This window comes from Heloderma suspectum, chromosome 2, assembly GCF_057233095.1.
Source record: "Heloderma suspectum isolate Gila_16-S chromosome 2, 16-S_ref, whole genome shotgun sequence".
In the NCBI taxonomy this organism is placed as follows: domain Eukaryota; kingdom Metazoa; phylum Chordata; class Lepidosauria; order Squamata; family Helodermatidae; genus Heloderma; species Heloderma suspectum.
The window spans coordinates 139,052,706-139,180,318 of record NC_139459.1 but is presented as its reverse complement, the minus strand read 5'-3'; the positions used below and the strand labels follow the sequence as shown (position 1 = coordinate 139,180,318).

The following is a 127,613-nucleotide window of genomic DNA, read 5'->3' as shown; positions in this document are numbered from 1 at the left end:
TGGCACCTCCTTCTGATTCCCCAACATCTCTATGATCATAAAGTGCTGTCCTTGTTATCAGAACATCTGCAGATACCCCTCTTTTTGGCCCATGTCCATCTTCTGTAACTGATACTTTGGCAGTCTTCAGCACATACCAGAGCACCCTCATCTGGCCCTCCTGCAATAAAACCATTCATTCTCCATTCACACCTCCCCTTCCTGATCTAGGCTAGTCACATGACATGGACTGGAATGTTGACTTTTTTACATTTCATAGTGTTCTAAATTAACACTCAGATGCCTTGGGTCACAGATTACATCTCAGGATGTTTACAGTTCAGGCTTGTATTCAGGGTCAAACTTTGCATTCTATTTCTTTTCACACCACATTTGTTACAGTGCAAACTAAACAAGACTACATTGTGGCGCCTGAAGTCTACAAGATTATCTACTACGAGTAAGAGGGGGGCAAGTAAAAGTAGATTTAAGAAATAAGATAAATTAATAAAAGTGATAATATAAGTGGATATGAGGAGACATTAGAAAGACAACTTGAAGAAAAAGGGGGAAAATAAAATCACTCTGTGTCACTACCCCTAGTCTGGAATACTGTTTTCAGCAGCAGACAGATGCCTCTGGAAGGTCACACTTTAAGCTGCCATCTACTAAGTCAGACCATTGCGCCATCTAGCCCAGCATTGCCTGTTCTGACTGTCAGCAGGAAGAGGTCTTTCTCATCATTTTCTACTTAATCCTTTTAATTGGAGATGCCAGGGAATGAACCTGGGACCTTCTCCATGCAGAGCAGGTTCTCTTCTACCGAGCTATGGCTCTTTTCCCAAAGAAGTGACTAGAACTCTTAGCTGTGGGATTAGAACTCACAACCTCCGTTTTAAAAGGAAAGGAAAGGTTCCTCCTGTGCAAGCACCGAGTCAATACTGACCCCTAGAGGGACACCGCTTGTGCTGGTGTTTTCATGGCAGACTATAGAGGGGTCGTTTGCCATTGCCTTCCCCAGTCGTGACTACCTTTCCCCCAGCAAGCTGGGTACTCATTTTACTGACCTCGGAAGGATGGAAGGCTGAGTCGACCTGAGCCGGCTACCTGGGACCCAGCTTCCGCTGGGATCGAACTCAGGTTGTGGGGAGAGTTTCAGTTGCAATACTGCCGCCTACCACTCTGCGCCACACGAGACTCCTGGTTTAAAAGGTAACGTCTTATTTACACTACAGCTCTGAACATGCAAGCAAGGCATAAGCATGACTATTCTCAGCATCTAGTTTTCAGATGAATTTTGCTTTTGTGCCTGATGGCTGTATGTATCATGGGTAACAGCCACTGTTAACTCTTCTACACAAGGCATTTATTGTACCCTCATCATTCCCTATTCATGGTTGTTTATGGGTTCTTTTTCGCTTCTGTTTTTGAACAGCAGGGAAAATGCAGTATTTGTGAAAGTGAAAAGAAAACACTGTTTTCATGTGTGTAATTGTACTATTCTGCTATACCACAGTGCCACCTAGAGGTAATGTAGTGGAAAAGCAGGAAAAGAAACACTCTTCATGTAGTGCTTGCATCTCAATTCTGTGATAAAAACAAAAGTCTATATGGTAGATTAACAGCCTCGTGTAGAAAAACTTTGAAAAACCTATTTCCCATGAATATGGCTAATCCTTTCAAAAAGACACTTACGCTCCTGACCATCACCACGCCTTTTGAAAGCGAGTTCCCTGAATTTACATGTTATGTAAAGAAGTACTAACTATAGTAATTTTTTTAACTCGCTGCACTCAGCTTGACTGGGTGTCAACTTCAGCATTGAAAGAAGAGAAAATGTTCCCTTTAAAACTACTGTATGCAAATGGATGCTCCTTTCACAATGTTCTTGATCTTGGCCCCTGGGTCAACCTTTGATGGTTGGCCTCTCTGCCTATGACTATTACCTCCGCCTCTATTTCTCTGGTAACTCTTCATAGTTCCTTCTATTTAGTTACTTACACTCCTTTGAAGATCTTCACAGTCCCTAAAAAAAAGGACATTGTCACTTTGATTCATGCCAGCAGTACTCCTCTCTGGTCCATCTGACTACAGGATATATTAAAATGTGAAGACCAGTCTGCTGGCCTGTAATATAAAAGAAAAAAGTTGCATTTCCTCCATTCTTGGCCTGAATGTTCAGGGCCAAACTACATGTAACATTAAATGTGTAGTTTGGCATTGCACATATCTTTTCCAAAAACAACAGCTGTAAATTTGATGAGCTTCTGCTGGGCTTTAAAAACTGGCTGTTCAGGCGGGCATTTGGGGTGGGTTAAGGTTTTTTAGAGCAGTGTTGTTTTGTTATTTTGTTGTTGTAGTTCAGTTGATTATGTAAATTTGTTATTAGTATTTTACGCCCTACAGGTAGCTGGCCTGATGGGCAGCTAAATAAATAAATAAATAAATAGCGGGGATCGAGGTATGTCATCAGGACTGGTGTGTGCAGTGGGGTGGGGAGTCTCAACCCTTTCCACCCACATTATGGTCCTGATGAAAATTGCCCCTCTGAAGCAATAATTAGCCCTAGGAGGGAAGCTGCCATTGGCACCCTTCTGGAACAAATAGCAGCTTTGTAGGGGCGACTGTTCATCAGGATCACAGCGCAGAAGAGTTAAACCTCCTTCCTGTGCACTACAGTCCAAACCCTAATTGCCCTTTATTCTCCCAAGGGTACTATTCAGCTTTTTAAAGAAGATACATGCAGCACCAAACTACTTGTTCAGTTGTCACGTGTACTTTGGTCCTCATTCTTCTACAGTGTTTCCACTATAATCCACACCTGTGCTTTTTAATTCTAAAACTTAATTTCTGCGATAGACTTTAGTGCCTAGATCTTTCCTGGTTGCACTGCGACTATGGCTTTGTGCAGACATAAAAGTTTCCTGATCTTGATTTGGAATACCTTATAGGCTTGCAGACTCCTTATCCCTCCCAAATTCCCCCATCCTTCCCTTTTGTAGTTAGTTCATTTATTTAAAAATGTATGAGTCGCCTTTTGGCCCAAATAGGACCCCTAAAATGACTTAGAGCAATGTCAAAGCTTTAAAAACAAATTTAAAATTCTGCCTCAGGCATAACACTACACTATATACAATACTAAGCAGCTTAGGAGTCCTATCATAACAATCTCCCTCTCAAAGTGTTTGAATAATCACGCAGGTGTTACCCAGGTTTTTTTCTGCATCCATCTCTGGCTTCTCCCCCTCAAGGTAAAATAGACTGAAGAGCTTGCTGGCTGCCTGCTTGGGAAGCACTGACCTCTAGCGGGTGCCATTGCAACTCCAGCCCCATTTCCCAAACCAGTTAAAACAGTCACCTAAGAACATAAGCAGAGCCCGGCTGGATCACAGTCCACGTAGCATTCCGCTTGCAAGAGGAGCCAGTCAGAAGGCCACAAGCAGGGCATGAGGCCATTCCATATGGTTTATCCCCTAGCAACTGGTAGCCAGAGCTACACGGTGTCTGAAGATGTCGGCTCCATTTAACTGTCATGACGAATAGCCATTGATAGATCTTGTTGTTCAGTCGTTAAGTCATGTCCGCCTCTTTGTGACCCCATGGACCATAGCACGCCAGGCCTTCCTGTCCTCCACTCTGTCCCGGAGTGTGCTCAAGTCCATATTAATTGCATCGGTGATGCTAATTGATAGACCTACACTCCATTAATTTCTGTAATCCTTTTCTCCAACCGGCAGTTTCTGGATAGATATAAAGCAAAATTTAACAGAGATGCCTCCAAATTTCACCTGGAGGAGAGCTGCCAGTCCACTTCTGCATAGTTTTATGTAGCCTCTAAAACTTGCGCTTAAGAAAAAAATTAGGCTTAGGGGAAAAAAGCTTCAATTGGTACCAGTGGCAGACCCCATCCCCCCCAAGTCTAACTGCTATGCAGGGGACAATTTTAAATCTCCCCTTCCCATGTGCTGCAATCCTGACAAAAATCCTGGGGGGAAATCCCATTGAGGGGTGGGATTTCATTTTACTTGAATGGCAGCTGGGAAGGGAAGTTGGGTGGGGGGAGAAAATGGGAGTGCGAGACTATGAATGACTGTGTGTGAGGGGCAGGGGAGAAAAAGAGATGGGGGTCCCTGAGCCAGGAGGGAGAAGGAGAATGGGTGGGGATCATGTGCGGAATGGATGGGGGTGAGGAATGAGAGAGACAGAGACAGAGAGAGAAACTGGGGGTGGGATGGCATTTGCCCTCCCCCCCAGCATGCAGTCCTCAGCAAAAAAAAGATTCCCCACTCCTGCTCTAAAAGCAAGGCTCATGGATGTTTCTTCAAACCACAACCACTATTACCAACTTCTGCTTCACTCTAGTTGATAGCTCAGAAAGAGGTGAGCAGTTATGAGTACCATATGACTCATACCTAGTGAAACATTTATTATGATTTTCTTTGAAGTACTGCAGCAGTTGGTTGATCAATTGTCCAGCCTAGGACAGATCACACAGGTAAGAACACAAGTCCCTATTCCTCCAGCCTTTCCCAAACATCTACCACCACTAGCATAATCATATCTAGCCAAGAAAAAGTAAAAAAAAAGCGAATTCACAGCAAATCTGGTCCTTGGGTGTTCTGTCTTAGGGTATGTAAAGTATGTCACAATTTAAAAACAAACACACAATGTTTTAAAGCTTCAACTCATCTTTGGTCCTCAAACCCAGATATTCCAGATGGATTATCATAAAACAGGTGCAAATATTTAGTCAGATGGGATTTGGTGGCTCTTGGCTCTGATCGCATAAATTAATTCTTTAAAGTTTGTTTTGTTCCATGATTGGTAAAGCAAGGCAAAAAAAAGAGTCATACTTAGGATACTGCAGGGGCATTGACCTTCTTTCAGCCTGGGGGCTGAACTCAATTTTGGAAAAGCTGGGGGTGGGGGCATTCCAGTGGTGGGCAGGGCTAAAGGGGCCAAAATACAAGCATTTTTTTAAACGTAACGCTCACTGCCAGTAACTAAGACAACCTTTTAGAATGGGTGGGGGCGCGGGGAGGGAAAGTGCATAAGCTGGGAAATCACTAAACGACTGGCAGTCAGGGGTAAGGGGATGGGGCCCAGGGAACGAGGACATTGCTATCAGGGGAACCCTGGAAGGTCAGGTGTTTTTTTTGCCCACAGGCCTGCTATACTGTCTCACCTCAGCCTTTGGCTCCAGTACTTACAGAGATTCCCCCTCAATTGAAATGGAACACATTAAAGCCCAATTCCTTAAGTGGGATTACAAGGCTCCAATGAATTGCCTGAGGAAGAAAGTCCTTCACAGCTTCATTATAGATATCCTGTGGGTTACAATGGGGGCTGGTTTCTGTCTTTGTGTTTACTGCTCTCTTTCCCACAACAAACCCATTACCGTCTCATCAGAAGTAACTCCCATTGTGGTCAATGAGGTCCTCCGGGTTAAAATGGGGGCTGGTTTCCCTCTTTGTGTTCTCCCCCACCCTTTCCCAGCACAAGCATATGTGTGTCTACTTGAAAGTAACTCCAATTGTGCTCAATGAGGCTTGCTCCTGAAATGCAGATTCATCTGGACTTTCAGGGGAAAGGAGAAAGGGGAGGAGGGGGGGAAGCCTCTCTTCACAGAAAAGCTGATTCCTTTTTAAAAATCCAATACTCCTCCATTAGCTTCTCCTTCTGTTGTCCTGGAAACACGGCCGAGGTGGTGGGAACACTGATGCGGTAATCAGACCCAGCTCAGACTCCACCCAGCCTCCAACCAGCCATCAAGAAAATAATTCAATTAGAGCTCAGTGGAAACAGCACAGCGTCCCAGGCTACAGTGATGATAAGCTGGGTCTTTAAGGGCTGTTGAAGCAGGAAAAGGAGAAGATGCGATTGGGGAAACATCGCAACAAAGTTGCAAACAAAGTGAAGCTGATAGCGTGGAACACACCCTTGGTATAATGCATCTCATAAATTCTCCTGTTTCCAAATTCAGAACTGGGATTACACATCACTCAAGACCTATGGGAAGGACCCCTGTGTGCAATTAAATCTACCTCACTGAATTTGAAGCTGACTCATATACAGAATCCAGTTTTTCTTAGTGAGAATTTGGATTGTTTGGTGCAGAGTATTAACAACCTGGGATATCTCTCAGAATCCTTTGTAGCACACCAGGGTTGCGTGGCAAATGTTCAGAGGATCCTCAGATATTTATGATACTATTCCCGGCAGGTAGAAAATTTTAGAAGCAGTGGTCTGGATTATTAAGGTTCTTACTTTTACCCATGGGGTGTAGTGTTAGGTATCTTACACTGGACCTTAACTTTATGAAAGTTTGTTGGTGCTAAAGCAAGAATGCTACACATACACATACACCAGTGAACTGCTGGAAATCATGCCAAGTATTTTGTAACCTGCTTTGTCAAAGATGATCTTTTCTCCATGCTTTGTTTTTATTCTCTGGTTGTCAGGGCCTATCCAAGCCCCTCAACTGTGCTTTAAAGGACCCTGCCACATAATGAGATTGAAGGATTTAGGCAGGTTTAATTCTGCCCTTGTATTTAGAAGGAACTGGGCCAGAGTTGTCCAGCTGTGTATCTACTTGGCTTCAAAGATGGTCTAAAACATGTTGCATGAGCTCTGAGAGCGGCAACCCAGGATCCTTTGCAGTGCCTCAGAGTGTGCCCAGACACCCCAGGCCCTGTCCTCAGGCTTACAATCTAAACTCAGCTAATATAGCTGTGTGTGATCTGGGAGCTGAGACTTTGCAAGGACAGGATCCTTTGACATGCACACTACGGCACTCACCAGTGCCTCCAAAAACATTGTTTCTCCAAGAGACATCTTGGGCTGTTTCTGTATGGCCAGACTCGACATTATCTCCAAATGAGGTTATACATACAGACACAGAGATAAACTGACAGCATTGAAAGAAGAAGACATTCATCATATAATTTTAAAAGGCACATACTTTCATTTATGGTGGGAATGCCCACAAACACAAGAATTCTGGACGCTGGTACCTAAAGAAATAATTACTATTACCAGAGAAACGATTGTATAGAAACCAGAATATTTTTTTTTATTATCGTTGTATAAAGGATCTAATGGAAGTATTAAATGTAAAGATTTGCTATCCTTGTTAACTGCCACTCGCTAGACAATCACACAGCAGTGGAAAAAACTGGATAACCTGAACTTACCTGCAAGGTATTGAAATATATGGTTGATGGCAATATCAGAAAAAAATAACATATGACTTACTTTTGATTCAAGGAAAGACAGAACCGTTTGCATTATATGCTATATGGTGGAGTTTCATTCAGCATACTTCACAACTGGATTTACAACAATATATGCCTGCTTCTGCTCTGGGCATTTGGACATTATAAAAACTAAACAAAGATTATACAGTATACTTTTTTTTAATGGTCTTTTTTTCTCTCTTTTTTATTGTATTAATTACGTTTCTTATAATAGCCTATTGTGCCCCAGTTGTTAGGGGACTTTTCCCAGGAGTCTTTATTGTTATGTTTTTTATTTTTCATGTTCTTAATATATTATTTAATTTTTAAAAATACAATTTTAACTTGTGTCCCATTAGCGGGCCACACTGCTGGTAAGTCACTAGAGGATTTACTTTTGGCTGAACTCACTACAGAGGTCAATTTGTTGAAGAAAATTCTTGAGCGCATCCTGAGTGTGCTTTTCTTTTTCTTTCTGAGTGTGGACTGGCTTTCTTTGGTTCTAGTCAACGCACAGGTGATCACAGCAATGGAAACTTTCTAAGCATAACTGAACTTCTAAGCAAATATGACCACTTCTATTTGAACATATTAAAAAGGTTCAAGAGTCACAAGAGAATCAAAAGCACATGCAAGTATATTATCTCTCCACACGCATACAGAATTAATTCATTGAACTTTGTGGCTCATTCGTACAAAAATCTATTCTTGGTGAGATCCGAATTGTCAAATATTTTTCAATCTGGCCACGCCAGATTGTTCTAGCAAGGAACAAACTACTTTTGTAATTCGATATGTAACGATTATCAACAACAGCTCAACATTTTCAGTCGAAGAACGGTTTCTGTGTTTCAATAATTTCACACAAAAAAACCTGGAAGGGAAATTGCTGCTCAAGTTTTAATAATTCTAGAGGAGTTTGGGTTAGATTTTGAGCTCTGTGTTGGTCAAGCCTATGATAATGGATCTAACATGGCTGGCAAATATAACGGCATACAATCTATTCTCCTTGAGGATAACTCAAAGTGCATTTCCTCCAGCTGTGGGAACCACACATTAAACCTTGTAGGTGATGACTTTGCTGAATCGTACAAAGAGGCAATCACTTACTTTGGAATTATACAGCAAATGTACAACTTATTCAATAGCAGTCCACAAATGTGGGACATACTGAAGCAACATCTTCTCGTTTCACTGTATGGGATGTCCAAAACTAGGTGGTCCGCACAGATTGATGGTGTGCAACCAGTTGCACATAATTTGGATCAAGTAAGAAAAGCCTTAAGTAAACTCGAATCTCTCAATCTCACTGCACAGGCTTGAACTGAATTTAATTCTATCCAGAAATACATGTCAAAACTTGAATTTGTTCTAATGTCATCTTTGTGGGTTAAGTTACTTACAATGATCCATCAGACTAATCTGTTGATTGAAGCATATAATGCTACACTTGATGTTGAGAAGGGTAACATTGAAAGCCTCATTGCTGGCATTCAGCAGGTTTGTGAGCAATGGGATGAGATCTTGAGTGAGGTGAAATTAGTAGCTCAGAGTCAGAATATTGGCATGCATTAATTAATTAATTAATTAATTACATTTATACCCTGCCTTTTTTCCTAAGAAACCCAAGGCGGTGTACACAATCCTCCTCCTCTCCATTTTATCCCCACAACAACAACCCTGTGAGGTAGGTTGGGCTGACAGTCTGTGACTGGCCCAAAGTCACCCAGTGAGCTTCCATGGCCGAGTGGGGACTAGAACCCGGATCTCCCAACTCCCAGTCCAACACTCTATCCACTACACCACACTGGTTCATTTCATGGCATTTCATTGGCATTTCATTTACAGTAGCAAGATTTGTGATATTGAACAACATTATAGAATCAATGTCTTCTTTGTTATCATTGACTCCATTATATCAGGTCTTAGAAGGCAGTTTGAATCACTGAGGGCACAATCCTATGCATGTTTAGACAGAAAAAAAGTTCTACAGTTCTCAGGCTGGCTGGGGAATGCTGGGAGTTGTAGGACTTTTCTCTGTCTAAACATGCATAAGATGGCACCCTTAATGTAATTTGTAACCTGTTTGGGTTTCTCCGGCAATTTAATAGCCTGAGTACTGAAGATCTATATACATCAGCAAAACAATTCCAAAGCAAATACACCAAAGAAATATCAACAGATCTGTGTGATGCAGGCATTTTCCTCAAGTCAATACATTTTGTGAACTTTAAACTGGTTTTTAAGCCAAAGGAATTGCTTCAAGAAATATTCCAACTTGGACTTGCTGGTGTGTTTCCTAATGTCACTGTTGCATTGAGGATTTTTCTCAGTCTACCTGCGTAAGTAGCTTCAGGCGAACGATCTTTCAGTGTGCTGAAGCAGGTCAAGAATTACTACCGTTCAGCTATGGGACAAGATTGTTTGAATGGCCTTGCTATGCTTAACATAAACTGTGACATTGCAAGAAAACTAAACTTTTCCAGAATAATTGGAGAATTTGCACAGAAAAAAAAGTTAGAAAAGCATTTATTAAATAAAAAAGGAACATTTATTACAGATTGTTGCGTTGTATTTTTTGTGTTAAAAGCGTTAATTTGTTAGATGTAAACATTTAAAATATACCACAATTTTTGTAGCCCTGTGTTGGCATTCCTTCATTTTTTAATATACTAGGAGCATAAAAAAATGGAAGTGGCCTGGGCCTTTCTCGACCTCTGAGAGGGCCTGGCAACAGCTACAGCAGGGAATAGGAACAGGCTGCCCTTGTAACAGCTTAGAGTTTCTTGGCTTTTCTCTTCATACTTTGTTGACTTTTGCAGGGTGGAATAAATCATCACTCCCAGTCAGTGATAGCAAGCCTACAAAATTATAAAACTCTAGAGTTGAATGTTTCTCGCTGTTAGAATACACAGAGTTAATAATTCACCCTTCTTCTTGCTGAACTTTGTCACTTGGTAATAATTGCACACAAAGAGGACATGCTCCTAGTCCAAACTTCACACCAAGGGCAGTGCTAATAAGGTGTTTACTTTATCCAGATTATGAGCTGATTTTACAACCCCAAAAGGTACAGATGTTTTGAGTCAGGTATCCCCAGAAGAATTAGATGAATTAAAGATCCCAATATTTTAAAAAGTTTAAAGCCCTGGGAATTATTTGTTTTAATTATGTAATAGGTGATTTCAACCATTTAGTAATAATACTTAGTATTTTTGTAGTGCTTTTACTGAGTGGTCAGACATCAGGGGTCCCTAGCCTTTTGGGACTGGTGGGCACATTTGGGATTTTGATAGAGTGTTGGGGGCATTCTTGCAAAATGGATGCCATGGTAGCCATGGCCAGGCACAAAACACCCATTTCCCAGAAGGCAAATTGATCAGGCTTAAAGTAACTTACCCAAGAACTTGCAGAAATTCGTCCTGACTTCAAAAACATAAAAACACTCTTTTGAGCCCCCAGTTTTCTCCTCAAACACCCACAAAAATGATATATTTGTCCCCACAAAGCACAACAAAATGCCTGTTTCATAGACCGCAAATTGGTGAAGCTCAGAGAACCACACACAGGCAAAACACCCACACAACCCCAGACAAAACACCCACCCACACACACACAAAAACAAATAGCCTAAAGAAACACACATGTGTATACAAACACAACACAAAAAATAAAAAAAAACCGAGAGGAGCAAGGAGCCTGGCAAGCACTGAGAGAGGTGTTCATGGGCAAAATGGGGACCTCAGGGCCAGAACACTTCACATTGATTATCTCAATAATCCTTACAACAACCGTAAAAGGTAGGCCTGCATTATTATTTCCATATTACAGGGCCGGGGTACTGAAGCTGAGAGACAGTGGCTTGTCAAAGGCCATCTAGTGAGTTTGCTGATGATATGAGACTTGACCAGTGGACTTCCCTGATCATCCTACTACACTAAAGTATCGCTACTAGACACCAACAAGTATTTAAGCTTTAAAGAAAAAAGAGGAAGCCACTGAAAAATCCAGCAAGACAATTTACTCTGATTCTATCATTTCAGAACCCAGAACTTTAACACATGAAGTTGTGATGGGGCTGCATCACATGGGCTACTCTAACCTGGACAGTTTATCCTATATAAGCCCTGCCTTTGATAGGTTTGTGATATTGCTTGGACTTTGCTACTGATAAGTTTAGAGTGACAAATACATCGGCAAGTGGAATCGTATGCATGTCTACTTTGAAGTAAATCCTATTAAATTAAATGGAACTTTCTGACGATTGCCATATTAGGAACTTCAGTATGAGTTCTTGTACTGGAGATCTCTCATCTAATATAAACCATCCTGTGAGTCTTACAGGGTGCTCCTTTAAAAAAAAGTAATTTGCAAACCTCAAGACAGAATCTGGAGATCCTCTTTCCTATGATGTGCATAACAAATTATGGATTTTTTTGTGGTTGATGCCTCCATGATGCCTTCTGCTGTCAGGGCTTTTCCCCGATGACAGAGGCAAATGCACGCCTTGGTGGACCTGTTGGTTGTTTTTGTGGGTGTGTTTTTTCTGCAAACCTCAGGGATCTCTCTACTTATAAAGGCCTATATCCCTCTCCTTCCTGCCATTTGAGTACCCAGTATACTGGAGGACACCTCACCCCCACCCCAAGAGGAGCTGTTGGGTTTGTGGCGGTGAAGCCTCTGACACTGATTGGTTACTTACCTAGAACTTTCACTAGCATTCCAGGTGCTCAGGGCACAAAGCTCTCAGAACAATTGCAGTCCCGATTCTGTGAGGAAAGGGGAAGATGTAAGTGAATAAAACCTCACATGGGTCCAAGGGACAGGAGTAACTTTCTATGACACACTGAGGCCTGAGGAAGTACAGAAGGGGTGGGGAACACTGAGGTGAGGAAGTGTGCAGAGTGGCAACAAGAGCTAGAAGCAGTTGAACATGAGGGTAGATTAGTTTAATTTTATCTGAATCAAAAAGCCAATTCTTACAATAAAAATAGTAAATCTATGGTATTGTCCCCATTGTCTCCCCAAATATGCATGACTTTAAGATGGAAATTGGTAAACTGCATTTGTAATATACCAGAAGCAGATTTTCTTAATTTGCCCTAAAGCAAGGTATTTTGGAGCATGGTAATTGGAACAACCGATGAAATCAAATTATGCATACAAGGATATGTTACAACTCAAGTATTTGTCACCTAAACTATGAAAAGGACTCTGTACATACAGGGTCGTATGACACTGTATTGAGTCTGATAATTGCTGCAAGGATAGTCTATACAAGACACTAAAAGAACCCTCTAAAGTAGGTAAGGTGTGGGAGGTTATCAATATGATACTAACTGCAAACAAAGTACATATAGCAATATCCAGCTATTTACAGAGTTTTCAAAAAATGTGGACATTAGTACTTGGCTATATTCATGCAGAATATTTTCTTCAAGAAAGTAACACAGAGAATTTGATTCTGGTGGGAGAATTTAATATTTCATATTAATATTTGATGTATATCTTGTTTTTTAAAGTGTTTATTTTCTGTGTTATGCACATTACATTTAATAATAAAACAAAACAAAACACTTAGTTGGCCTGGAAACCTAGGTGACAATCCTCAAAGTGCTTAATCTGGGCTAGTCCCTTGGAAAGCAGTTTAACTATTAATAAACTCATCATGTATGTGGCTTGTGGAATATTTTAATTAATGCTGAAAACTACATAGGAATATAAGATGTGATTGTGAAGAAAGCTATCCACGTACCCTGCGGTATGAGTCAAGCAGGAATGTGTTTTCCCCCTTATTTTCTTGATGCTGCCACCACCACCACCACTTTCTATTTTCATAGAAGTGAGAGAATCCCAAGACAGGAGTATAACTCTGAACAAACTCTCCCCATTCGCTGCAAGGAAGAGCCCAACCCATTCTCCCTTCTTTTCTCCCATCCACTCAAGGCAGTAACATGGATAAATGATCTGGTATGTTTTGGGGGTGGCTGGGAGGAGATTATCCTCGAGATGTCCAAACATACAGTCAAGCCTCAGATTCCAAACTGTAAGGTTTATTAAGCATAATGAACAACTGGACAAATCAAGATAAAAAAAAACCCAGATAGCATATAAAAATTAAAATGTTTTACTCTCTGAATAACTTTCACTAAATAGTTCCTAAGGAGAAGTTTCAAATTTACATTTGAATACATGGGTCACGGATGATTCAGTTTAGGAATAGTGTGGATCAGTGCTGGCTCCAGGTGTTTGAGGGCCCTGGGGCAAGACACTCTCAGTGGGCCCCCCTCCCTCACTGAGTCTGCCTCCTCACCCCAGTGGCACCAGCTGCTGTTGCTTCTCAACCTCTTTCTACCACTTGCTTGCTGGACAGGCAGACAGCCAGTGAGCGAGTAGCCGTGGCATCCACCGCTCCTCCTTCTCACCACCACTGTTGTCTGGGGCAGAGCAAGAGGCAGGAAAATAAGCAGGTTGCACTGGTGGAGAGGAGGAGCAACTCCAGGGGGCTCTTGTCAGTGGGCCCCTGCTGGGGTGTGGGCCCTTGGCAGATGCCCAACCTTGTCTACCTTGATGCTGACTCTGGTGTAGATTACAAAATTAAAGGCAAAAAGGGCTTAATTTTATCCCTGGGATTGGGTGTGTGTGTGTGTGTGTGTGTGTGATATGGGGGAGAATCCTCTAGTCAGGCCAAACTAGCTCTCCCATGTTCCCCTTGATTCCCCTCAGTTACACAGAGGGAGACTGCCACTTGCCAACAACTCAGCTAAGTAGGGCAAGGGACGTGAATGGGAGACCTTTCCAGCTTTGGAGAGGATTCACTAGTGGGGAAGGCACTCCATCCTGTGTATAGGAGTGATGTTTTATGTGTGACAGGAGGGAAACCATGGAATGGAGATTCTAAGTCCTGGGGACCAGAGAAACTGGACTATTTAGACAGGTGCTGTACCCTCAGCCTGTCTTTACAGTGACCAACCAGTAATCGGTCTATTCCAGTTTCTTGACTCTGGGGATTTGTTAATGCAAAATTACCTTGAAATGATACTGGAGAACTTAAAAGACTGGGTTACATATGGTTGCACATCGCTTTATTTTGATTCACACTGAAAACCACTGGCTGTGTGCAGATGATCATATCCGGACTTATTAAACTGAGTTGTGCACAAGCCTTTTGTCTGTGTATACAGCCTTTCACTTTTCCTTTGCCTCAAGCCACAATTAAATCAGGAAGCCTCAAATTAACCATAGTTTCCCACTTTGTTTGAACTGGGAAACTATAGTTTACCAAGTTCACACTATAGTTTAATATCCTGGTTTGTCCTGAAGCTGTTAGCCATAGCTTCCCTTTTATGATGAAAGGGAAAACCATGGCTTATAAGCTGCTTCCTGGTTTAATTGTGACTAATTTGAAGGGACTCTGTGCATGAGAAAAGGCTTGTGTATATTTTGGCTTAAAATATACCTTCACATTGCTATGTGATATTCTGTGAGTTGCTATGTGAGATTCTGATAACATGGGTATTTTTTATTATAGTGGTAAAGTGATAATGAACACCTCGGAAGTTTGGTGGAGGACCTCTCAGGTGAGTTTAATACAGATACCCAGAGGGCGCAATCCTATCGGGATAGGCGGCCGCCTCCAAACTTGGAGGCGACTGCCTATCCAATGCAGGGCAGGAGAAGCATGGAGGGGATTGTCCCCTCTGCGCTTCAGCCACCCTGCATTCATGGCTAGACAGCTGATTTCGGCTGTCTAGCCGTGGGAAGGCAAAGCGGGGGGGGCGGGGGCGGACGCCGGCCGACACATTGGAAGCATTGGACAAGCACTTCTACCTTCCCCCGGTTTCACCACTCCACGCTCCTCTTCCGAGTGTGGAGTGGAGGGCCGTTCCGCACTGCCTATGAGGCAGCGCGGGAGGGGGTGGAGGTCAGTTCTCAGGGAACCAACCTATCCTGTGGCTGTCTAGCCGCTGACTAGTGGCCATAGGATTGCGCCCTAAATAGTTATTGCTCAAATATAGTAGTCAAGGTCATATATTTAGTCAAATAAACACCTGCAGTTTTGTTTTGGTTTTGCATGTGTTTAAATTGTGGGTTACTTTCCAAGCATTTAGGGCCCTCGTAGAGAGCACATACATTACATAACCAAACTACGTCAGGGTAAGGTCTCTCAAGTAGTGTTTCTCAGCTTACTGCCAAGCAGTAATGAGGTTCTGGATGTGAGGTAAAATGTGAGATAAAATGGTCATCCATATACACTGTAAAGTGTAAGTGGTGATGAGGTATACTAGTCACAGCTAAATACCTGATTTTGTGGGCCTAGAAATTCAAAATTTTACCTGAAAATGTGAATATTGGAGCTGCATGCACTGGCAGCAAATTAAAGAATCATAAATAGGGATGTACATCAAATTCTGCCTCCCTTCCTTTGTGTGCCACCCTTGGGAGTCCTGAACCAAATCAGTCCCCTTTGGACTGTTTCTGGTACTTCCTGAGGTGAAGTGGGAAGTAACATGGCTTTGGCTACCATATTCAAGGTGTGAAGAATCTTAATTTCATTTTAAAGCACGTTTCTAGCTCTTATGGTTGTGCAATGCCCTGAAAAAACAGAATCCAGAAGGCTCATGACTGGGTAAGATTTAGGGGTTGAGGCTTCAGTGGTTGCTCGCTAGCCCTACCCATAAGTAGCAAAACTTGATGAATTTACGCTGAATATGTTTTTTTAAAGGCGAAATAAGTCATGTGAAGCATTTAAAATAAAACAAAAAACAACCCCAGAAAACACGATACAAAATACCGCACTTGTGTTTCCCTTGCACAATTCATACAGGTTGCAGAATTCAGAGTTTCTGCAGAATTTTATCTAATTTCATGTAGCGCAGAATCCCCACAGCCCTGGTCTTCTTGATACATTACACAACACCCTGATTTTCCATGGGAGCCTGCAGGGTCTGTATTTCTCTCCACAGGCCTCCGCCCATCCCTCATCAACAATGCAATCGTCTTCCCAGGCAGGAGTGCCTGATCGGGCTTGCAGGACTCCAAGGGCGGCACACAAAGGAAAGGAGAGAGGAATCTTTGGCCTTTCGTCCTTTTCTTCTTATGGCTCCACCCACCCACCTCCCTCCCTCCAGCTCCAAGCTCGCGTGTGTACTCTGCAGTGACTTTGCAAGCGAGCGTGCGCCTTGCTTTGGGAGCGTGCTTGCTGCAAGCAGGCGGATTTTTAACGTTATGGTGCACTTTTGATTTTTATTTTACACGGAGCGAGTGACAAGCATAGAAGCTGTTCTTCCCTGGATCTGGGATTTATTTATTTATTTATTTATTTAAGCTTCTTACAATTTTTGCTTGCAAAGCTAGTCATGATTAATGAATGAACGTGATTCCATGATCGCGCAGCAGCACCTGTAAGGGGATAGGCTACCTAGGCAGTCTCCAATACGGGAAGAAAAGCGGAGGAGGAGGAAGTAGTGTGTTGCAGTCGGGATCTGAAATCTTTGCTGCGGAGAGAAACGACCGAGACCTGGGCGGCTTCCCCTGCCCTTGACGCTGCACCAAAAATCCAGGCTGCATGACCATCACAAAGGTAGGCTACAAGGAGGGACTAAAATGATGCACCTGCTCTTGTGAGCAGCATCGCAGAAAGAATCAGGTGCTAGGCTTCCTGCAAGCGGCAGTCAAGATCGGACAGTATCGCTTTTGCATCTCGATTATAAGCCTGAATGTCGTCGCTTTGTTGTTTTAAATCTGCAAAAGTCTTGCAAATATCCCTGTATGTTCCGGAGAATATGCGAGAGGCGGATCCCGACCCCATATCATTCTCGATCTGAGGAGCGGGGCGGGGCGAGGCGAAACATCATCTTCATCATGAAAAATTCCCGTTGCTTATATTTGCATAAATTTGACAGCTATATACATTATATCCATCAAATAACTGTCGTTTCTCCACCCTTGTTTTTATACGTCTGGTGGGTTCGGTCAGTGGCAGGCACGCATGTCTGCTCAGTGCAGAAGAGACCCATAGCTGAACCCCACCCACCCCAGCCTTTGTAGAAATAGGGGGCGCAATCCACCAGGAAGTGCCCTGTGCAAGAAAATGTTTTTCGTCCTGGAAAAGAATTGCACAGTTTCCATTATGATCATATTGGAGGACTTGATCTGGACCCTGCATTATTCTAGATATGAGGAGAGTGGAAACAAACAGTTGCTTGGATAGAACAATATTCTTCAGATGGGCTTAGGGCTGCCAACTTTTGATTCTAGGCCCAGGAAACAGAGCTTGGGTGGGGTAGGGCCAGATCAGAGGATCAGGGCAGAGCCTGGAAAGATCTGGGGCACTGGGATAGAGCCAACAGGGAATCCGCTGGGTCAGGGTGGGCCTGGCAGATCTTGGAGTTCACTGTTTTTTCGGATATCAGTGATCAGACCTGTGAATAGCCACTTGCCTGGGCACCTGTGGCAAGTAAGAATCTCCTCCAAGTGACCAACCATCAAAAACCTTTGCCATTTGTTGGAAGAGAGTTGGTTCACCTTTTCATTCTGGCTGTTAGTGTGCCAAATATTTCTAACATAGGTGGCTGTGGGCAAGTAGCTTTTATGGTCTTTAGCTTCCTAGGATGTAATAATTCTTACCTTGCATAGCATGTTTTTAATGTTTGGGTTGGTAATATACTGGCTGATCGGCAGCCCTAGGTGGATTAGTTCAGTGGCAATGACTGCTTAGTATATGTGAGGCCCATAGCCAATACTCACTCCCACCTTAAATTCCTTCCTTAAAAGCACAATCCTGTGCAAATAACCCAAAGTGGCTTACATGGTCCTCCTCTCCATTTTATCCTCACAACAATCTTGTGAGGTAGGTTAGGCAGTCAGTGACTGGCCCAAAGTCCTAGTCCAACACTCTAACCACTGCACCCCGCTGGCTTGAATTTTGTAAGAACACATTAGGAAGTGGAGTACAAAGACCAACTGGTCATAGGATGTGCTGTGTGGACTGCGCCTCCTCTTGCAAATATCAGCAATGGCTTCTATTTTTTAGCTTTTAGCCTCTGGGGTGTAGTGTGGAACTTTTCTGTTCACTGATTAGGCAGAAGGTTTCCTCTAAATGGGATTTCAAGTTCTTCCCTTAGCTCAAATCATCAGGTGGTTAATTAAGAAGTAACACTGAGTTGTCCTTTGGAGAGTTAAAGTATGCTCACTAGGGAGAAACACTGGAACGTGAAGCGTGTGTGGGCAGGTATCTGTGGCACTCCATAGAAATAAAGATGACAGTGTTAAGGGCAGGCCTAGGCCATCCCAAGATCTAGACAGAGGGAATGGATCAGTGGCAGTTGGCGCCCATTGGGGCTGGTGGGGTGGAGCCAAGGGGTTGAACCAACCCATTTCACATACAGGCACACTGAGGCCAGTAGGCAAGTCACTTGACAGAGATCATGATTGCCAGAGAGAGAGTTTGGGTCTGATCTGCACAACAGCCATGCAGAGCTTTGAGGTCACATTACTCAGCTTCACAACAGGAACCCATTTCAAAGGGGAAATCAAGGTCAGTTAACCCTAAAGTCATGACTGAAAAGCAGAGTAGGTGGGAGGATAAATCCGCACAGTGACACACAGAACCAGTCTTTTTAATCCACAACAGCCAGCAAGCCATACCATAGAAGGGGAAGTGGGGGCACGGGACCTTCTATATTGTGCTGCGAAGCATGGGGTGTGGTGGGGAGTAATGATGATATAACAGTAATGATAACACAACAACAATAGCAATTTTCTCAGTTCAACACGGAAACCATTCTTAATCCCTAGCAGCCAGCAAGCCCCAGAAAGGGGAAACTGGGGCACATGAACTTCTAGGTCATGCCTGCAAAGGAGAGCAAACACACACACACACACACACACAGAGATGTGAGGGGAACCAAAAACAGAATTGGCAGCAAGCAACCACAAGCTGATTTTTCAAAAGGAAAGACAATAACCGTTGCCAGCCAAAGCAACCAACCACCAATGGATTTTTACAAGAAAAAAAGCCTTTCCCAAACAATCACAACACATTTTTGAAAATAGCAACCAAAGAAGAAAAATGGAGGAAAATAAGTTTGAAAAACAGTCAAAATTGGAACCAAGTGTACCTACCTTTTAGGTTTGGATTGAACTGATGAGGTGGGGTGCCTGGGTCTGCTGCACTGCTACAGGCAGCAGTAATTAAATACACATATACATTTTTTTAAACACACACACACACACACACACACTTACACACACACACACACTTTCTCTCTCCTGGATTGGGTGTAGTCAGACAGAAACATTCAGCATTTTGCTCAGTCAGTGTGCAGCTGCTTTACTCATCACTGTCAGAAAAACGTGCTCAGTACTCTCTAGGGAGTGGACAGGAAATGGCCACTGATTACCTCCTCCACTGAGCATGCCTGGAGCAAATAGGTTCACAGACCTGGTTTGCATGATCACTGCTGCCCACTGAGGCTAATGCCGCTGCTCACTGTGGCTTGTTTAAGCCACAGTGAGCTGTGGTATTTGAATATTTAAGCTGTGGTTTGTCATGTCGTCCAAACGTGGGACCATGGGTTATGCGAGAGTTAAAGAACTCTTGCATAACCTATGGTCTGTTGTTGGGTTATGCGAGGATTGTTTAGCCCTCACATAACCCACCATCCCTGGGTTCAGATGACATGAGAAGCTGAGGCTGCAGCTTGCGTATTCAAAATGGCCGCCGGAACATGGTGCCGGAACACGCCACGGTGGGCTGTTTGATTGTGTGAGCCAGCCCACAGTGATTGTCTGGTGGTGTCCTACTAATTTCTTATCCCCTCATATGCAACCTTACCTGGGGAGGGGAAGGGGATTTATAACCATCAAGGCAGGTTACCATCAGCCAAAGCTCTTGCTGTCTACTGCCTGTTCTTGCTGCACATTTCTCTGCTGTGCCATTTCCAACTTGGTTAGGACTCAAATAGAGGATGTGCAAAGCTCCTCTTGCAAAGAAGCTCTCCTTTGTGTATCCGCTAATCAGGAGAGAGAGGGAGAGATTGGAACTGGAGATGAGTAAGTGGGGGGGGGGAGTGTGTGCATGTTTTGTTCTGGCTGGGCTAGGCATTTGATTCGATCAGCAGGGATGAACATCAGTGGGGCTCCACCCTCCCTGCCCTCAATAACTCCAGCCCTAGTGGCCTCCTAGTGGCAGGAGCTGTTGGGATCTATGATCAGCTGCTCTTGTAAGCCACTGAACTGCAGATGGCAGTACTCTCAGGCTGACTTTGCCCGCTCAGGGTGGCCATTGGAGCCTCATGGACAGGGAGGAGTATACAAGGGCTTTCCTGTTCCAGTTGAGCCTTGCTTGAGCAATGAGGTCTTTCTGAGCTCTGGTGTGTTCTTGTATCCTTGGCTGTTCTTTGGTCTTGTCTTCTGGCTTGCCTGGTTGCTGTGGCTCTTGATTGTCCTTAGGTCTCAACTTGCTCTTTGGTCATGGCTCCTGGTTCACCCCAGACTGCCCATGGCCCAGCCCCAACTCTGAAATCAGCTGCCACAGACAGAAGTGCAGCAGGCAGAGATGTCTGCCCTTTTGCCCAGGGAGAGGCAGAAGGCCAGGGTCTAGTTCGTATAGCGGGCCTGGCCGATCCAGAGGCTTCATACTGCTTGCCAGTTGGAGGAGTCGATGTTGCACACCTCTGTTTCTGACTGTGCTTGAAGAAAGGTGTGCTCACGCACTTGTGTTGGCGCTGTAGGAATACACAGTCCTAGGTAGTTCCAAAGCTTAGGACCCAGCCCATGATGTTCCTGGTTCAAGATTTGCAGTCCAGCCTTGAAGTTAAGTGAAGATCCATGCAAATCTCTGCTTTGAGAAGTGCATGGTTATCTTCTAGCATGAAGCATGTCAGGAGGGTCAAGCAAGCCAAACTTGTGGTTAGGTTTATTCTATTTTAGTCCACAAAGGACTCCCACTGAATTTAGGATCTAGCCCCTGATGAATAGCTGTAATGTGAAGTTAATGAAAGGTAAAATTATACTGTGATAAGTTCGTGCTTTGGGGTGTAAAAAGATCACTCTGCCAGTGGACAAGGGCTGGTTGGGAGCTTTTCATCTTGCAGCTGTAATTAAGACAGGAGAACGAAAGAGATACCATGATCCTATATTGATTTACTGAATCCTGGCTGGTGTGACATCTTAATTGGTTTAGTATCCTTGGCTATGCAGAGAGCTGGTTCTTCCAACTGCTATCAGATATATGCTTTACAAGGCTGATTTTATTTTGGGATGCTTTAAAAAAATATTAAATGTGTCTTTGGGTTGTTCTAGGTGATGCTCTGTTGGCTTGGGATAAATGCCCACTCCAGTAGTTGTCAACCTTGATCCTACAGCTACACATAGTCATGACAGCATGTCGCTTGGTGTGTGCCAACTTATCTAAAGCAGCAGTACAGGCAAGTGAAGTCTGTCTACCCTGGATATAATATGAGCTGCTTTATACAGAGTCAGCTCAACACTGTCCACTATGACTAGTGGCAGATCTCAAGTAGGAATCTTTCCTAGCTAGGATACCTGGAGAAGCCAAGGACTGGAGTGGGGACATAAAGCATTTTCTTTTCATTGATCACTGGTCAATGGTCCTTCCCCTGCTTTGCTGTCCATCAGTCATAATGCCTCTCTTAAGGCATAGTTACGAGCAGCAAGAGCTTTAAGCTATATAATGCTGGTAGTTTTTGTTTGTTTTGTATTTTTGGCCCCGTCCCCTTTGCCTTTGGTTCTGTCTGCCACTGGAATGTGGCCCCCAAGAGCGTCTTCAAAATTAAATTTGGCACCCTGGCTAAAATGGGTCGTCCCCCCTGCACTAACTGAAAGCACTTCCACTTGTGCAAGTTGGGGAACCCAATTTTTTGTCAATTCCTTTGTCTCCCCAAAGCTGATCCTGAGGGTTGGGGTACCCTCTGGATCACAGTGGGATATGGCATGGAAGGGGATTGGAAACATCAGGTGCTTCACCTTTCACAAGTGGAATTTCTTTCCACTAGCAGAGCAGTGGGAAACCCGTGACTATCAATATGTTAGATTCCAACTCACATCAGCTTCACCTTGCCAGGGTGGTCTGTTCATATGATACTGATACTGCACCAGCTGCATTGCTTGCCAGTGTGTTTCCAACCCCACTTTAAAGTGCTGGTATTCACCTCTAAAGCCTTAAATGCTTTGGGCCCAAGTTACTTGAAGGACTGCTTTCTCCCGTACCAGTCTGCCCAAACTTTGAGATCATCAAAAGAGGCCCTTCTCCTTGCCAACCACCAAGGGTGGTTAGGCTGATGAGTACAAGGGAGAGGGCCTTCAGTGGTGGCCGTGCACCTCTGGAATCAGCTTTCCATCAGGGGTTTGTCAGGCCCCTTCTTTGCAGGTCTTCAGAAAGGCTCTGAAGACCCACCTGTTTTCATTGGCCTTCCCCTAATTTGTGGACTGCAGGCTTTATTGGTGCAATCTGGTTTTATTGTGTTTAATTGTATATTTATTTATTGCCTACTTGTATACTTTTGTGGGTTTTTTTATCTTGTACACTGCCTTAAGAGGGTTCTACCCTTAAAGATGGTCTAATGATAATTTTGAAAGAATTAATGAAGGGACTTGGAGCCAAAGGACATGTGGAGAGCTATGGGTTTCCTACCCTTGGACTGTTACAAAGTCACTATTGAATACAACTCCTAGTGCAGTTCAAGTGTTCAAGGGCAGAATCCATGATTGTGTCTTGAAGCCCTTAACACACATTCTCTCAATAATTCTTACCATAACCTTGTAGGCCTGTATCCTTACCTTTGGACTGCAAAGGGCTGGGGTGGGAGAACCGAGGCTGAGAAAATACTGTGGTTGTAGCTCAGGTCCTTGATATATAAACAAAGGATTTCCCATTTCATAAATGGGAAATCCCTCATTGCTGGACTACACTAGCTCATTGCTGGACTGCTAGCTCTAAGCTCTGCTGGCTCTGTGGCAGAGAAAGGGGGAAAATGCCAGGTTGCTAATCTGATTGAAAATTCATTGCTGACAAGGTTGCAACTTTTGCTAGTTCTTCAGATCAGGAACATCTCCTCCTTGGGCCTGGTTTGGTGGCAAAGGTGAGAACCGCTGCACTGCCTCATTTTTCTTGGTGGCTGTGCCACAGAGCTGTGGAAGAGCAGGAGTTCAGGCTCTTCTTGGTCAGCACTGACGTGCTCTCCCTCCATTGGGAGAGTCGAGGCAGATCAAGGTGTGAGGCCAGAAGGAGCAATAACCAGGAAATAATCTGCTTTAAAAGGGCTTTTCTACACGAGGCTGTTAATTGCTGTATGTTCTTTTAATTTCATTGCAAAACTGAGATCTGAGCTCTATACAAAGAGCTTTTCCTTTCCTGCTTTTCCACTACATAACCTCTAGATGGTGCTGAGCTATAGCGGAATAGCGCAAATACACAAGTAGGAAAAAACCCTTCCTTTTGCTTTCAGAAATAATACTCAATCCCCCCCCCCCCCCCAGGAAAGAGCTCTTAAAAACCAGAAGCAAAACTGGAGGATCACGTCATCATCTAAAGAACCCATAAACAACCATAAGTAAGGAATCACTAGTGCACAATAAATGTCTCATGCTCAAAATCTCTGCTTACTTTCCCTGAAGAACTTCTATTGATCTTGTTAATGGATTGAATTCCATGTCTGCGTTAATAAATCAATCCATTTATTTAAAAGAATGTCCTGTCCTGTCCTGCTGATGATAAGTGATCTAGCTTCAAGTGAAACGGGACCTTTCCAATTACTCACCCCATCCTCAGCAAAAGATTGCACCCCTAACAGCAGCCAAGTCTGGCTTCCACTGATCTAATTGTGGTCCTTCCAGACAGATAACTCCCATCTGCAGGGGAAGAAAGTGAGGCAGGAATTAGATTTGGACATTGCCTGTATGATAAGTGTATGCTGATGTTCCTTTTTTCTTGTTGTTAGAGGATGCTGTAGAAGGATAGAATTGAAAGAAAACATTGTAGTTGGACTTTTTGTGGCTTCTCTACAGAAATAAAGCTGTTGTTGTGGGTTGTTCTAGGTCAGAGGAGACTGACTGGTGGCCTGTCATGTGTACACCCCACCCCCATTCAGAGTGTAGGAGAGGGTGACAGGAGGATGGAAGGGAAGATGACAAGGAGTTGCTTCTTCTCCTCTGAAGCTCATCGGAAGAAAGGGATGAAGCACTTCCACCATTGCACTTTTCTTCCTTGCATTCTGAGAGTCAGAATGACATCAACACTTAGGATGCTCTGGCACCTTAGCGTCTTATACCCCCACCATTCATTTTAATGCATCTTTTTTTGGCAATGCAAATGGCAGACCTGGGCCTCCACAATCTGGATTGGGAATGCAGCAGGGGGTAGAGGGTTTTAAAAAAAACATTTACCCTCAGGATACCAATCCGGGTTGGGTCCCCCATGCTTACTTTTGAGTAAGAAAAAAAGATGTCTCTGTTGGATATGTTTTTAATATAATGTTTAATTTGACCCGGAGTTTGCTTGTTTTCCTCTTCTCTTCTCATTCCTTTTTCCTTTTGTGTTATGGCTTTTTCATTGTAAGCCTGAGGGCAAGGACTGTCCTGTTTTTATTGATTGCATGTAAGCTACTCCAGCAGCATGTTTGGCTGAAGAGCTGGGTAAAAATGCTTTAAATAAACAGGTTCAGAGAGTTGTAAGGAGTCTGTGGATCACATAGTGTCCTTCACAGAAATGGGCTGCTTCATGCTGACACCCCTAATGGATTAGGATCAAGCCAGCCAGCCAGTTTATACAGGATAAATGGCAGCGAGCAGATTAAAAGTCTTGTCTTGATGATAGCTTCCTTTATTAGTGGGAAGAGAAAGCCGCTGTTGTGGTTTAAATATATAAAAGATTAAAATCCACAATAAAAACAATGTCAAGAGATAAAACAGCTAAAATCAACAAAGGGCAAGAGTTCCTGAACACAGCATAGATATCTATCCCACCCTGTTGTCCAGGGGTGGGAAATGGGGGGCTGTCCAGATGTTGGTGGTCTGCAACTCCCATCAGCCCTAGTCAGCATAGTTAGTGGTCAGGGTTGCACATCATCTGCAATCTGACAACATCTGGAAAGCCACACGTTCCCCATCCTTGCTCTAGTCTGTTGATCGTGGTCTGATACCAAAGTCACTATTTTATTTAAACTATTTTGGCTTCAAATTGGACGGGGTATAAAGAAAGTTGATAACTTTAGAGTGGTGCTGCTTGTTTGGTAAAGATAATTCCCATAGCTGCCTTCAGCAGAACTGATAGTTATCCATCTCTAGTCATTACTTCTCCACTGAGAATGGCCAGAACTGTGGATGACGTGTACCTTGCACATTTTGCAAGAAAATACCCTCTGGTGATTCAGCTATTGATCATTCACTGCTTTGTTTCTGGCTTGTTTTCTGTTACTAGGATTCTTTCCTGCTGCATCATCTCTCTTTCTCCTTTTAGTATTTCACATGAATTTGAGCATAGATTGAGAAAGGAGCTGATTGCACACATTAAATATGTCTTGCAAATCTTATGGTAGGAAATCTTATGTATGATTCCACAAATGACCAAGGTGTTACATGGGATCAGAGATACACATGCATGGTCCATATCCTGTTGGAGACCTAGAAATGTCTGTGTAGCTGCTGCTGAGAGGAACAAGGACATACTGTACCTGTGAATACATGGCTGAACAGAGATTTAATTGCAGCCCCCCTATATTTCAGCGGAGCTTGTGCAGGTGGTTTTCCTGCTGGATTCTAACCCCCACACCTTGTTGAAGAAACTTCTATTAATAAATGTGAAGGACTGAGATTTACAATTAGAAGGATATTTGTAGCAAAACCAGTGCAACCCAGTAGCTCTGTGCCCACCATGGGAAGTTACCAAGTGGTAATCCCTGTTCACCCACTGGCAACCATTAGACCAGCGATTTCCAAATGTGTGCCGGAGCTCACAAAAGAACTGCTGATGTGCCACAGAAGAGAAATAAAACAATTCATGGTACAATCCTATATAAACCTACTCAGAAGTAAGTTCCATTGAATTCAGTGGGGCTTATTCCTAGGTAAAGTACAGGATTACAGTCTAAAGGAGCATTCCCCAAACTGATGCCCTCAATTGTTTTGGACTTCAACTCCAATCAGCCCTTGCCAACATGGCCAGTCGTCAAGAATGCTGGGACTTATTGTCCAGAACATCTAGAGGACACCAGCTTGGGGAAGTCTGCTTTAAAGGGTCCAAATTCCCCACTCACAGAGGAGGTTGCCTGCTTGTCTCTTTCCAATCAGCTGATAATCCTTCCTCTCCTCTGCATCAGGTGTGCTTGGAGCATCCAGTCACTCCCAAGTCAGAGATGCAGCAGGGGACGTTTCCTATTGCTTCTCTGCATGCTCAGAACAGTGTTTCATGCAGAAACATAGGTAATGGGCCCTGAGGGTAGATAATTCTTACTTTTACACCTTATAAAAATAAGTATTTTTGGGTGTAAGAGTGAAGTGTGCCTCCAATTTAATTCAGGGGGGAAATATTGCCCCCTATTTAAATTTAGGCGAATGCTGCAATAGAACTTTGAAGTTTCTGCAAGATGAGGGACTCACACAACTTAAATTTGTATGCTGTGCAGAAGGAAATGCTCATCCTCATCTGGATTGTGCTGTTACACTGGATGCCTCCCACCACAATCATCAGTCCTTCTAATAGTAAAATCAGATCATTGACTATATATCAGTTTAGAAGGGAAACAATACTTGAAAAAGTATTGTTTCTTCTTACTTGAGGACTTGCTAAGTACACAGATGTGTATGTGTTTGTAAATTAAAAATAAAAAGAACCCAAACACCTGGACAAGGACCTGTGAGCTTCCTGGAATGTTGAAGGTCTCCATTGATGGGGAAAAATATAAATTGAATCGGGTTGGGAGGATAGGGGAATGATCTGCTCAAACCCCTGATCGGTTATACTAAGTATCCTGAAAGTAGGGATTAGAGCTGGGGAGAAAAGAGGTAAAGAACAAACTCTTTCTGCAGTGCTGATATCACTATGAAGATGGCCAGGGAAACAGCATCCAATTGTCTGGGCAACCATTGTGTAAAACAAAACCACAGAATGTATTAGGCTGGGCAAAACGTTTTTCATAATTGATACCGTATCTCCTGTGTCTGACACACACACACACACACACACACAATTAAGAACATCAGGCACAGAAAAGTAGAAAAAGACAATATGTGGTTGCCTTGTTCACATGCAGCCCTCAGACACATGGGATCAGGTCACAGAAAAACAGTTCTCACTTCACTGTAATTGTATATGAAGGACACCTGTGTGAAAATCATGAAGGAAAGCAGTAGGAGATGGTCAGTTAGGAACTATACTTTTCTAAGCTGCTTCAGGCAAATTGAAGAAAAACTGTGACAAGCTTGCTTTGTTTTCCATAAAGTATGTGTTACTGAAGCTGAATTAAGGAAACACATGCAAGCCAACCTGAGTTATTTGGCACTTCGTAGCCCAACCACAAAAGCATCCTTTTTTCTTTATTCCCCTCCTAAAACTACTGTCCCTCTGTGAACTCTGAAGAGTACTACAAGTTTCCTGGTCCAGGTTTTCTAAGATCCCTGAGCAGGGATAGCATTACTCTTAGGGGCTGGCATATTTTGTTGTAACATTTTGTTGCAGGTCTCCACTTGTGCACATCATAACGCAGATGCAGTTTCACAACCATTTTGTGCCTGCAGTAAAGTAAAGATAGGGGTGTCTTTAGACACTTCGCCCTGCTCCTTCACAGAATTTCACTGGGGGTCCAGACAACATTGCCTTCCATTTGTAACCCTCCTGTGCTTTCCCATCACTTCTTCTGTCTTTTTTCTAACTACCATCACCCCCCCAAAAATAGAAGTTAAAGTGTGAAAGATGGAATAGCTGCACAATGTCTTTTGACTGGTAGTGCTAGGAGACATCTGTCTGACAGCACCCTCCATCTAGCAATAGAATCCATACATCGAAACTAGTTTGACACTCCCAGTTATCTGTTTGGATTGGGCCAATCATCTTTAAGACAATATGTCTGCTCACAGATAGAATTGCAAAGAATGTATTCCACTGAGATATTTAACATATAATCTGTTTACTAGCACTCTCAGACATATTTCCTAAAATTGTTGCTTTCAAGTTTTATGGCTGTTGGATTCCAAACTTTACTGTTGAACCCAGTTCATCTCTGCCTTTAGAGTATCACTTTGCTGTTCCCCTGCTATATTTTGACTATGATGGCTATATCAACTTCCTCCAATAATCCAGAAAGTGACTGCCAAGAAGTAAAAGCTTCATAAGCTGGAGTTTGCCCTATCACTGAAACTAAAAGTACATGATTACGTGTGGAGAAAACTGATAAGGAGTAATATTTTCTTGTGTCCAAGTAACAGAGAATGAAGTGAAATGAAGCATTGTCTCAAAAGAAAGTAGACAGAAGGATTTGGATTTTTTAAATTTATCTTTTGTCCTAGTGATCCTTTATATATTGCTTTGGAAGTCAGGAGTCTGGTAAGCAAGAAAGATGGGCTTACTCAGAAAAGAATTTGTAGGAGACATTCAGATGCTCTTGTTCTGAGATTTGGCTTTATTTGTATGTCGTATTCACAAAGTTAAAACATTAAGCTCAAATTTTTAGGTAGCTCAAGGACATACTTGTTTACAAAGGTAGTGGTCGGGATTGTTTTCATCCTCTTGGCTACCACACTAGGTCATACTTTGGTTCTACCTTGGCCTAGTTTTCCCCAGGGCAGTAAACCTGTGTGTGGGCTACACTACTTCAGTCTACAGGTGGGGCTCACGTGGCTGAATTCTCGTCTATGATAAAAATTCTTTCCATTTAGCACACTGGTTGTGAGAGTGGGGTTCTAAGTTTAGCTTTCTATGTGTGGGGAATGTTTTTATATAGAGGAGGATTCAATCGTGTGAGAACTAGGCCTTTACTGAATCCTTTCCTCTTGCCTTCCCTTGTTCACTCCATTGTCCCGTCACCTCTTTCCAAAACACTGCTGCCAAAATAATTCACTAGTCTTTTTGTTCTGGCACCTGATGCAGATCCCTTCACTGACTTCCCTTTCCCTTCTGCATCCAACATAAACTCCACATCCTTAGCTTCAAAATACTAGAATTTACTAAAAGGCAACAAAATGCCTGGAATTCCTTTCCACACTACTTATGTGGTGCCATCTCTCTCCCCCCATCTTCAAATCACCCTTCAAAACTCATTTTCCATATAGCCTCTAGGGCCGATCATAGGAAGCGTCTTAAACTGAATCAGACTGTTGGTCCATCTTGCTCAGTATGATCTACACACTGACTGACAGCAGGCAGTAGTCTCCGGCAAGAGTCTTTCTGAGACCTACCTGAAGATACCAGGGTTGAACCTGGGCCCGTCTCCATTCACAAGAAGTGCTCTGCCTCTGAACCTTCCCCTCTGGTTCAGCCCTCCCCACCAGCTGACCTGAAGCCTCAGTACACGTAACTGCACCTGCTGTATGTATCCACTCCCATCCCTTCTTGGCCCCATTGCTGCCTCCCCCACTGTCAAAAGATTTGATGTAAGCTCCTTGGGGGAAGGACGTGTCTTTTTTCTTTTCTTTTTGGCTGATCTTACTCTGCACAGCAGCACCTTCATCGATGAAGCTATAACGATGATAACCAACCATCAATACCACTGTTTCTGCCTATTTGATGTATCAGTTTCTTAACCTGCTTTCCTCCCTTCCTTTTGGAGAGCAGAGTCTGGCAAAAAAGGCAGTGGGTTCTGGGATGTGCTGACTTCTGTTGGCTGTGTGTATAATGCAGTTAGGTATAGGTAAGTGGAGACTCAGGGACCAGATTTGGCCTTGAAAGGCTCCCTCTGATCCCAGGGACCACTCCCTCATATTCAGTCATTTCCCCCTAAGCTAAGACAGGCCAAAGGGCTCTTTAAACCTTCCTCCCCCAGTGTGAGCAGCCTCTGAGAAGTCTCCCTTTATGCTCCTCAGTTGCTCACTCCTGTGTATCATTTTATAAACCGAGACACAGGCTAATGGTAGTGAGTAGATTTCAGGCTGGGAGAGAGGGGGTTAAAGAGGAATGAGTGACAGAGAGATACCTTGTTGTCCTTCAGTTCTCACTCAGTTCAAAATATAGCTACTAGAAGAATATATTTGCCAACTTAGTAGTTGCCCTGCATCAAGTCACAGTTTCACCAATGAGTGTTAAGGGAAGCAGAGGGTGCAGCCAGTTGCTGTTCAGCCATGAAACTCCTTGGATGGTTTTGGGCAAGACGCTTTTCCTCAGCATAACCCGCCCCATAGGGTTGTTATGAAGGTTATCCCATTTTATCCTCACTTGTACCACCTTGAGCTCCTTAGATAAAATAAATTCAATGACTGACTATTTGCTGCTCTTTAATCGTGCCCCAAATCTGCTGCCTAAGGGGATTGATTCACTCGGCCCTTGAAGAAGCAGTACTGCTGGAGAGAGCTGGGAGGAGAGTGATGCGTTAAAGAGCTTTTCTGACTGATAAGTGCTGTCTGGCCTGGGCAAAGGTGTAGTGATAGCGGAGCTGTTTTGCTTCTATTGCTCTCCCTGCTGCAAACTCCCCCCACCCCACCCCACCCCATTATTCAGGTTGCTTTGGAAAGACTTCAAGTTGTTTATTTCTCTGGGTTCTTTGATAACCTTCTTCCCCCCACCCACCAAGCCTAAGAAGCAAATTAGATTAAAAAAAGAAGAAGCAGTATATGCTCTTAATTGACAAAGATTCTCTGTTAGCTCTGTGAAGCAAAACTTACTTGGTTCATAGATTAAGGGTCAGTATAGCCAGAGGCGAGTCTATTGCAGGCAATGTATAAAAGAGGCACAAGTCCTCACCACTTAATTGTTTGAAACGTCCCACTAGCAGACTTTTATTTTTGTATATGGCATGTTGTTTCTTTAGGATTATGGCAGATCGCATGGAATTCACAAGGACAGCAAAATGAAACTATTCATACCAACCCAATATTCACAGTGCAGGTAGGCTTTTGAGTTACAACAAGGATGGCCAGCTGGCAACTGACAGTTGCATCCCAGGCTCTCAGCACCTCTCAGCTGGGTGGCATCTTCCACACTGTTGATAGCCTGGGCCCTGCTGCTTGCGTCGACAGAACTACATGTTGCATCATTGTACTTCCTCCAGTAACAGAGGCAGCCTATGTACACCATTTGCTGGGGAACTCGGGCAGGAGGGTGCTCTTGCACTCGTGTCCTTCTTGTGGTTTCCTGGTCAACAGCTGGTTGGTCACTGTGTGAACAGAATGCTGGATTAGATGGAGCCTTGGTCTGATCCAGCATGGCTCTTCTTACGTTCTTATTCTTGAGCATGGCTGACCCTTGGTCCTCCCAAGGCTGGGGGCGGGGGCACTCGTTTTACTAACCTCTAGAACCCATCTCTGTTTCTTCATTGGGGGTAGTAGTGCTTGTAAACTGGGAGGAAAGTGTAGAAGGGGTACTGGCCTGGTCAGAAGCAGTTCTACTCGAAGGCTTCCCTTTCAGTGCTAAAGTGTGGAATTCCCCAGAAATTTATTATGCCCTCTCCTTCAGTGCAAGAGGCTGGAACCTGCCAGATGTATTGCCCAGGTGTGTGTGTACACGTGCATGTATAGCTGTCTTCATACAAATGAACGTGTGCAGAGGTAATGGGTCTCTCTTTGCAGATCCAGTTGATTCAAGGTTGGTTCAGATGTAATGCCAAACTATGGTTTGATGCGATGTGAATGAGCCTTTGGGCATTTCTACACCAGCCTAAAATCCTGCATTTAAAATGGGACTTTCTGCTTCCGTTTTAAATGCAGGATCACCACCGACTCCCTTTACATGTGCTTCCTTTTTCCCTTCCCCCTCCCCACCCCCCTCATCTGAATCTTCCATTATCTGTCATCTCATGCCTCTTCTTGCTGCTTTAACTCTTTTGATGGAGGAAACTGATCTATTTAAAAATGGAACAAAGGGCATTTAGTGCAGGAGGGTCACCACTGCGCCATGTAAATTTCCGTGAAGGAGCAATCTCAATCGCAGGATAAAAGCCCTGTGTGAAGGAGCCCTTAAAGTATCCTTGGGACTGCATACTGCACTTCTATTTATTTCCTGGTGTTACAGATCTGGTGGGGGGATGGGGATTCCCTAGTGGTGGATCCCTTTGGTATAAAGGTTCCCCCCAAAAGAATTACTGATCGGTTGGCACCAGTCAGGTTGAACCTCCTGACACACCCTAGTCTGTCCAGCTGCTTGAGGAGTTCAAGGCCCTTCAGTTCAGCTCCAGAAAAAAATAAAAAGAAAGGCACTTTGGATTTTTTTGCTCAAAGCCCAGAAACACAACTTAACAAAAACCTTGTGAAAATGCTTGGAATGCAAGACCTGCAGTCGTGCAGGGCTGCATGTAGAGAAGGTTTTAGTGAGAAATTCCCTTTTAAAACACAGCCAAATATAAAAAGGACTTTGGGAGGAAAGGAAAGAGGGAAGAACAAGGGAAGGCAACAATCTCACACATAGAATTCAAAATAAAAAACCCAGTCTAACATAGCTAGTTACATGTTACCTACTTTAGTAGAATCTTAGGTTTCAGAGCATAAGCAGGAGTTGGACTCGAAGGTCTCCAACCCTACTATTCTATGATTCCTTAGAGAGAAGAGGTTCTAAACATCTTGTTAGATGTTGTTAGGAAGACCCAGAGAGCAAAGCCCCATATTTATGGGAATCTGAGATCAGTGAAAGCCAGCCTGTTGTGAATATTGTTTTGTTCAATAGTGCTGTGCCCTCAATTTCTGATGTTATGCGTCTAGCCAGCAAATCAGAAAACCCTAAACTTGGATCTCAAAAGAGCAGGTAAGTTTGAACCAGGAGGACTACTTAAAAAAAAGAGTTTAGCCTGCAGATATATATTGGAGAACAAAAGATAAAATCTGGCCTATTCAGGCTTCCCACCATGGTGCCAATTTAGCAGATAACTAGGGAGGTTTGTTGTGCTTTATTAGAACATAAGGTTTTGTCACACCTAGTATGAAGCAAACTTGGTTACCCTGGCTTAGTCTGAACCAACAATGTGTAGCTTGTATTTGCCCTCCAAACCAGCATCAGAAACCAGGATTCAGTCCTGGTTTGCAATAGCAGCCACAGTTTGTCAGTTTAGAGCAATGGTTCTCAACCTTCCTAATGCCGCGACCCTTTAATACAGTTCCTCATGTTGTGCTGACCCCCAACCATAAAATTATTTTCGTTGCTACTTCATAGTGGCAAAATTATTTTTGTTGCTACTTCATACTTCTGAAGTGGCTCCGGACTCCACCCGCTCTCCAGAGGCGCCCAGGGAGAAAGCGGATCCGGCAGCCGGGCGCTGGAAAGGCACCTCCCCGCCTGCAAGAAGCCCTGCTCGGGCTGCATGCATGCAGCCAGCAGCCGGCTCCGCACGTGGGGCGAGAAGAGAAAGCCCGGCTTGTGCGGAGAGCAGCTCCTGTTCTCAGCCAGCGCGGGATGGCGCTGTCGCTCGCGGGCACTACGTGCCGCGACCCCACACCCCTGAGGCTCGCGGGAAAAGCCGCGCTCTTCAAGCGCCTCGTCCTTCACTCGAGGGCCTCGTGGCATTTCCCATAGGCACGCGCGCTTGGCAGAAGATCTGATGCCGCCGCCCCCGGCCCTTCTCTTCCTTCCGCTCGGCCTGGACTCGGTCCAGAAAGAGGCTAACGCGGTAGATGCCGCCACCGGTTGCTCTTCTTGCTGCCAGCGCCTCCTTTGCCGGCTGGGCGGGCCAGAGGCTCGGTTCCTCAATTGCAGGCCCTCCCCTCTTCTCTTGCTATTACCTCATCGCCCAAGTCCCGCTGCTGGGGAGGGAATGCCTGAGCAGGGCCTGGTGTTTCTAAGCAACTGGTGCCCATACACCAACAACAGCCGACCCCACTTGCGCTGCATCATTAGAACTTTGCCAGACTTAAAAATAAAATCGGAAATACGTGTTTTCCGATGGTCTTAGGCGACCCCTGTGAAAGGGTCGTTCCACCCCCAAAGGGGTCGCGACCCACAGGTTGAGAACCGCTGGTTTAGAGATAATGGCATACTATAGTTTGCCTCAAATCAAGGTGTGTAAGGGATGGAGGGACTACATCAGCCCAAGCATCCTTCAAGGTTCATTCACAGAGTACCAAACCATGGTTTGACAAATGTGTGAACCAGCACTTGCTAATATTTAATGATTTGGTAGCCTGAAAACATGGAAGTTAAACAGTGTCATAACTTTCATTGGGCTGTTGGAAACCTTGCATGGCTATGCTAACTTCACTTAACTCGCTCCACCTTTATACCAGAATATTAAAGAATGCCTAGCCCTTTAGAATTTATGTGGGAGGTTTCTAATGAAAAGTACACTCTGGCCCTGGTTCAGCAAAATTGTTACAGATCAGAAAGGTAATTGCACTGTAATGCATATTGTTTGGTTTATGGCGTGATAGCTCTGAGAACATATGGTGTTCTTTTTAAAAGTTTGCTTTGAGAGCTGAACTGTAAAGATAAACAATGCATTCACTCATGAGAGCTCATGGGATTTGTCCACTTCAGATACAGTGAGAGCATTACTCTCCTCGGGGATGAATGCTTAGTCCAGCCTGTGGCTGACTCCTTAGCAACTCTGATAAACAAAGATGATTTCAGACAACTTGTGGTCAGTTCTCAAGATGTTCTGCTTGCCTTTCCACCCCTAGTTTTGCTATTTGAGATAAAACAGCCTATCAGCAAATTAAAGCCCTCTTTAAAATGAAGTAGAAACCCATTAATATTGCTCTTTTTGTACTTCCTGACGAAGGCCAGGCCAGCCAAGGTTCTATCAAGACTCCTGTAAAGTTAATGGAAGTCATTCTGATGTCTCCCTGTGCAATACCTGATTGTCACACCCTGAGGCGAATACCTTATATTGTTTGGCTCCCTTGTTCCTGTGCAGACTAGACTGGATAGGTTTTGTTTCTTTTGGAGATGAGTGAGCACTTGAGGCTAGTTCACACAGGCCAGTATATCACAATTATTCTACAGTCGATGACTGGCAGATGAGCATGTGTACCAACACTATTGAAAAGCATTCGACGTTCTGTTGTAAACCATCCTGAGAAGTGTTGTCATTGGCGGCATATAAATGTCATAAAATAAATGAATAAAGTTTTGTCTGTGATATTGAGTCTTTGATGCCCTTTTGTTCTAGGTACTTGCATTAAAATTTTATAATACTCAATTTACTTTCATTAACTTTCAGTACAATTATGTTTCTAACAGAGTAGGTCACCTGCATTCAGTGCTGTATATTTTGCATTTCTTTGTCGCCCCTATCATGCCTGTTGTACCTTTAGGCCTCCTAACCAAAAATATTCTGGATATGGACCTGTTGCAGACGGATGAACACAGGGTGCAAAGTTGTATGTGGCATCTGGCTCACTGTGGGTGGGGACACCTGAAGAACAGAAATGGAAACTAGCATGTGGTTTCCAGAATAATCCGTTTCGAGCAGCAAAACCTCTGAGATAATTACACATCTTCTGTGTCTTGAACACCAATTGCAATGAGCCTCCGGATTTGAACATTTGCGAGAATGGATCATCAGCTCTTTCTTTTCATTTGTCTTTGAGCTCAAAACACTTCTTAAACTGGTTTCTAACTGGGCTGTCAACTGATTTAGAGACTCTTTATTCAACCATCTGCCTTTTAACCAATGGATTGAAATAAATTTGTATATTACCAAAGTCTCAATATAGATCTCCTTTAAAAAAAAGGGGGGGGGGAATGTGAGATAATATACAACTTCATTGACAAAAGCTTCTCACTGATTGCCATCTTTAATATTTTCCCTTTTTGTGTCCTGTTGAAATAACACACCAGGATCAAAGTAGCTTCAAAATAAATAAGTAGTGCTTAATTTGCAGCCCTCATGATAAAAAATTGCCCTAATTGATTAAATTTGATATTGATCAAGCAAAGCTTGATTATTTTCATTGAATTATTTATTTATTTTTAAACAAAGAGGGGCTGCAAGCTTTACAGCACAATCTTATGCATGACTACTCCAAAGTGAGTCCCATTCAGTTCAGTGGGTCTTGCTCTTAGATAAGTGGGTGACCAACTTACCTGGGAGTAAGCCCCATTGAATACAGTTTGACATACTTCTGAGTAGACATATATAGGAGGAAAGGTTCCTCCTGTGCAAGCACTGGGTCGTTACTGACCCCTAGAAGGATGCCTATGCTGGCATTTTCATGGCAGACTATAGTGGGGTGGTTTGCTATTGCCTTTCCCAGTCGTGACTCCTTTTCCCCCAGCAAGCTGGGTACTCATTTTACTGACCTCAGAAGGATGGAGGGCCGAGTCGAGCTGAGCCAGTTACCCGAGACCCAGCTTCCACTGGGATCGAACTCAGGGCATGGGGAGAGTTTCGGTTGCAATACCACTACCACTCTGTGCCACACGAGGCCCTAGACATATATAGGACTGCAATGTTAATCAGTTTAGGATGCAATCCTATGCATGTTTAGACAGAAAAAAGTCCCACAACTCCCAGCATTCTCTAGCCAGCTTATCTTGCTGGGGAATGCTGGGAGTTGTAGGATTTTTTTCTGCCTAAACAGGCCTGGGATTGTGCCCTTAGGTGCCAAACTAGGCATTTCATGCCAGATACATGTTGCTTTTCTCATATGTATGTGTATATGTATATGTTAATCTAAAGCAGTCTTGTTAGTCTGTGGGACTGATTGGCTGAACGACAGGGGGGAGGGGCTGCTTAAATCTTTCTCCTGGAGCCAGTTTTCCACTAAAAATTGCACCCCTGTGGCTTTTTCTCCTGTGAGGGGAAAAAACCAGGCCCCATGGATGCAAAAGCAACTGCGGGAGATTTTGAGTGGGAAAACACGGAGAAAAAAGGAGAAAGGGCTCCTCATCTTCATCATGCTTCTGCTCAGACTTGTGCACACCATGGCTGGAAAAGAAACAAAAGCAATAACAGGGAATATCACATGCAAATGGCAAGTAATGTCTAGTTTGGCCCTAACCTCTCCAGTGTCAGCTACAGTGAATGATTGCTCATCTTCAAATGGCTTTGCAATGGGCAACAAGCCCAGGCTAGAGCAAGTCGGATGATGGTTCTTTTTAATTTAATGATGTGATCATGCCCATAACGAGCTCTGCCATGATCAGACACAATTAAGCAGGAGGAAGAGAGGCAGAGTGTTTGTAGTGATGATGCACACTACTTTCTTCTTTGGGATGCAGATTGGTTTGCAGTAATAGCCTATATTCAGTAGTTGCTCAAAAACTGTGCCCTGAGGGGACAAATGAGACATTTCATGCCAGATGCATGTTGCTTTTCTCATATGCTTATTTCCTTATGCTTATTGTTCTTTATGCTTTATGACTTTGATGCTCCTGCTGTACCATGCCAGTTCAGGAGGAGTCTTCTGAATGCAGATTATTAAGATTCCCATTCTACTTCTTAAGACTTGCTCATACATGCGTATATATCACCTGATCACTTGTTGCATGCGCGTAGTTATCACCTGATCACTTGTTGTACCTGTGAGTGAATATCACAAAGTTTAATTGCCAGATATAAAGGTTTCATTCACCTTGCCCCATCTCAAGTGCAGTGCATTTCAAAGGATTCAGTTGTGTGTTGAGTAAACTGAGTGAGGTACACTCATCTGTGCACAAGACTTTGGTCCCTGCATCCTTTCTCCCAACTTTCTTTTAGCGAAAGGATCTTGGGAGATCACTTTAATCTGTCACCGCCAAAGATGATATTTATTTGATACTTATTGAGCTTTTAATTATTTGCATTGAGGAATACATCTCTCCCACTCTGGCCAGCTTGACATCCATCTTTCTCTTGTGTTTTGCATTAATATGGTGCTATTCTCACTCCACCCTCAGTCTCTTTTTTTTACAATTGGTATTCAGTCTGTATGTTTCTAAGGGGAGATCAGATAGCTGGCACATATAGGGATGACACTCTTCATCTAGCTGCTGACTTACCAAATACGCATTCTGAAGCTGGATGAACCAATTTGACCAAAGGGACATTTGCTTCACTTCTGTGTGCTTGCAATATAGGAAAAGTGGCTATTGTTGATCTGCAAGATGGCCAATGTCAGACAGTTATTCTCAGATATTTATCCAAATCTGAAATGTTAAAGAAATGACTAATGAATTGGAACCATTGCAGTTTTTCTCTCCAAGGAAGTGACTTTTAAAGAAGATATTTTCAGCTAAAGATGAGCAAGGCTTTAGAACACAGAGGAATGCATGTTGCAATTGGGAAGAATTTAGCTAGCATTTAAATAACAATGTTACATGCGCCCCACTTCTGGGCAGTGAAACGTTCCAGGGCCAGCATTACAGGACCCAGTTTCCTTTGTGTGAGAGAACACTGGAGACTGGGAGTCATATTGTAATATTTGTCTAATTTTAACTGTATAAGCAAAGCATAGTGGGGACAAGTACACTCCTATAAGCAGATGGCACTGCAGCTAAACCTGTGCAAGGTCTCCCAAAGAGAGCAACTGCACCGCAAGGATGTTTCATCCAGTATGAGTCTCCTCCTGTGTCTGATTCTCTTTCCATCCAAATTGCTTTTCTTTCCTACCCACCCATACACCTGCAGAGTGCTGGTCTTGGACCCAGACCCCTGTGGGTAGATTGCCTATTCAGGGAAAACATCTTCTAACAAGGAGTTTCCATTAAGGGGAAGTAAAGCCTATCAGACCGGACTGTTAGCAAGCCATCAGCCTATCAAGGGATAGCCTTCCAGCATCTGTTAGCATATAGTAGCTAAAGCCCCACTGAGTTTCTCCTTATGTTACAACTGCAACAGTCTCAGCAATGGATGGGAGGACAAAGAGGCAAGTTCATCCCTCCCCTCTTACCCATTGCCAAACCACCAAGGCCCCCGAGGAAGCAAGTTATACTCCTGACCCTAAAACTGAATTCGGGATAGCTTCAGGGTAGCTTCGGAAAGACATCGCCTTCTTCCCTACAACTCTGGCCCTGCCTTCAGGAAGGGAAGGAGGGACAGGGACATTATTCTACCAACCAATGTGGTGTAGTGGTTAGAGTGTCAGACTAGGAGTCAGGAGGCCCAGGTTCAAATCCCACTCAGCCATTAAGCTGAATGGGTGACTTTAGGCCAGTCACCGTCTCTCAGCCTGCCTTGCAGGATTGCTGTGAGGATAAATGGAAGGGGAGAATTTGTACACTGTCTTGAGCTCCTTGGAGGAAAGGCAGGATATAAACAAATAAAATGGTAGTGATTGTTGGATTACAAAGTGGTAGGGGTCATTTTCAATCGGTTTTTCTGCCATACCATCGTTGACCCCAAGTGCAGGGGTTTCCTTTACCCTTTGGAAGGAATAGCATGCAGCTGGGTGGATGAAATTAAAGTGTACACTGGGACACCATTGGGGCGGGGGCTACACTGGTTCCCTGCCCCTGGAGTCCCAAACCATTGAACATCGAACTAGTTCTTATGTGCATAGCCTTTTCATCTAAATAGCTTCATTCCTGGGTTCTGTTTCGTGGTCACACTAAAGTGTGACAGAATGATGGGAAAGAGGATGGCATGTTCGGAGCTGGATTTTTCTTATGTATAGAAAGGAGCATGTTCTGACCTCTAATCACAGATAGTTGCTATACAGGCCAGAACTGGGACAATAGTTGCTTGTGTTGTACTCATGGCTGGCAGTGTGAATAAATCCCTTTGTAATAAATGGGTGTGAGAGAGATGAGCTGTACGCGCTGCTTATCAAGAAGACCTGTTTTGTGTCATTGTACTTTGGGGCTCCTTCGGTCTGCCTGCCTCTTCCTTACCTGGAGTTTCTTCACTTTAATGTAATGACAGAGTCCACCTTTTTATTACCTTTGCCTAGTACAGTGAGGTCCTAACTGGCAACTGAGCTGCTTAAAAGGGTGCCAATCATGAAGGGTAAGTCTTCTTCCTTGCCACCCTTCCCCCTTCCCCAGTGGGGCAGGGGGATTAGGAGCAACGATATAAATTCTGCACAAGCCAGCACAATTTAAGATCCACCAAGCCAAACTCATCCCACCAGAGTCTCAGGAAACCTCTTATTTTTCCCACCTGCTTGGGACTGCAAAAATAGGTGTGGGTGGGGATGATCAAGTACCTGGCAGGCCACCACAAGACATGGCTGGTAAACTGTGTTTGGGATGGTAGGTCATAAGTTAATGCCTTGAGAAGGAAAACAATGGCTGGGTTCATACATAATGCTAACCCATGGTATGGTTTGTTGAATTCTGGGTTGTTGTGTTGTGGGAACCCAGCTGCTCAGACAAACCCATAGTGTGTTGTTGGGTTGTGAACTCTGGGTTATTTGAACCATGGCTTGTTGTTACTTGGGAGCCCAGAGCCATGGGTTGTTCATCGGTTGTTTTGCCAGGTTATAGAGGCGGTGGGCAAGGATGATTTAAAAAAAAAAACACAGCTGCTCCACATACCAATATTAGGCACTGCAAAGGCATTTGGGATACAGGGAGGGAGCGGGTGAAGGAGGAGGGACACAACCAACCCTGAGATTGAAAAAACAAAGCACCGTTGTTCAATCGTTTGCCAGATAAACTGTGGGTAAGGCAACAAACCATGGGTTAAATAAACCATGGGTTAGTGTTATATGCGAACCAGGTCAATGGCTTGCTTAACCAGGAGGGGGAGCTTCTGTGGCTGGGATCTGAAAACAAATGATAGTGCAAACAGTTTGAAACATCTAGTCAAGTGATTCAACCAAAGTGGCAAATTTTGACTTTAAATCTTTGCCTACTGGGCATTCTCTCCCTGTTAATGCTGCCAAATGATGCTTCTTCTTCCATAATCCTTTTAGGGCAGGAATCCAAACGAAAGTACTCTTTGGCGTGGGGAAATGCTATGAATTTCTGCCAGTGGGACCAGCTTGTCTGTTCCTGACACCCATGCACTGAGTATCTGCAACTGATTTACTCTTTCCAAGAGAAAGCTCTGTTAGGCCATTGGGTATTTTTCTCTCCTTTTCATGACATGCTGCTGTAATGGAAAGCAAGTGATACACTTGGGGGCCATCTGTGCTCAAACTTATCTCATCACTTTTTAAAGTTACTTGTTTTGCACATGGTAGTCTTTTAGTTTTCTGAGTCACAGTGGCTAAAAGAAGTACCAGAGGTCCAGTTCTCACATTGATTTTTGAAGTTATAAGGCTATTACAAGGTAACAGCTGTTTTATTATGCTGAACTAGTTTCTGAATGTGACCCCCCCAATGTGGTAATATTTTGGTATTTATCATGTTCTGGATAACTACACTTGCAATAGATCTCTAGGCTGTAGCAAATACCAACTTTTACCACATTTAGTGGGAATCACATTCAGAAGAAAAGATTCACCATAGGGGGAAGTAATGGGGGGGTGGGGAGGGGAATATTACCCGGTAATGGCTTTACCTCTGTCAGCAATGAATGTGAAAATTGGCTCTACTATACCCATTCCTCTCTGACACTAGAACAGCTAAGCCAATCACTGACAGAAGCGTCACCACATAACCCCTTCAAACATTACACAGTGATTTCCTCTTGTTGCACATTAGAATCTTCCTGTGGGGAAGGTGGCAGGTAGATGCCCTAAAGCTGCTGCCAATAAGGTTTTATAAGGCTGATTTTTTAAAAATAGGTAGAGGGTAATATCCATTGGTATTGCCAGAGAGTGTTCAGGCCATACATCTTCCTGATGCCTCTACATATTTGACAGCTGGGCGGAAGGAGTGAGAAGGAATCCAAGTCTTAGAGTCTTCCTTAGCCCCTAAGGGATTGTTCAGATCCATTAAAGGATTGTTTTCCCCCACTCTTCTCTCTCTCCCCCACCCCCAATTTGGAAGGCATAGATCTGGGCCACTGAAATGGATGATGAGACATAGTAACAACACCGTGAAGTCTTGTGCACATTCTGTTAGATACTGTCCAGTAGATTTGGATCATCAACCCAGCTCTTTGAAACAGTTTTGCAGTTTAGGAATGTGGTAGATGGGGATATGGAGTTAACAGATATTTCTCTAATCTGCCTTTTCTTTTAACATTGTTTTATAATCCCTCTGATTTTTTAACACTAGAATTTTGTCTACCCAAAGTTCCCAGGGAAGACTCTGGGACAGAGCCTTTTTTTAGGAAACAAAGTTTTCCTCCCTTTTCCTTGGTTGGTGAGAAGGGTAATCTTTCCTGGATGAGTTTCCTTCAAAAGACAGGGCCCAGGAGCATAACGAAGGAGGCCCATTAGGGATAACTTCATCTCCTAAATTTAAAGGGGAGAGGAGGAGACAGACCAGTTTTTGCCCACACATACCTTTTGGCTTTCACATACAGCCTAGTAGTGGCTTGGACTGGAGCTCACTGTGGGAACTTGGGCCAGTCACTGACCTAGTTCACACATAATGCTAACACATGGTTTATTTAACCCATGAGTTGTTGAATTCGGGGTTGTTTAAACCATGGGTTGTTATGTTTGAACACATAACCATGGGCTGTTCATGGGTTGCCTTGCCAGGCTACAGAGGCAGTGGGGAAGAGTGGTAAAAAAAAAAAAAAGCTCAGCCACTCTACATGCCAGTACTGTAGCACCACAAAGGTATTAGGGATATAGGGAGGGAGCAGGTGAAGGAGGAGGGAAGCAACCCAGGGAATGAGAAAACAAATCATGGTTTGTGTGATAGTCTGCCAGACAAACCCTGGGTAGGGCAACAAACCATAGGCAATCCATGGTCTAGCATTAGGTGTGAATCAGATTATCTCTCAGCTAATCTTCCCCCCTGTTTAAATTGTTTTAAATGTTGTGTGTTAAAAGTTTTAGACTGTTCTTATCATAATGTCATATTTTTGTAATATTGTTGCTGTATCTTTTATGAGTTATTGTAACCCACCCAGAGAGCTTTGGCTATGGGGCAGTACAGAAATGAAATAATAATTGATGTTGTGTGTGGAGAGAGATCAGGATCACACACTCATTTCCATGGCCACTGTTTCAGATTTCAGTGGGTGGCGGGGTAGGTGATTGGGGGGTTATCATATAATAGTTATAGCAGCATTGTCAACAGTCACCCTTTCATTAAGGTGAAAGGAATTGTGCATTTGGTATGCATACCTAGTACAGAAGTCCTCTTAATTGTTTACAGACAGTGGTCACACAATGTCCAGAACCATTGAGCTGGCCAAAAATAGATGTGTTCATGAGAATAATCACATTCTGTCTGTCTGTCTGTCTTCTATACTGCTCAGTAGCTGAAGCTCGCAAAAATTAAAACCATGGATGATCTGAAGCACAGAGAGGGAGGACTTGTTGCCTTCTCTGAAAGTTACCTCTGCTCTTTGCTTGACCCAAGTGACCATTTCTCCCTCCAAGTGACTACACGTATATCATTCTGGGCACCTAGGGAGAAGGCTGCAATTCCAATGTGATAGAGCAGCATTTCTCAAACTGTGGGCTGGGGACCATCAGTGAGCCTCAGCCCACTTTCAGGTGGACCGCAGTGCTGCAGGCCACTCAGTACCTCCACCAGGAGGGGAGGGGGAGATTAAAGAAACTGGCAGTGTGGCATAGGTTACAAGTTAGAGGAAAGCAAACAGTAAATTAAAAATGTTTGCCTTTGAATACAAACATCCAGCCCAGTTGTGGAGAATGGGACCACGTTTTAAAAAATGTGCTTGAAGCAAGGTTGCCAGGTTGCAACCTGGAGATCGTCAGTATACCTTTCACTCTTTCCTACAGCAGCAGAAAGCAGTGCTGTCACGATGCTTCCCATGCTGGTATTTCACATGGTCCTGTTGCTCACTCCTGTCCCCCTGTTGCTATGGAGCAACACAGAAGTCCTATTTGCCTACATAAGCAGGAAAGGAGGGTTAATGACAGGACTTTGGAAGAAAACTGTATAGGAGGTGCAACAGCAGCATTATGATGATCTCCAGGTTGCAGCCTGGCAACCCCAGTGTCTAGGTTGCAACTGGGCAACTCTTATATGGAATCTTTGGTGTATTTACTCAGAAGTAAGTCCTTCTGTGTCCAACTGAATTTACTGCTAGTTGGTGTGTTTACGGTTGCAACCTTAATCTCAGCTATGTGGAAAGGGGTGGTGGGTTTTCAAGATTTTCAGCCGCATGGTGTTGGTGGTAAGGATGCAGGCCAACCATATTGCCAAGGGACTACTCCGGAACAGCGTCTAAAGGGGTAAAATGAGTTATTCTCAAGGCTTTCAGGGAATGGGGTTAATACTGGCATTAATTACATTTCTAAGGATCGATATGCATGAACAGGCCTACAATTGATTGCTGTGGCCAAATTTCTGCAATGAATCCTGCGTTATTAGTTGTTGGTTTTTTGTTGTTGTTTGCATTTTGCCCATCTCTGGGGTGGTGTTTATCTCTGTGGCAGAAGGAGATTGCATGCAGTATTCTGGCCTGTGTGTCTTACATTTCTTGCTGTTTCTCTCATCACAAAAGGAGCCTTCCTTTTAGGTACAACACCCAGTGTAATGTATCATGCTGCAAATGGAGGGAGCAGATGGCAAGTGCCTGGCAATTTTGTAGGCAACATGGCAGCCTCTAAAGGAGTAAAACAGCTGAAGGCTGCCGTGTTACCTAGCTGCCAGGTTCATGTTTATGCTGAAGTGTGGGACACTAAGACAACTATGTTCAGGTGCTGTACATGCAAACAGTTCTGTTTACTCTGACACCATCTGAGCATGCATGAAGGCATCTTATGTTCTATTGGTCTTCAAGTGGTAGATCAGAACCTACAGGTGGATCCAAGGTGGGTCACACATCACCTACCTTAAAAAAAAAGAAAAAGAAAAATCCCCTTTTTCTCCTTCCAAGAGGAGAAAGAGGGGCAGAAAATGGCAGGGGGAGCAGTAGAAGACAGATGAGGGAATTTCTATACTACACAGTGCTGTTGGTTTAGACTAGTTCAACTATTTTATACTTTGGGATTGCCCCAAGGGGTCCTGGGGGCTGTTCCTTGGTGAGGGTATTGAGAATTCTCTAGAGATCCCTGTTTCTCCTCTGTTCCAAGGGTTCCCTAGGGAGAGGGAAAGACAAGTTTAAGTCTGCTACATATACCCAGAGAAAGATGGACATATGCAGGTAAACAATTAAAAATATTCTATGTTGCAAGTTGGAGTTAACAGTGGGTCCTGAGTTTAAACTGGAACATTGCAGTTCTGTTCTGGTCCAGAGGCTGGAGAACATCTAGAATGAAATAGAATTGACCCTGCAAACCATAAGAAATTGCCACAGATTTTATATATATATATAATCTCTCTCTCTCTCTCTCTCTCTCACACACACTCACACACACACACACACACACACACGATTTTTAAACAAATACTCATTGAAGATCCAAACCAAAATGGTGGAATGAGAGAAGCTCTCTCAGCCTTTCTTGCCAGTAATTGTTCTGCATGGGTCCCACCCCAGTTTCTTTCTGTTAGTCACTGTGCCCAGAGGCTTAAGTTCTTCTGTGAAATGAAGGTTTCATTGTATGGCTTGTGGTTAATTACTGTTCCTGTAACTTTGGAGCATATAAACCCGATGATAGCAGGGAATTATTTCCTTGCTTCCCTATTTGAAAAACAAAAGACAGGAGAGTAGTATTGACACGCTAGGCATGATTCTTTACTTTCAAGGCAATTCTGCGAAAACAGAATAAAATGTCTGATCCTGATCTTTCCTTTTACGAAATATCCAGTTCTTTTACTGCCTACAATTCCTTGAGCCATGCTGCCTTATAGGGGTCTGTCTGTTACTTTATGGGGTTCATTCTTCCCAATTTATGAGCAAGATCTGCCCTCCAAAAGTGTGCATTCTGAGCCTTTGGCTAAATATTAGCTGATGGCCTTGTAAGGCTAAGGGGAGATACAATAGATAGAGGTTGATCAAGTTATGAGTGGTGTGGAGACAGTAGATAGCGGTGCATTTTGTGTTCCTCTCCCATAATCCTGGACCTTGGTGGTGTTGGTTGGCGTTAATTCCCAGACAAAAAAAGGACTTCACACAATGCATAATTAATTTAGTGAATCCACCCTCAACATGGAGCAATGGTCAGTGGCTTAGACCAGCTGTCCCCAACCTGGCGCCCTCCAGATGTGTTGGACTACAACTCCCATCACCCCAGCCAGGGCCAATAGTCATGTTGGCTGGGGATGATGGAAGTTATAGTCCAGGACATCTAGAGGGTGCCAGGTTGGGGAAGTATGGCTTAAATTGCTTAAAAGGCAGTTAAACAAAAATGAAGGAGGATAGCTCTACCAGCCCTGATAGCTCAGCAGAACCTCCATGTTCAGTGGCAGTATGCTACTGAGTAGCAGTTGTTGGGTTCAAACAATGGCAGAGGCTGTTGCCTTTATGCTCTACTTTTCAAAGTATTTGACTGGCTACTATTGGAACCAGATGGACCTTTCATCTGATACAGCAGGTATTTTCTTATGTAGTCTCTCATCCTGTTGTCCGTAGTGATGAATCTTCATAGTATGTATTATGCTATCTTCCCATAATGGCATCATCACGCATTAGGTAACAGTCCAGAAGGCTTTTCCACACGAGGCATTTACTGTGCACTCATCATTCCCTACTCATGGTTGTTTACGAGTTCTTTAGATGATGTTGTGATCTTCCAGTTTTGCTTCTGTGTCCAAAGAGCACTTTTGGGGAGATTTTTTAGAGCATGGAAAGTGCAGTATTTAATTGTAAAAGCGAAAGAAACAGCTTTTTAAATTTGTGTAGTTGTGCTATTCCACTGTATCACAGTGCCACCTAGAGAATATGTAGTGGAAAAGCAGGAAAAGAAACGATCTTTGTGTAGTGCTCAGATCTCAATTCAGTAACGAAACCGAAAGTAGGTACAGCCAATTAAGAGCCTCGTGTAGAAAGGTTCAGAGGCTGGTTAAAGCTCCATTTAGCCTTGGACAGAGGTTGGAGTTCAGATAAGTACTGCCCAGTAACTCTGGGAGTATCAGGGCTGGGCCATAGGCAGGAAGCAGTTTGAGGTGAGTCAGGAGCTGGGAGACAAGTCAATAGTCAAGACCAAAGGGCAATCTAGGAAGCAGGATTGAGGAGCAAGGCAAGAATTGGGGCCAAAGAATAACCAAGGATACAGAAACATAACAGAGTTCAGGAAGGCCATGTTGCTCACATACGGTCCAGCTTCATCAGGAAGCCCTTTCTGCCTAGGAGGATCCAGTGCTCAGCCTGGATAGGCTGAATCCATCCAGGGGTTGAAGGTACTTTACTGAGAAGGCTGTGAGCTGCAGTTCAGTGGCTCACTGCCTGGGGCAGCTGCACATGGACCCAGCAGCTCCTGCCAAGGGAGGAGCTCAGCTACTCTTCAGGGTTTAGTGCCAGCAAAAGGCATTTAAACATCCACATGTTCGCCCTGGCCCACAGTGTACTTCTTGAGAATCATAGAACCATAGAATAGTAGGGTTGGAAGGGGCCTACAAGGCCATCGAGTCCAACCCCCTGCTCAATGCAGGAATCCAGGTCAGAGCATCCCTGTCGGATGGCTGTCCAGCCTCGTCTTGAATGCCTCCAGTGTGGGAGAGCCCACCACCTCCCTAGGTAATTGGTTCCATTGTCGTATTGCTCTAACAGTCAGGAAGAGTTTCCTGATGTGCAATGAACGTTCTATGAATTCTCTAAGGGACCATGGGTGCCATTTTGCAAGTACTAGCAGTGGGCATTCCCTATTAATTCCAGTGCCACACAAGCCCCACTGAAATGAAAACAGTTCGTATATCAGAAGTGTTTACTGCAGCCTTTTGCACTAAACCGGACGCCCTCCAGATGTGTTGGACTACAACTCCGACAATCCCCCAGGCAGCTATACTGGCTAGGGAGTTGTGGGAGTTGTAGTCCAACACATCTGGAGGGTGCCAAGTTGGGGAAGACTGATTTATAACTTCCTATGAGTATTTTCAAGTTTACCATCTTGCTTCAGAGATTGAAGTGAATGCTGCTTCATCAGGGAGGCAGCTGCGCTTGCAACAGCTAGATGGCAGGCAGAAATTCAACCAATGTAGTTGTTTCTACCATGGAGGTAGAATTTTGGGGAAGGCTGCACTTGTTATATTTCTGATTGTGTTGAAAATATTGGCGCTCTCCCAGAAGAAACAGAGCCTAACCCAGTGACTTTTTTTTTTAATTGAGGTGGTGCAAATTATTTATTAAAAAATTGATCCAGCAAAACAGATCCACACAAAACAGCCTTCTCTGCATATCCACATTGCAGTGCCCATCCAAGCCTTGTGGAACTGCTTATACATCTAACATGGTTAAATGTGACCAGTTGCTTGTAACTTATCCTACATGTCATTTTTAAAAGTGGTTGTAAAAATCCTTATTCTATCACATTTCCTTAATTACAGCAATTACAGTTTGCACAACATTGCACAAACATCACTAACAAGTTTAGGAAAACTGTACTTGTTTTCAATTAGATGCTGCTGAGATTTATTGTAATGGCCATGCTACCGTGTTATGCAAAATGGTCACCACTCTCTAGGTATATTATATCCTAGAACTTGATAGGGAATAGGGGACCTGATCAGTGAGAAGTGCCTGGAAAGTATCACAATCTCTTGCCAGGCATTGGGGCTAAACATAACAAAGGACAGTTTGAACTTGGCAAGAGCAAAAAACTGCAGTTGTAGACATTTTGGAGCTCTAGCAGCGCTGTTGTTATTTTGCAAGTGATGCTGCTTTAGTACAAAACGCAAAGGTAGCCAGCCATATTGACCCTAAGTAAAATTCTAACAAAAAATGTGCACGCTTTTGAGATCTCCGGTTCTCTTCACTAGACAATATGTTATAAAAAGCAAGTTTTTTATATCCTATTCCCCACCCCACCCCCACCCCCCACAACCTGCCCTTTATAATCTCTTACCTGATGAAGAGACCTGGAGATCTTGAATGCTTGTACATTTTTTGTGATCTTTTTGCTGGCCTAATAAAAGATATTTAAGTACAGGCACTGCTTGTAGGTGCATCTGTGCTTATGACTTGATCTACCTCTGTCTTTGTACATAAAGACTTCATTACAGGGTGCAGTACAAAGGATCAGTGCTGTCTTCTTAGCCAAAAGAAAACTGACCCTAAAAAAACCCTCTCCCGGAACTTCCTGCTGCTCAGGGAAGTAGGAATTGTAAAATACTATACATATTTTTGAGGGGGTTATTTTTGTACTTAATGATTTTGGCCAGCAGGGGGCATTTGTGAGCTGGAGGAATCAGAGTCTCCATTTAGTAATGGCAAATCTTTCAGTTATTTCAATGCATTTCCTCTAGAACAGTGGTTGCAACAGCAGGCTTTATCCTAAGGAAAATATCCTGACTGCTTTTTCTGCAACGTACCCAAGGAAAGAAACATACACAAAGATGATTCACTTAGTGGTGTTTGATATTGTCCATGTGTGGTGGCAAACAACTAAAAGGATAAGAGAAAGATCAATCTACATTACAAGTGTTACATTGAACGCCCCAGCATTCGATTCATATTGACATTCACTTGTGAATAGTGACAATCCCAGATGAACACACAAACATGCAAACACACACACACACACAGAGTTTCCCCTGCTGTCGGACATACACTGATAAAAGCTGACCATGTTATATGACCTGTCAAAACACAGCAAGACACAGAGAAAGGGAAGAATTAGGAAACTATTGGGAAAGGTCTGAGAATAATAGATTTTCAGCAAGCACTACCTCAGGGCCAGGTATTGATCCTGGGAAACAGTCAGCCAGCCACTAGCTCTCCCCAGAAGCAGAGAGCTGACTTGTTGACAGCGCTTAAAACTTCCTGTTCAGCAACCCACAATGACCACAAAGTCAGCATCTTTCTGGAGATGCTTGCAAGCAGAGGCTTGCCTCATCCTAGGTTAGTAAACGTTCAGGGAAGGTGTGTGTCAGTGTCTGTGATAGGAGTTATTCTAATGACAATACATTGGACTAAACTTCTCAGCAAGTTCTCTTTGAGGGAGGAGGCATGGCTCAGTGGTGGAGCATCTGCTTTGCATGCAAAGGATTCCAGGTTCGATGCCTGACAAGTCCAGCTAGGGCTGAGAGTAGAAGCATTGTTAGGTACTTAAAAGATCCCAGGCACAAGCCCATGACACAAATTGTATCTATATGAAAGATAAGAAGACTAACAACAGAGTATTTTAAAATATATATTTAAAGTTAAACGTCTTGGCCTCCGCCCTTGTCAGTAGCTGTGCTGTTAAATGGATACCAAGAGTGGCAGTTTGGAATGCCTGGAGATGAAAGTTCCTTAGGAGAAAAAACCTGGTATAATGCTTACAAATTGCCCTCCAGATTAAGGCCATTTGGACTAAGAGTTCTGAGTTTGTAGATCCAGACGCTTTCCCTTTTGTCAAGCATGTCAATGGCTTTTGTTTGTTTTGTTGGAAGCAACTGGAACTCAGAGAGACTATGTGCAGGTGAGTTGAAACACCTTGCAACAGGCTGCTCCAGTTTTTTGGTGAGAATTGCAGATTTGTGGTTATAGAATCTTGTTATTAGGTCCATTGTACTTTTCCCTACATATTGCATATGACATCATTTTTTTACATTCAATTACTGATTGTCTAATGCAATAAGTTTTGTTAGTAACTGTGCTCCTGAAAGAAGTTGTTTCTTGGAGGTAACTGCAGCTAACGCAACACGCTGATTTACATTGGTGTGATCCTGGGTCACAAATATCTTATTTAAGTGCAGTTTTAACAATTTACGCAAATTGGGTGGTTTCTTGAATGCAATGGTGGAGAATTAATGGCTTCTGTTCAACAAGCATAATAGGATATAATAGGATAATTATCCTTCATTATACACTAACATGTACACACACACAAACATATATACACACATACGCATACATACACTAAGGGCGCATTCCTATTGATTGTGCCCTTGCTGCTTGGAAATGCCCAAACTTGGAGGCTTCCAAGTTTCCCATGCCCTGCCAGGCTGAAGCCAGCAGGGTGGGAGGAGCAGCAGCAGTGATCTTCACCTCTCCGTCCTCTGATCTCTGGTATTTTTGCTAGACAGGCTTTTTTTTTGCGAGGGTACTTTAGAGGGGGAGGGAAGGAGGCTGGAGGAGGCTCAGGATAACTCGTATCCTGGCCTCTCCAGTCTCCTCCCCTCTTCGCCTACCAGAATGGCCCCTTTTTCCCCTCTCTCAAGTTTACTTTCCAACCAAAGATAGGCAGCTGACACAGTTCATTCCACGGTAGCTGCAAGGGGGAGGGGCCTGGGGTTGGATCTCTGTCCCCCCTTCCGAGGTCAGAGTGCTGTCACCAACCTCAGAGAAGTTTTACGAGCATTCCGTGGTCCCTGGGATGCTCACCCAGGGACCATGGCGTTGGTCCCTAATTTAGAATAACAAGAATTTATTTAAATTTCACAAATGTTAGCAAAAATAGTGAAATAAAGAGTGCCTCTAAGCATATGCAGAATGGTTTTCTCTCACCACTGAGCAATTACAGCCTTCCCCTCCCCACACACTTAATAGTGATGGAATATATCCCATATTGATCAAAGCCTCAGAATTCCTTTTTTAGGAATTAAGCACTGATCCCACCTGTTTGCAGGAAAACTACAAGCAGATCACATACATTCTTCCACACAACAATCCCTTCCACACACAACAATATCTGATTTTTCCTTCCTCTAGCAGATCTTCATTAAAAAAAAAGGTTATTTGCAAAGACCTCTTCCTTATTATGGGTAAGCTCTTGATGTCTCCTCCTCCCTAAAACTGACTTTGTGCCAAGATATCACTGGGATTCAGCTAAGGAGTCTATTTTCTATACTAGGGCTAAGTTATAGGGAAAGTACCTCTGAGCATGTACCAAGTGTCCTTCCTCACCACTGAAACTAGAGTCCATGCAAAAAGAAAAACACAAATGACAGAACGTGCAGGACTGGGCTGGAGGGAGACATGTCTGCACAGCCAAAGTTAAATCACAGAGTTTTAATTATTTTTTTTAATCTGATAAAAAGAGAAGCAGAAGTGCAGTGGGCTTAATGTTGCACCTATGCTCAAAATCATCTCTCTCACTTTCTCTTAATCTTGAAGAACCAACTTGAGGAAGAATGCTGTGCAACTCAGAAGCTCACACACTGTCACACAGCAGATTGGTCCTATTCTTTCCTTGGCTTGGATGTCAAGGAGCTCCATTTCAAAACGTACTGAGAAAACAAGCCATATGCTCCCCAAGTACTGGATGTCCCCCAACACATGGAGGTGCAGAGGGGCGGAGGACCAGTTATATGCCATCACCCACAGGAGGAGGGCTCCACCATTACCAGGGAGTCAGGAGGCTCAGAGGATTCCTTGATGCTGGCAGACTTGTCTGATGGCGGTAGGCCCTTTTGTGTTGGAAAAAAGAGGCAACCCTATCCATTATCATTTTTTTAGATATTTCTGTAATAAAAACATGCAAACTGAAAGAGTAGTTTGAAGCTATCAGTAGAGATCAACAAATTTATTATTTGAACAATGATAATGGGTAGGTCTCTCATCCAAACCTCAGATTTGGCCCCTGCAGACTCTTCCTGCCCTCCACTGTACAACTGATGGACATACTGTCCACACGCTGGATATCTTCCAATATGTAGAGGTTCAGGGGTGGGAGGGAACTGGTTGTATGTCATCACCCACAGGAGGAGGGTCCACCATTACCAGGGAGTCAGGAGGCCCAGGGTCTCCCAGCCAGAGGGCTCCTAATGCCACCAGTTGGAAGGCATTGCACACAAAAAACCTGTAATTGTTCATTGAATGATAGCTTAGGAATCTTTAACATAGTTTTTACAACATGGCACAAGATAAAAGACACACGTGAAAACCTTTGAAATAGTACTTGTATCTAGACCCCAGGAAAGAGGAGTCAAGACTAAATTTGGGTTTGAAATGGGCAACAAACTTTATTGATTAAAATTCAAAAGGATACACAACGACCAACAATTCCTGGCTCCCTCTCACCAGTGCAGGTCTCTGTTAATCAGGGTGGGTCCTTATTAATTTTCTTTAAGCCTCAAATCCTTTGGCAAGCTCAGGGAATAGCAGTATTCTAACCCCTTCTAGTCATCACTTAACTATGTCAAAGGATTTCTGTCAGTGTCCCTACCTCCCTAGCCTCACAGCTGTGAGTGAGTTAGGCAGGCCTCAAGTGGAGCTCCTACAAAAGGTGCCTCAAGATGCTCACAGCATTTGCCAATTTGGCTCTCTTAACCCCTGAGTTTTTTAGCAGGATCGTTCTTCTTTAATCACTGGTTTTCAGGGGAGCTTTAGATGATGCCGCTGCCCTCCTGCTGCTATCTCACAACTTTCCTTCCCTCTTCCTGTGTTATCTGAGAACAGGGAAAACCCAGCATTTTCTGTGCTTGCGATTGAAATCGTCATTTCTCCCCTGTGTATTTTCCCTTTAGCATTTTGTCCCGCTTTGGTACAGGTATAGGGGGTGTTGCTGGGTGGTGTTGAATAACATTGTCATGACAACAGATTGATGGGAAGGTGGGGCATGTCACTGACCCGGGCTTCCAGTGACGGTTTGTGCCTCTCTCCCATTCCACTACGGTTCCGAGATCCCCTTGAATGCAGCAGTGCTTACTTCTGAGTAAACCCATTGGCTGTAAGGCTTTCCTTTCCTGGAAGTATGTGCCATTGAAATCTGTGTAGCTTGCTTCTGAGCAGACATGCATAGGAGTGCACTGTAAGTCTAATTGGAGTAGCAGTCTTAAGGTCTCCCATCCCCTTCAGTGCATTAACTTTCAACCTCCCCCTCCCATTGACTTCACTGACTGCTTCTTCTCCCTTTTGCTCACAAGATTGATGGACTTTTTTCCTCCCAGGGTGGATGGGGGAGTCTCCCTTCTCAGCCACACAGGAGAAAGTCTTGACAGTTAGGATTTCAATGGGTATTAAAAGTGCTTTTTCTCCTCCCCTGAATAAATTCATCATGCAGAGCTTGGAATAGTCATTTTTAATCGTTTCCTTTTTGGGTGTGGAGTTGTTTTAGATAAGGCAGTAATGCTGAGGTGGTTTTCCACAGTAGTCCCTCTGACCTAGCCAGCCACTATCTCTTCTCCTAGCCTACCTTGCAGGGTCGTTGGGAAGCCAGAATAAGGGGGAAGAGCAACAACTGCATGGGGGCAGGGAGAAGCAAGCTGCGTTTAATGAAGGTGTCCCCTGTTAAGTGGTCACCTGGGGGCTGCTAGGGGTGGCTTGGTGCATTGACTGTATACAAGTCCGTTTGTGGCTCTCTTACTTCTTTGTTGGGGACCTGGAAATCGGTATACCCTTCAAACTCAGTAGCGCAAGCAATACACTGCATTTAATTCCATCACACACTGACATATTTAGCAGAGAAGGACTAGCAGCACCAGCAACCTTGGGGTAAGCCACTGAGAAGACTCTCTCTCGCTCGGAGGAAGGAGGGGATCAGCTCCCATAGCCTGCTACCCAGATCACTAGAAGGGCTTCTGACTTCCCTCCTGCTGTGGAGGAGTGGAGGGGTGGGGTGGAGCCATCAATCATGTTACAAGAACCAGTGATCAGGGGAGGGGAGGGAGTATGGAGCCAGCAGCCCCCTTCTGTTCTAATTGTTCCGTGCAGCTCTGCCCAGCCATGAAAAGATATAATGCAGAGGGACGCGCTATGAGAGATGCCTGTATACAGGGCCAGTCTAAAACCTGGAAAGGATCTGGAATCAAAAGGACTGGTTTGCGGTGAGATAAAATGCCAGGTGTGAAGAGAGCCTTTGTCTCCCCCCTGTCCCAGGGGTTTTCTCCCATAGCTCACACTGCACCTGCCTGTGATGATACTTTCCTCTTCTGCCTAATCTAATGACTTCCACCCTGGCCAGTGTGGCGTAGGTAAAAAAAAACCCTCCTCTGGTCATAGGCAATCTGGACTCTAGAGGGGTAAAAATTCCTACAGCTCCAAATTGAAATTAGCAGCCAGAATATCCCACACTGTACCAAAGAGTGGGTGGGAGGGTGACAGACTAGAGATGAGACTGAGGGAGGGGAGGCAGAGCAGGGCCATATATAGCTCCTTCTTCCTTCCTGGGTCTGATCCTCCTGACATCCCCTTTTTCCTCTGTGGATCAGATGTTCCATGAGGCAAGGAGCTCCAGCATCAAATGGAACATAAAATGGTGTCAGTATGATCGGCTCTGCTCGTCCTCCCTTTCTACTCCAGCAGCCAAACCCCACTCCTAGCTTAGTTCACTTGGAGAACGGACTGGGGTGGCGGGCAGGTTGCAGCCCAGAGAATCCTTTCCACGTTTACCTCTTCTGCAGCATTGGAAGATGCTGCTGCTGCTTCTCCTGCCCACCTTGTCACTCTCCCCCTGCCCTCCAGTCTGCTATGGAGTAAGAAGGCCCAGGCAGGCAAGGGGAGTGCATACAACCAGGTGGCAGGCTTGGCACAGTGTCCCACTGCAGCAGGAGAGGTAAAAGTATAAAGTCTTCAGGTTGCCACCTGGCATTGGCAGGTGGGACATTTGGGTTTGCAGAGAGGGCCAAGAAACAGATCAGAGCCTCACCAATGGTGACACCAGCCTTGGTACTGGTAGCAGTGAGCATGGAGGGCTAAGCCAGGGCAGGATGTGCTTCCTGACTGACCACCTCCAAGGCACTTGGGGAGCAGCAATGGCATAGGCCAGGGACAGAGACCCATGGCCTTCTGTGTGCAGGAAACTAGGACTACTGTCTGGCCATCATTCCTCCTCCTCTGCCCACCAGCCTCTTTGGCTCCCAGGGGCCTTTCTGCTTACTGGGCACCCCCAGACACCCACTTGGACCAAAGGAGCTGTCTAAAGAAGGGCCAGTTCAGCCATCCGACAGAAGCAAGGAATGGGGAAGGAATTAATGAGGCACAAGAGGAACCTTTAAAAAGATGTGAAAGTACCCTTGAGTTGATCTCAATGATTTTATGAGGATGTCATGTAAGTGCGCCATTAAAAGCATGGGAAGAAGGGTGGCAATTCTTCAAGAGTAACCACCTGGTTGGAAGCACTACAGCCACTCCTGGGCATCTGTGTCAGTGCGTGTCACTTACCTCCTTAAAGTTGGCATAAAGGTGGAGAAGGCCCTTCTTGTTCAGGAAGTAGCTGCTTTGACTGGGGTGCGCCAGCCAGAACGTAAGGAGCTTCCAGGTCTTCTCCATGGAGGCAGGATGCATGTAGTTCACCAGCAGCTAAAACAGATCAAGCCTGTAGAAAACCCATACGTTCATGGAGCCCCATAGAGAGGGGCTGATACAGATGCCCCAGACTTGACCATATCAGCTCACCTCCACCACTCTGCACATCACTTTTCACCTACGCTGTCTGTGTCCCCCTTGCTCTTTCAGGCCTCACCTAGGTCCCCCATCTGGAGCTCTTTGTCCCCTGAGTGTCCAAGACACAGTGGGAGCAAGGAAGAAAGGAGCCAGGCTAGGCCAGGAACCAGGTGTCCAAAGGGGCTTAACTACTGCAACTCGGAGATAATGCTGGATTGGTGGTTGGTTGCATAAAGGGGAGCCTAACTCTGGGCATGTGATCTGAGCAAAGAGCTGTGCCAGGGGAGGAAGCTTCTGTGCTTCCCCAAGCAGAAGAGGAGAAGGGCTAGGGAGTTGTCCTTTTCCCTCAGAGGAGGTGAGGGAAGCCCTGTTTCTGGGCTCTCCATCCCAATGACAGCTTCTGCCCTTCCAAACCTTTGAACTTCTTCTGCATGATTCAGAGGCTGACTTCCAGCCCCTTTTGTGTGACCATATCTATTCTTCTACAGCCATACTAGGCCCAAGCCGCAGCCTCTCCCAGAGTTAGGCCAAGGCCTAACTGACAGCCCTGAACACAGCCAAGATAAGCTGCTATAACCTCCTCTCACAAAGCACTCATCCAACTGGTTTCCTGGTCTGCGCCCAGAAGTCTCCCAGCTGCACCAGAAGCCACGGGTGACGCTCTGGGAAGGACTGGCTGTGGGACACAGCCTCTCCTGTACAACACCTCCCCAAGCCTTCCCAGACTCTCTCAGTGAATCCCATACAGGCTATGGCTGCTCCCACCTTAACAAAGAAGGTCACCAGTGTCACAGAATGCTCCTTGGAATCTCCTTTCCTCATGATGGAAGTCAGATGTTCCATCAAGTCATACAGGGTGGAGGGCGATGCTGTGACAAGGGCCCTACAACACACAAGAGGCCTCAGCTGACTACTGAGGGAAAGTACCCGGAGAGACCAGGAGGGGGGCTGACCCTCTGGAGCCCATTTGAGAAAACGTGGAATGGTCCCTCTTACCTCACCAAGCGTACCACTCCCTGGGGGCAGGTGTTGGGGGAGCACAAGATCTTCCAGTAGACCTGGTCCACTGTCATTTGTGCTGCCACCCTCTCCAGCAGCATCTGGACAATCTCCGCTGTTTCTCTGCAGATAAGATGAGGCCAGAGTCACCAAGGCATGATGCTTCCTCTCAGGATCAGGGAGATGCCAGGGTGAAGTGTTTGGAAAAGGGGGGGCGGGGAGATTTCAGCCATGAGAATCAGTATCCTGGTGCCTTCTCAAAGTATCTCTCCACCAGGACGGATGAAACGCAGGAGGGACTCCAGGGTCAGCAGGAGCTTGTCTTTTTTGGCTTACATAGTCAGGGTAGAACACTGAACATAATAAATTAATAATAATTAAATAAGCAAATAAATAAAGCGTGCCCAAAGACCTTCACATACATTGGTGGCTTTTTACCTCTCAGGAACTCCTTTCCACATCAACTAGCCCTGCTGAGGAATCGTTGCCATTCCAGAGGATTCTGGAAAGTATTCTAGCACATTCGCACAACTTATGTATGGCACTGGCAGGGCTGGAGGGCCTCTGTGTTAACTGCACCTGAATTGCAACATTCCCCTGTAGGAAAATCTGTAGTGCACTGTGTCAGACGACCTTGTCTTCCATTACTGATCTTCTCAACATGGAAACCCTAATAAGCTTCCAACAACCCCAGAGTTCCCCAGAAGAACAGCTATAAATCACTGACATGCATTATTGCAGCAATTCCTTTTTCTCACTGCCCAGCACAGTTCTGGTATTGGAGAATACCAGAAAAAGTGCTTGGGTGGGACAGACTTCAGGGAGGTAAGCTGTGGCAAGGGGAGAGTTCTTCTACACTCCTTGCCCCTTTTGCCATTAAAAATAGGCCTCTCCTCCCTCTTTCCATATGATTGGACCAGTTCTGTGTTTGTACACACCAATCTGCTGCCATCATTGCTAGTTGGGTTCTTACGGATGCTAAAGTGAAGTGAGAGGCCTATGTATATAGGTTGCACTTGGAGGGAGAAATAATTTGTATTATATAATGATACTATTTATGTATTTATTTATTACACTTCTATTCTGCCCCATAGCTGAAGCTCTCTGCCCTCCAAATCACTTAGACCCACCCACTGAAAGCAGAAATGATGACTGTGTAAAAAGTTAAATTTTTTATATTGTATGTAATGTTTTAACTAAGAGAGAGTGACCCTGATCCCCCATGGTGTCATGCCAGGCCTCTCTGCTGCGTGTTGAATGGAGAGTGGCAATGGACTTGCGAAACTGTCTGGTTGAATGGTGAGAGGGTTCTGGGTGTGGTCTTTCAAAATTATGACCACATCAGAAATACAAATGATTTTACCTTATATCAGATCTGTAGAACCTGTGACCCACTGAGCTGAAATTAAGCTACCAGACTGCCAGGTGCTTGACAACCCGGCCACATCTGCACTGTCCCTGTTTTTTTGCAGTCATCCTGTTCTAGCAAAAACAGGAGATTTGTAATGTCTTGTGGGTCACCTTCCATGGCAGATGGGCTGAGTGTGACTTGGTAGGTTATAAATTGTCCAGGCCTGGTCTACATGTTGTTGTTGTTGTTGTTTATTGCATTTCTGTACTGCCCCATAGCTGAAGCTCTCTGGGCGGTTTACAGAAGTTAAAACATTATGTACAATATAAAAAATTTAAAAGCCATTTACAAAAAAGCACAGACAATATACACAAACAACATATAATTAAAAACAACATTGAACTATCAGTCATAACTAAAGACACATCCAGGACCAATTACAACTCATAATGTGCTGTCAAATGTCTAGGAAAAGAGATCAGTCTTAACCTGGAACCTAAAAGATAGTAATGTTGGTGCCAGGCAGACCTCATCAGGGAGCTTGTTCCACAGATGGGGGGCAACCACTGAAAAGGCCATCTCTCTCATTGCTGCCTTCCAAGCTTCCCTTGGAGGAGGCACATGGAGGACGGCCTTAGATGTTGAAGGTAGTGTACGGGTAGGTTTGTTTCGGGAGAGGCGTGCCGTCAGGTATTGCGGTCCCAAGCCATGTAGGACTTCATAGGTTAAAACCAGCACCTTGAATTGAGTTTGGAAGTATATAGGCAGCCAGTGCAAGCGGGCCAGTGTTGGTCTTATATGTTTGAATGTTCTGGTCTCTGTTAGCATTTGCATGAGCTGCAGCTTCCAAACCGTCTTCAAAGGCAGCCCTGCAAAGAGTTCATTGCAGTAATCTAAGTCTAATGTTAAGTCTAATTCAATCCAGAATAAGTTGCTGTACATAATCCTGATAATGGATTCTGTTGGGCACTATCCAGTACTGCTGCTGCATTCCCCTTGTTTCTGTCACACCAGTGGACCTATCGCTAGCACTACATGGAGGTAGCACTTCCCAAAGCAACCCTGGAAATGAGTGGAAATGCTCGTTTCTGGGATGGCAGAGGTCAGTGGACCTAAACCGAGTCTGCTGACCTGCCCTGTTCTGCAAACAAGCGGTTCTGCTCATTTCCATTTGCTTAAGGATCCGCTTAACTTCCCGTTGCGCTAGTGATGGGTCCCACTAATGCACTGGCAGCATTTACTGCCCATTGGAATGTCCTACAAGTATTTTTGTTGTGGTCACTGCCAAGTCTTAACAATGTGGATGAACCCAAAACTTTATTGAAGCTTTCAGCATATGTGCATATTTACGTGGGAAGTAGCATTTTTTATCATTAATTTTTATTGATTTTTTAAAACAAAACATTAATAAGCAATAAGACAACTTGGGAATACATTGACTACCATCTGTCATCAATATCCTGCATTTCAATACAGAGATTGCCTCACCTATACTCTATTCATTTACCCTACCACATTCATATCCTGGTATCCTAACAAATCCTAACATAATTGACCATGAGTCTGTGGTGGTTTTAATGTTTCCTTGTGCCTAATCATGTATGTTATAAATTGATGCCAAGTTGCATAGAAGTCTTGTTTATAGTTAACGTTCCTAGTTGCTTTTTTGACTTTGGTTAGCTTTTCCATAAGAGCGATGGACCATACTCTGAGGTACCATTGCTGTAATGTGGGTTTGTGTGTTCCTTTCCAGCTGTCTGCAATTTCCATCCTTGCTGTTGCCCATAGGAGTTCATTGTTTTGTAGTTTGTCATTGTCCTTGTCATATATCAGTAGCAGCCTCATAGCTAGAGACATGGGATGTAGCATCACAGTAATTCAAGTCTATGCCCCAACCACTGAGGCCAAAGAAGCTGAGGTTGATTGGTTCTATGAAGACCTACAACACCTTCTAGAACTATTTAAAACGGAAGCAGAAAGCCCCGTTTTAAATGCAGGATTTTAGGCTGGTGTAGAGATGCCCTTCAAGTCTCAAAGTACGACCTGAAGTTTTGGAATTTATCTTTCTCCTCACGGTCTCCAGGGAAGGAGTAGACTCTCAAGGTGAGGGACCAGAATCCAGTGAAGTGGGCAGACTACTTTATGCTTGGCTTGGGAGCATTTGCTATTGACTCCATCACCATCCACCACCCTATTTCCATCTTGTGTGTGATGTATGCCATAAACGTCAAACGCCTCGCTATCTACTCATGTCCATCAGGCTCCATGCTGAGGCACAGCAGGTTATTTTTTTATTTGAAGTATTTTTATGCTGCTCCCCAGCCAAAAAGGCTCCCAGAGTGGCTTACGTGTAATCAGTTAAACAAGACAGTCCCTGCCCACAGCCTTACGATCTAAAAAGGCGTGATACACAAGGAAAAAGGAACAGGGAGGGAAGAAATTAATTGTTTTAGCAGGGCTAGTGGAATGGTCCTTTTCTCATTCTCATCTCCCTCCATACAGCCTGCTGGTATGGTTGCTGGTGGTGACAGCTGAAGGAGAAGGAGGCTTCATGAGGGAGGTCTTTCAGCAGGCCTAGTGGAATGACGCTGCTCTCCCTCTCATCTCCCTCTGTATGGAATGGCTGCTGGTGATGACAGTTGAATTCTGTCCCCTGGTTCATCCCTCATACCCATAACAAGGCACCCCTAGGCTCTGCCCCTATTCTCCCAGGCTCCACCTTCTGATATACCAGACATCACCTCTTAGCTGACAGGCTCCATCTCCTGCACATCAGGGTCTTAACTTCAGGGGATCTGGCAGTCTTCTCTTTAGTGGCCCTGTTGCATCACCTAATGATGTTTCTAGGGTCCCTCACCTTGGCTAATAGATTGCAGGTATGGTGCCTCAAACACAAAGGGAGGTTTTTGGCATTTGCTAAGCAGCAAACATTTTCTGCCCTACAGTCAGCATGGCTCCACAGAGCCTTCCTAGCATAATAGCTGTGCAAAATATCTTGCAAGTGTGGAAATTTGTCACACCCACGAAGACTCATACTTGGCTCCCTGAGTTATGTGGTCAGGCTTCCAAGGAATGGGTGGTATATAAAAGAGAAAAAATATAACACCTTCAATAGCATCTCAACCCTGGTTCTGAATGTTTGGAGGTCAGTTCACTAAAACATCCCTAGATACTTTCCTTCTCTCACTCTCTCTCTCTCTCTCTCTCTCTCTCTCATTCTCATTCTCTCCCACCCTATTTTATGAGTCGTTTGACCTAATTTTGTTTGGATTTAATTTAGTACTATCTGTCCATAGATATACACCATACCTTTCTCATGTAAAGGTAATATGGTGGTTTCATTCTGCTGCAAGTGGAACAAAGGGAATGTGTGTGCAAGTGGAACAAAGGGAATGTCTGCAAGTGGAACAAAGGGAATGGGGTGGGGGGGAGTTGGAAGGGTGTGTGTTGGGGGGTGTCAAATGGGCAAGAACAGAAGAAAGATTTGTGTGTGGGCAGGGGATGCTGCTGATTGGTTTGGATTGGATCAATGCAATGGCATTTTTAAAATATTCAGTCTGATTAATCTGTTGATTAGCTGTTAGTTAAAGTTGTTAATAGACAACTTTACTATATAATGTAAAAAAAAAAAGAGTTAATGGAACAGGTACGCCCCACTCCCCATAATCAGTATAACGTCAATGGAACGTATCACCAACCACGGTATTCTTCATTCGATTCCACTGTTCTCCACACTCAGTATATATAGTTCATTTTGGCCAACAAACAAGTCATGCTTGTAATAATGTAGAGTCTGTTACAGAGACAACATAATGTGGGCTACAGATACTAATATAATAGACTCTTATTTACAGAGATTACGCTCTGGACTGCATAGGTAGTATCCTGTCTGCCCTGGACTGCATAGATAAAGGAATTAGACCACATTGCTCTATGTGCTCTTGTCTATATGGTGGAACAACTGTGCCTCTGTAATTGGGTGGAACAAAAGCCAGGTATGAGCTTCATTATTCACAAGTTGACGTCTCTGTTGCGAAATACAGCTTGCAATTAAATTGTGCGTGGGCACAAATGGGGTATAGGTTGCACTTGCCTGCAGCTTGATATGACCTGGTCATGGACTATATGAAACATGAATGACTGCATACAAAGCTCCTGAGAACTCGAATCTTATCCCACCCATAATCCCTTCTTTCACATTGTTGTTTATATGCTGAGAAATCAATGCCACAAATCCTGCCAAGAAACGTCTTACCACAGAATATTCAGAGAGATTCCAACAGGTTCTAAAAAAAGAAAGAAAAAAGGTCCTTCTCTGTGGTGGCCCCCTGACCTTGGAATGCCCTCCCAAGGGAGGTACACCAGGAACCATCATTCTACTCTTTCCAGCGCCAGGTTAAAACCTTTTTATTTGTCCAGGCATTTCAAATGTATAGGGTTGGGTCCAAATTTAGTTGTGCTTCGAACATACCCATTGAAATCAATGGACAAGTTCATCATGACAAAGTTAAATCTCACTGATTTTAAAGGGTCTTCCCTACACGTGACCAAATCTGGATCCAGTCCATTGTATTTTTAACTGGTTGAATAGTTTTATACCTTTCAGTTTTATGGTATTATTGTTAAAGTTTTATGTTATTTTAATACTGTATTGAATATTTAATTGTTTATGTATACCACCCTGGAATCCATTTTTGGATGAAAGTGCAGTTTATAACATTTTGAAATAAACATTTTAATATAGTATTTTAATGTGCATGTCCTAATTTATTTTCAGCATATCTTACTGAATGTTCAATTAAGCGTTTCATTACCAGGCCTTTGTATTATTATATATTCAATCCATCTATTACTTATGAATTCACCATTCACAAATCCTTATTTAAATACAAATTGTAATTAACAATCAATGTAACATGGTTGGCTCATTGTTGTTATTTTGTATATCCAGATTTTGGTTATATCTTGCAACCCACAGAACCTGTTGAAGCTGAAGAGCCAGTATGGTGTACTAGGAAAAAGTGCTGCACACTGAACCAGTGAGACCTGGGTTCAAATCCCCTCTTAGTCAGGAAGCTCATTGGTTAGCATTAAGTGAGTCAGCATCTCTCAGCCAAAGTATTGCCAGATTTTGTGCAGCACAGATCCTGAGAGCTTTTCTACACAAGGCTGTTAATTGGCTGTTAATTCGCAGTTATCTACTTTCAATTTTGTCACAGAAGTAAGATCCGAGCACTACATGAAGAGCATTTCCTTTCCTCCTTTTCCACTACATAACCTCTAGGTGGCACTGTGGTATATCGGAATAGTGTAGATACACAAGGCTGATACACCAACTACGCCCTTATCTGGACAGAGATAGCCTAGCTACAGTTATCCATGCTCTGATAACCTCTCATCTGGATTACTGCAATGTGTTATACCTGGGGCTGCCTTTGAAAACGGTCCAGAAACTTCAGCTGGTCCAAAACAGGGCAGCGAGATTGTTAACAGGAACTGGCCAACGAGATCATATTATGCCAGTACTCTACCAGCTGCACTGGCTGCCAGTCCATTTCCAGGCCAATTCAAAGTGCTGGTATTAACATTCAAAGCCTGAAATGGCTTGGGGCCAGGTTATCTGAAGGATAACCTCCTCCCATATGTACCTGCCTGGACCATAAGATCATCTTCAGGGATCCCTCTCCAGGAGCCCCTGCCAAAGGAAGTGAGGTGAGTGGCTACCAGGAAGGGGGCCTTTTCTGCTGTGGCACCCCAGTTGTGGAATGAGCTCCCTAGAGAGGTTCACCTGGCACCTAGTTATCTAGTCATCAAACTAGTCATCTAGTTTGGCCCTGAGAAGAAGTTTAAAATGCTGAAATGTCTGTCCAACTCTGAAATCTCACAACCCTCCAGCCAAACCTACTTAATAGGGGGAAGCTAAAATGAGGTAGCTCCATGTGTTCTGTCCAGACCTCCTTGGAGGAAGGGTGGAATACAGATGAACAGAATATGTAAAAATATTTCAGATTCTGTTCCCCGTCTAAGCATTTCCTAAATTGCTCCAGAAACATGATAGCATCAATGTTCACATATTATGTGATATTAACCTGTGAAAAAGACACACTTAGGGTGCTCCAGACAAGGCTTTTATTGTGACATCCAAGGCCAGATTAAAGTTTGTGTAGGCCCTAGGCACTCTCATAATCACAGGCCCTCAAGATAGAGCTATAGATAAATATTTACATTGTACAGGTCCCATAATCATAGATAGGGCAGTGTGTGTTACCTTGGGCTAGTGGGGCACAGCCCTTGGAAGATTCTAGCCTCCAACATATCCATAGGGAACCCCAAGGGGAACCCTTGACAAGGAGACTACACAATACAACACAAATGACTGAGCATATGATGTTAGCATGGATAATATTGAGTCAGGTTTGAGTGCCAGTGACAAATTCTGCACACAGTCCTTCTAGTTTATAATGGATGAACTTATCATTGAGTTGGGCGGACAGAGAGCAGCATACTCCGTGCTCATTGAAAGGTTTATTTTTCTTGTGGAGTGGTTTATATCCAATGATGAAGTGACCTCTAGAGCAAGGATAGATATCTATCCATCAGATTTCGAACATGCGTTCATAGATAAATTTCTGTTGTACACACGTATGCATGCAGATAGGAAATCTGTGGCAGAAATGAACATTCCATAAATAATGGACAAGTTGATGACAAGTTTTTCGAATGTCGGCATTGTGTTTAGAATGTATCTTCCCATTTCTGGAACAAGTTGTGGAGTGCTCTTTTTCAAAGTTGAAATGTATAAAGAACTGTTTTAGGTCAGCCATGGAAACAAAACTGGCGATCTTCAATTGCATCCCTCTCAACTAAGAATGAGCTTTTGCAAAAAAAAGAAAGAAATCTGAAGATGTAACCTGTGATTTTGCTAACAAAAACCTGCAAACTTAATGTTTAATTTATAGATACTTAAGATATGCAGTCAGGGCCAGAAATATTGGAACAAGGATAACTGTTTTGGCAGTTGGCCTCTGTACACCACCACACTGAAGTTGAAAGGAAACACACCCAGATGGGAGCGAAGTCAGGACGAGTCCCCTGGACTGCAAGGAGGTCAAATCAGTCAATCCTAAAGGAAATCAACCCTGACTGCTCATTGGAAGGACAGATCCTGAAGCTGAAGCTCAAATATTTTGGCCACCTAATGTGAAGAGAAAACTAACTGGAAAAGACCCTGTTGCTGGGAAAGATTGAAGGCAAAAGGAGAAGGGGATGGCAGAGGATGAGATGGCTAGATAGCATCACCGATGCAATGAATATGGACTTGAGCACACTCTGGGAGAGAGCGGAGGACAGGAGGGCCTGGCGTGCTATGGTCCATGGGGTCACGAAGAGTCGGACACGACTGAACAACTGAACAACAACAACAACAACAACAGAGGCCAACTGCCAAAACAGTTATCCTTGGTCCAATATTTCTGGCCCTGCCTGTATGTGTGTGAGTAAACTGCTAATTCAAACAATAATGTTCTTTAATTGAATTGAATCTTTTTGTAGACCCCAAACTTTTCCATCGGCACTTGGACGTTTCGTAGGCCCTAGACACTGTGCCTGTTGTGCCTAGTGGATAATCCAGTCCTGGTGCTATTGCTCTGCCTCGTTCATGGAATTTTGGGGATGGGGTGGGGGTGTTCCAGATGAAGTCATCTTCCCTTCATAACACACCTGTGTTTTCCCTCTGCTTCTTCCATCTTCCATCGTTTTTCCTAGCACAGATCAATTCCACCTCGCAGCCCTAATTAAAACCCAAAGACTATGATTTGAAATCCTACTCAGGGCAGCATACATGGTTTTCTCCCCCTGCCCCTCACCACCACCCCAACCCCCAGTATAGAAGCACAACTTCCCTGTGAGGCGGGCTAGGCTAGGAGAGAACAGCTGTCCCTAGAGTTTTGTGGCTGAGCTGGGATTCAAACCAGAGTGTGGTATAATGGACAGAGTATTGAATGTGGACTGGGGAGACCAGTGTTCACACACACACATGCACATGACTCCAGGGCCACAAACTCCGGCAAATTCTGAAAGTGATGAGAGTACCAGACCACCTTACCTGTCTCCTGAGAAACCTGTACGAGGGTCAAGAAGCAACAGTAAGAACCAGACATGGAACAACCGAGTGGTTCAAAATTGGGAAAGGAGTACGACAAGGCTGCATATTGTCGCCCTGCTTATTTAACTTATATGCAGAGTACATCATGAGAAACGCCGGGTTGGATGAATCAGAGGTCGGAATTAAGATCGCTGGGAGAATTATCAACAACCTCAGATACGCAGACGATACCACCCTAATGGCAGAAAGCGAAGAGGATCTAAAGAGCCTCTTGTTGAGGGTGAAAGAGGAGAATGCAAAAGCTGGTTTGAAACTCAACATTAAAAAAACTAAGATCGTGACATCTGGCCCCATCACTTCCTGGCATATAGAAGGGGAAGAAATGGAAGCAGTGACAGATTTTATTTTCTTGGGCTCCAAGATCACCGCAGACGGTGACTGTAGCCATGAAATTAAAAGATGCTTGCTCCTTGGGAGGAAAGCTATGGCCAACCTAGACAGCATAGTAAGAAGCAGAGACATCACCTTGCTGACAAAGGTCCGTCTAATCAAAGCTATGGTTTTCCCAGTAGTAATGTATGGCTGTGAGAGCTGGACTATAAGGAAGGCTGAGCGCCGAAGAATTGATGCCTTCGAACTGTGGTGCTGGAGAAGACTCTTACGAGTCCCCTGGACTGCAAGGAGGTCAAATCAGTCAATCCTAAAGGAAATCAACCCTGACTGCTTATTGGAAGGACAGATACTGAAGCTGAAGCTCAAATATTTTGGCCACCTAATGTGAAAACTCCCTGGAAAAGACCCTGATTCTGGGAAAGATTGAAGGCAAAAGGGGAAGGGGACAGCAGAGGATGAGATGGCTAGATAGCATCACTGATGCAATGAATATGAACTTGAGCACACTCTGGGACAGAGCGGAGGACAGGAAGGCGTGTCCTGGCGTGCTATGGTCCATGGGGTCACGAAGAGTCGGACACGACTTAATGACTGAACAACATGGTTCCTCCTCCACCGCCAGCACCAGCACCACCAGAGTCTGGGTGGTTTAACATAATCTGCTTTGTTCTTTTGCTGGTATTAGAAAAGGGAGTAGGGGAGAGAGAATGAAAAGAAAAATAAAAGAATGCCATCTACAGTGCACAGGAAACTGGCCGGCCCAAAGTGTGTCTGTCTTGAGGACCAATCCCTGGTAGTGGAAGCCCTTGGCATTGTACTTGAGCTTTGGCTGGTGCCCTCAAGCTGGTTAATCAAACAACAGGGTAGATAACTGATACCCTGAGGTCACAGGTAAACATGCAGAGACTGCAAACAGAGCTGATACACCTGACTGGCAAGGAGGCAGCTATGGACACGCCCAAGCAGACAAGGTTTCAGGTTCCGATTTCTTTGTTTTGTTTGCTCCGTACACACTGGATGAGCAGCGCAGGCTGGGGATAGACGTGTGTAGTCAGCATGGGCTGCTGAAGTAATTTATTCCTGATTATTTTTCTTTTATTATCATTCGACACATTTGCTTTCTTGAGAGTGGCAGAACATAACCAATTGGAGCATCTAGAAACATTTAATTTGTTCTGAATAGATTGCAAATAAATGAAAGGTAAGTGGTTTCAGAAGATACTGTTTTATTCTTACTATTTATTCACTGTAATAAAGGCCTACGCAATTTGTGACCCGCAAGGCCAGCCCACCAGCCATATATGGCAACCCTCCAGGGGAGTGATAAGCTTCCTGTTTTTGTTGCTGGCCAAGAACAGGGCAGGTTCTCGTCAGGCATATAGTAATTCACAACATATGGGTGATGGGCAGAGTATCCCACAGACTATATATTTCTTTTTATTACCTGGCCTGCTCTTGTGCCTTTAACATCAGCTTGAGCTGCAGACGTTAGTAGCTGATAATGTTTCTCCATGCTACGGAGGGCTGTACCTGATGATTTCTGCACATCATTGCTGGTAAAGGCACCAGGGCAGGCCATGTTTCCCCCCTGCCCCCCTGGTTGCCAAGGGCCAGATAACCTGTTCCATTTTGCAGGCTCAGGTCCTCAACAGACATTACTTGAAATCCTTATCTAGCAACTACATCTTTTGTTCATTTTGCTCTAGAGTAGCCACAACTCCCACATCTGGATCTTAAAAGCCCCCTCTACCCCCATGCAGAGAGGTCAGTTTGATCCAAATTGGGGTCCCCATGCCTACTCTAGAGTAAAAACAAAAAAGCTGTAGCTGCTGGACACAATTTAAAATAATGTCTGTTTTGGCCCTCAGTCAGGTATCAAAAAATGGGAGGTTTACCACACTGGTAGTAGGCAAAGTTTGGCTTGATGGGTCACAAATTGTGTATTCCTGATGTAAAATAAGTCAGAAAGACAAGTTCTAGCCCCACGGACCTTACAATCTATATTTTAACAACAGAGGAGGCAGTAAAGGGAGAGACGTGAAGGAAAGAATGGGAAGAGCAACCTTAGCATAACCATCTTTAGTAATTTCAGGGAGTAATCTACAATGTATTGGTCTGAAATTTCCATTGCCAACGCAAAATAACCAGCGGTTGATTAACTTTATGGAGTGAAAATGAGTTTGAGGGGTTACAGAACAAATGAGAAGTAAATCAGTCATTCAGAAACATTTTTACATGCCAGTGACGAAAAAAGGCAAAAAGAGTACAAAATATGGAGTGAGAAATTGGATCTTAATGTGCTTGTTTCCCTGCCCCACTTGCAGTTGCATTCATTTTTGGGTTGATAGTTTAAGAAAAGGGCTATAGTGAGAAGTGTAGCTAGAACTACTCAGGGCCAAACTAGACTTGAGAGGCAGCTTTGTGTATTTTGTCTGCATGTATGCTCTATTTGCACATAAGGTGGGAGCCGGGTAGGTCTGTTCTTTATGTGAAAAGGAGCATGCAGGGTGGTTTTGTAGCAAAACGTGTCACCCTCCCATGCCTTATCTTGCTGTGCTCTGCTATTTTAAGAGGTTTTCTCCCAGCCTGGCTCACTTCCCGTATCAGACCTGGACTGAGTGAAAACTCTTTAAAGCAGCTGAACATGTGTGTGTTTTTCCTATGTAAAGAGTAGCTCTCCTCTACCCCCTGTCATATCTAGTTTGGCCCTCATATACTGGAAGAACAAGAGGTATTGTGGGTCTGGTTTCACTCTCTGAACCTTTTCAGATGTAACTATTCTGGCTTGTAAAACCATGGTTAAAGCAGGCCAAGAAAGAGCTTTGGGCCTTCCCCCTTCACACCTGGTTAGCTTAAACTAGCATCCCATGACATCTGAAACACGGAACTGTGGTTTAATGTTGGCTTACAAAGACATTTTAAAATTCTTATTAGTAACTCACTGGGACTGTTTGCATTATTTAACCCACAATGAGGCTGTGGCGCGTGTGGGGTGTGTGTGTGGCTGCCATTTTAAATATGCAACCCCTGCGTCTCATGCAGGTTGTCATCTCATGCAATTCTGGCAAACATGGTTTATGCGAGGGTTTAACAACCCATGGTCTGTTTTAGGGTAATGTGAGGATTGTTTAACCCTCGCATGACCCATGCTCGCTGGGTTTGCATGACACAATAACCCCCGACCAAGGGTTGGATATGCTGCAGCATGTTGTCCAAACCTGGTCATTTTAAAGCATAGTTTCCCAATTTGGATGTAATGGAAAACTGTAGTTTAAGCCAACCAGGAGTGAAGGGAGTAGACAGATTTAGGAAGAGAGTACATGGGTCTGACGCTGGTTCCCAGTTTGCTAAACTGTGGCTTAGCAAGCTGAGGATGTTGTGTCCAAAGCAGGGGTGCTTCCAAACAAGGCTTTTATTGTGGAATTGCCCTGTTTCATTCAGATAATTTTACAGTGAGTCTGGATGACATCTTCCACTTATAACCCTCCTGTGTTTTCGCTATGTTTCTTCCATCTTTTGTCTTTCCACAAAAAATCCATTAAGGAGGAAAAGACGGAATAGCTGCACAATGCCTTTTGATTGGTAGTGCTAGGAGATGCCTCTCTGGAAGCACCCCAGGTCTCTGTGTCCAAAAATAGCCCCTCCTGAGTTTCAACTGGCACCGTGAGATGTTGCCCATCTTACCAATTTTTAAAAATTCCTCCTTCTTTAATATGTTGGGAACAGAATGGTGTCTGATCACATCCTAGCCTTATTCAGGCATTCGGTACCTGTTTGGTGCTGGACACATGAAGGGGGTAGCAAGAATGGCCAGACCCTTAGATGCTGATATGTGTGTCAGCCACACACCCTTGCTGATGTGCATTCACTGACAGTCTGAAGGGGGCTCTCTCCACAAGTATGAGAATCTCAGTCCTCCCTCCTCACGGAGGGAGCTCTGCAAGCCTACATTTGCACTCGCATAAGTTCCCTACAAACTGATGCCAAATTCATGGTAGTGGGGTATGTGGCCAGCATCCAGGGGGCAGGGCTAGCTTGCGTGTTTTCATTACCCCTTCACAGATTCTGTACCCATGGGTACCAAACACCTGAATGGGGCTTCTGTCTTTGTTAAACCATGAACATCACCTTGTACTGACATATAAAATGGCAAAGGAAGAAATACAGACTCTTCCACATACAGAATTAGGTAAGGGGACAGGACACATAAACATTCTTTGAGTGTGTTGTTTTCTTTGTGGGTTTCTCTCTTTCCTTTTCTCTTTCACCTCTTTCTTGTACAATGTGGCAAGTAAGTCCACAGAAATGGCTAGGCCACAATCTAGTTTACTAATCCACTTTCCCATGCATACCACTATTAGTTATTCATGACAAACTGATGGCCTGGAAGTATTCAAAAGCTTTCTTGCCTGATCACCTGGAGGCGATTTTTAACTTGCCACAGGTGAGTAGCTATTTACAAGCTTGTTTTAGTATGGGTGATGTGTATTAGATGATTGGATACAGCTAGTTTGATGAGAGGCTTAAATGCATAGTGGAAATCCTGGGATGATATACCTAAAATGAGGAGCTGGGTAGGAGTAACATTGTGATGCCAGTGCAAGAAGGATGATTGTATTAGCTGCTATTAGAAAACAATAACATTTACTTTTTTAAAAAAGAGAATGAGTGAACCTATAGAAGGAGCTGCCCTTGTAGCTTTATAGGTAAACAGCCAGCTAGAAGATCTGAATTATAAGATTCTTTTTACTTTCACTGGTAGAACTCTGTAGCTTGCAATCCTAACCACATATCCCATTGAAATCTTTGGGAATTAGTCTAAACTGCAGTTATAAATATATGTTCAGATACTTCAGGGAAACTTGACCACTGAGGCACCATGGTGTCCTGCCCTAGATCGAGTCTTGGCTGTTCGTAAGCAAGTGCAGGGAGTGATGCAATAGAGTAGTTAAGTTGGCAAGCGAATGGTCAAGCACACAGGTTTCAGGCCATGGATATTTAAGCTAAGGCAGGAGTGGTCAAAATCCAAGATAACACGCAAGAGGTCAAACACAGTAAATCAGTCAGGTATGTTTCATGGTCCAGAAGCAGGGTCACTGAGCAGTCCAAAAGGTCAAGAAACAGAGCATCAGTCAAAGGGCACAATTCAGGGGGCAAGGTATGCAGCAAAGGCTGGATGGACCAAGTTGTTCCAGCCCTGGCTGGGTTTCCAGTGAAGGCTTTTAAGCCCAAAGCCAGCCTGACCCCACCCAGAGCTCAGCTGCAGCAATCAGAGGAGGCCCTTTCTCTTGAGGAGACCTTTTCTGGAGGCGCGCACTCCTTCGCACAGGAGCTCTGCTAGCCTGTTGTTTGAGGTGACGATGCTCTTGGGGATCAGGGGGTGGCTCAGCCTCTGCCTCAGAGGCAGAGTCCCTTTCTCCTGGCAGGGATGGCCCTGTGGCCACATCCCCTGAGGTTTCAGGCTCCTATGGGTCTGGTGGCAGTCCCTGGCCTGGGGTACCCTGGGCTTCTGGGGCCTCCAGCTCCTCCTCTGTGGAGGACTGCTCCAGTTGGGGCAGGACACATGGTATGTATCCCTACACCACCACCTTGCCCTCATTAGGACCTGGCAGCTGTCTTACATCCTTCGGTAACTTCCTGGTTTGATTATTGCAGTGGAGTCTATGTGTGACTGCCCTTGAAGAATGTCTTATTTGGAAACTTCAGTTGACTCAGAAGGCAGCTGCCTGACAGTTGATGCACGAGTTGGATGCATGGAGCATATTATACCTTTACTGTAAGATTTCTACTGGTTGCCAGTCAGTTTTCAACCACAGTTCCAGGTTTTGGCATTGACCTTGGTCCAGGGTTTCTTGGGGAGCATCTTTCCCATGACCCTTCTACACAACACCGTAAGTTCACAACACAACAACTAAGTTCATCAGCCAGTCTGATGTGGAGCAGTGTCTTCCTGAGCCCAGATCTTTCAGTAAGATCTGAAAACTAATCCAACCCATCCCCCTGAGTAAAAACCCATCCACTAAGGCGGTGTTCAGTGGGCCTCACTTCCAAGTAAGTATGCATCAGATTGCAACCTGGGTCAGTTTACTAACATACCTGCTTCGGAAACCGGCTCAGGACAGGCCATTGCAGGATCAATTAATACAGCAGTCAGCAAAGAACCTTGAGCAATGTGTAGTGCTGTGTGTGCGTGTGCGTGTGTGCTGGGGAGACTCAGGCAGTAATCATAGTTGCAATAATGGGTGTGTGTGTGGTATGCATGTACAAGAGTGTCTCCGTTTTCATCTGTGTGAAATGTTAAAGGGCCTGGTGTCTTCATGCTGGTTTTCTCTTTGTACATTGCAGATGTCATGGTACCCTCAATATCGGAGTTCAAAATTCCGCCATGTTTACGGCAAGGCAGCCAGTAAGGAGAACTGCTATGACTGTGTGCCTATCACCCAGAGCGTCCATGACAACCACTTCTGTGCCGTGAACCCACATTTTATTGCTGTTGTGACAGAATGTGCAGGTGGAGGAGCCTTTCTTGTTATACCAGTAAATCAAGTAAGTACCACATAAGTCTGTCACGTATAGAAGGTGTGTGTGTGTGTGTGTGGAGGGGGGACGAGGGCACAGAGATGTGAGACCAATGTCTTCTAAAGCCAGAATTGGCAACTCGTGTTTAATATGGGCCATGTTTTGAACTTAGCAAGGGCTTGAAAATCTCTCAATATTGGCTCCGTCTACTGACATACTCTCGTATGAGTCAAGGCGTAAGCAAAGGGCTTGTTTACCCCCTCCCCCCATGAACCTCATATGCGTCTCATGTGTTCATCACACAGGGCTTTTCTACACGAGGCATTTATTGTGTGGTCATCATTCCCTACTCATGGTTGTTTATGGATTCTTTAGATGATGATGATCCGTTTTCATCTGTGTGAAATGTTAAAGGGCCTGGTTATCCATGCTCTGATAACTTCTCGTCTGGATTACTGCAATGCGTTATACGTGGGGCTGCCTTTGAAAACGGGCCGGAAACTGCAGCTGGTCCAAAATAGGGCAGCAAGATTGTTAACAGGGACTGGCCAGCGAGCTCATATTACGCCAGTACTTTTCCAGCTGCACTGGCTGCCAGTCCATTTCCGGGCCCGATTCAAAGTGCTGGTGTTAACATTCAAAGCCCTTAACGGCTTGGGGCCAGGTTACCTGAAGGATCGCCTCCTCCCATATGTGCCTGCCCGGACCTTAAGATCATCCTCAGCGGCCCTTCTCCGTGAGCCCCTGCCAAAGGAAGTGAGACGGGCAGCTACTAGGAGGAGGGCTTTTTCTGCTGTGGCACCCCGGCTCTGGAATGAGCTCCCTAGTGAGGTTCGCCTGGCGCCTACATTGTATTCCTTTCGGCGCCAGGTGAAGACCTTTTTATTTTCCCAGGCATTTTAGCATTTTAGCTTCCTAAATTTTTATCTTTGCTGTTTTAAATCTGTATTTTAAACTCCTGCACTGCTGCTAGGTTTGATTGTGGTTGTATTGTGGTTTTAATGTTCTGTATATTTTAAATTGTTTTATTGTGTGTTGCTTGGATTTAATTTTTGTGAACCGCCCAGAGAGCTTCGGCTACTGGGCGGTATAGAAATGAAATAAATAAATAAATAAATAAATGATGATGATGATGATTTACATTTCTGTACCGCCCAATAGCCGAAGCTCTCTGGGTGGTTTACAAAGATTAAAAACATTAAAAATACAGTATACAGAGATTAAAAACCATTTACATAAAAAACCATGAACAGACAATATACACAAAAGAAACATATATCTAAAACAACTTAAAACAAACAATCTCAAAAGCAAACACCCATAACCATTCCAGGATCAATTAAAACTTATCATATGCTGCCGAATGCTTGGGAGAAGAGAAAGGTCTTAACCTGGTGCCGAAAAGATAACAATGTTGGCGCCAGGGAGGCGTCGTCAGAGAGATCATTCCATAATTTGGGGGCCGCCACCAAAAAGGCCCTCTCCCTTGTCGCTGTCTTCCAAGCTTCCCTCGGTGTAGGCAGCTTAGATGTTGAGCATAGTATACAGGTAGGTTTGTGTTGGGAGAGGCGCTCCATCAGCTATTGTGGTCCCAAGCCGTGTAAGGCTTTATAGGTTAAAATCAGCACCTTGAATTGGGCTTGGAAACATAAGCAGCCAGTGCAAGAGGGCCAGAGTCGGTCTTATATGTTCGGACCTTCTGGTCCCTGTTATCAATCTGGCCGCAGCATTTTGCATGAGCTGTAGCTTCTGAAGCGTCTTCAAAGGCAGCCCCATGTAGAGCGCATTGCAGTAATCTAACTTGGAGATTACCAGAGCATAAACAACTGAAGCCAGGTTATCCCTGTCCAGATAGGGGTGTAGCTGGGCCACCAACCGAAGTTGGTAGAAGGTACTCCATGCCACTGAGGCCACCTGAACCTCAAGTGACAAAGATGGCTCAAGGAGAACCCCCAAGCTACGAACCTGCTCCTTCAGGGGGAGTACAACCCCATCCAGAACAGGTTGAGCACCCTCTATCCGGTCAGAACCACCCACCAACAGCATGTCAGTCTTGTCTGGATTGAGTTTCAGTTTATTAGCTCTCATCCAGTCCATTGTCGCAGCCAGGCACTGATTTAGTACATCCACAGCCTCACCTGAAGAAGATGAAAAGGAGAAATAGAGCTGCATGTCATCAGCATACTGATGACAACACTCCCCAAAACTCCGGATGACTGCACTCAATGGTTTCATGTAGATGTTAAATAGTATGGGGGACAGAACTGACCCCTGTGGAACCCGATACTGGAGAATCTGCAGGGCCAAGCAATATTCCCCAAGCACCACCTTCTAGAGCCGACCATCCAAGTAGGAGTGAAACCACTGCAATGCAGTGCCTCCCACTCCCACCTCAGACAATCGTCCCAGAAGGATATATCGAAAGCTGCCAAGAGATCAACAAGGTCACACTCCCCCGTCTCTCTCCCGACACAGGTCATACAGGGCAACCAAGGCTGTTTCTGTGCCAAAACCTGGCCTGAATCTTGACTGAAATGGCATCATGACCCTCTAAGTTTTGCTTCTTTGTCTAATGAGCACTTTCAGCGAGGGTTTTTTTTAGAGCAGGGAAAATGTGGCATTTAAGTGTGAAACCGATAGAAGCCACTTTTTCGCTTGTGTATTTGTGCTATACCACAGTGCCACCTAGAGGTTACGTAGCAGAAAAGCAGGAAAGGAAATGCTCTTCATGTAGTGCTCAGATCTCAACTCTGTGACAAAACTAAAAGGAGATACAGTAGGTTAACAGCCGATTAACAGCCTCATGTAGAAAAGCTGATACTGGAGTTAGCCACTGAGTTGCATAAGAATGTGCTGGTATCTGTTGTCCCCAGTACAAACATCAGTAGAACTCTATGAGAGTTGCTGTTCATTTGGGTGAGGGGGCTAAAGAACACTTTTCTCTTTGCCTAACTGAGCCGCTGAAGTACATAATCAGAAGAGAGCTCTGCCAAAGCCTCTCTTGTCCATTGTGCTGGGGAATTGCTATGGGTTTGCACGTCACACTCCATAATCTCTTATCAGAGGTTGTTTATGCAAAGCAGAAGCGGCTCATGTGCAGGATGTAGCCCAGCAAATCATGGGTCAATCCATGATTTGCTGCCGTTATGTGTGAACTGTGTCAGTCAGTTGGTCTGTCAATCAATCAATATAACATATTCACTTCCACTGTATAGCGAGGGAGCCTCAAGCCTCTGAAGAAGTAAAGTAAACATTTAAGCTAACGAATAACAGTATCTGCAAGTCTTCACTTCAGATATTGTATTTTCTATCTTTCCTTCACTTCACTTAAAAACAGGTGTGGTTCCTCAGGGAAACATACCAATCTAGTTTCTACATTCTTTGTGCTCCTCATAGCTCCCACATGTTCCCTGTACCACCTGGCTCCTTTTGACTAGTTCCTGTGCTCCCTCCAAGCCGCTTCTGCCCTGCCACAGTATGGCATAGAGTGTTGGACTTAGGCTTAGAGAGGCTTGGGTTCAAATCCACAGCCAATCATGAATTGATCTTGAGCAAGTCATGCTCTCTCTTTCCCAGCCTAGCCTACCTCACTGGGTTATTCTGAGGATAAAATAGGTTTATCCCATGTATTCTTCCCTGAGCTCTTCAGAGGAAGCATGGGAGACAAGTGTGGCAAGGAGCAGGGCCTTCAGTAGGATTGCTCTGAGATTATGGAATTAATTACCTCCCTCTTTGAAGCTGTATTGCTATTGTGACGTTTCAGAGAGGATGTAAAAGGAACCTTCTTCTTTCAGAAGGTCTGGGGCTGTTGAATGGGTGTTCCCATCCTGTGGTACTGCTGCCGTTGAGTGCATTGTTAGTAGTGATGACTGTTGATAAGATTCCAGAATCCACAGTCTGGCAATACCTATGTTAAATGCAGCAAAAATGTCACAAGATAGCGAGCAAGCTTTTTAGTTCTCCTAAGCTCTTCATCATGCTGGGTGTTAAAAGACGGAAGGGAGGGAATAAAGCTGGGGAGATGCTGAAAAGCCCCTTTTATGTGTTACTCAGTGAAGGTGGCTCCATGCATCACAGAGGCAAAAGGATGCACTCCAGCCCCCTGCCCCTGATGGCCATGCATTGAAGTATGAGCAATGCATGATGGGGCCTTAAAGTCTGCATTTAGTCACAGCCTTAAGATGGAGTGTTGGAGATTGATAGCAGACTGAATTGAATTAGGTTCTACCTATTATGCAGGTTTCAGGTTGCACCTAGGGCTGTTGGGACAAAGCAGTAAATAATGGGTAATCTGGATCTAGATTTTATATTTTCAAAAGTGTGGGATTGGCCATTGTTTCCTTCTTTGTCCTGGCTGTCCTAGGTGCAACCTGAAACCTGCATAGTACCTAATTAGTCTTACCAATTAAGTGTGCTATTTCCTCTTACACTCCATGCAGCCTTTATGGCATCAGCGCCAACCCAGCTCTTTTCTTTCTGTCCCCCATTCCCTGCTTTGCTTAACATCCAGCTGCCTCCTCCTCCTCCTCCTCCTCCTCCTCTTATTATTATTAGTATTAATATTAGTATTAGTATTATGCCGCCAGTCTCATGTTTATATCTCCCAGGGCCATCTGCTTAGGAGTGGGTTTTTCACTAGTATTGTATTCTGTCCAGGTCCCCCTGAGACACACATGCAGCATCTGTGTTGCCTTTATCTAACAGATAAATGGTGTAATCTAAAGGAGCATGGGATGCAGCTACATAGCCTTTCCTTACATATTCAATGTACTCCACTTTGCCACACCCCAAAATGCCTAAGTCTACTACAAAGCCCTTGTGGTGGAAAAAAAGGGGGTGGGGTGAGGGGTTAAGAAACGTTCTTTAAAAATGCAGTTTAGCTTTCATTAAGGTTAAGAAGAATTCATAAGACTACAATCGAGATAATATAGTTGCAGCAACGGAATGTGCCCAGCCCAGGACAGAAATTGGAAATTTGCAATCCCAGTTGTTGTTGTTCAGTCGTTAAGTCGTGTCCGACTCTTCGTGACCCCATGGACCATAGCACACCAGGCCTTCCTGTCCTCCGCTCTCTCCCGGAGTGTGCTCAAGTTCATATTCATTGCATCTGTGATGCTATCTAGCCATCTCATCCTCTGCTGTCCCCTTCCCCTTTTGCCTTCAATCTTTCCCAGCATCAGGGTCTTTTCCAGGGAGTTTTCTCTTCGCATTAGGTGGCCAAAATATTTGAGCTTCAGCTTCAGTATCTGTCCTTCCAATGAGCACTCAGGGTTGATTTCCTTTAGGATGGACTGATTTGACCTCCTTGCAGTCCAGGGGACTCGTAAGAGTCTTCTCCAGCACCACAGTTCGAAAGCATCAATTCTTCGGCTCTCAGCCTTCCTTATAGTCCAGCTCTCACAGCCATACGTTGCTACTGGGAAAACCATAGCTTTGATTATACGAACCTTTGTCAGCAAGGTGATGTCTGTGGTTCTTACTATGCTGTCTAGGTTTGCCATAGCTTTCCTCCCAAGGAGCAAGTGTTGGACACCTTCCGACCTGAGGGGCTCATCTTCCGGCGTCATATCTTTTAGCCTTGTGATATGTTCCATGGGGTTTTCTTGGCAGGAATACTGGAGTGGGTTGCCATTTCCTTCTCCAGTGGACCACATTTTGTCAGAACTCTCCACCATGACCTGTCTGTCTTGGGTGGCCCTGAACGGCATAGCTTATGGCTTCACTGAGTTACACAAGCCCCTTCGCCACAACAAGGCAGTGATCCATGAAAGGGGCATTCCCAGTACTTATTTATAATACATGTAAATGCAGATATATTTATTATTAGTAATGTTACTATGTACTAAATTATATATAAATAAGGCATTTGATAATTAAAGAAAACAAATACTGAGTGAACCTACTGTGACACTGGTGGTTACATATCAGTAGGAAATGGCTCTAAGGGTGCAATCATATGCCTTTTTAAGCAGAAAAAGTCCTAAAACTCCCAGCATTCTCCAGCCAGCCATGCTGGCTGGAGAATGCTGGAAGTTGTGGGGCTTTTTTTCTGTCTAAACGTGCATGGGATTGTGCCTTAAGAGTTGTATTAAGATGTCAGGATAAAACCAAGAAAGATGGTACACTGTGGAAATCCAGCTTTTAGTTGGGGTCAATTGCAATTTTGGGACTAAACCTTTTTGTTTGTTTCCAGACAGGAAAGCTTGACCCGCATTATCCTCGCATCTGTGGGCACAAAGGGAATGTTTTAGACATTAAGTGGAATCCTTTTGATGACTTTGTAATAGCTTCATGCTCCGAAGATGCCACTGTAAGTTTTTGGAACCTCTGGGGCTGGGAAATACTTGCCTGGTGCAGATGTAACACTGCCCAGTTTCCTAACCGTGCTTTGAAGATCAAGGGTATCCTATAGGCCAGCGGAGGACAACCAAATTTGGGTGGGGAGTTGGATGACAGCCCACCTAGCCCTCTGTGGTCTGAATGACAGAATTGGCGGATTATACTCCCAGCACATCAGCTAGAAACAGGCTTTGCTGTAACTGGCCCGCACCCTCTCCCATTGAGGAGAGAATGCAGGGCAGGCAACGTTTCCATGACTGAGCTGGTGGCTGGAGGAGCAGGCTCAGACCCGGATGCTTTCAGTACGGAAGATGCCACATGGGCAAGTCCCCTGCCTGCATCCCCTGCTGTTAACTCCGATCTGTGGTCGGAGACAGAGTCCTCCAGTGGGCGGTACTTGGAAGCTCAGCCCAACCCCCCAGAGGAGTCCAGGAAGGCTTTGCAGGCCAGATGGGGAACCTCCATGTGCCAAGTTAGGCCCAGGGCCAGAGGCTCCCCTCCCATGCTATAGGCTCATTCTTCCCATTTCCTTTCATAAGCAGAGTTAGCGTTATGTCAGCACTAACCGTTACCGACTGCGGTTAGCTACAGCTTGAAAATTTGTTGCTAACCACGGCTGCAAACCACAGTTTAGAGCTAATCACAGTTAGTAAAAACGCTGATGATGCAGGCAGAACACTGGATCATGGCTAGCTCTGAAAATGAAAAGATGTGGAATTCATGTGCAAGGCAGAGGGGGGAGTGCACAAGCCATTGGAATGCTCCTGGTGATGGTTAGGGGACAGATCAGCTTCATGTCTACCGTGGTTCTAAAAGTGTCATTTGGTAGGAAGGTTCCAATGGATAGTTGCCAACAAGCCAGAGTAGTGTTATGGTTAGAGTATTGGGTTTTGATCTGGATGCGCCCAATCTCGTCTGATCTCGGAAGCTAAGCAGGGTCAGCCCTGGTTAGTACTTGGATGGGAGACCTCCTGGGAATCAGGCTTCTTGCACTTAGCAGGGGGTTGGACCTGAAGGCCTTGTAAGCCCCTTCCAACCCCATGATTCTATGATATCCTGGTCACAGGGTAGCCTTGGATATGTCATGATGTCTCAGCCTAACCTATCTCCTCAGGTTGTTGAGAGGCTAAAATGCCGTTCTTTGGAGGAAGGCTGAGAAACAAATGGTAACAAACAAACAAAGATGGTGGGAATATTTCAGTTGGACAGGGCGTATGCCCAGAGAACACCTCTTGAGATCTTTATTTGCTGCTTCCATCCTGAATCATGCAGTGGGACAAAACAGACACCCCCACCCCTCTTTTTGGTGGATGTAAAGCATGACTCCTGCTGTACAGATGGACGCACGCTCTGTGTCTCCTCTTCTGGTTGCCTTTGTTTGTGTAATGGACATATAGTGACAGTCAAAGGAACCTGAACTGGATGAAATTGTGGATCTGTGCTGGGTGTGCAGTCTTCTCTCCCTCTGCCGCCCCTTTAAACCATCTCTCCATCCCACATTCCTTCACCCTTATTTGCTGATTAGTACTATTGTTAATGAATGCTATCGGCCTTGAATGCTACTGCTACTAATGGTGGGTCTGTTGATTAATAGAGCCTGCTTAGACTCTGGTGCACCCTTGTGTCTCTTAGGTTAAAATCTGGAACATTCCTCAGCACATACTAACGAAAAGCATCACAAATGCACAGAAGGAGCTCCTTGGCCATGCACGAAGGGTGGGGCTCATCGAATGGCACCCGACAGCAAGTAACATCATTTTCAGCACCGGCTATGATTACAAAGTGGGTTAGGGTCCTGTGAACTTCCATTTCAAATCTTGTTTTTCTGTGGGTCTTCTGCAAGGTGCCTGAGATCTATGTAATGCAGCCGTCCTCAACCTGACACCCTTTTGATGTGTTGGCTGGCGGATGCTGGGAGTTGTAGTCCAACACATCTCGAGGGCACCAGGTTGGAGAAAGTTAATTTGCAGTGGACAAGAGAAGTGGCTTATCCACCGTGAAGAAACGTTGTCTTATAGTTGCTTCCTTCCTTCCAAATTACTGCGGCCCCAATCTACCATAGAAATGTGGCTTGTTTGGGCAGTTTGTCCAAATGTTGCAAAAAATGTTGATGTTGCAAAATCTGGCCATCTTTGATGCAGAATTTAAAATTATTTTTTGTTTAAATGCCGTCCAGCTTCCTCTCCCTCTTTCCTGCTCCCTCTTGCCTCTCAGAGATGGTGTTGGGAGGCTGTGCTTGTACCATAGGTGCATAGAGGGACTTGGGCCTGCATGTGGAGCAATGAAAATTCTGGTGTGAGCAAATTGTTCCTGGAGACAGAGGCACACCACTGGGGCATAATTGCTGCACAGTTCTCTTCTACGTTGTCTATCCACTCTGGGTGAATAGCTCAGGAAACATTCACAAGTGTACATTCCTCTGCTTCAGATCATGATCTGGAACCTTGACACCAAAGAGTCTGTAATTCAGGCCCCCGTGAAGACAATCAACTTCCATATGGATGTGATCCTCTCCATGTCGTTCAACACAGATGGCAGCCTCTTAGCCACAGCCTGCAGGGACAGGAAAATCAGGATCATTGACCCACGAGCAGGAACTCTCTTACAGGTATGCAGGGCTAGTGAGATTAATTGGCATGAAGTGCAAGGCAGCTTGCTGTCTTACCCTGACAGATGGCAGAGAAGTTCTTTCCTGTGCACGTGCTAGAATAGGTATAGGCCAGGAAGTGTCATGCTTCTTTCTTTGAAGCAGCATAGTCAGGGGCAGGATATCTGGCTCAAATCCTAGACCAGATCTTATTTACAGATACCAGCTCGACATGCTGGGATTTGCAGCCTTGTTCTGTTCTAGAATTCAGCAGTGCTTTTAAATCTACCTCTTGCCCTTCCAGTAATGAGGAGAAAGAGATGATTGTAGCAAAGTTTGTACTGAAATCCTACTCTTGACATCTTCCAAAATGTAAAAGGCTAAATGATACAGTAGACATGGGAGAAAGAGTAAAGGAGGTGTTCATTAGATTACATCTATGTGATAAACCAGGGGTGGGGAACCTGCAGCCTGGGAGCTGCAAGGGGCCCTTGACCTAACTTCAGAAGTCCTCTGCCAGTGATCAGTTCGAATCTCTGGCAAAAGTGTCAATCTAGTTGAGAGCAATTCTTTGTTGTTGTTATTGCTGCAATAGGTAAGAACTGGATTAAACGTTATATAACGTTTATATATATAACATATAAAGGAATACTAAGAGAGGTTTCTGAACTTCCTCTGTAGAATAAAAAAAAGCCACATTGACCATGTGGCTGGTGCCAATACCAGGCAAGATTGGGCACCAGACAGGGGTGTTTGAAGGGCTCACAAAGGCAGCAGCCCTACCCCCTGTGAACATGCATTGCTCTCATCAGTCATTCCACCAGGATCCCTATTTCACCCTCCCAGCTGCTTTTCCTAGAGCTCAGGAGGCCAGTGTGGTGTGGGGATGGGATTAAAGATGGTAGAAGTGAGTGAATGAATGAATGAATGAATGAAAGAAAGAAAGAAAGAAAGAAAGAAAGAGGCATTGTTAGCTGCATTCAGATGTTGCTCATCCAGTGGTACAGCTAGGTAATTTAAGGCCCTGGACCTCATGGTCTTTCAGCCCCCACCCTCACTCCCACCAGGCAGTATTGTGAAATATTCACAGTATTGTGAGACATGAACATCCCCCCCCCAGCATTCCCATGTTTTACAGCTGCTTCATTCATCATGTTAGAATAAAAGATAACATAATTTGGCAACCCTGTATATTTTTAAAATACAAAATGATCCCACTGTTTACAGTACCCCCAGCCACTCCCCTGTAATTCAGGATACCTGTAACTTCATGCATCTGATGAAGTGGACTCCAGTCCATGAAAGCTTATGTCATCATACATTTCTTAGGGTTTGATCCAGATTTAGGCATGTGCAACTAGGCTAGTGGAAGCAGAATTCCCTACCCATTCTTCCCACAGCAGCCTCTCCACCCCCTTGAAAATGCTATGCAGTGGGTTGGAGGAACACTGCTGAATGGGGGGAGCTGTGGTGCGGATCCCTGAAAATGGGTCAGAGGCACCTTCTGGGAGCAGAGCCCTTCCATTCACAGAAGGCAGATCCCAGATCCCATCACCTTAAAGGTGCCACAAGACCCTTTGCTGTTTTTGCTACAACAGACTTCCCCTCTAGATTTGTTTCCTTTCTTTCAGAGGGCTTCTCCACATGGGGCTTTTATCCTGCTATTGAGTTTGGTTACTCACGGAAGTTTGTGGGTCCTTTACATAATGTTGTCAGCCTCCAGGGCATCTCCCACACTAAATTACCTTTATCCCGTTTTTTAAAAGATCGGAGATAATGAGCTATCAAATGCATTGAGTTTCGTTGTGAAAAGAGAAAATCCTGCAATAAGAGGAGCTAGACCACAGCGCCATCTGGTAGCTATAGAATGAAACATAGAACATGCAGATAAGGGGGGAAAGGGGGTTGGGAAGGGAAGTGTGTGTAAAGCGAGCCTGTCGTGATCCTGCATTTAAAACAGAAACAGAAAGCCCCGGTAAAGTTGTGGGATTTTAGGCTGGTGTACAAATGCTCTAATTCTTCTGATCTACTTTAACAGCAATGGGCTAGCCATTAGCCACCCTTTAATAGATTGTATTTGATTATCTTGTGGTTCCTCCCAGACCAGTGGTTTTATGAGAATACATACCAACTGACACACCCTAAGAGAAACAATATTCAACAGTGAGTTACAGCAGCAGCCTAACACAGTGGACGTTTTAGTCCCAGCATTGGTTTGCATCAGGATTGAGATCCCAAAAGCCCTGGAAGTAGTAGGAGAGGTTAGACAAGACACCCTTTCCCCCTCTCCTTTCCTAAGCCTGGTACTGAAAAGTGCTCCTTTGCCTTGAGGACTGGCAAAGGAGGACTGGATGCTTGATCTATTACAGTCTGCCAGGTAGTCTGATTTGCAGTACAGTTATCACTATTTGGATTTAGCACAGACATGAAATAATTTATTTATATTTAAAATGTCCATCAAAAGACAAGCTGGAGAGGGTCTCTAAAGTAACAATACAATTAAGCTCCAGGAGCAATTCCCGGGCAAGTAAGGTGCACAGCAGCAGCCTATTCATAACCAACATGTTTATGCAGAGAGAAGCCCCACTGCTGGGTTTAAAAGGGCTTACTCATAAGTAAGTGCACATGGGCTTATTGCTGCCTAAGCTTCCGTGTTCTGCCCTGTGCTCAAAGAACTTCATACCTGGGGAATGCTGGGAGTTGTAGGAATTATTTCTGTCAAAACTTGCATAGGATTGTGCCCTAAGTCAGTAAAATTTAATGTTGCACTTGCCTGTTGCCTTGTCCCAGGCCATCTGTCCCCCTCCTTCCTTCCTTCCTCTCCTGTCATGGAAGAGAGCTACTGGGGGGCTGTTGCGGTCCTCTCATTGTTGGGGAGAAATTCTTTTAAAGGCACACACAGCAGTCTGCAGCAGCTTCAGGGACAGCTAGAAGCAGCAGTTCGTGCTGAGACTGTGCTGTGTGTGTGTTGTCTGTTTGCCACTGCTGCCCCACTAGTGGATCATGACCCAGCCAAACCATGCAGCCAAGCCGAGGCCAAGGTCGCTGGCTGCTTTGTGTGGCCGCACCAGCCCGAACAGGTGAAGAAAGCAGGCGACGCTGGACCGTAGCCTGGCGGCGGCTGCGGTTTTGCATGATGACGGGAAGGAAGTGTTTAAAGTCTGACAGAGCAGCAGGTGCAAGAGAGTAGGGACTGGGTGCAACAAACTTCCCCTTCCTGCCTCCCCCCCTCCCCCCACCCCCCACGTGAGTCGAAGCAGCTGCACAAAGGGTAGCATGCTGCTGTGGGTGGCAAAATGCAGCACCCGGCTGCTCTCCTCCCCAACAGGTGCCCAGGGACGGCACCCACTGTTTCTCACAGTCATCCCCACCAATTATGAGAGAGGCAGAAATCAATAGTAGGCCCTATAACCATTTCTTTAAAGACAACTAGAACACACCCTTGCCACCCCACGTGAGCATGCCACCCTTCCACGTCTTGCCTGCCAAAATTCCTTCATCAGCACCCTCACTGCCCCCACTCAGCAGTTCCCCTGCTGAGCTTGAGCATCCCCTTGCAGCTCCCAGCTCTCCCAGTGTCTAAGCCCCCTTTCTATGGCTGGACATTGGAGATGCTTTGATGTGCCAGAACTGCTCCCCACCCCAGTCCTGCCGTCTGAAGCATCCCTGTCATCCAGCGGAGGAAGGGGCCATAGCTCAGTGGTAGAGCACGATTTCTTTGCTGCCGTGGTTCATTCCTTCATGTGGAGTGTGATGGGTGCTCAGGATTACATTGGGATCCCACAAGTAAGGCCCTGCGCCTTAACAGGCAGGTCTTAAATTGGTCTGGCCTTGTTTCAGATTGCATCTTGCTGTGTTAGCTGATCAGGCCTTTGTGCAAGCGTTGGGAATGGTGTTGGTGGAGAGTTTTCAAAGCTTTGAACAGTGAGCAAGCATATACGAGCTTCGCGGAAAGAAGAAGTGTGTGGTATACTTGATTTCCTGTTAGTAACATGCCTTGTCTTCTTACAGGAAGCAAACAACAAGTCTCACAGAGTGAATAAAGTGTTGTTTCTAGGAAACATGAAAAAGCTGATCTCCACAGGGACGTCCAGGTGGAATAACAGGCAAATTGCACTATGGGATCAGGTGAGTCGCATGGCAATTCACTCAAGTTCTCACCAGATTAACAGTTCCATCGCAAATTGCTCTTCAGTCCCGTCCCTCTGCTGTGCTGTTCAATTGCTAGTTGATGCCATTAATGTTTGATGCTGTCGAGAGATGTTTTGGTATGGAAGAGGATTCAATTCTGTAGTCTGAAATGGTGTCGCTCAGGCACAGGTTTACCACCTCAGTGAGAAATACAGGTCTGTTGCTCCCCCTCAGGGCAAACCAAGCTGAAAAACGTAGCTTCTTTCCCAACTTGCTGTTATGCTGTCTTTCTATGTAGAAGGGGATTTTCTTTTTAAACAGAGGAGCATTCAAGCGTTTTACCCCAAAGTCTGAAATGGCACAGTCCAGGAAAAGCCTGACCACTTGATTTTGCTGATTGCATAAACTGGCCCTTTGTACATGGGTTTACTTTGCTCTCAGAGTCTGTTGGTCAGATTTGGGACTCAAATGGGATTTCTCTTCAGCTTATATTGGCTAGTAGCCTCAGAGTTCTGTTCAGATCAGTTGAGGGTGGTGGCTCAGATTTCAGTGGGGCTGTGAATCCATTCTGGGTTTCAGTTAGAACCGGCCAGATCTGTAAAGTAGCTATCCAATCTGCTCAACCCATTTGGGGGATAGGGTTCAGCTTTTTGGATAGCTACTTCAGAGTTCTGGTTGGTTCTGACTGAACCCCAGAATCAATACAAAGCCCCACCAGAATTGGAGCCACCAGCCTCCACTGGTTTGGAGGCTAGCCTATGTATCCTGGCTTGCTCGTTCGAGTGTTTTGGAGCATCTGCGTCTCTGGTCCCTTGGTTTATAATCCAGCACTGGCAATACCTTCCCCATCCCCATGTTTTCCTTAAATGTTTAATCTAAATCAACCTTCCTTGAGTTTTAAAATCCATTGTTTCAGACTTTTCCCCAGGGAACACCAACAATAATTATCCGTCCACTTTTTGACATGCAGCATTTATACATCACTTTTGCAACTGAATGTATACAGACCAGCATGTGGGGAATCGGGTGGTTGGGGCAGACCAAGTCGAAAAGAGCAGCAGGCAAAGGCAGAGTGAACCAAGGATGTGGGGAAGACAGAATTCCACTCTGCATGTGGTTCTACTAACTCCTGGAGGCGCTAACCCCAGGGGAGAGAGTGAGGCGGGAGGGTTGTGCCTGACTCAAGGATGCTCTGACTCGGATTCCTGCATTGAGCAGGGGGTTGGACTCGATGGCCTTTTAGGCCCCCTTCCAACCCTACTGTTTCTATGATTCTATGACTCACAGCTCAATATAAAGAGGAGCTGGCTGCAGCAGTTTGCAGCCCCAAGGGGAGCCTCTGCTGAACTTTGGTGAGGTTGGAGGCCACATTTTGGGGCTAGGAAAGGGGATGATGTGGAGGTGCAGAAGCACCATGCAGAGTATTTGAAGATGGCCAATATAATTCCCCTGGAGAATTTGCTGCTGGCAAATTGCACTTGGTTCCTTCAGCTTTTTATTGTACAGACTTGCCTGATGGCAAATCCTTACATCTTTCCTGCCTTGGTTTAGAAAATCTTTGACCTTCACGGAGCCCTTTCCACATCAGAGTGCTTATTTCAAATGTATACGGAACAGAGTAGCGCTGTTGTGAGTCTTGGAAATTATGGGAAAGATAGGCAGGCTTCTTAGAGTAGTGGGCCACTCTGGAAGTATGCTGTATTCATTTCTAGTGTGACTATTTCCAGTGGGGTAGTGGTAGATTTTGAAGGGCAGGCACTCATCATGACAATCCCCATAACCACCTCTCCAAGAAGAGTCCAAAAATTCAGGTAGTTGTGTTGATCCCCGTCAACAAACCAGCTCTAGCAGTTTTCATTTCCACCAGGAGTAGGTGTTTTGTAAAGCTAATGAGTCTTTATAGCTCATTCAAGACCAAGCCACCTCCAAATACTTTGCATTAAGGCAATGAACTATATACTGTTGCTGGGAAAATTCATTTCCTGCCAACTACTGTGAGGATTGCAACTAAGCTTGGAGGGAACACGGGAGTCTGAGGGGGTGGCAGGTGACATCAGCATCCCTGATAATAAAAAAGTGCTGGCACTGTGTCTCTGGGAGTCCTGGCTCCACTACACCACTGCCTATTTCTGTCCAGGGTCAGCTGTGGGAGGAACCCCCCTCCCCACACAGACCCTTCTGTGCATTTCAAGCCAGAGTCAGATGCACTGATTGGCCACACCTGTGATGTCACCAACAAACTTCCCCTCACGCTCCTCAGAGCAGTTTTGCACTTTGAAGAAAGTAGTAAGACAGTGAACAAATAGACAAGTGCGTGAATGTTCCTGCACTACTTTTCAAAAATAAAAGGGGACCACTCACATGAAGTATGGCAGGAGGGGCAAGACCTCAGCTCACTGGTATAGCCACCTGTCATTTAAGATGCAAAGCCAGGAGGAAGCGAGGCTCTCACCTCACAGCTTGCGAATTCACAGTGGGCGCTCTTGTCTTGTAGTCTGTCTGTCTGTGCCAACCTTCCCCAACCTGGTGCCCTCTGGATGTGTTGAACTACAACTCCCATCATTACTATGCTGGTTGGAGATACTGGGACTTGTAGTCCAACACATCAGGAGGGTGGCAGATTTGGGGAGGCTGGTCTACACATTTGAGTTCTTCTTTATGCCAGTTGAAATCTCATTTGTACTTCTGAGTGATCTTGTTTCCTCAGGGCCAGTTAGGCCAAGGTCTCACTGAGGTAATAAAGTCTAGTCTGTACAGCTTTCGACTGCAGGCGGGGGCTCACAAGACTGAAGGCTGCTCCATCCCACCTCCCCATCCCAAATATTCCCTCCACATCAAAAACTCGCAGGGCAGGGATAGATCCCATCCCACTGATGTTTGTGTGGAGATACTTTGTTGTTCTTAGGGGGAGCAGTCAGTCACTTGAGTTCCCACCTGCAGTCTGTAGTCTGACAGCCCAGCCCCAATTTACCAGGGCCCATATCTAGCTTGCCTGGGTTCCCAGCCTGGCCCTCAGGGGTGCCCCAGATGGCCCACCCATTTCCCCTGACCTCTGGTTGTGTGGTGGTTTCCCGGCTTTTGTGCAGCTTTTTCCCCATTCTAAAAGGTTGAAATACCTCTCCTTAACTGCCTGCAGGAAGAACGTCAAGCTAAAATATGTCAGTATTTTTTGCCCCACACCTTTAGCCTTCGCCCCTACCCACCACTGGAATGCAGCCCTCAACAGCTTTTCCGAAATGGAATTCGGCCCTCGAGCTGAAAGAGGTTCAACACCCCTGCTCTAAATCCTTCTTGAGGTGCACTTGTTCTTCTTGTTGTATGAGTATCTTGAAATAGTTCCAGTCTAACAGCAGCAGTTTCTGTTTCTCTTTTGACATGCAGGGTGATCTTTCTGTGCCTTTACTCATGGAGGATGTGGATGGCTCATCAGGTCTCTTGTTTCCTTTCTATGACTCAGACACGCACATGCTGTATGTGTTGGGCAAGGTAAGTTCTTGTTCTTGGCACAAAGTCTAAATACGTAGCCATGTAACTCTCTCCTCTGAGTTGACCTCAGTGCAATAAAATTAGTGCCATAACGAGTAATTTCTGTGTCTGGGATTGGCTCTCAATTCCAAGTGTCTCCCTCATTGGAACTGGCATTTGAGTAAGATAAAAATGATTGTCAACCCTTTAAGGGTATTGAGCTGAAATTTCACATTCTCACTGCTCAGGTTGACTGCTCCAGGTTGGATTCTGTGCATAAAATTGACTGGCTGCTGCTATCCTATGTTGCATTTTTCTGATTTTTCCTCCCCCACCAGCAGTATTCAGTGGCTGAATGTGCATTGCTGTGTTAGGCTGCAGGCACAGGCAAATTATGGGAAGCCATAATGGTTCCAATCTGCCAGGCCTATTGCCCTTACTATGCTTCTCAGCAAGAGAACAGTACATAACTTAATGTTTATTTTAATAATTGCATAGTTATGTTACACAATCTTTGCCCTCCCCCTTTTTTACCTCTGTCTAGGTTATTTCCAGGGCACATGCCCCTATTGCTGCACCCTAGTTGTACTTCATGCCAGTCTGCAGCATCTTCCAGTAGCAAACAGAGCTGTCCTTAGAATCTAGAGGCTTGATTGACAAGGATGGCACTAGATAGCAAATACATCCCTTTCTGACCATTTTTGGTTTTACTTAACGCAGCCATGAGTGGATCAGACTTTGAATGGTGCCAAGGCAGGTCGGTGAGATACTTAATCTTTTCTCCATGGACTTTCTCCGCCCACCCCCACTTCCACCCCAGCTGCTCTTCTCCTTTCAGGGAAAAAGATACCAGATTCAAATACCTTTTCCTGCGCAAGGAGAAAAGTAGCTTGGCTGGGGGACAATTTTCAATGGGGAAAGGGTTAAGTAGGTCCAGCCCCACTGCTTTTCCGATGATATTCAGATTACTTCCCCACCACCATCATAGCTACATTAAAGTACAGACAAAAAGCTTTGAGAGACAGTCTGTGTGTCTCCCACATCATGACTAGTTTGTGCCAGAATTCTTGGATGGAAGGATTTATTTATTTTTATTTATTAAAACTTTTGAAAATCACCCTTCATCCTTCCAGATACTAGGACAGTGTAGAGGAGTATGACTAAAATCGCACAAAATAAGAACACAAAACAACTTAGTTATAATCAAGCAACAAAAAAAAAGGAAGCAAGCAAATGCAACAGAGGATGTTGGGGTGTAGCTCCTGCAGGGAGTACAAACTAAAAATAGAAAAAGAAAGACCATGTGGTACAGTGAATAGAGCACTGGACTGCAAGAATGTCTTGGGAGTTCTTCCAAATGGTGGGCTCGTATTGCTAACACTCAGCAGCTCTTCTGTCCTTTCTTCCTTTTCGGATTGTTTCTGGCAAGGAAAAAGATGGAAGAAGCAGTGGGGAGAAATGGGAGGGCTACAAAGTGACGACAATGTCATCTGGACCTGTGACCCTGTAAAATGCTGTGAATGAGATGGAAAAAGCACAGTACAGGTTGAGTTTATTGCACAATAAAAGCTGCAACTGGAAGCACCCTTGGCCAGGGCCCTGAATGAGCTCCAAAGCCAAGTGGGGATTTGAACCTGGGTTTCCATGTCAAAATCCATCACTCTAGCCACAGTAGCTTCCTTTTGACAGAAGGACATGCCTGTGCCCACACCCCAGTTTCTCCCCATGGAGCAATAAAACATTCTACATAATGGTGACGGGAGTGAAGCATATCTTTTCAATGCCTCTTGGAAACAACAATGCCCTTTTTTGTCTCTCACATTATCTCCAGGGGGATGGGAACATCAGGTACTATGAGATAAGCCTGGAGAAACCATACCTAAATTACCTGATGGAATACCGCTCCCCTTTGCCCCAGAAAGGAATCGGTGAGTTTGCAGTAGTTTCATTACTGGTTATATATCCTGGGATAGTGCTTAAAGGGTGCCTGTGAACAACCGATATGACAAGGGAGGAACAGGTGGTCATGGGCAGATAACAGGCCTCAGTCTCCTCTCCCTCCCCTCAGTTTTGTCTCAGCTTTTGCAGCATGGCTGAGATACTTTCTTTTGTCGCCTCTCTTTACCACAGAGAGTACTGACTAAAAACATCAGCCAAGTGGAAAAGAGAGTTTTGTCAAAACGATTGTCTTTCCTCCGAAGTTTAAATAGTCTTCTGAGGAGACTTCCTGTGTTCTCCACTCTGCTTGAACACACAACAGTAACAGAGCCCATTTTCTATTTTGGAAGCCTGATTACACCAACCTGCTTCTCCAGGGGTGTGGGTTGTGGCCAAGCAAGGGGATTGCTTGGCCAGAACCCACCAAACGCTTCTGTCTCTTTAACAGCCCTACAGCTGCAGAAGAGGATGCAGTGATGGGGTTTCCCCTCTCCACTCCTGCATGAGTTCCCTCTTGCTTGCTAGATTTTGCTCCACAGAAAGTGAGGGGTGGGCCAACAGGACTGTGGGGGAGGAATGAAGTGGAGTGGCTAGGGGGCTGTTAAAGAGATAGGAGGGCTTCCTACATTGTTCCCTCAGACGAGGTCAGAAATAGAGATGGAAAGGTTTAGGGGGAAGGAGAATTTAAATTATGCACAGAGGGAAGCAGGGTACACTCTGATGGTTGGAAAAATGCAATAGAACAGGGCTCAGCAAAGGAAGGGTTAAGCAACTGCCCACCCTCTGTTTTCTCTGTTTTCCACACCTTGTGTGGGAGCAGCAGCAGCAGCAGCTGGTGTTTCCAACACCACGTTGCTGCTGGATGTCTGGTTTGGCCCTGTCACAACCTTTTTCCTGGTCTTTAGGGATCATGCCAAAGAGGGGTCTGGATGTCTCTTCCTGTGAGATCTTCCGATTCTATAAACTGATTCCAGTCAAAAGCCTGATCGAGCCAGTGTCTATGATCGTACCTCGGCGGGTGAGTGGGTGCCTTGGCTTTGGAGCGGTGGCTTCTGAGGAGGATGGGGCTGCCCTTGAGGCTAGTTGCTCAGATGTAGTAAACGTGGTCTGCTGTCTCCCTGCAGTCTGAATCATACCAGGAAGACATCTACCCAATGACAGCTGGAGTCCAGCCTGCACTGACGGCACAAGAATGGCTGAACGGTTCCAATAAAGGTCAGCCAGCGGCACATATAACCGAATGGCCAGAATGGGAATGACCTCTCAACTCTTGGATGTCTCCACCAAACCCTGTCAGCTGCAGACCTGCCTAATAAAGTGGCATATAAGAGGGCTCTGAGTGGCACGAGAGATGTTGCTTCCCAAGATAAACAGAAAGAGAGACAGAGTATATGTCTCTATAACCACAGAGCATAGGGGAGAGCATATCTCTGAATGGACAGATAGAAAAAGGAAACCAGATTTTCTGTTGAGGCAAGACGAATTCTGCAACCTGTATAAATTATACCATCAGACAGTCCTTATTGAAGTGTTCTTCAAAGTGAAGCTGTGCATTCTGAAATTCAGTGTGAGAAAGGGGAGTCCAGATTTGTACCAGCTATAAGCCTGTTCTGTGATAGAGAGCCTCTCTTCCACTGCGACTATGAGATGCCTTTTATACATTAAAGCATTGATGCTTGAGCTGCTTCTCTGTGGCTGTACCCCACACCATTGCTTGCAGTGTTTAAAGGCTTGCTGGTGGAGTGGGTATGCAAAGGACCTATGCGATTTGCTCCACCCACATTTATTTATTTACAATATTTATATACTGCTCCACATCAAAGATTTCGGAGCGGTGAACAACAAAGATAAAAGAATAAAACACCATATTAAAACAATTTAAACATTTTAAAAGAAACAGATTCTGAACTTAATAAACTGCGGCTGGTCACTCAAGGAAAGCCTCTCGAACAACAATGTCTTCAGGAGGCGTGGAAAGCAACACAACGTTGGCACTGGCCTGACCTCCAAGGCAGGGAGTTCCACAGGAAGGGGGCCGCTATAGTGAAGATTCTTTTCCCGGTGGACTCCAGCTGGGCCATAGGTCCATGTGGAACCACCAGGGACATGCCCTCTGATGACCTCAGTGATCGGGTAGGGAGTGCAACCCCATCCAGAACAGGCAATGTGCCTATCTCCCAGACTCAGGAACCACTCACCCACAGGGCTTCCATCTTGCCAGAATTCAGCTTCAGTTTATTGGCCCTCATCCAGCCCATTACTGAGTCTAGGCACTGATCCAGGACTTGCACAGCCTCTCCTGATTCAGATGTCACAGGGAGTCGGAGCTGCGTCTCATCAGGATACTGATGGCATTTAGCTCCAAATCCCCTAATTGACCACTCCCAGCAGCTTCAAATAGATGTTAAACAACGTTGGGGACAAGATGGTGCCCTGTGGCACCCCACAGCTCTGTTGCCAAGGGGCCGAGGAATAGTCACCCAGTGTTACTCTCTGAAATCACCCCTGTATGTAGGACTGGAACCACTGTAACACAGTGCCTCCGATACCCATCCCACGGAGTCGATCCAGGAGGATACCACGGTCGATGGGATCAGAAGCTGATGAGAGGTCGAGCAGAATTAGCGGGGCGCACTCCCCCTGTCCTTCTGATGAACCTTTAATGATGATGAACATGATAATGAACCTTTAAATTAGGGGTGAGGAACTGCTTTCAGCCCGAAAGCCGAATTCGATTTTGGAGAAGCTCTCAGGGGCCACATCCCAACGGCGGGCAGGGCCCAAGGCAAAAGGGGCAGGGCCAAAATGCCAGCACACTTTCGCTTAAAGCCCTTGCTGCCAGTGACTAAAGCCTTAGGAGAATAGGGAAGATTTTCCAAGAATAGGGGGGGAAAAACTGTACAAAAGCTGGACAACCACCAAATGATCAACAGTCCAGGGAAAGGGGGTGTGGCCAAGAAAAGAGGGTGCCATCACTGAAAACTCTCTCGAAAAGACCCACCTCACCTCATTTGATGGGGGCACACTTAGACCCAGCAGACGTGGCTTGACATCTCTGCTCAGCTCATCAGGACACCTTGGCACATCGGGGAGTCACACTCCTTTGGCCTAGGTCATTGTGGGGACAGAATGGGCTCTGAACTCCTTGGAAGAAGGGCAGGGTACAGATGTTAGTGTGATGCATATGAGCAGGAGAAGAATCCCTCCTTCCGTTCTCCTGGTGGTGGGCTGCTCCTACCTCCTCTCCCTGGTAGAGCTCCCGGCATCTGTTAGCCCAGCCACAACTTGACTTCAGCAGCAGGAACAAGGGAAGCATGATGTGGAGCTGATTATTCCACAGCTCCAATTTATTGGGTTGTGGATGGGTCTTCAGTACCCTGCACAGCTCCTTGGACCTCCTCATATCCAGCAAAACCACAATAAATTGTGCAAAATGAGAGAAATTCTGTAGAATTACTTAATTTGAGTAATTAATACAGGTCATGGGAATCCGCTTTTCTTGGATCAGAATCTGGATTGCTGTGGCGCAGAATTTCAGGGTGGTTTTGCTTTATTTTTAAGTGCAGAATATATCAGCCCTGCATACAAATGGGCTCAAGCTTCATTAGTTGAATGAACAAGACCTGCTTGTTTCCATCATTGATGGTTATAAACAGCTTCTACAAATATTCTGAGTGCTGCTCAGTCCTGAAGTCTCTGTTGTTCCTCATCACTGTGTTTCTGTTGCCTCCAGGCCCTGTCTTGATGTCTCTGAGACCAGGCTCTGTGATCTTGAACTCCTTACCACCGTTCCCTGAAAAGGAGACATCCTTGGAAGCAATGAACCCTGTCCAGTACCAGAGCAGAATGGCTGATACCACTGAAAAGACAAGCAGAACCCAACAGAAATGGGGGTACAGGAAGGCTGAGGAAAGGGGCCAGCAAGACAGGCGAATTGGGTTGTCGAACGGCTTTGACATGTTTGAGTGTCCTCCGCCCAAAACAGAAAATGAGGTACAGTGTTCTGACAGAGAGAAGACGTGTGTCAGCCAGCAAACTGGATTAAATAGCCAAGGCTAGCTATTTAAACTGGGTGTGCAAGCTGGAAATGAGCATGCGGAAAGCTTGGGGTCAAGAGTGAGGGAAGCCCACTTCCTCAGTGTGTGCAGCTGGGAGCAAGGACATGCCCACTTGGGTCTAAATCAGGTGGGCAATATGTGGGATGCATGAGGCCCCTGATGCACCACTGAATTTGGTGACCACAACCCCCCCCCCCCGGTGGCAGTTATAGTGCTACGGAGCACCACAAGGGTCAAATTTAGTTTGTTTTCAAGCTAAATTTAACCCTTGTAATGCTATAGAGCAGGTTGCCACCAAATTTAATGGCAAACCACCAAATTACTGTTTTTTTTCTGGGACTGTGGCGGCACCCCATGGACTGCATCCTGCAGCGGGGAGGGTATTGGGGTGTGTGAAAATGGCCCCTAGACTTCCCACAGTTACCCATCCCTGCTCTAAATAATCACCACATGGGATTATTTCTCAGGTCATGTATATCTCTGGCCAGCTCGCCAACTCTGCACACTAGAGTGTGGCTTTTCATGCACAGAGGAATCAGTACAACAGAACCCTGTTCTCCTCCTCCCTTGGGCTCCAACTTCAAATAACTTGTACTACACAAGCATGGGGGCTGGATGAGAGCACAGCAGTGTGAGTGGGTCTCCTGCTAACATCTGCTGTGTGTTGCAATGCATGTACACCAGAAGAAGAACAAGTGGAGGTGCCTATGATAGATGGTGCCATAAGTGTCTGTTACAATCATTACATGGGGCTGTGTGTTAAGTTGGCATGCCAGGAGCTTTCAAATCTTTTCTTTTCAATATAGCACTCACTCTTTGATAGTTGCATTGCCTTCCTTTCACCTCCAATCCACATTTATGTATGTTTGTTCATGCTTGTTTTTTCTCTTCCCCTTCTTGGTTCTGCACAGTTTCAAATAGACATCAGGCCATTAAAATTCATGGTGGATAGATAGGCATAGTGACATATGAAATCTCTGCTTTCCAGCTGCTGCAGATGTTTTACCGACAGCAGGAAGAAATCCGGAGGCTCCGCGAGGTGCTGATCCAGCGGGATGTCCAGATCAAACAGCTAGAGCTGGAGATCAAAAACCTTCACATGGATTCGAGCGGGTTCTGACAGGATGTAGCTTGGCAGCCTTTGGAAGGCAGCTCAACTCCAGGACAGCTGTTGCCACAAAACTCTGATCTTGGAAGATTATCGTCCAGAAGGAGGAGAGCTTGCGATTTACCGGCAACGAACTGACTGCCTTGAGTGCCCCATTCTTGCAAGCTGGAGGCTGCTGGGATTCTTACAGGTGCTTTGTTTACCAGTCCCCTTTTTCACAAGGAACTCCTAGTTTAAAAGTGGACCCAAAGTCACTCTGTGATTTGGAGGTGTCTCAAGGTGAAGACAGAGGCTCTAGCAGCCTCCTGTCTCTGTGAGTGCCTGCAGCTTCCTTGAGGAGCAGAGCATCCTTCCAGCTCCCAGAACCCACCTGAGCTTGGCAGTGTGGTAGCTTGGACTCTGCTTGGCTGCCCAGCACTGGACTGTAACATGAAGATGAAGCCATGAGGAACGACTCGGGGCTCTTCCCTGTCGCTCCGCAGACCTGGACAGAACAGGGTGATACTACGCTGAGTTGCTTTTGTCTCATGTGGCCAAGGGGGGTGTCTAAGTCATCATCTTTCTGTAATCTTCCTTTGCAAATAGGGTTGTGCCTAAGAGGTAAGGAGCAAAGGAATGGGAGTCAGCAATCTGTTAAGAGAATGGAAGTCAGGAATACGTGCTTTTAAGAGGAGAGTGAATGCCAAAAGTCAAGCTTGTGAAATGAATGGTTAGTTGTTGAGCAACAAGAGGATGGCAGCCCAGTATTGCTGAAGCGGAACATGTCAGAACCAGTGGGGTCTGTAGCTTCAGTCAGTACACAGCCATCTTCCAGCTTCACCCATAAGCTTCCCTAAGGATCACTACATGCCTTAAGCCAACAGTGGAGATGGACCCACAGTTCTCTGAGATGGCTTCTTCCAGTTGCCTCAGACTCAATCTTCCACTGGTTGCTTCTTCTCCCCTTCGTCACCTTGTCTCTGAATGTTGTGCCAGAACTAATGTGAGGCACTGGAAAAAAAAAAGCCCAGGCACTCAATTGCAGCTCATTTTAATCGGCTTTCATCCTTCCCCCATTTTATCAGGTTCAGAATCTCACATTACGTGGTTCTAGGTTACCACCACTGCAGAATCACAGTACTCCTTTCAAATTGTTTTCTGCCTTCTGCTTTGATGCCTCCAACCACTGCTTTGCCTCACCTGTTTGTTCCTTTCCCTGCTGATTGCTGATTTTCATGCCACCCTATGCAAACCACTGCCATCCAAGCATTTGTCCTTGTTCGTTTCAGGTTTGACAACCTCAAGTTTCCAAAGAGTATGAAACCCTGAGGGGGAAAAATGCCTTCTTAATCTTCTGGGTATATGCTATACTTTTAACCATTTCTCCCTAATCATGAAGGCTAGAAAGGTCAATGAATGAACAACAAATGGTTAGGGTCCCATCTTAGCAGGAGCTGGAGATTGAAGAAGCCCTTACAACTGTACTGCTTGTAATAAGACTGTAAAATCCAGCTGCCCCTGGAGAGTTTGGGTGAACACAAGATTTGTCTACAACTTGAGAGCAAGGCTGAGAATGAGAAGTGAAGGAGTTAGAAGCAACAGCAGAGGATGGAGTTGCAAACAAAGTGAGTGTTGTGACATGAAGCATTTAAGATGGGAGTTGTATATGGAGATAGCAGTCTCTGTCTAGTCACTTTCCTGCCTCTCATGCCACAGTATGTACGGCTGAGCCTACAATGCTTGCATTCTTTTATCTTGAATTAGATGTTTCCTTTTTATTCATCTTCCTCAGAGCCTCTCAGGAAGACCTGCAATTATCACTGCTAAAATTACTCCCAAGAGCTTTCACCTGCAGTTCTCCACAGTGGTCCGGGCATGCCTTCTCCAAATTGTCTTTTTATGTGCTTATTACCCCTCTGCCACTGTTAGTTGCTTGAAGAACACCTCTCACAGCCAATCTATACATGTGGCAGAAACAAATGGTGCAGTTTCCTCTGGATTGTTCTATTCAGATTGCAGAACGTGAGGTTATTTATGAATGCTTCCCTATATGTGTGTATGTGATATGGGGAAGCCTCTCGGTATACCACAAGTGGGCAACCCACAGCCTTGCACAGCAAGGAAAAAACTGCTGCTAATGCCAATCAGTGATCCTGATGCAGACATGGTAGCCATTTCCTTGCTGCTAACAGTGGCAGGAAAACAGAAAACTGATCAAGATTGCTGGGGGAGATGTTTTAACCTGCACCCCCAATGATCCAGATTCAGAGATCACTGTTGCCCCAATGCTAAACGCACCAGGGAAACAGTTACCTGGGCCAGGATCACTGGTGGGGGGAGAGGCTTAACATCCCCACCCCCAGCAATCTCATCCTGACCTCAGCAGGTAGGAGGGGAGGGTTAAACCTCTCCATCCCTATGTGCCACGATATGTGGGGATGGAAGAATATGTACGTATACGTATATGTGTGTGTGTGTGGTGCAGCGTGACACCCCTGACCTACATACAGCCCCCAGGGCCAAAAAGGTCGCTCACCACTGCTGTATGTAGAAAATTACCATGTCAGGGGAAAATGGTTGCAGCCTTGTTTTCTCTCTGACATAATTTTCTAAGTGCATGTGTTTCTATAGGGATAGCATTCAGAGATGCAGTCTCCCTATTTGCATTCTGAAGTGGTACAATCCAGGAAAATCTGTATTATTTCATTCTGCTGCTTAGGTAGATTGGCTTTTACTCTAGTGTTCAGAATGGTATACGGCGGTATCATGAAACCAATAGAAAACTCTGAAGCATATTTGGGTACTAAGCTTTATACTTTTAGATTGACTGAGCTCTGAATATTAAGAGTATTTTATATTAAGTGCTCATGGAATTTTAACCAACCCCTTTTAAAGCTAATGTCTGACATCCTTACCTAGATTACGGTGGCATTTAGGCACTTTAATAGTCATGCTGATCATCCTGTGATCAAGTCTAGATCGATCAGCATGTTGTCTGTTGAATGTGGCCAGCCAGTATGTTCACAAGCAGGGCATAACAGCAATACCCATCCTCTGTTGCTAATCTCAGACACCTAGTCATCACAGATCTGCCCTGCCCCCCCCCAGTTGAGTGGTCTGTTTTATTTAGCTGTCCCTAACAGCTTATTGTCCCAATCCAGCTGTGTGTGAGTGCAACATCCAAAGCTATTGCTGCCTTTTTGCTATTTGGCAAGGGGGGCTGAATCTAGACCCCGGGCTCCCCATCCTGAACCATAGGTATGTAGGAGTCCAGCTGTTATTTTTAACAGATAGTGCGCATGTGAGGATGGGCCTGGGGAATCGTGCATGGAGCATCTGTGTGCACAGGTACCAGCCCTTCCAGCCAGGGACTCAAGTACACGTGGCCCCTGGTTGGATTGAGGATAACAACACCGTGCAATTCGTGGGATTTCTCTCTTTATTCTAGTTTACATGCAGAATAAATTATTTAAAGTATTTGTCAGCAAAGGCGAAGGGAAAATGTTTCACAATGCGTTTTTAAAGTGTACTTTGATTTATTATTATTTTTTGCTCGTTTTTATGCGTTGGTCTGATCAGCAGTCAAAAATGTTAGTCATTTATCAAGGGGATTCAATAATCCCAAATCTACTTGAAAAAAATTACATATATTTACTGCATATTGTTTACCAACAACCTTTCAGCAAACAATGGTGATCCAGTCAGCACTTGAATTTTTTTTAAAAAAATATCACTTCTCTATAAAAAAAATCTTTTGAGAAGCTGCATCTAAGAAATAACTTTGCTCATGTATGTTTTCTGGAGTGGAGGGAAAGAAAATCTATACAGTAATGGCAAACTGGTTATGCTTTATTAAACAGTGCCTAATTATATTTAAAAATTAAATGATTCCTGGTGTTTCTTCGGGGTGTGTGTGTGATCTTTACTTAAAAGGAAGAAAATAATTCAGAATGCCATGGCAGGAAAGTTGTAATTGAAAGATATTTGACTGGCAAGGATTTTACTTAATAGAGGAAGTTATCCAAGCAATGTAAACAATGCCTGATTGATTTCAATAAGAAAGTGGATTCATCGGGAGTACCCTCAATGGGAGTTAAATCCAAATACGTGGTATCTAAATGTGTGTCATCTTGATCCAACTAGATCTATACCAGTCTTGCAACCAAGTCTACAGTTACTAGCCGACAACAATTTTTACTGTTGCCATAGACCATGCATCCCAGTGAGTTATTGGTGGCACATCAACAACTTGAAACACACACACACACACACTCTTCTCTACTTATTCAGCTGGTGTACAGGTGGGTAAATATTAACATGCCTTTGTCCCCAGCAGGATGAGGAATCATATGCACAAACGGTGTTACATGCACGATTCCCCACCCAGTCAGGCATAGCTGTTTATTTAAAGCTGAGATCCCACTATTTGGCGGGGGGGGGGGGGAGCTGGATCCAGTCCCTCCTCTTAGTCAACAGCTCATTGGCAGGATTGCAGTTTTTTTTAAGTGCTGTGCACAAGATACAGAATTCTGCTTTTGGTACAGAATATTAATTTTTGTGGAACACACAATCTTGTACTACTGCTGTACATATTGTTTCCAACAAGCATTTAAATTAAAGGTGCCCTTGAGTCGCATATACAAAAGGCTCCACCATATAAGCCTCAAATTTCTACTGCTTATAAAAATTAGACCTGTAGAGCTAACAACATGACATTTGGCTTCCATAGTCTATCTGAGGAGTTCTACAATCATGCAAACCTCAAACCGATCCAATACAAATTGCCACAGATACAAGTTAAATAGTGCTGAAAATGGTCACACTTGTACTTTTTATTCAAACTGCAGCTTGGCATATTACGTATTTCTTTCAAAATCTGGGGTACACTACTCATGTACTTTATTCAGGCTTTTTAAGGAGGTGTGCTTTTCATTTGGTGAAATTACGAGCAGTGATTTAAAAATTATCAAGGTTTTTCTGCCTCATGAAAGCCTATGGCAGCAAATGCTGCCAAAGTTATGTAGGGCATGCTCAGTTTCACTCTGAAGCTAGAATGCTGCCAGTACACGCCAGTGTTTTGAATTCCAGCTCCTGTCAGCAGTCTGACAGCAGGGGAGGGGTAGCAGGGGTCTGTCTGTCAACTGAGAGATAAGAGTGAGGTAATTTTGAAGCCTGAGGGAATCGCTTTCACTGATGAAAAGGGAGGAAAAGGAAAAAGCTACGCTGGAGTCCTGTGCAGACTTACTCAGAAATTATTCTGAACATACAGGGACACATCTATTCATATGTACACATCTACTCAGTTAATATGACTTGTTTGTGTGTGGTTTTTCTTTCAAAACACTGTAATAATAAGTTTACTTTTTAAAAACCAGGGAAATTCAATGATAAAAAAAACCCTGTCAGTTTAAGACCAGAGTTAAGGTTATCTCATGTTGGCTCAAGCTCCACAAAGCCAGGAAATTGAAAGCTTAGGCTGATGCCCTAACACACCTGACCCATGATCAGTAACAATGTTGTGTAATGTCACAAGTTGTCTTTGCTTAGAAGCAGCAAGCAGGCACGGGTTAATTCACAGGAGGATTGCTCTAGCAATACAGTAAGATTCAGCTGTTTCATAAAGCAGTACAGTGCCAGGATGTGGGGCATCTTTGCTGGCCCCAGCTACTCCATCCTCCCCATCTAGATTTGGGCCTGAAAGACCCAGGAAAAGTATGGGTGCACGCAGGGTAAGTTGTGAGCAAACACAATTTGTGACATTACACAACATCATTACTGATTACCAGGCACATCTGTTAAGGCAATTGGAACCCTAAGCTTCCTATTTCCTGGCTTTGTGGAGCTTGAGCCAACATTGAAAGAACCTTAACTGGTCTTAAATTGGCAGGGTTTTAAATAATTGCGTATGAACATTAATTCCATCAAATTGCATGTTTCCTGGGAGTTTGCAATTGTCTTGGCCTTGTCTCTTCTTTAAAGATAGGTTCACATTCATTATATGCACTTGTGTGTTATGTACTTTTAAGTTGCAATCCTGTACTCACTTATGTGGGAGTAAGCCCCATTAAATTCAACTTCTTTTGTAGGATTGCGCTGTAAAGGCTGATATCCACATTACGTTTTCCCCACCATTACCTTATGCAGTCCAATCCTATGTGTGTGTCTACTCAGAAGTAAGCCTCATGGGACTGATTCATAAATATGTATAGGATTGTAGCCTTAGTCATGCACACAGATGATTATTTTTGTAATGCATAGTGGCTGCACTATTGCTTTTTGTCCATATACACACAATAGGAAGCAAATGATAGGCTGGTTCACAGGTTTATGTATCACAATGTGTGTGTACACAGGCAATATAGGCTGCAATCCTAAACTCACTAACTTGAAGTCCCATTGAAAGTGACTGGGTTTGGCTGAGCTGTGGTGCCTAAAACAGACCATAGGTTATGCAAGGTAGCATTGACACGACACAACCCCCAACAGGAGTTACATATTCAAAATGGCAGCTGCACACACTACAGCCTCACCATGGATTAAATAACCCACAGTGGGCTGTCACGCTGTGCAAACTGAGTAAACATGTATAGACTTGCACCGATAAGAGTGATTGTGCAACTCTATTTACATTATTTATACACTGCTCCATATCTAAAACAGATTTCAGTGCGGTGAACATAAAAGGTAAAATAGTAAAAGGATTAAAAGATTAAAACACCGTATTAAAATTACGGTTTTTAAAAACAGACCGTGGCTGGTCAGTTAAGCAATGCCTCCTGAAACAGGGCTATTTTCAGGAGGCGCCAGAAGCAACACAGTGTTGGTGCCTGCCTGACCTCCAAGGGCAAGGAGTTCCAAAGAAAGGGGGCCACAACACTGAAGGTTTATCTCCTGGTAGACTCCAGTTGCGCCATAGGTCCATGTGGAACCACCAGGAGCATACCCTCTGATGACCTCAGTCTTCAGAAAGCATGCAAAAGGAAGGTCTGTCTTCGTAATCATTACCACTCTAGTCCACGGAGCACCTGTGGCTTCATCCTTCTTTAATTATGGTAGGTAGGTAGAGGGAAGATGGAGGCAAGGGTAGAGAAATGTATTCAACTAACTTCTTTTAGAGGGCAAAGAAGGCAACATGCCGTTTGAAATGTTTGTGCAAATAGCTATAAAAATACAAAGATGAATGACTGTGATCAAGAAAAAGGCATATCTAGATAACAAAGCCACATCCTCAAGGCTTTGTGTATTCTGTAGTTGTGTGAACACTAAAAATCCACAACATTTGGCATTAGAAACAAACTTCAGCAACCTGACCATCTTTAGCTTTCATTTTTAAAAGGTTTCCAATCTTTATGGCTAGTTAAGGCTTTAAAGTGTATGGGTAATGCCTGATGAAATCTCTGAAGCCAGAGGGGGACACCCTTAAAATTTGCAGCGGTCAGAGCTTCAACATCCTGGATACAATTCACTGTTCAGCCCCTTGGCTAGCAGAAGCAGAAACAATGATCTAACCTAAGGAACTTATATGGGCCAAAGAAATCAACTTCTACTTGTGCAGAAGGTTTTTTTCCCCATTTTAAAGTGCAGAGTATACATAACCCTGCCTCTATTGTGGATTTAAAGAAAAAGGCTATACAATTTCAGATTAAAATCTGAACATAACAACTTTACAAGATTAGTTTTACCAAATAACGTTTATTCATTCAAGTTCTTAAAAATACTTTTCTGTTGTTGCATAAAACATCCTAATGTAAAAAATATCCAACGGCTTAGAAAAGGAAAAGGAAAAGAAGGCAGGAAAAGCAAAGCATGAAGAACAGTCCCCAAAACATCAGGACTCTATTTACAAAGCCTCGTTGCACAGAAAGTAAAAAGGGGACTACAGTCAGTGGGTAGTGTGTAGCCCCTGACAACCAGGACTGAGCCATCACACTTGTTCTTCTTGCTATGGCAACGGTGGGAGATGAAGGCCTGGGAACCCCAAGAGGGTAAGTGAAGGTGCTAGCCCAAGAAGGCTAGATCTGTAACCACCTGGAGAGATCAGCTGCAGGGTGTGTGGAATGTCACAGGAATGGCCGACTCTTTGGCTCTTTGAGTGCTGCACCTGGGGGGAGGGGGTTGTTAGACGACTACAGATGTGCCTCACATGCTCCTCGAGTCACAGATCATCCAAGGGGTGGCCCAAGCAATACTGAACAGTCCTTTGGGGCACAGGAGGCCTTAGTCATCTTCTTCATCCCCTTCATCATCTGCATCTCTTTTTCTCTTTTCACCTTTCCCAGTATCCTCTTCATCTGTGTTACATGGAGAGAAAACTATTTTATAATGACTCTCAAAGAGCAGAGATATAGCCCTGTTATCCTATAAACCAACTCTAGTCTCCATAAAGTGAGAGGTTCTGGCCAGGAGACGTCCAGAGCCACTTACTAGATGGTCTAAGATTTAACCTGTCCCACAGGTTATAAAGGAAGCCAACCCTAGAAATGGAGGAGGGTAACAATCAGCAGCGATTGCTTAAGAAGCAGTACATGGCAGTCCTTTTTGGCTTGTGACAGTCACCTGACATCTTTTCAAGCCACGGCTGACATAGCAATTAAAAGGCAGATTCCCCAGTTCCAGCATTTCAGGTAATTACTTGCAGTGTGTTCATTCACTCATATCCCCTGCTGAAAGACCAACAAGGACCAAGTATGTCCCACTGTTACAAGCATTAGAAAGCAACTGATTGGTCACAGGCAATGCAGCTTATACCCCAAGAACCAATGAGATAAAAACAGACTAAAGCAGCACACCACTGGAGTCTTTATTTGCACTTCCAATCTAAAATGGAACTGCTCCAACACAAAAGTATATATGGCTGTCAACATACAGAAGCCGAGGCATACAGTGACACCACTCTGTGTCTATGCCCGCCCCCAAAATAGCTCCAGTACCGGGTAATTAACATCACTGTGATAGCAGGGATAAGTTTTTGTAAGGTTCACCAATATTATTACTAAAATCTAAAAGCTGGGGGTCAAAGTGTGGAAAGAGTGAAGGACTTAACATGATTACATTTTATTTCATTTTGCTGTGTTTCTTTTACCTTTGTTACCTATCCCAGTCGTTTGGATGGGGTGGGCTATGCATCTGCTGTCACTTACTTTCCAGACCTGCCCTGCACATCATCCCATTGGCATCCTTATCTTGCCATCCTGAGGTTTCCTAAATTAAGGAACTGTTATGAAAATGAACACACCTTCCTCATCATCATCTTCCTCCTCCTCTTCCTCGCCATCACGTCCAAACTCTTCCTCCTGAAAAAATAAGAACATTTGCCACTGAAAGAGTAGTGCTTTCCCTTCATTCAGCACAATCACACTGGAAGGGTTCTCAATTTCTGCTGGGTAACAAAACTCATCAGATGACTTGTATATAGTGAAACACTGATGCCACTGTAGCTCAGTCCCTTTAATGTCACTTCATCTGATGCTTGCTACCAAGCTCCTGCCAGAGCGTGTGCACCACAGAGGCAGAGCAATGGGAGACTGTAAGGTGAACAGGCCAGAACTGCAGGTTTCATTATTTCAGTTGTCCTGCATATTGGGCAGCCTGCTCCCTGTTCCAACTGCCAGGACATACATTAAGGAAACAGCTCAGATAATACTAAGTGCACTTAGGAATTTCATCACCAAGGACAGCAGGCAGACCCAACTACTCTTTTTGATACTTGGCTAGTAAGCCTAAAAGGTTTTAACACTGAAAAAGTAAAAGACAGGAAATACTTATAACCAACCTCTCCACTTATTTCATCTTCCTCATCTTCCCCTTCTTCTTCTTCTCCTTCATCCTCATCCTCCTCATCAAACTCTTCCTCCTCACCATCTTCCTCTTCCTCTTCATCTTCATCCTCACCTTCTGAGAAAGAGAAAAGATTTTGAACAGCTTTCCTTAAAATCCAGTTGTCCTACACACATCCACAACATGAAAACATACGAAACTTGTTCCCAGATGTATCACTATGGAAACTCTCAGTACAGATTGCAGGAAAACGCCTTGTGAGCCACTTTATCATACTCTTTACAAACCTAAGACAAAACCAATAGAGTGGGGAGATAGATTTAAACTTCAATTCTCATTAAGCAGAGCTCTCTATTTGGGGGTGGGAGTAATAATGCCAACAAAATCCACCATGATTGACCTCAACCAATTAATTCAACACTGCGTAATGATGCTCGTATAATCAGTCTCCATGCCAACCTCGCTGGGCTGCAAGCCCGCCAGTGCAAATGATTGTGTAGCGTGGGGAATGCAAACTGCCTGAATGGGGCTATAACATACGCACAATCACTAATGATACAGCCTTGCAAATAAATGAGAAATAAATATGCTTCTCTCCCACATCTCACCCAGAGCTGTCTCTTAAAGCCACTGAAAGTAATGCAGTTTCAAGAGAGCAAGAGTGAACAGCCCTTTTGCAGCTCTGGCTAAAAGGAAGAATGTCTGCTACTACAAATGTAAACTTATCTCTGCAACCAAAGGGAGCTAAAAAAATTTCTTTGTTCTAGTGACTTCAGTAATCTGACGAGAGTTCACAAATCATTGCAACAGCCTTGCAGACCACAAAATGCCTAGCCTGTTTAGACTGAGAGTTGCACACTACTTGGCATATAACCTACAGTGAAAGTGAATGAAACTAGATATTAAAGTCTGGTAGTTTCTTGATGTTCATGCAGCATTGGTGGGTATGAACATAGCTCTGTAAGCCACCCTCTCATGTCAATAGCAACCTAATTGCTCTTAGGCTAGCAGTAGAACGAGCCAAATTTGGAACGAGTGCTGTGCTGTGGTGCTGCTGCCACAAATGCATGTTCCAGTTACATTTCGGGTGTGTAACGATTTGCTCACTCTTTAAGCTTAAATTTACACTTGTACTAGCATGACACACTATCCTTATTTCTTTACAGTGTGATTTAAGAGTGATCCTTCTCAGTAATTAGCTTTAGCAATTTTTTTGTTTGAGGTGCGGTACAGAGAACATTTCAGAAGGGTAAGAGTATACACTGAGCCATCTTAGCACTTTAACACAGCTCTTCTGAAGCTAAATTCCAGCCCCAAATGAGTCAAATTCCATTTTTAGGTTGGTAAGACCTTGGCCATAGCCAGGAACTAGCCATTTCCAACCAACCATTAGCACCGCTTAATCTCACCTTCCTCATCTTCCTCATCAACACCATCTACTTCAGCATCTGAGTCAGAAGCTTCTTTATCTTCCTGATCATACCCATCCAGGTAGGTGAGCTGGGGGAGAAGCTTGAAGACACTCTCTCGGTAGTCATTTAGGTTTGTCACCTCACAGTTGAACAGGTCAAGGCTCTTCAGAGAGTCCAATTTTTTCTAAGTTACAAACAAGCTCATTAGTACTGTGTAGACAAGACGTAAACATTGGTCAATTAGGGCATAATAATCTGTACTTCACAGTTCTGCCACAACCCTTACTGATTTGTGTTAAAAGTTAATTTTCAGGTGCTTCATTCTAGTTTTGTGAGGAAACTTGTTGAAGCAGTAATCTGGCAGGGAAATGGGAATGAAGATATTTCAGCCTGATTCCCATTATTTATCCTTGTTCTTACATCCTATACACTCTTCGCCTTACTGTAACATAGTGAACTTGAGGTGGCCTCATACAAGTCATTCTGAGCTTTAGGCCTCCATCTGCAGAAAAGGATAATACTGACCTACACTACGAAGTTATTGTAAGGATTACTGAGGTATGTATGAGTGTTTTAAAGCATTCTAAAACCCTATATAAATACTGTTATTAACTATCATTATTATGCTAGCATCATATGAAATTCTGGCATAAGGCCATAATTTTTGTTGGGGTCTTGAGATGCAACAGTGAAATACACAGATCGATATACTATGTGTTTCACTGTTGCACATCAAGACCCCAATTAAAATTACGGCCTTATGCCAGAATTTCATATGATGCTAGTATAATAATGACTGATGTATCTCGGCTTTCTCCATTTACCTCCTACAACATTTTTACAGAAAATATTAATCCTACTTCTCTTAGACTCACCCCATGGGGGGAAAAAAAAGTTTCATCACTTTCTGAATTCCCTGCATACAGAAAAACAACATGTCAGGAAGACTAGCCTGAACTATTCCTCTAACATGTTATTTTTCTACATGACGAGTCCCCCGCTCCCTGGCTACAATCCTGTATCCACTTACCTGGGAGTAAGCCTCATTGACATCAATGGGACTTACTTCTGAGTAGAAATGTGTAGGCTTGCACTGTTAGGAAAGCGTTAAAAATGCAACAATACCTTCCACTTGCATCCTCAAGTGGTACAGCCTAAGAAAAGCTTCACCACTTGATTCTAGAGACTGTATAAACAGGCTGTAGCTGTTCCCTTTTTGCATGGAGAGATTAAAGGTGTGATCCTATGCATGTTTAGACAGAAAAAAATCCTAAAACCCCCAGAGTTCCCCAGCCAGCATGGCTAGTTGGGGAATGCTGGGAGTTGCACGATTTTTTTCTGTCTAAACATGCATAGGATTGTGCCCTAAGGCACTTTTTAAACTTTAAATTACTTCAGACTAAGTGATTTTAGGAAATTCTTAAAGGAATAGGGTACAACTAGTTTTCTTCAATAAGAGGGCTTATCTTGTCACACTGACTCACATTATATTCCATATTTGACAACACTGAAGTTATATTGCACATAGGCAGAACTTGCAATTCTTATTTTAACTTGTGCTAAATGGGTTAAATACCAAGTGAATTTGCATCAACTGAGTTACGAGTTATTGACTATGCTGCATTATGGTTGAACCAAGGAACTGTAATGATATGATAACATAGCTTTTTGTAGACAAATAACTTATAAATAAAGACAAAAATGGAGTCTAACTAAAATGTTAGCATGAAAACAGTATCTATTAATAGAAATAAGTTCATAAGGGCTTAACATCTCAATGTTAACTTGGCTTCTGTACATGTAGTTGATGCAGATTTGCATCTGGCATATGCACACAAATCAAAATGCTCACTTAGCCACCACTGAACTGGCCAAATGCATCTTTTGATGCAGACAGGGAGGCATATCCCCAGTGAGGGGCTGGTGTACGGCCAATATGTTTAGAAGTAGAGTACCAGCTATGAAATATAACAAGAGGTGTTTTGATTTGGACACACATTTATTTAGTACCCATAAAATTCAAGCATAAGTAAGGCATCTGATGTTAGTACAACCTACTGTTTGTCTTTTTTGAGACTATAGGGCCTGGGCCAACCTTTGTATGATAATTTCTAACTTTAAACCCCACTGAGGCATAAGAAATGTCATAGCTAGATTAACAACACACCAATGGCTCCAAGGTACCAATATCCTTCAGCTTGTTTCCACTGAGGTTTAGATGTGTAAGGTTGGGAAGTTTTTCTGCTAATACATCAAGACCTCCAGAAATTCTGTTGTCACTGAGTTCAAGCTGCAAAAGGGAACACAAAAGAATGAACTCACCTGCAACAGCATCTTAGAATCCAAACATTTGTAACTAAGAATATTTGTAATTCAGCATTCATTACGATAAAATACTTTATAATAACTGACAAAGAGATTGTCAGATTCTATAGCTATCGAGGCGCAGTGCGATACTGTCAGGAATGTTCCCAATTACATCATGTAAACATTTAATACAGGCATCAGCATGGGGAAGTTACCACAGTGGCTCCAGTCTCTCATAGAACTAAACAAATTTGCCCATATCTGCATTATACTTTAGATCAGTATTCTACCAGTTTAACTGTCATGGCTTTCCCTTAAAGAATCTCAGGTACCATAACTTGGTGAGTACTGAAAATCTGTGGTTAGAGAGATCCCATGCCTTCCTCACAGAATTGGAATCCTCAAGATTTTCTGGGAAGAGGGAGGGATTATTAGAACTGGTTAACAATGCAATCCTACAAATGTCTGCTCAAGAGTAGTTCCTATAGAGTTCAATGGGATTTACTTTCAGGTTAAGTGTACATAGGAGGCTAAGCTGAAATCCTATACACATGTACTTTGGAGTAAATCTTAATCAAGCTTAATTTTGAGTAGACATGTATAGGAACGTGTTGTAAGTCTGTAGGGAAGACGGGCCCTATATCTTGTCAATAGTTGTTCAGAGACAAGTAAAGTCAATGACCCAAGTCTTGAAGGTATGATTTCATGAAACGTAGTCCAACAGAAATGCAATTCCCTTGCTCAGCCATTTTCTTAGCACAGCCTCGTAACCAGACATGGATACATAATTGCTATTAAGAAAGGTACACAGCAAACTCCAGTCACAATCTAACCAATTAAGCACTTTCAAACCCCACTGATTTCAGTAGTGTTAAACAGGTATGTTGATATGTTGCAACACTTAAATTTGAACAAAGTGCTGGTTTTTATTCAGGTAGATACTAAGGTTATTATTGAATACTTGTAAAGCTGAATCAGAGACCTGCCTTAACCCTTGCACATCTAAAAAATGACTGAATTCTATGAATTCAGTGGACTTGCTTTTGCCAAGAACAACTTTAGAATTCCTACAATTAACTATGTGAGGGATGGCAATTTCCAAAATAAAACAAAACACACCAAGATTTTTGAGGAACGATGGCTGATTGCCAACTATATCCTTTTCTCATTCCACTTTTTAACTGTGTATGTAGTAGCTGTTTAATGCTGTCCTTATCCTTGTCTAATACACACAACAAAATCTTTCATCTGTGAAGTGACTATATTAAATAGCCCCAATTCTCATCAGTCCACCAGAGAAGTATTTGGCTGGTAAGCTTCAGCAGGGGGAAAAAAAAGCTGGCTTGCCAAGCATCACACATTCCTGAACTGGAATTCTGGTCTAGACAGAGATGTTCTTTCCCTCATCCTGGTAATGTTCTAAAAATCAGAGGCTCCCATCCAGCTACATTACAGTATCATAATATTAACTGTTCAATCCCAATCTTTAGGAATACCCTCTATCAGCGTTAGCAAGTAGTTACCTCTGTGTGTGCTCCAAACCAAATAAAATCCACATTCCATGCAAAGGAAACAACATTTCCTTGCAAATTAACTTTTACTTATTAGATTAATATCCCACTTTTTGGCTAGAGTCTTCAAAGAGGCTTAAAATATTTATAAAATACAACCAATACAGCAACAACCACATGCTCAAAAAACAAAAATGAACAACACAACCAGCTCCACTTGAGCAGGTTCCAGCATCTGTTGTTCCTTCTCATAGGCCAATTAGTGTCAGTTGGCCCCGTGAGGAGGAGGGCTGGGGTGAGATAGCCTAATTGGGGTAGGCCCTGTATTCCGTGGAGTCAGTGTTCGTAGGAGCGACAATGAATAGCAGCCATGGAAGTGAAATCATCCTGGCCACCAGAAGCTAAATACTACTCCCCTTAGGTTTCTCAGCTTCATTACAGTCTACCCACATTTAATATTTTGTCTGTACTCATGAGGGCTACTAACATGTCTTGTTATTTTAAAATGGATGATCAGGTCATACCAATGAAGACAGTTCTGATCATAGTTAAAGTTTCTTGACTGCAAAGAGCAAACCTCAACCTCCTTTACTATTTGCTAGCAGTTTTCTCAGACATTTTATTTGAAGATTTGCTAGTTAGACAGAATAACACTAAACCAACTTGATATAACCTGGAAGCTGCTCTGCACGTCAGAGAAAGACCTTAATTTCACGCAAATTATTGAAACAAGGATGACTGCATAAAAATCAGGAGTTAGGTAGAAAAGAAACAAATAGAACAAGCCATACTAGTACCTAATGCAGATTTAAGAGGACTTTGATGTTTACTGCATATCAATCCTATCTCTGATAAAGGAAATCTGGGATACTTGCACCGCCAGTATGATACAGGATGACTTGTGAAACAAGCCTGCCCTCAGGTCTGAACCACTTATAAATACCTTAACAAACAAGCAGTTTAACTGACTAACTACACTGAAAATGCACACAGCAAAATGAAGCACTGGGCTTTTGTTAGGGAAAAATAGAAGGAGAATCTGGAGCAGAGAACCTGCCTTTGGATTCATATGCAAACAGGAATTTGCAAGGTTGTGCAGAGATCCAGTAATTTCCCACCTACTAGAATTGTAACATTTCCAGAAATTTTGAAGCTATGGGGAAAAACAAGGGTTTTTTTCCTGGAAGGGGGGCAGAAGGGGGGGGACTACATAATTTGGGGAAAATTGAAAAATATGCAATACTTATTGTTTTTAGTGCTCTTTACAGATCTAAAGTCACTTTGGAAGTTTAGGACAATCTTCCTAACCTGGTGCCCTCCAAACAGTGATTTATTTTTCCGTGGAAAATCTTCTGTTTTGGCCAAATGTCAGGAATGACTGGAGTTGTAGTCCAAAACATCTGGAGGGCACCAAGTTGGGGAAGGCTGCTTTAGGAACATAAAATTTAAAAGAAAGTAGTCCCTGAAACATCTGAATCATCGTAGAAGCCAGAAGAAGCAGGAAGAACTGGAAGCACAGGAATACTGGTGTACAGCATCTGTTCCTGTTTCTGAGGAAGTTTAGGGAACTTTCTAAACCTGTTCCTGTGTGTGGGGTAGACTTTAGGGAAATCTTGTCTGAACTTATTTTTTGTTTGTTTTGAAAGGCTGTCTCAAGTGGTTGTATCAATCCCAAGCCTGTGCCATAGAAACCATGCCCCTGTGTTTCTTTTAGGTAGAGAGGGTTCATTCTGGTGGCAGTGATTAAAAGTTTTATAGCTGAGGCAGTATTGCCTACTGGCGAGGTCTAATTGAGAACTTTATTAAAAACTGTGGCAGTGAGTTCCATAGAACCAAGACTCAAAGTTTTTTTGGTTTTTTTTTTAAGGAAACATGGGTATTTATTTTATTTATTTATTTATTAAATTTCTTAATCACCCACCTGGCCACTCTGGGCGAGTACAATAAAACAATCAAAAACAGTAAAATTAAACATTAGAACATACTGTTCTAAAAATACCGTAAGGTAGGATAACCCACACTCTGTTCCCGTCATATCTGGTGGCAGTGCCAGGATAGCCTACAGTGTTTCTCGTACATGTGGGTTTTAGAACTACATTAATTGACTGCTACAGTATCTAACCAAAACAAGACCCAGAAACATAGGATTCTAGATAACAAAACCTAAACTGTCAAGAATGCACATTTTCTTCACATCTTATGATATAGTGATATCATAAGTTCAGTGGGAAACTGAGCATGACATGGAGCATTCCTAAATGTCTATCAGTAAAAGATACACTACATCTTTTATTAAAAGTATTGAATAAAGAATGGAAGAAATAACTCGGGAGAGGATTAAAAATGTATTTTCCCCCCACGGCTTCAATATTTCTAGAAATTTACATCTCTAGTCTTTCTATGAAAGCCTTCCTATTATATAGTTTTTAGAAATCATTTGTGGGGAGTAAACATTGGCTAGCAATATATAGACACCTTGTCTTAAACATTTTAACTATTGTTCTAAAAGAAAATATTTCCTAATCTAAAACTGTTGAAATTTCCCAATTTTTCTAAAACAAATACAAAAGTTCCTTGGGATAACATTGGGGTGGGGGCAGGGGAGAATGAGACAGGATGTTTTTTCTGAATTTTCCCAGGTTTTTGAAATGTTGAAATTAAATGAAATTTAATTTATGAGTCGCCCTATAGCTAAAGCTCTCAGGGCAGCATACATGATAAAAGCAAATATAATAAAACCACATCTCTACTTCCACTCACTCACCAACATTAAAGAATAGACAAGGCCTTACCTTTTTCAATTTGGGGAGTTTAGGGAGATTCAGGACAGAGGTCAGTCCAACATTTATTAAGCTGAGAAACTCCAAGTTGACAAACTCTCCTGACAGCCCCTCAATTTTGCCTTCATTTGATCTGCAGTTGTCAAGAACAAGCTCTTGGACCTGAAGGAACATACAAAGTACAATTTCTTTTTAGAAAAACAGCAAGTAGCACACATATAAGTCTGTTGCTACACAATTATTTATTTTGATTTATAGCTCACCCAAACTTAAGGACTTGGAGTACGGTCAATCACAAACCCCCCAGTTACACTGATTAATCACTACCACCACACCTGGCCACCAGAAACCAATTTGAATAAAAAGGCCTCACATGGCTTCCATAGGACACCTAAACTTGGGACTTTGGTGGCAAAGGGTTTCATGGTTGAGGGGCAGCTACCTTGAATACCTCCAGCAAACTGAAGGCTGAACATGTGTAATTTGTTCCAAAATCTCGTTAAACTCCTTACAGTGCATTCCTATGCATATTCACTCGAAAGCATCCATGTTCAGTGTGTTTAAGGTTGTAGCCTCAATCTTGCCTACACTCTAAATGAGCTATTTTTCAGGGATCAAATCTTTTAACATATATGATCCCTGTGTGTATGCCAGATGGTTTCCGGGGAGTCTGCTTTGCAAATGGGATCAATCATGGGGCCATTACAGGCACTGTAGTTTGAACCACATAAGTGATGCTACAGCTTAAGAATTCCCCAAATCACTGAATCTATGCTATGGTTTTCCCAGTAGTAATGTATGGCTGTGAGAGCTGGACTATAAGGAAGGCTGAGCGCCGAAGAATTGATGCTTTCGAACTGTGGTGTTGGAGAAGACTCTTACGAGTCCCCTGGACTGCAAGGAGGTCAAATCAGTCCATCCTAAAGGAAATCAACCCTGACTGCTCATTGGAAGGACAGATACTGAAGCTGAAACTCAAATATTTTGGCCACCTAATGCGAAGAGAAAACTCTCTGGAAAAGACCCTGATGCTGGGAAAGACTGAAGGCAAAAGGAGAAGGGGACGACAGAGGATGAGATGGCTAGATAGCATCACCGATGTAACTAATATGAATTTGAGCATGCTCCGGGAGAGAGCGCAGGACAGGAGGGCCTGGCGTGCTATGGTCCATGGGGTCACGAAGAGTCGGACATGACTGAACGACTGAACAACAACAAGTAATTAGACAGATCTTCAGGGGTGAGTTTGGGAGGCCCCACCCTATAAAAGGATCAGAAACTTTGTGAGTTTGGTCTTCATCATATGGTTGTGTGGAAACACGTCATGCCACAATCAAAAGACATCTCTGAGGACCTCAGAAAAGCAGTTAATGCTGCTCATCAGTCTAGAAAGAGTTACAAAATCATTTCTAAGGATTTGGAGGTCCACCAATCCACTGACAGACAGGTAGTCTAGACCAGAATCATTCTACCCAGGAGTGGTCGCCCTACCAAAATCTCTCTAAGAACAAACTAGCACTAGGTGACTTTAGGCCAGTCACAGACCCTCAGCCCAACCTAACTCACAGGGTTGTTGTTGTGAGGCTAAAATGGGGAGGAGGAGGAGGATTATGTATGCCGCCTTGGGTTCCTTCAGGAGGAAAAAAGGCAGAATATAAATGTAATAATAAATAACATGAGACTCTACACCAGAAGAAAAAACTAAACCCATGTGTAAAGCAGAATGCTTTATGCAGGATTACACTTGCACTAGAATTCTGCTTTGGGTAATGTCAATATTCCTATCTTTCAGGATATGTAGTCTGTGCACTGCAATTAGCAGGAGAATAATAGGTTACTGTGTAACGCTTTACAAAAAACTTCAATAAGCAGTGAATTAAGAAGAATATAAACCTGTGTATAATGTATATTATAGTAAAAACTTTGACATGTTTTAAAAAATGCAATACAGTAATTGCAAGAGCACACAGGAGCATGTGAACTACTCCCACTGTGTACAGAAACTTCCAGCAGGCTGTTGCATCTATCAATTCTGACAGTTGCTACAGGCACCAAGAGAGCTGCAGTGCAGCCCCCGCCCAGCACCACCACTTGCCTACTTGCGCTCATCAGCATCACCTGGCTTCTCTGGGCAACACAGAAGAGGAACAAGGATGTTGCCAAAACTTTCTTTAGCTGCAACTTCCTTGTTCCTCTTCTGTGCTGCCCAAAGAAGATGCCAAAAAGGGCAAGCACTAGAGACAGGGCTGCAACGCAGCTCTCTGGGTGCTTGTAGCAACTGCAGCTAATTCACAGCATTCTATATGAACCAACCAGAGGACAACAATGTACAATTTAAAAAAAATGTCCAAATGGTATTTCCAAGATCACAATGAAAACAGTGCTATGTTCCAGAACACGTGCTGGCCAAAACCTTGCTCAATCTTAGAAGCTGAAATGCTTCCACTTTAGGGAATTGAAGCAGTTGGCCCAGAGCAATGTTCCTGTGTATATCTAGTGCTTCTGGCTGGAAACACTGGGAGAAAGGTGTATCAAGCAGGCAACACATCAGCATCTATCAATAATCTGTTTTGTTCATGAAAAGAGACTGATTTAGAGAAATGCATAACACTCACTAACAGCTGTCTGTTTGAGGGAAGAGGAGGAATTACTTAAGCAAAGTTGTCATGAAGGAACAGTATTCTAAATATGAAGGGGGAAAGTTACAAGACTTTCTGTTAATAAGATTACTATTAAGACCAGCCTTTAACTGTTGCCAAACAAAAAACATTCACCCAACTCTGGCAACTATTATTTTATCCAAGTCATGCAGTTATTATTTTTGCTAATAGGTTGTTTTTATTTAATTATGTGTCAAATGTCTTCACAGATGCCAATAAAAAATCCACACCCTCTCCAAGCGAAGGAAATAGCCAATATCGATCACCATTTTAATAGTATGCGGCTGCTACATGAAACTCTTACAACTTGTTGGGCTGGATCCAGATAAACATGCACATTAACAGGGCTGGGAGAAGCTGACTTTCTCATCCCCTCAACCCCTTCAAAAAGGCTCCATGAGGGTCAAGGCCCCATGCGGTGGGGAAGGGGAGGAATCCCTGAAAATTGGGTGGAGGCAACCTCTGTGAGTGGTGCTTCTTCTCAGAGGTTGCCTCTGCCTGATTTTCAAGGATTCCCCCCACACCACAGCTCACAACATTCAGCAGGGTCCTCCAGCCCTTGGAGGAGCCATTTTGGGGTAGCGAGAAAGTCAGCTTCTGCCAGCCCCATTATGCACACATTTATCTGAATCCAGCCTATTGTCTTTGAGAAGCCTACTTTTTGACTACAATACCAGTGCATTACTGTAAAAATATGAAGTGGACAGAAGCTTACATTTCCTAAGTTACCAGTCATTCCTTCTAATACTAATTTCAGTCTCTCCATGCTTGTACTTATGTAGCCAAAAACCACACTGCCCTCACATAAAAGAGAGATATCAGCAAACTTGGGATAATCTCAAGGTTTTCCAGAGGCTCAAAAATCTTTAGCCAAAAAAAATCTGAGGGAGGGAACCCCAGAAATAGCCCCATAAGAACTCAATAGCATAGAATATTGAGATACTGAGAGGAAAAAGAATGGAGTGGCTGGAAAGAGAGGCAACAACACATAGATATTTAAAGATGTAGAAAGAACCATCACATTGTCTGGATAGGTCACTTGCTGGTTCACACTGAGCAAGCGAGAGCTACCTATATGGATCAATGGAGAAATCAAAGGTTTAAATATAGCTGGGATTGGGCACAACTGTGTCCCCCCCACCAAGAGAAAGAAAAACCCAGAAACAGGCCAGTGAGGGCTGTCCACACTTGGTGGGCACAGAACACTGACTATTTGGGGGGTTGGGGAACAAATTAGAGTGGCTGGAATCCTGAAGAGAAACACTCCACACTGCAATGATTTTGTTACAGGGCCCCACTTGTACATGCTATCACACTACATTTGTGTGCTTTTTTGAAAAGTTTAACATGTATTTCTTAAGCATCATCAGTATGTATGGCAGCTGATAGAACAGCGTAAAAAGCCTGTGCCAAAAAAGCCTACAGTCTAAATTGTGACACAGCAAGAGAGAAACCAGGATGTGAAGGGAGAGCTAGCAAGCAGACAGAATGTTGAACTAGATGGGCCCTGTTCTGATGTGTTCTTATGGACTAGCCTGACTGCTTATATACAAACGGATTATCATTATTTTGGGTAAATAGTACTCTAGTCCAGAGATAGATAGAAGATATATCAGGATCTGCTAGTGGATGTCTGCATGATTTGCAGTACATCAGCAAGGATTACTGATTTCTGATAGTTAACAATACTAAGTAAAATTACAAGTAAAAAATTTTCTGCTGCCATGGTTGGTCTTGTGCCAATTACTAATCTCTTTGCTTCAGTGTTCCTAACCTGTAATATACAAATATTAATTGGCTGTTTTTGACCATGTCTTTATGCAGCTTTGCTAGCCAATTGGAATTTTACATTAGAATCTCTGATCTGAAGTAACTCAGATATAGATTTGTACTTTCATATGCAAGTCATCCCAATGTATAGCTCATGGAGTACAGAAGGGCTCCGCCCCTTGAGCCACCATTTTGTATGTGGTACTACCATCTTCCAACTATTTTGCACCTGCTTTGGTGGATCTTGGGGATGTAGGAAAAAACTGATTCTGCAAGTTTGACATTTGCCCACCTCTGCCCTTGACATTGCAGATCAACCATGCAAGAGGCTCTTCAAGTGACATATACAAAGTATGGTGTGAGGCACTTTCAAACCTTTCATATTTTAATAGAAAATAACAAATTTAAAATGGAATATATATTAGAAACAAACCCAGAGATCTCTTATTATAGGTAACTGCTAGATGGATATAAAATGCTTTGGAAGTCTCAGTGACCTGATTTGTACGTAGGCAACCCATGGTTTAAATAACCCATGGGCTGTAGTGCACGAGCGGGAGAGTGTGAGTACGCTGCTTCTGCCTCCCGTGCGCCTGCCACTTCAGCTTTTAATCAACAACCTACTATCAGCCCATTTGTAGATTGTTGAGCATGATGTATTAACCTAGAGCACTGGGTTGTTTAGGGGCTAAACAACAATGGTTAACCCATAGTTCTTTAACTCCTAAACAACACAGCACTCCTGGTTCGCATGTCACACTCAGCAACCTATGAATAGGCAAATTGTGTGTTGTTGATTAAAAGCAAAGGCTGCAGGCAGTGCACCTGCTCTCTCCCACTCGTCCTGACAGCCCATTGATTGTTTAACTCATGGGCTGTTCTTATGTGTGAACTGGCTCAGTAAGTTCTTCCTTAGTATATTTAGCTCATGATTTAGTTCACCTCATGCCAGAACTTAAGTTCTGTAAGAAAGTATCTTGGGGACATTCCACAGGCTTACAACATTAAGTGATGCAAAGTTTGTTTTATAACTTGGCTATTTTACTCTATTGGATTTTTAAAAAACTATATTGCCTTTCCACCAGAACTGGTCTTCAAGGCAGATAGGAATTTCATTATTAAAAATATATAAACATGCAAAACTGCCTTAAAACAATACAACTTACAACAGCCGTACCCAACCTGGTGCCCTCCAAATGTTTTGGACTACAACTCACAGGATCCCTGACCATTAGCTATACTGGCTGGAACTGATAGGCGTTGAAGTCCAAAACATTTGGAAGACATCAGGTTGGGGAAGGCTGACCTACAACATTCTATGAGTTTTCTGTACACTGAGTTTAGTCCAGAAATTTAAAAACATAAGAGCCATGCTGGATCAGACTAAGGGTCCATCCAGTCCGGCACTCTGTTCACACAATGGTCAACCAGCTGCGTGTGGGAAGCCCACAAGTAGAGCATGAATGCAACAGAACCCTCGTGGTCGTGTTCCCCAGTAACTGGTGTACATTGGCATACTGACTCTGATACCAGGGGCAACACACAGCCATCAGGACTAGTAGCAACTGACAGCCTTCTCCTCTGTGAATTTGTCTAATCAGCTTTTAAAGCCATCCAACTGGTGGCCATCACTACATTTTGTGGTAGTGAATTCCACAGTTTAACTATGCATTGTGTGAAGAAGTACTTTCTTTTATCTGCCCTGAATCTCTCACCTAGCAGCTTCATGGAATGACCCCAGGTTTTAGTATTGTGAGAGGGAGAAAACTGTCTCCCTATCCATTTTCTCCGCACCATGCATAATTGTGTACACCTCTATCATCTCTCCCCTTACTCACCATTTTTCTAAGTTAAACAGTTCCAGACTTTGTAACCTTTCCTCATAGGTGAGTTACTCCAGCCCCATTTCAAAGCTCAAAACACTATTTGGGCCTTCAAAAGCACAGTGAGTTAGTTCTTGGGCTGCAATCCTGCAACAACTGATATTCACTCACTATGTGTTCCAGCTATTTTCAACCAGTACAGGCAACAACCTCCAGCAATCACACTAATTACTTGTGAAATGTGAACAAAATATGTCTAAAACGAGAGGGTGTACTGGGGAGTTTATCTGTTCATGCCAAACCTGGTCCTACCCATGGGATGGGGGGAGGGAGGAGAGATACATTTTTCAAGGGCTGTCTGGTATCGCAGCAGAATGCATGCACCAGCACAGATAATTTTGCAATGAGTTCATAAACACTAGAACTTGAGCCATAAAAATAAAGGTACGCAAGCATAACATTTGTTTGCTGTCCATCATAATAAGACTACTCTTACCTGCCATTAAATACATTTGCAGAATTACCTATGTTTTTGTCATCAGTATTTCTGTTTGTTGTAACAAATAGGAAAGGCCAGTTTGTCTCATATTCCTTCGCCCTGGCAAGAAATTTTAATGGAGCCAAAACAAGTCCACCTGCTTGCTTGACTGAGAGCTTCACAAGCCCGATTATTTTCTGAGAATAGTCTTCCAAAGTACTTTTAATGGTAACTAGATCCAGTACTAAGGAAAATAATCAGTAAAACTGTATAAGACGCATGTCACTTCATGATGAACTGTTAAGTCAGGACACTGACTGGTCAGCACATTCTCATGATGGGTTCCCTAATAGGTTTTTTAGGTTCATGGATAACACAGTAATGTGTCTTTTACCAGAGTCACAAGAAAGCTGACCAGTGCTAACAGGGAGTGTCCTCTACTACTGTCCCGCAATAAACATGTACTACTTTGATCTTTGTACTCAACTTCTACCAAAATGATATTTGACTACATATATGTCAGTTCTATATGAGTAAGGAATTCTAAATGTGGTTCTAGCTCTCAGGCTTCTGAATAAGTAAAAGAGCAACACACACACAGAAATAGTATTATAGATATTACTCTTATCCATCTGAGGAATATTCTTAATTTTTGAAATTCCAGAAATAGTTATGCAGCCTGATGAATGACTTTTTTTGGTACAATTCCATCTTCTTACCCAAGGTGGCAGTACTAGTTAATATTCTCTCAACTTCTTCCTCCATATCCAGACTGTTAGTAATAATCGCATTGATCTAACTTTGACACAATGTCTTCTTGTTGAAACACCTCTCTTAGTGCATATGAAAATGGGATCTACATGGCGCTGTGGGTGGTGTCTTTGGAAAATGCAACTGGTCACACAGCAAGATCAATAGGAGCACAGTGCTCTAACATCTTTCCTAGCTATTCCAAGGCATCTACATCAAATATTCAGATACCTGATCAATCAATCAGGTGCCTGAGGACTTTTCCAAACCCAACTATTGTCATAATTTTCCTCCCTCAATAAGTGCATAAGAAGGGTGATAATCAGAGAACGTTGCAGCTATTTAATTATTCTTTAACCTTTGCTAGCTGATGTGTAGGTTAAGGAACATCTGAGCACTGTACAGTGTTATTATAATACTGTTGGCATGACAGCATTATGGCACTCCCAGGTGTCACTCCCAGCAGAAATTATACTGCTGAACCAGGAAATGCAACAGGAAGCAGCTCCAGGATTGTGATCAGCTCTAGGACCGTGTAATTCTGATTCAGAGTACCAATACTGCAAAATAGTGGCACCACTGCTAACAGAGAATAGAGCCAGAAATAAGCTGGCAAGCTGTCTTGATGGAAATATTTTCATATTCAAAAAGCCACTGTCTTTTAAAGGAATTTGAAGAGGGTAGAGCAGCATCTCATTAACACCAATTTCCAGGAAGAGTCCATCCTTGAAGGAAGACCAGTAGCCAGACAAGGTCTCCACAGCCCCCTGCAGTTTCACAAGCCCAAGAGCAGTCAGCCAAGCAAAATATTAAATAAGTGTTCACAGCCAAGGTGACAAGTGCTTTCAAATGGCCTTGAAATCTGCCTGGAGCAGATGTGCATGTAACAATGGTATAATAAGCCAGGTTGGTTGTGCCGTATCTCCCAAAAAGGGTCTCCAGTTTTACTGGAGAAAAGAAGGAGCTCAACTGGTTCAAGCTGCTTGGTTCTTCTCAAAAGTTGCAAGGATTCATGTTAAAAGATTCACGTTTATCCACTCCTTTGGACATGCCTACCCTCTCTGAGGGATAATTTTTTTCTCATTTATGTTTTTAGGTGTAGATTTATGATGCTGTAAGCACCTAAAAATGTAAATCAGGAATACAATGACCACACATATAACATATTGGAGCTCTCACTGGGGCTGCTTTTTTCTGGCCCAGCTCCTGTACCTTTAACAGCACTCTAACACCAAAGAAATCAGATAGATGAAGCCACTTCTGGCATAGATAAAAAGGATGATAAAAAGCTTCACAAGTAGCAAGCTTGCTGTTAAAAGAACAAGGCAAGAAGGATTTTTAAAAAACAGTAATACCAGCACTCATAGACCTCAGATTTGACAGAGAGCCATGCTCAGAGTGTAAACGGGGTGGAAAGCCTGGGTTTACCATCCCTTAACAGCATGTGACAAGGCCCTTATGGGCATTACCACAGAAGAATCACAGAAACATTGATCCAGACAAAGTTAAGTACTTTCCAATGGGACAGCCTTAAGCACACACTTAACCTTGGTGCCATCGCTATTACTTCTTAGGTTCCAGAATAAGTTCAATCCTCTCGTGCTTTTAATGGTATTTTTAAAACCCTTTCTATTGTTTCGTATTGTACTGTTTAAAATATTTTTGTTTTTAACTTCGTCATTTCTTTGGAAGCCACCTTAAAGTCGAAAGGCGCAACATAAATGCCTTAAAATAAGCAAACTACCTCCTTGAAATCACTAGGGCTTTAAATCCTTAACTCTGACTTGATTGTACCCTCAGTTTGAGGCGGAAGGGGGGGGGGGAGAAAGGGAAGCAAGTTTTTGGCGGGAATACGAGCTGTTCCGATATGGTGGGCGAGTGGAGGAGGGAGGGAACAAGCGCGCGCCCGCCCGCCCGCTCTCGCGCTCTCCTTCTGCAGCTGTGGCCCGTTTAAAGGGGGAGGGGTAGGACAGGCGGGAAGGCCTCAGCGCGCGCACTAGCCGAAGGAAACGAACGCGTTGTGAGGAAGAAGCGCGCGCCCTTTATGCAGCTGTTGCCCGTTTAAGACGGCAAGAAGGGTGCGCCAAAACGCGCGCCACTGGCTGAGGAAAAGGCGAACGCGGCGGTTGTCGCGCGCACGCGAGACACCAACCGCCTCTCTGCAGGCAGCCCACGCTCTCACAGTATAGACGCAGCAGCAGCGGAACAACATGGCGGCCGCCGACTCTCTCCTCAGTCAGTCAGTCGCTCGCTCTCCTACACACGCCTGCTTTGCTTTTCCTCTTCCGCAGGCTGGCTACGACCGCTCTCCGCTCTCTTTACCCGCCATCCCCTCAGAGCCTGGAATTAAACCCCGCTCGCTCTCCCCAGGCTGGTGTGTATGCGCTGTGAAAGGGGTGGCGGCGGCGGCGGTCTCCCTCCTCCTCCCCGGCTTCCCGCTTCCCCACCCACGCTTACATCTGGCGGGGTCCGGTTCCGCAGCTCCAAGTGGATCCGCTTCTTCATGTCCATGGCGGCGGCGTGAGGTGGAGGAATGAGCGGAACGGGCCCGGACTCAGGCCCTGTGCGCGCGGCGCCGAGTTAACTCGCAGGGCAGCGGTGGAGGGGGAGTTGCAGGCAGGAGGAGGAGGCGGAGGCGGAGAGGGCGGGAGCGCTCGGCGCCTCCTTCGCAGCCGTCGCGACTGCAGTTAAACTGGCAACGAGGCCCTCGCCTGAACTGAACCGAGCCGAATCACCCGACGGACTGACCGCCAGGGGGCGCGGCAAAGGCGCCGAAAAGAGACTCCCCGGAACTTCCTTGTCATGACCACTCCCCTCCCTCCTGGCTGGCGAGCGACGATGTCTCCCCCGTCGAAAACGCAGCTCCTCGCAGACTCCGTCCTTTCCGTCAGAGACGTAGTTCTCGTTGCTCGCACATTTCCCTCACACGTGCCCCACCCCGCGCACTAGATCTATAAAACAAGCGGCAAGGGGCTTTTTCCCCATTCCCAGAGCACCCCCTTTTCGACAGAACGTAATGGAAGATGTCATGCTTTCATTTAGGTCTGCAAAACTTGTGACCCACCAGCCCAGGCCCCTTGCCAAGTGTGGTGCTTCTGCTACCGCTTCAGCGCGTGCGGACCACAGATGGCAACAAAAATAGGGCTTGTTTTTCGCCCTCCTGACAGGCTGAGGCTTCAGTACCTGCTGCGTTGGTTTGATGAACATAAGATTCTTGTGGATCAGGCTAAAAGTCCTAGTCCAGCATCATGTTTGCCACAGTGGCTAACCAAATACTTTTGAGAAGTCCACAAGCAAAGCTTGAAGGCATTATTCTGTTTGTGCAGTTGAACCCACAGACTGGTATTCAGAGGCATACTGCACACTGTGAAATAAAAAAGAAGTTTTAAGTTCCATTAAACCATCGTGGCTAATAGCCATTGATAGGCCTATTCTCATCACTTTTTTAAAGTCATGTAAGCCAGCGGCCCTCTTCACGTCTTGTTTCAGTAAATTCCATGAATAAATTATTAATTATGTGAAGTGTCTGTCTTCAGTCTACTGCCACTCAGTTTCATTGGATGACCCTGAGTTCTTTGGTGCTTCCAGATGAAGCTTTTATGCAATCACCCCGCCTCATTCACAGAATTTTACAGGGGGTCCAGACAACACCATCTTCCACTTAAAACTCACACATATTTTCCCACTGCTTATTCCATCTTTTTTCTTTCCACAAAATTCTGTTAAGGAGAAAAAGATGAAATAGTTGCACTATGTCTTTTGGTAGCACTAGGAGCTCTCTGGAAGCAACCTTAGTGTTATGAGAGAAAGAGGAAAAACTTCTTTTATCCACTTTCTCCACACCATGCATACTTTTGTAAGCTCCTATTATGTTCCCCTGTAGTCCTCCTTTTTCTAAACTAACACACATCCCAGCACTGTTGGTAGAACTCCCTTGCCATTGTCAGATTGCTACTGACTTATGACTGCTACTCCATAGGGATGGGTCATCTGTCCTGGTGACTGATGGCTGTAGGGTAATTTCCCACTGACATGGCTAGCTGTCCTCTTGATGCTCTGGTTGATCTCTGAATTTTAGAGATGACGTGGCTAACGGACACAATAGTTTCCAGACAGTATCTTCCATCTAGTAGAGTCCATAAGGCTCAATGGCAAGGGGTGATTAAATGAACTGAACAAATGTTAGAGTAACAAGTTCAACTGAAAATGGGCTAGGGCCCATTTTAGGCCCTACTTCTGGGGCCCCAATGTGGCGCCCAAGGGCCCCAATGTGACTGTGGACACCAACTGGGAGCCTGGTGTGCTCCAGAGCAATGCACTGGCCTTGAGCTGCATCTGTTTCCAAGAATGCCTCTGGGCCCCACATGACCGCCAGAGGCATTCTTAGAAACAAAAATGGTGGGCAATGAGCCCAGCAGTTCATTTTGAGGCATGCCCAGCCACCCAGAAAAAAAGGAAATGATAGACTGAAGGTTATGGAGAGCATCCTGGAAGGCTGGGCTGGGCTGGTAGCATCTTGGGCTAGAGGAAGTGGCAGGGAGCAAGGGGGTGTTTTGCTTGGTTATATGTGTATGTTGTGGTGTGTGTTAGCTGGCTTGTTTGCTTACTTTGATGTGTGTGTTTTGCCTGGTTGTGTGTTTGCGTAAATGTATGTGTTTCTCTTAGTATCACCAGTTACCTTCTGCTTTGTAGGGAAAAATATGTGATTTGGGGCTCAGACTCCACCTCTGGCTTGTAGTCAGTTTCTTAGCCAAGTTGCT

General features: G+C 44.2%; 2 protein-coding genes across 4 annotated transcripts; one reads left to right on the top strand and one right to left on the bottom strand.

The window, feature by feature from the left end:
- Nucleotides 1-16,363: 16,363 nt before the first annotated feature.
- CORO2A (coronin 2A) lies at nucleotides 16,364-98,908 on the top strand. 2 transcript variants are annotated; one of them, XM_084835002.1, is made up of 12 exons: nucleotides 16,364-16,797; nucleotides 73,807-74,007; nucleotides 80,174-80,290; nucleotides 81,952-82,101; nucleotides 82,748-82,927; nucleotides 86,918-87,034; nucleotides 90,419-90,523; nucleotides 92,334-92,430; nucleotides 93,346-93,458; nucleotides 93,565-93,655; nucleotides 96,174-96,433; nucleotides 97,487-98,908. In XM_084835002.1, the coding sequence occupies exons 1-12, from the start codon at nucleotides 16,783-16,785 to the stop codon at nucleotides 97,616-97,618; spliced, it is 1,578 nt and encodes a 525-aa protein (XP_084691128.1). In that variant the 5' UTR covers nucleotides 16,364-16,782; the 3' UTR covers nucleotides 97,619-98,908. The 2 variants fall into 2 exon arrangements, with proteins under 2 accessions (XP_084691128.1, XP_084691129.1); XM_084835003.1 differs by lacking the exon at nucleotides 16,364-16,797 and adding an exon at nucleotides 68,472-68,662.
- A 6,349-nt stretch (nucleotides 98,909-105,257) lies between these two features.
- ANP32B (acidic nuclear phosphoprotein 32 family member B) lies at nucleotides 105,258-125,586 on the bottom strand. 2 transcript variants are annotated; one of them, XM_084835004.1, is made up of 7 exons: nucleotides 125,311-125,586; nucleotides 115,385-115,534; nucleotides 110,942-111,064; nucleotides 108,772-108,958; nucleotides 107,358-107,479; nucleotides 106,821-106,878; nucleotides 105,258-105,876 (listed from the first exon to the last, which is right to left on the bottom strand). In XM_084835004.1, exons 1-7 carry the CDS (start codon nucleotides 125,362-125,364, stop codon nucleotides 105,803-105,805), a joined length of 768 nt encoding a protein of 255 aa, XP_084691130.1. In that variant the 5' UTR covers nucleotides 125,365-125,586; the 3' UTR covers nucleotides 105,258-105,802. The 2 variants fall into 2 exon arrangements, with proteins under 2 accessions (XP_084691130.1, XP_084691131.1); XM_084835005.1 differs by having other exon boundaries at nucleotides 107,358-107,476.
- Between the last annotated feature and the right edge of the window lie 2,027 nt (nucleotides 125,587-127,613).

Excerpts from the sequence above, each read along its gene's own strand:
- CORO2A (XM_084835002.1), top strand. Across the intron at positions 74,008-80,173 it reads TTGTTATACCAGTAAATCAA|ACAGGAAAGCTTGACCCGCA; the intron begins GTAAGTACCACA and ends GTTTGTTTCCAG. Across the intron at positions 82,928-86,917 it reads GAGCAGGAACTCTCTTACAG|GAAGCAAACAACAAGTCTCA; the intron begins GTATGCAGGGCT and ends GTCTTCTTACAG.
- ANP32B (XM_084835004.1), bottom strand. The coding sequence starts at position 125,364 with ATGGACATGAAGAAGCGGATCCACTTGGAGCTGCGGAACCGGACCCCG. Across the intron at positions 111,065-115,384 it reads AACTCCCCAAATTGAAAAAG|CTTGAACTCAGTGACAACAG; the intron begins GTAAGGCCTTGT and ends TCCCTTTTGCAG. Across the intron at positions 106,879-107,357 it reads AAGATGAAATAAGTGGAGAG|GAGGAAGAGTTTGGACGTGA; the intron begins GTTGGTTATAAG and ends TTATTTTTTCAG.